This window comes from Podarcis raffonei, chromosome 15 (genome assembly GCF_027172205.1).
Source record: "Podarcis raffonei isolate rPodRaf1 chromosome 15, rPodRaf1.pri, whole genome shotgun sequence".
Taxonomy (NCBI): domain Eukaryota; kingdom Metazoa; phylum Chordata; class Lepidosauria; order Squamata; family Lacertidae; genus Podarcis; species Podarcis raffonei.
In genome coordinates this window covers 11243903-11349251 of record NC_070616.1, presented here as the reverse complement: position 1 = coordinate 11349251, position 105349 = coordinate 11243903, and the positions used below count along the sequence as shown (strand labels likewise).

The window sequence follows — 105349 nt, the reverse complement described above, 5'->3', positions numbered from 1 at the left end:
GCAGCAAGATTCCCTCATTGTGCATGGGGAAAGGGGGCGGGATTTATTTTTTGTGCCAGTGCATTACACACACACAGCAATTCAGGTTATGTTTTTGTTTTGAGCTGTGCATCAAATGCAGTGACTTACAATCCCGCTATAATTTTTTTGCAATTACCATTACTATTATTATTTTTTATTTATTTTTTTAAATCCTTCCTAAGTGCAAGGAGCTGCTGGAAAGCAACGCCGCCTGGGCCCTGCACAGCCATGTTGTTTCTCCCTCCCCCCTTTTCCCAGGTCCTCGTCGATCGACTCTCTCCGGCCCTTAAAAAAAAGAGGCCAACGCAGCCCCTCGCTACTCGGCGCGGTGCTTCCTGGGAGGCGTAGTCTTCCCGCCGAATCCAGGCCGCTCGGAGGCGCCTCGGGAGAACTACATGGCCCAAGGCCGCCATGCGGCGGCGGGGCATGCGCAGAAGCGCCTCCCTTCCCCGAGAACGGGTGAGGGGGGAAAAGGGAAAAAAAGAGAGAGAGATTCGAGGTCTTCGCTCTCCTCCCCCTCCTCCTCCTCCTCCGGTTCTGGGTTCAGGGTGAGCCGTTGAGCGCAGGGCCCGCGCGCCGCCCCGAGACTTGAGGGTGGGTGAGGGGGCGGGAAAGGCGGCGGGGGGGGGACTTCTCCACAAAGAGGGAGGGAAGGGGGAGGGCGGTAATCCCGAGCTTTTCCGCAGGCGGCAGAAGTGCAGGGACGGTTTTTTTTTTTTTTACAAAAATATTTATTTAATTTCGCCACCCGACGCTTCTCTTTCTTCTCTCTCTCTCCCGATTCTCCTCAGCGGCGACGAGTGAGTGGGGGAGGGGAAGGAGCAGGAGGGGGGAGGGGCGAGAGGAGGAAGGTGGGGGAGGGGAGGCCTCGGCCTATCTCTCTCTATCTCTCTATCTCTTATCTATAAAATGCCTATTAACCTACCCACCCCCCGCCATGTGGAGGAGGAAAGAAATTGCTCTTCCCAGGCCAATTTCTATTTTTGGTTTTTTTTCCGAGGGGGAAGGGCGCTATTGTTTGTTCTTGGGGTTTATATTTTAATATTTATTTCCCCTACCCCCACACTTTTTTCCATTTTTACTTATTTGTTTTTTGCGTGCGAAGGGGGGGGGAGGTAGGGGTATTGTTGTTGTTGTTGATTGAACATGCTTCATTGGGTATTTTCATTGGGTGTTTTTATACTGTTGTGAGCCGCCCTTCTTGGGGTGAAGGGCGGTATACAAGTTCCATAAATAATAATGATGTTCTGGCACTCTTCCTTCGCTCTCTCTCTTACCCCCCAATTTTCCATCGTGTTTGTGCGCCTGGGGTGGGGGGACGAAAGAGGGTTAGGCCATGATTATTACTGTTAGGAACGTCATTTAAAGATACTTTCGGACTTTTCCTCCTCCCTTTCCTCCCATTTTCCTTTTGTAGCGCTGGAAAGGAAGGGAGGTTGGGGCTTCATAATTGTTGCAAACTTAATTTTTAAAAATATCACCACCCTTTTCCTCTTCCTTTTCCTCCCATTTCCCATTTTTTGGGGGCAGGGTTGGGACACCATTATTGTTACAATATTTAGGAACTTGATCTTAAAATGTCCTTTTCTATTTGGGAGAGTGGGGGCCAATTTTTTCCTCCAGGGTGTTGGGCAGAGGAAGAGGGAACCACACTGAGACCTTGTTATTGGGAACCTAATTAACATTTTCTCCTTACACTTTCCCATTTTGCTCATATTTTCCATTGGGGGACGTTGAGAAGGATCCCCTGGCCCTATTTTTTTGGATGTGGGAGAGGGAAGAAGGTTGAGGTTTTATGACCATTGTTGCTTTCATAAGAAACTTCATTTAAAAATTTCTCTTTACACCTTTCTTCTCCATTTCCCATGGGAGGCAACAACAACAAGAACTCCCTGAGCCATTTCTCCCCCCCCACCCCAGTGCAAAAGAAGTAGGTTGTTGATGTTATTCGGAACGTATTTAAGAATTTCTTAACTCTTTCTCCTCCCATTATCTATTATGGGAAACGGGAGGACCAAATGTTTCCAGTGGGGCAGGGGGAAGAAAGACAGAGGCTCTATTGTTGTTGCTATTATTACTAACTTAATAATTTCTCCATTCACTACTACAGTACTTATTCCCTGGTCTCCCGGTTTCTGTTGTGGATGAGAAGAAGCTCTTCCTGAACTAATTTTTTTTTGGGGGGAGGGGAACAACGGGGTAAGATTGAGGCTATATTATTATTGTTGGTGGTGTTGGTGTTTATTAATAAAAAAATTTCCTCACACGTTTTCTTCTTTCTCCCCAACTCATTGTGAGGGAGAGGAAAGACTTCTAGTTTTTCCAGAGTGGGAAGGAAAGGTGGTTGGGGGAAGTGTTGTTATTGTTAGGCACTTAAAAAATTCTTCTTATACTTCCCCCACTTTTCCATTGAGGGGGTGGGGTGGACTGAGCCATTAATAATATTAGGAATGAACCTTTATTATTGTTGTTGTTGATGTTGTTGTTGTTGTTATCCACCCTTTGACCTAAGGTCACACAACAATTAGATATAAAATATCAAAACAGCCGAAAACAAATTACAATCACATGAATAGGGTGGGTCCCAGCGTATGAATGCTGCAACTTAGGGGGTGCCACAGAAAATAGCCTCTCCAAGTGCCACCCTGAAGCAGCCTATTATACACTATTATCATCATCATCATCATCAACAACAACAAAACAACAACAACATTCACTTCATATTAGTATTTCTTTACAGCCTCCCCTCCTCAATTCTCTAGAGGAGAGGGACTTACCCGGTTTCTTAAGGGGAAACTGAGGGTTATATCCAGTGTTAGTCTTACTCAGAGCAGACCCATGGAAATTAGGCCTAAGTTAGTCATTAATTTCAATGTATCTACTCTGAGCCAAGCTAATATTGGCTACAACCCTGAGCCTCTATTATTATTATTAACAATAATAATTTATCCTCACACTTCCTCCAGTCTTCATAGAGGGAGTAAATACTTTTGTTACCTATTTTTCTGTAGGGTGGGGAAAATATAGCCTCTGTTTTTGTAGTTATTGTTGATAGGAAGGTGACTTGAGCCTCTCTTTTTGTTAAAACACTAGCAGTGTGAGGAGTAATGTTTTAGTTAATAGTAATAAATAATAAGACTTTCACTTTGGAAAGTTGACTAGGAAAGTTCTCTTGCCTACTCTCCCATCTCACAGAGAATTTGAGATAGTCCAAGTAGAAATAATTTCTTTTTCCTTGCACTCATTTCCCCCACCCCCCAAAAAAATTATCCATGGGAAAGTAACATTCTTAGTTTGTATTTGCACGTATGTTTGGAAAGCCAACTGATGAAGACCTCAGTGGATAGGTTTTTTGTGGGGGTGGGGGAGTGTGGAGAAATACCGTATTTTTTGCACCATAACACTCACTTTTTTCCTCCTAGAAAGTAAGGGGAAATGTCTGTGCGTGTTATGGAGGGAATGCGTACGGGTGGCATGCCTACGTATTTTCCTCCTCTAAAAACTATGTGCGTGTTATGGTCGGGCGCGTGTTATAGAGCGAAAAATACGGTAATTATAAAATTTCTTTTCCCTCCCAGTTATCTGGGAAGGCCTTCCTTAGCCAGTTTTCCACAGTAACAATACCAGAGGTTTGTTTCCACTCTGGAAATTAGGCTAAGGCAGTCCTCGTGTGGGATAGGGTGGGCAGTGTGGTGACTGGGGTCTGGCTCCTTAGCTTGAAAGTCTTGACTCTGAGGACTTGTGAGTCGGAGGCTGCAGACTTTGAAGCTAAGGAGTCAGACCAGGTGCAGGGCTGTGAGCCTCCTGCTAGTAATCACTGACTCAGAATTGTAGAATTGGAAGGCACCCCGAGGGTCCTCTAGTCCAACTTTCCTTCAGTGCAGGAATGCCAGTCCCCTGCCCAATTTGAAACCATACCTGACCCTGCTTAAGCTTTGCAAAAATGCTAGCAGCTTTATCGCTGAGGAGGACAACTGAGGGTGAGGAACATGGGTATGTAGGGCCAGAGCCTGAACCACTCATGAACCTCATCATTCCAGCTGGCAGAGAGTGCAGCATGCCTGAGGCAAGAGGAATCGAGAAGTGCTCCTTGTCTGGCCAGAGGGTTGGCCCTTTAAGAGAGTAGAGTTAGTCACAAGGGGGTGGAGTCTGAGAGCAGGAGCTTAAAAAGGCCCAGTCTGTTCTCAGCCTTTCTCCAGAGCAGATTGCTCACTGGGAGCTATCCGTGGTGCTGGTTGGGCAATTGCAGGCCAGCCTTGCCTTCTTGGGGTGTATTATTATTATTATTATTATTATTATTATTATTATTATTTAATTGAGTTTATACACCGCCCTATGCCCAGAGGTCTCAAGGCGGTTCACAGAACATATTAACATCTATTCATAAATTCTGATGCAATCCAACTTTTAAAAGGTTTGACAATTTTATCTAAGATATTTGTTTACTGCCGTTCATATAAATAACCCAGGACAGCATTCAGAACTGCAACCTGTCATGAAAAGAAAGAGGAGGAACAGAAAGAGGAGGAAATACATGTGTACCAGAACATACCAGGCAGTGTGGAAAATAAATTACAGTGTTACCTTGGTTCTCGAACTTAATCCGTTCCGGGAGTCCATTCAACTCCCAAAACCATTCGAAAACCAAGGCACAGCTTTTGATTGGCTTCAGGAGCTTCCTGCACTCAATCGGAAGCCGCATCGGACATTTGGCTTCCGAAAAGCGTTTGCAAACTGGAACACTTCCTTCCAGGTTTGTGGCGTTTGGGAGCCGATTTGTTCGACAACTAAGCCGTTCGGGAACCAAAGTACCACTGTACTGTTTTCCTCTTCACACACACCCTGCTGCCAAGTCTACATGATGGTGGCAAGGCTTTCTCAGCCTCCCCCCTTTTTTTGCTGAGGCCTGAGTAGTTGTTGTTGAGATGCCTCCCTGAAAATTTGCTTATCCTTCCACTATGAGGTGGGTGATGCACAAGAATGATAACTAAATAATTATTCCTAAAATGATAGTAAAATAATAGCATTTTCTCCTCAAACTCTCTACCTGCCTCACGAATGGGCTAATGAGCCCTTTTCCCATATAGGGAATGGAGGGGCAGTAGGAAGAGAGGGGAAATAATTTTATCGTCAAACTCTCCTCCCATTCCATATGTGGGGAAGGCCTTTCTTATCCTATTTCTAGGCGGAGGGGTTTCATTCAATGTGTTGATAATAATTTAAAAATGCAATAATCAAATTGAGCTTTCTTCTCTATATGCACATCTTTATTCCCTTGGTACAAGGGAACAGCTTCCATAGTGAATCTACCAGGAAGAATAAAGGGTGGGTGGGGAAGAATTAAGTTTCATTATTATTGTTTGCTGAATTTATTTCTCTTTCTCCTACCAGACATTATAGTGTTTATTTGTGTGTAGACTTCATTGGTGAATTACAGTGGGTGGGTGTGGAGCCCCTGTACTGTATTGTTTTTGTTGTAATCTTGATTCCACTCTGGTTGCTACATTGTGGTGCTCCCAGCATATTTGTTTCCATATGTGTATCTGTTTTCTACCCTACCCCCACCCTTAGCACCAAATCATAGTGGCCAGAACAACAACTTTCCCCCCAACTATCCTCCCAAATCTGAAGGAAGCCTCCCCTTTTTTCTTTGTTAATTGCCTTTTAAAATAAAGTTCTATTTCTGGAAGGAAGGCTATTTTTGTTCTTTCTCTCCTCCCAAAAGAATCTTCCCACACAAGTTAATGTATTATATATAGATAGATAGAGATAGACACACACACACACACACACACACACACACACACAATGTTTTCAAAGTTTTTGGTGGGATTGTCTTAAATTTTGGCACAGAGCCTGGCATTAAAAAAAAAGGAATGCTGTGAGCCCCTTTTGGAGAATTCCTGTCAAAAAGTACGATACAGATTTAATAATTGAAACAGTGCAGATATATTTTCTTTAAAATACTTTCTCCATTATTTGTTATCTACTCCTTCCCCCCCATCTGTGTCCTGTAGTACACTGTTTTTCTTATTTAGCTGAAGCTTTTCTCCTCACACCACATCAGTGGTAGGAAATTTGCTTACATATTGTGCAAAGAGATGAGAAACAAAAATTCCCTTCCCATAGTTCCTACGAGTCCAGTTGTCTTTAGATGGGAAACTGTTCCTTTAACTTTTCAGTGGCCTTGTGTACATTAGCCAAAAGTTGGTAAAATGAATGTGGTAAATGTTTGTGTGGTAGTCAGGTATGCTTAAGATTGCAGCCTGATCTTACACATGTTTCTTCAGAAATAAGTCTCCACTCTGTTCAGTGGGTTTTACTCCCAAGTGTGTAATAGGATTGTAGTCTTAGTCTGTTATCTCTTCTCTCCCCGCCTCCAATATTTCTCATGGGGATGTAAGTACGCTTCTTTTCTTCTTCCTGCTATGCAAAGTGGAACCTTTTAGTTATCTTCTCCCCCTGCCCAGAGTCTATATGCTTGGCGGAATGATAAATATGGGGATGATATTTTTTTTCCACCTGTAGCTTCCCACTGCATAATTTCCTAATGGGGATCTCCTTATATATCCTCCTGTTACTGCTTTATTTAGGATAAAGCTGTCTACCCCTACTCACCAAAATAATCCTTGTAGCCTGTGTGTTGAAAGTGGGAAAGAAGTTGTCTAAATATACACCTCTGCTTCCACAGTAACTTCTGATTGTTCCCCAGCTTTTTGTGTCGCAACTTTAGACAATTTATTCCCACTCTTTGTGTTTGGTTTTTATCTTTTCATATTGTTTCTTCAAGAAGTAGTAACTTCTCTTCTTCCCCCACCCCCACAGTTCCTAATTGGCAAATGAAAAGGGAGTATTGCATTATTTGAGTATGGCTGGATGTTCTTCATCATCACATGTATTCAGTGGGCCAAAGGACTTGCTTTAAATACAATATCCTTTCTGCTTTGACCTTATTAGAAGTCCTTTGTTCTGTTTTCTCCTTTCTGTGTTCCCCTCTTCCCCATTTCTCATTTAAGAAAAGGCCTTGAATCTTCTCACAGCTTGCAACCCGCTCCGCCCCCACTCCATATCAAGATAAAGGAAGCATGTTTTGAGTAAACACTTCTTGTGATGCTGGGGAACACTAATCTCCACTCTCATACACTTTGTTCCTGAAACCTATCCTTAAACATAAATCTGTTTTAAAAGAAATTATTTGATTATCCCTTTTAGAGGAGTTGGACTGTAACCCACAACTTCTTGATATTTTCATGTATGTTACCTAAATTCTCCACTGTTCTAACTACAGATGGAGAGAGATTTTCCCCTGCAATTCCTTTTCTTCTCCAGATAGTCAATTTGTTGCAGCAAGTAGCTGCAGTACTTGCTGTTGGAGACTTGGGATCTAATCCCTGATGTTACTTAGAATTTTTAGATTGACACTTGGGATATGTGTATGTGTGTGGGTTGCAGATGTATTGCCACCTTTTAAAGTCTGTTACTTCCTGCATATTTAATTATTGTAGTGGTACAGAAGTCTTGATCAAGTGTTGTTTCCTTCAGAATAGCATGCAAGTATGTCCAGGCCGGTGTCCTCCATCTTAGAAAGTATTCTACTCCTAGTGCTTATTTTTTTTTTTTTTTTTGTATTGGTGATTTATTTATCACACCTATATCCTGCATTTCTTTCAAAATGTACATTAATTACTTCATAAATGTGATGTTCCCAAGAGACCTTAGTGGCCTCTGTGCAAATTTCAGCCTAGGTCTTCCTGATCTAAGCCCTGCCTTCTGCAATCTATGAAGCAAATACTGAATCACCTACTTTTTGAAAAATCCTCTAATTTCTAATACTCTTTGCTTCTAATCTAGACTTTCAGAATTGCTTTAAGAATGTTTTTGACCTATAGAGGGGTTTTGGGGGTGGGTTCGCAAAAAGGTGTTTAGAGCAGAATGAAAAGGCTTGATGTGTTGGCCTCAGAAAGAAAGTGGCCCAGATTTCACAGACCTAAGTAAACGCAGGGAATCCAGGTATCATCCCCACTGTCTCCCAGCACCTCTCTTAAAGTGACATGATTTTTCATGCAGCATTCAAAACACTATTTTGAGAGGCTGGGAGAGTGCAATTTCACCTGCTGTTCATTTGCAAAGTACGCTATGGATAGTGGTTGTAACTCACAAGTCCAACTTCCCGGCATCTGAGCCATTTGAACTAGTATCTTACTGCCAAAGTAAACAGCCTAGTTGCCTGCGGATATCCTTGTTGCCTTCCAAAATTTCATATTTTACTGTTAGGTAGCATAGATTCCCCAAATCCGCAAAGCTTCCCACCCCATTTCATTTGCATCTCAATCCAATGCGTGTTTACATAGAAGTCCCACAAAGTGCTGTGAGACTTAGTAAGTATGTTTAGGTTTGTATTGTACTGGCCAGAAAAAGTTTTGGTGCTTCACATTAAAAATGTGTGTTTTTCTTTGTCTCCTCCACATTCCCTTGTCTGTCTGGAAAAGTCCCAGATTTTTAGAAACAATTGTTTGAACTTTCTTTGCTCAGAAAATATGATCACTTTTCAGTTTTGCATTTTTCTGTTTCAGGTTCCATTTTAGCTGTGCAGAATTCTTGTAATGCAGAGAATAGGTATGAAAATACAAACTGGACTTTCATTAGCTTTTGAAAATAAGATGTGAGAGATACTGTATTTGCAGTTGGTACCCATGTGTTGTTACCAATGAACTTATGAAACAGAACCTTTTCTACAGAAGAATAATTTTTCCCATCCCACATCACTGGAGCAAATGAACGGTTGACTCCAAATGCTGGCATCAAGGGTATATCCTTTATTAGCCACAGTTTGGTTTATCAGAAAGGTCAGCAGGATCTTTCATTATTGAGAACCATGGTAGAAGCCTGGGCTGAACAACAGGTAGCTTTTCTATCACACAGCATGATAGAGTGCAGTATATAGAACACTCCAAAGTCTGGTCATTTTCATCATAACCCCCTCCAGTTTTGTTGGCAAAATACTGAAAAAACTTTGCAAGTTTTTAAGTCCCAATAAATACATTGACTTAGAAAAATGACACAAGTGGCTCTTTGAGTGGGCCCTTATCATAATCAAAAGGAAGAGGCCCATCTTTAAGAGAGATAAGATTGGGTGGGTTATGTAGCAGGACCTTTTCTGTGGCGGAACCAGCTGACAGATCTGCTTGGGCCTGACTCTTTCCCTATTTTGTAAACATGGCAAAACATTGCTTAGGTTCCCCTTAGGGTTTGATATTGTTGATTGTGTTATATGGTCTTACAGTAGTATTGTGTCATGTTTGCTTGTAGCCACTTAATTAGAAGAGGGAGAAGTATAAAACAGTAAATAAATAGTGACTTGCAGAGCAATCCTTGTCATGTCTTCTCATTGAAGGCCATGTCATTGATTTCACTGGGGTTTACTCCCAAGTAAGGGGGGTTAGGATTGCAACATCAGACACCCTACATTCCTTCTAGTCTTTGAACCTTTTGTATGTTATCTAGGAATGTAAGAAGCGGCCTTGTACCAAGTCAGACCATTGGTCTCATTATTGTCCATGCTGACTGGCCGTGCTTTGCCTGGGTTTCAAATGGAATTATTTCCCAGTCCTACCCAGAGATGCCTGTTAATGAACCTGGGCTCTACTGCATGTAAAAGATTTGCTCTACCAGTGAGCTATTGCCTTTCAGTGTAGCCATGAGTTCTGCAAATCCTTTAAAAAAAAGAACTCTCATTAATGATCTTTGCTGATCATTATTATCTTTACATCCTTATTGCTATATAAGACTGCATTTGATAGTGGCAGTTGAGCCATGAAATAGGTCAGGATTTGAAAAACTTAATTCTTTTTATAAAAAAGTTTGCATAAAATAAGTCCTTAAGATGGAGGCGGGAGGGAGATGGGAGCTCCTCTTTGGGCATTTAGAGGTGCTAATATATGCCCAGATTTAAGAGTGTGCAGTGTCCAATCATATTTGTGTAAATAAAGTGCAGGAGAGTGCTACTAGGGTTGTATGATGCAGAAGGGAGGGAGCTCATGTTTATTTTTGTATATTTTTATTCTGCCCTTACTCCAAAGAAATAGGAGCAAGGTACATGGATCTCCTCCCTCTGCTCGTGTTATCCTCTCAGCAGACTGTATGTTAGGTTAGGCTGTGATAGTGATGTTAAATTCTCGAGAATAATCTTTTGGAGAATATTCTCGATTAATGAGAATATTAGAGAATTTTCATTTAAAATAGGAGAATATTCATTTTCATGCATTGAAAATGATATAATTAGTTAATATACATGTTTATTCATGAGGGAACTTGTTCAGATGGCAACCAAAAACTGTAGAGATACTTTTATTCAATGGGGCAATGCAGTGTATTCACATTCTTTGATTTTTTGTACCCAATTTGAAATTGAAAATTCAACGTGAATGACTCACGTTAATCACTAAGCCTGCCACTAACCAAATATTTACCATCAATTTTGAATTCAAATTATGTTGTGTATGTATGAAATGTAGCTTTTAAAGTAAAAGGAATATGAAAAAAAACCTCAAGTCCGCTACATGAGTACGTTCTTTAATAAGCATATCTACATGGTATAGCATTTTCAGTGCAACACTAATAAAGTCAGTATAAAGTTTGAAATAAATGCTATTATTTCCAGAAAATAAAACACAAATAATCAGTAATGACAAGTTACATAACATCAGAAATGCAAATTACTATCTCACATTTCAGAACTGCCAATGGTGAATGACACAATGGCCAGTAATGTAACTGGATCAAAAACATCATTATTCATTACTTACACTGGCAATATCACAGCTTAACTTACTATTTACTAGATTTGTAAAACTGGTTCTTACATTAGAATTTACAGTTTGTGGAGAATACTCTCCTGGAGAATTTTCTAGCAGAGAGATGTGAAGGGAGTTCTGGCAAATGCAAGATATCAGGGTAGGGGGAAAGGGAGCATCTTCACCTTCTACAGCCATCCCATAGTGAGCAACTGGGAAATCTGGTTGCTCAGTAGTTTGGTTATCAGTTATTGCTCTTGACTTTGTATTCCACACGATGCAAAGGGTGTAAATAATTCATTATGTGTATGCCTACTCTATAATTTGGATTCACTGTGTTCTTTTCTCATTTTTTTCATAGCAAAAATGGCTCAAGCAGCTATGGCAGCAGCATCTAGCCATGAAGAGGATTCATCTGAAAGCAGAATGGTTGTTACATTTCTCATGTCAGCCCTTGAGTCAATGGTATGATGATACTGGTATTTACTGTAATGTATCTTCTGCTTGCAACATTTCTTTAGGTATCTTCATGCATGCCTGGTCATCTGATTGTTATTTTATCTTGCAAGTGGTAGAAGGTGTAACTCGACAGTCTTTGAAACCCGTCTTCCTCGTCTTTTTTAATAATTAAATAATTATGATACAGCTGTGCCACTTGTTACTGCAATTCTAAGCAGCAACTTTTTCCTTTTACAGTGCAAGGAGCTTGCCAAGTCTAAGGCGGAAGTTGCCTGCATTGCTGTGTATGAAACAGATGTGTTTGTGGTGGGGACTGAGAGAGGAAGAGCCTTCGTTAATACAAGAAAAGATTTTCAAAAGGATTTTGTAAAGTACTGTAAGTTTAAATTGCGTTTCCCCCCTCAAACCATTTAAGTGTCTCCTTTGGGAAAAGCGTAACCCTACACAGATTTGGACTGGAGTGCTGAAGATGGTTGGATGGTGTCTTGTATGCCATCTCTGGCAATTCCTGCATCCAAGCTGGTGCCAAATGTATTACTTTCCTTTGGGCCACACCAATGGGAACCCCCCCCCCAAAGTTTTTTTAAACCCCTAAAAATGGGGCTTTTCTCCTCCCTGAGAAAAAGCTCAACAGCTGTGAGCTGACCCCCCAAAAACATGGCTTTTCTCCTCGAAAAAGCTCAACAACTTTGAGCTGAACCCCCCACCCCAAATGGGGGTAGATCACTGCCAGTTTTTAATTCTGAAAGTAGATCGCAGTCTCTTGAGAGTTGGCCACCACTGATGTATTTGAAATGACTACAAAATAGAAAAACGACTGCACAGTTCATGAAGACGGCAACAGTTAATGCAAATCAATGTTTTAGGGCATCATTTGCATCATATAAACATCTGTGTATACCACAAAAGTCCAATACCATTCCAGAATAATGCATATTTGTGCAGCTGCCCAAAAAGGAATGTAGAGAAAGCTAGGCACACTATATTAGAGGGAATTCAATGTTGGTCCAACAGTTGACAAGACTGTCCTCTGCATGGTCTTCTGCTGTATTGAAATATCTTAACTTGTGGTTAGGCCCATATATTGTTGCAGTTTAGCATTCAAAAGGTGACTTGGTTTTGGATTTCATACTTTCTGTTTTGCAGGTGTTAATGAAGAGGCAAAGGCTGCAGAACTACAGAAAATAAAGTCAACATCCCTAGATAATAGGATGACTGTGGATATTGTGGAAATGGAAGCCCTCAGGAAATCCGTTGAGGATTATTTCTGCATCTGTTATGGTAAATATTTTTGTTTTATTTAGAATAATGGTATAAGCTTTAGCTTATAAATGTTGAAGCCGCTATAAAGAGGGTTAAAGCTGGTTTGTGGATCCTCTTCCATTCCCGGTTCTAGGGGTTCAGGGGAGGAAAAAAAAAATTGAGTGGAAAGTTGTCATAATAGAATTGTGATGTCCTTATTCCTGAGCTGGGATGCAAATGGGTCTCTCCTTGAGGAAGGCAATAAGACCACGAAGATGCTGAATCCTGCCTTGTTGGATAGGCATTTCCACCCATTTCATAGACGCGAAACTAGTCTTAGGTAAATAAACCCATAGCTGCTTTATTCCTTTAGGAACGGGATAGTAATAGCAGTTTTATAAAGCACTATGTAAATAAAATGCACTGTGTGTGTGAGAAGCAGCACTTCACACAAGTTTGCTCTTGTTCAAGTTTTCTTGTTCAAATTTCTTGCGTAAGATGTCACCATGCTAGCGTCCATTACTGTGTCTTGCAATTGTAGGTAGTATTTTCCACTGAAGAACATTGTTACAGTAAGGACCAGTGTAGCTAATGTGGTGATGACCTGTGTTGGAGGACTGAAATATTCAGAAAGGCTTCATTTACTGAGGCCATGGGGTGTTAATTGTTTTCAGTGTCTATATCCAGAAGTTCTCTCTTGGCTATTGTAGGACCAGTAAGTCTGACATGCTGCGGTTGTCAGAATTGAAATGCTTAGCAAATATTAATATTTAACAGTTTATAGACAGGTTCTGAAAAGTTCTGTTTTTCTAATAATTCATCATTATTGTCTAATAATCAACCTACATTCAGTTACTGTTAAAGTCAGATTGTTGCTACAAGGTCTCAGTTTTGTGGAAATTATGAAGGAAGCACTCCTGCCCTCCTTTTTTCCTGCTTCAGGAGTACTATCTATTACAGACATATTTTGCTTGGAGAAATGATTTTGAGCTTACAAGACTGAGGCAAAAAAATGGGTGGAGGAGGGGAAAGACAAAGGAAGAATGTATGTTGCTGTGCAAGAAGGGCATAATTGTCATAGTTTCGGTATCTTATTGATAAAGATTGCTTTCCTCCATCCAGGCAAAGCGTTAGGAAAGTCAACTGTAGTTCCTGTGCCGTACGATAAGATTCAGAGGGACCCATCTGCTGTGATGGTGCATGGTCTCCCAGAAGGACTTGCATTTAAGCATCCCACCAACTACGATGTTACAACACTGAAGTGGATTCTGGAAAACAAATCTGGGATCTCATTTGTCATCAAAAGGTGTGCTAGCACCTCCTTTTCTTGGAGCAGTTTGTTCAATTAAATTATAATTGCTTATAAATCTTTCTGTATATCCTTAAGTTTATCTATAATTATATTGGAAGTGGGTGGTATTTAGTGGAGCAGTATTGCTGCTGAGTTGTGAACTTGAAAATCTCTCGTTCAGACATTTCCTTTGCTAAGCCATTATTATTATTATTATTATTATTATTATTATTATTATTATTTGAATTTATATAATGCCTTATACCCAGATGTCTCAGGGCAGTTCATCTGTTGTCTGAAATGGGCATAATAACACTGAGCTGTTTTCAGGGTGGCAGTAAGGATTGCATATACAGTCGTACCTCCGCTTACGTATCCCTCCGCTTACGTAAACGTCGGGATATGTAAGTGGCAAACCTGGAAGTATATTTCCGGGTTTTTGCATGCACAGAAGCGCTCTACTGCTGCACATGTGTGCGCAGAAGCGGTCCCTCTGATTGTGGAAACCTTGGGATCTGATCGGACCTCCAGAACAGATCCCGTCCGCAACCGGAGGTACCACTGTATACAAAATGCTTTGAATACTTTTAAATGCTAGTAGCTCTTTTTTAGCTGTGCTTTTAAAATAACAGAACACTTTCTTTTTAATAGGCCCTTCCTCGAGCCAAAGAAACATCTAGGTGAGTAGACACTTGTCTTATCTAAATAAAAACACTGGAAATTTCATTTGATACAATGGCCCGATTTGCACATTTTGGCAAGCCAGGGGATGACTAACCCTTTTTGTACTGAGGGCTACGTTGACACATCACCAATCTTCCAAGGATTGCATCATAAAAGTGGGTGGGGCCAAAGGGTACAATTCGGCATGGCCATTTTCTTGTTATTGGGGAGGACAAATTTGCTGTATTGTAGCAGGGGACCTGCAGGAGTAGTCAGTTTAAAAATGTTATTTTTAAAATATTTAGGGGGGCAGTCACGGACCCCTTTTGCTTACACAGCCAGTCACTGCTTGTCAGATCTGGCTTTTGTTACATTAGTGTTAGGTAGAGATCAATCTGTTAATTGATCTGAGCAGCAAGCAAGCCTAACTCAGAAGCCTTTATAGGTATCAACAGGTATTTTCTGAATCACTCTGGCCTGTTACTGTTAGAGACTTTCTTTGCTGGTGTGACTGACTTTTCTCTTTCTCTCTCTGTAGTTTGCAAGGCTTGGCTGAATTTTTGTGAGACCCTTGGGTCCCAGATTCAGGACCTGCTGTGACCTTGAGTTCTGATACTGGTGCTATGCCACTAGTAGTGTTAATCTTTCTAGGGCGGGGGGAGTATTTTCAACCAGTTCCTATTATTATTGATGGTAACTTTACGTACATATCAAGTGGCATTACTTCTTGCTCACTTGTTCTTCTGGTTGTGTATATACAGCCAGTGAGGGGAAAACACATCACAGATGCTATTCCTTGACACAACCAAATGCTGCCGGTGCTGTGATTTGATGCATTTTAGTTTTGTACCTTGTACTTAGATTCTTTGGGATGAAGGGTAGGCTAAAAGTAGCTTGAAATAAATAAGTGAAAATGTGGAGTCCAAGTGATATTAGTTTAACCTTACTCTAGAATTATAATTGGGTGTGAAATATAAGCACTACATTAACAGCTAACATTTTATTCCTTGCAGGACCTCGCATGACAGATTCCTCACACACAGTAACATCCCCAGGTGGAAGGTAGAATATCTTTTCTGTTTTTCTGTGGTTGTTTCTTTTTTTCAACAGCTTTTCTCCTGTTGGTGCAAAAATATAACTCATAAAGCACGTCTTTCAACCACAAAATACGGTTTTGAATGTTCGTCTTTCATTTAAAATACTCATTTCCCCATCATCGTAGTTTGCCAGGCTGCTGACAGCATCCTTTGTAAGCACACTGAGATATTTTTTAAAATACTAAAATACAAGAAATCAGTCTCATCATCAGGATCAATCTTGTTAAAAGCCTAAGAGTATTTGGTGCCAAAAGGCCACCTGAGTTGATGCCAGACAAAAATATGCGTGATGAACTTCTCATCCATGCAGTTGTCTGTCTTGGCTGATGGGGCCCTTTTGACATTTGTAAGAGCCACATCTGCCATTTCAGACCAGAATAGAAGTTTCCAGCCCTTGTAGTCGTGAGGAAAAATGTGAAAACAGCCCAGTGTGTCTACTAGTCCTAGGAGCCTAACGTAAAATGTTCTGTGGTTTTTTTTTTAAGATTTCACCTCCATGTTGCATAGCTCTGGTATAAACACAGGTATGGGATATAATTTGGCACGTCTGTATCGCTTCCAGGGCAACAGAGAAGGGCAAGAGTTTAATGACAAAGCACCTGCTTTACATGCAGAAGGTTCAGATAGGGAGAGCATCTTCATTTAAAAGGCTGTTGGGTAGCAGGGCTGGAAAGGACCCTACCTGACACCCTGGACAGCTCCTGCCAGTTTCATGGGCTAGTACCAGGTTAGATGGGCCAGCGGTCTAACTTATTTAAAGACCGATCCGTAGGATTTTTGTTACTGCACTCATGGTTTGCATTAACATACTCTTTCTCATGCATTCATCTAGCTGCCCTGCCATCCAGGTGAAGACTGAGCCCAGTGAAGATTCTGGTATGTATCTCTTACTTCCTTGTTAATATTTGTCTCTTGAGCAATAGGGGATTGTGGTATATATACATCACTTAATATACATATTTAGGTGGTTATTATTTCATGGTAATATGGAAGCTAGAACTTAGTGAACTTGCCCTGTGCCTTCTCCCCTGGCCTTATGCATCCCACACTTAAAGACCCATTCCACTTGAATGATCCCATCAGCATTTGAATGCACAGTGGTAACTTGGTTCTCAAATGGCTTAGCTGCTGAACAAATCAGCTCCTGAAAGCCGCAAACCTGGAAGGAAGTGTTCTGGTTTGTGAATGTTTTTTGGAAGCTGAACCTCTGACGCGGCTTCCACTTGAGTGCAGGAAGCTCCTGCAGCCAATCAGAAGCTGCGCCTTGGTTTTCAAATTGTTTCGGGAGTCGAACGGACTAAGTTCGAGAAACAAGGTACCACTGTATGTGGTTAGTGGATCTCAGTAAACATTAATAACATGACTGCTTGTAGTATATCTGATTACTTCCGTACATACTTAGTAGATTTCAGGGCAGTCCACAGCATAAAAATACAAGGATATAGCATATCTAATTAGAAAGGAACTGTCTCTCTGCTCTAATATAACATGCAAAAGAACTACTGATAATTGGGTGTTTTTAAAAAGATGTGGTCTGGCTTTCATGGCAGCAATGGGGAGTATTGCTGCATGGGGAATTTCCATTGGATTGGGGTGCTTGGTGGACAAGGCCTTACTCCAGGTAAGGCCTTGTCCACCAAGTACAGTCATACCTCTTGTTACGTTTGCTTCAGGTTAAATCTTTCAGGTTGCGTCCAGCGGCGACCCAGAAGTACCGGAAAGGGTTATTTCCGGGTTTCACCGCATGCGCAGATGCTCAAAATGACGTCATGCACAGATGCGGCGAATCATGACATGCGCAGACGTGGGTTGCGTTCTGCTCATGTTGCGAACGGGGCTCCGGAACGGATCCTGTTCGCAACCAGAGGTACCACTGTACCCAAATCCAGTGGAAATTATTACCATCCCTAATAGACCTGCTTGTGGGCTTCCAGAGATTGCCAGTAAGCTGCTGTTGGGGGAAGGGGGAATGGAAAGGGTGTGCATAAGTTGATTCAATCCACAACTCCTAGTTGTATTGAATGAACTTGTATGCACTCACAACTCTGTCATTGTTTCTTTACGTGAGGATGCCTGCCATGGTTGGAAACTAAACGCCAGACAAAATGGGCCTTTATTTGATGAAGCAGGACAATTCTTGTCTTTTTCTTTAGTCTTTAGAGAGCCAGTGTGGTGTAGTGGTTAAGAGCGGTAATCTCGTAATCTGGGGAAGCGAGTTCGCGTCTCCGCTCCTCCACATGCAGCTGCTGGGTGACCTTGGGCCAGTCACACTTCTCTGAAGTTTCTCAGCCCCACTCACCTCACAGAGTGTTTGTTGTGGGGGAGGAAGGGAAAGGAGAATGTTAGCCGCTTTGAGACTCCTTAAAGGGAGTGAAAGGCGGGATATCAAATCCAAACTCTTCTTCTTCTTCTTTCTTTCTTCAGCCTTGTAGCAGTACTCTTATCTACCCCACAGTTTCATAGCTATTAATAATGGACATGGGGCATAAAGTGGATGTGTGCTCTCATTGCTATTTATTGCTTGAGCACACCTTGAAGCGAGTTTGAACAATGCAAGCGGGGGGCGGGTATGATTTTCTACTTTTGTAATGTTTGAACTGAATGAGAGGTTACTTGATGCACAAGAAACCTGGAATCCCTCATACTGTAACAAGCTTTCGTTCAAACTGTTTTGGTTTTCTTGAGGCTTCAGAAGAGGGTTTTTTGCTTTGGATGCCTAATTGCCAATGTAAATGGCTGACACTTGTTCTTCTTCAGGGCTTGAGATGGTAACAGTTAAAGAAGAATCTGAGGATCCCGACTATTATCAGTTTAACATTCCAGGTAACATTGAGTGTAAGACTTTTACTGTGCAGGCTGAAATCATGAGTGTTAAAATATACTGGTGGAAAGGCAAGTGAAAGTGGAGGCTATTGGAGGAGACAGAAAAATCAGAAAGGGCCCTGGTTCTAATGTGAACTTAAATTATTTGAGGCAGGGTTTTCCTTCGGTCAGGGGATTCTTATGCATGGCTCCTGCTCTTTTTTCCTGCTGCTTTTGGTCCTTGTTCTGCCATTGTCTGTGCCTTTCCCTCCCTTGTTCTCTCTCTCTCTCCCCCTCTCTCTCTCTCCTTCCGTCATCTCTCAAGGCCTTGGCAAACGTTTTCTAGGTACTGGAATAAATTAAATCATTTATATAGGTCTGTACGATAAGTGTCTTATCAGTATCCTAACCTGTATTACAGGTAAACAAGCTCGGATTTCAGTGTTGCAAATTGGTACTTTTGAGGGAGGGGAGGGTGTGCAGTTGTTCACTTGCCTTGATATTTCAGGCTAAGGAAGATTATTCTTATTCTCCATGAGTGCTTATATTTATGACAACTCTGTCACTGGTTCATCACACTGAATACTGACTATTGTTACAAAGAATGAATTTAACCTGTACATTGGCCCATTTTGTGTTGAAGGCTTTAAAAAAGTGGCTGTGTTAACATTGCCGGTGTTATGAGGTACAAAAAAGCAAAACAGCCACAATCAGTACTTCTAAATATCTTTTCTTTTAGCAAGGCATTGTCAAGTATATATTTCATGTAAACCCTTGTGCATGTAGCTCATGTGTATGGTTTAATAGAAATGATCTAGCTTGCTGTACTACTAAAGACTAGTGGAGTGTGCATATTTTTCCCCTGTCACTATATGCAAATTTCCTGAAAAGCCTCTTTCATAGTCAAAGCTTACTGTTAAGTAGGTTTCTTATTGATCCTAGCCTCTAACAATTGTTGTATGTGTTCCAGGACTATGGTCTAAAGGCACATGACATTACGATCTTGCTTGTGCTAAGCAAGTCTCCATTTGGGGATTGCCTTAATGGGAGACTGGAAACCATACTTACAACACTTTGAATTCTGTTATAAAAGAAAATCGGGCAATAATATAATGAAATGGTCCCCTTCCCAATTCACATTTGTCTTCTAGCTGCCATTACTAAAAGAAACAAAAACCTTCAATATTTCTTTTTCTGTTGGCTTATTGGTTGTGCAGAAGGAAAACGAATAATGATTTTGGGATTTAACCTGAAATGGTGAATGGAATATGGTCGGCCCCACAACCTATTTCTTGTGAGCTCCTTTGTGACTTCACTTTCCCCGTTTTAATGGCCCATTTGTGACACCCGCTGTCCAGGGAGATGGATTTTGAGAACAGCATGATTAACTGGATACTAGTTTAATGTCACCTAGTGACCCGTCGCCTAGTGCTGGCAACGCAAGTCAATGAAACACAGTGTATCGTTGCCAGAAAGTTGAATGCCGTTGCTCTTACAGATTAGTGGCATATAAATGTGAATATAGAGGATGTGGCAGTGCTCAGATTTTCCTTGCAGAGCCACCTGTGGCTCTGTTTCTGCAACCAAGAGATCACTGGACTTGCAAAGCCTTCCTCAGCATTGGCTCCTCTCCCCTGCCACATCTTGTTGATATCACATTCTCTAGCTTGTTGGAAAAGAGCAGAGTACTGTAGTGTTGTCCTTACTGAATCTCCTTTGAAGCTTTTAATTCTGGTGCACGCAGTTGTGGTAATCCTGCCTGTCTCTTTCCAGCTAGGGCAGGTGTTGTGTGCTTTGTGTGTTCTCTCTCTTTAAAAGGTAGTAGAAAGGGGAGGGTCAGTACTTTGCAAGAGTTATTCTGACATGACTATTAATTTTCCTTATTAAAAAGGAATATGTAAAGGAGTCTTTCATGGGCAAGGAATTCCAAATTGTTTAAACCCCATAATATGAAGGCCACTTTCACCCAATTCTACAGAGGTAACAACCTTGTGAGTGTTCTCACGATCCCTTAATGCTTCAGTGGAAAAAAAGAGAAGAGTCATGATCCCTTGCTTTTTTTTACCAGATGTTCTTTTCCTATTTAACTCTCTTCTTTCTCTGAATTGGTTCAATTGAGAGTTTATAAGCTTTTCAGATAAGCTTCTGATATGTCCCAATTATTAGTTAGAATAATTCAGAATATTTATCATTCACTGTATTTTTATCCCACTTTCCAGACACATGTTGTCTCTCAAAGTGGTTCACATCAGTAATAATAATAATAATAATAATAATAATAATAATAATAATAATAATAGAGACAGGCCCTGCCATCAGGCTTGTAATCTGAGAAGACAAAGTCTCTCAAGGTTGGGGGAGCTGCTTTTGACGGCTTTCTGGCTGGCAGAAACTTAGCAGGTGCAGAAATAGATTGAGATGGCTCTGGACCAACAGCACAGCAGAAAAATATCCCTTATTCTGTTAATGTACAAGGGTTTATGCATGCAGAGAGAAAAAACAAGAAAGGGTTAAGTTAGGTGTGCTGATTAATTTTGGGTGTTTTTGCTCTGCACCTGCAACTAGTTAAGCATGTGAGAGTGAGTCAGCAAACTTGAGAGTGGGACTGCAACGCTGGCAGTGTTGGAGCATGTTGCTGCCTTGTGCTTCTTAAGGCGTTTGCTTTCTTTGTTGATGAGATTTGTTAGGGGTCTGTGAGTTGGTTGAAGATGTAAAGCACTGTTGGTGAATACAGAAAATGGAGGGTGGGTAAATCATAGTTTTTTGCTTAAGATTGTTTTCAGAAAAAAGTATATGATCTCTTTTCTCAGTGTTGGTCTGTTTGGTAGGGACAGATTCTGGGGGAATGCCATTATGTGGCCTTCCTGCTGCACCATAACTGGTTGCTAAGTCAGGAAATTGAGAACTGAAGTTTTGTGTTGGCTGGATTTGTAAACTGATGAACTGGAAGAATCGTGTGCTTTGCTTGATAGAAAATGGAAGGTTTTGAAGGGATAGGTGGGACTTGGCAAAAAGGGAATATTTGAGACTCACTTTGGCTCAATTCAGATACCATACCAAACCAACGAAGCTTAATTGGTTTGCTTTGATGTCTGGTGAACGCTGACTTGTGAGCAGCTATCAAACCCAAATCAAAAGCTGTAATTTGAAGTGGGCTGAAAAGTCATTGTTTGTGCTACTATGCTTTGGAGTGATGAATTGTTTGACCGTAGTATGTTGCTCCATCTCCAGACAAGCTGCCCTAAGCTGCGGCTTGCCTTAGTGTTAACTAAAGCCATGTTTTGGCAGATGTGCGAATTGAGTTGCTGCTTGTTTCACAACAAAGAGCTAGATGACCCTTGGAATTCTCCTCCATGCTGTAATTATATGAAACAATTCCTATTTTGTTTCTACGGTTTCTTTATTCAGCTCAGCATGCTCTTGTATCGGGATGGGAAAATCTTGGGAAGTGATTTTTTTTATGGCTGTCTTTGTTTATCAAAGCAGGTCCTTCAGAAACTTCGGCGATTGATGAGAAAATCGCCATGGCAAAGTCTTACACAGGTATAGCAATTCACTTGTTCATCGTCACAGTGCTATTTCTCACAACAGCATTGATACCTCAGTAGCCATGTTCTGCCTGCCAACAGTACTGTTCTCCAATATTGGTTTCAATAAATGGCTTGATTTCCCCCCTCTTCGTTTCGTGAAAGAGCTGTAATTCTACCCTGACCCTAGTCTTGTTTGACTTTCATTCAGGGGACTTTTGCCTACCTAGAAGTACTGTGAATTTACTGTTGTTGGGCATTCAGACCCTGTAAGCTTATGTTTTCTATGGAAAATACAGAAAGGCCTTTCTATTCCTATTAAAATGAAATCTGATAAAAATTGTGTCAAATAACATTTTGATCGGGACGCGGGTGGCGCTGTGGGTAAAACCTCAGCTCCTAGGACTTGCCGATCGCATGGTTGGCGGTTCGAATCCCCGCGGCGGGGTGTGCTCCCGTTGCTCGGTCCCAGCGCCTGCCAACCTAGCAGTTCGAAAGCACCCCCGGGTGCAAGTAGATAAATAGGGACCACTTACTAGCGGGAAGGTAAACGGCGTTTCCGTGTGCGGCTCTGCCTCGCCAGGGTAGCTTCGTCACGCTGGCCACGTGACCCGGAAGTGTCTGCGGACAGCGCTGGCTCCCGGCCTATAGAGTGAGATGAGCGCACAACCCTAGAGTCTGTCAAGACTGGCCCGTACGGGCAGGGGTACCTTTACCTTTACCTTAACATTTTGATCAGACTTATTTTGCCACATTTTCCATTAAATGTTGTTGTTGTTGAGTCAGGAGGGAGAACAGTTATGAATTATGAAGGAAAAGTATTGAAGGCTTTATGGCAGAACTTGGAAGAATTTTGTTCCCGCTTCATATTTATGCGCCCCCACACATGTTTTCAAACGTTGTGCTATCCAGATTGTGTCTATGTTTTCAGCAAGGCTCTTCTGAACTATAGATGGCCTAATTGTGTTTGCCTTTTGTGAGGAGTGCACTCTGCCAAAAAAACCTTTGGTTTTATGTGAAAGAAAATGGGAGCAGAGATTGATTGACTGTCGACACAGACTCTTTTTTGAAATGATCCTGTTTGAGATGATGGTGCGATATGGGCCAAGGTTCACTGGTTCATAAAATCTCTACTCCGTTCCTTGGGATACTAATTCTGAAATTTCAAGTGTTGACTAGTGCCCTCCTTGTTCTTATGATGGTGTGTTTATATTTGTCTAAAGGAAGCAACCAGGGTTCCGATTGCAGTGAAGGAACAGATGTGGAATTGCCAGTAGAAGGTTAGAGATATGTAAATTAAAAAAAAAATTTAAAACTCTGGAAAGTTTTTTAAAAAATAATAATAATTAAAAGAGCACTTAATGCAAACATGTCCATTGTGTTCGTGTCTTGCATTCTTTTTTTCCATATTCTACATGGTTGTATTTTTATTTTCATCCCCTTGAGTTGTGATCCTGCATGTTTATTGTGGACAACTATTGAGAAGCCTTTGCAAGATGACCCCCATCTCCTTCTCTTTCCTTCCACACCTTCCAGTGAGCTATAGAAGCTGTTGAAAAAGAGCTAATAAAGTTAGCATCCTACTGCCTTCTTCATGACTGTGGTGGCTTTTGCTATATGTCACACTTTTCCTTAGGAGGTCTGAGTGAGTAACAGCATTACCCAATGTGATATGCTTGAAAGCATGAGGACAGCGTTTGTTTTTGAAAGTAAGACAGTGACTTAAAGCTCTAGACTTACAGTGACCTCGAAACTTCTGATTTCTAAGCCCGTCTTTTGGTTACTTTTGAAGGTGCCGAATTATCTGGGGCTAGCAATGCAAGGTTTGGTGCAACAGAACATGCATTTGTTTAGATCCTGAATATGTCAATGTGGGGTGAAAAACAGTGTGCAAAGCTCTCCAGTTCATGCTGCTCCTAGTTGGAATGTTTGTTGAGTAAGTTACCTGCCTCAAATCTTATGGAGATCCACTGCCTCCCTGAGAATGTGAATCTGTCCTTTCAAAAGGAAATGCTAAATACACTGTTGATTTGAATTATGTAGTTTTGGCAGAGCCACTCTAAATAGGCCTGAATATCAGCTCTGCCTGACCTCCAACAGTTCTGAATTGCTTGGCCACAACTTCACCTCAGAAGAATATTCCACTATTTTTGAACTGTCATTGAATCAGCTCTGTACTGGGGTGTGGCTTTGTGAAGCTTGGATTTAGTGGATATATGGATGAGGTGGGAGTGCCTTTATTTCCTTGCAAAACACGAGGAAATTAAATTGCCAACTTATCAGCTAGTTTCTAGCTCAACCTATACTTACTGAACCTGGAAATACCATTGGAAGTGCTTTTCTTGTTGGAGTATGATGCCTTTCTGCTCAAACTAATGGTTCGTTCTGTTTTGCTTAATGTTATTTTAAAGTATTATGTGTTTCCTAATCACATTTTGGATAGCTGAAGACGCTGCACTGTTCCTTCCAGGGTTGTATGTTTTTTTAAAAATGTTTTGCTGGACTCCGTCTGCAAACTGGATTATTTTTTTTAAACCTGCTCGGCATCTGCAAAGAAAAACTGCAGATGCAATATGCTTTTAAAAAGTGTTTCTGAAGTCTGTGAGAGATGGGCAGTTTAACTGGTGAAATGGGAACATTATAGAAAACCTTTTGAAGGTGTATGCGTTTTTAGAGACTGTTAAAGGAATCCGTGTCTTAAGGGATATAAGTAGAATGTTATTGTCAAGGAGCTGGATCCAACAAAGGTCTCCTCAGAGTAAGACTAACCTTGAATACAACTCACAAACCTTTCTCTTCTATGATCTCTTTTGTATCATGAATACTTTTGGACATGTGTTATACATGTGGAGATTGCTTCCTTGCCAGCTTTTGACCCTTGACTTGATGTTATCAGTGCAGATGATCCCATGGAAGAGAGATCTTTGGTCAACTGGATGGATTCATGGATTAGTATCTTCCACTGTACACTGTGGTTACTTAGAAAAGAAAATCCAAGTACAATCACTTCTATAAGGACTATGTTGTGTGAAAAAAGTAGAACTAAAGTATCAAAATAACACATTGATTAGTGTATCACTAGTACAGAATTATTTCAGCACTTTAGAAGCTGGAACTGAAAGCTGGATGCAAATATCTCTGATGTGAACTACCCTACACCTATCAGAGAACTTTCTATAAGGTACATTGTGGTATAATTTCTGTAAAATGATGCTTAACTGAAGGCCAGTAGAATTAGATTTGATAGGGTAACTTGAAAAAATATCCTCTTAACACTGCCTTGCTAAAGTTCATAAACCTGTTTGCTAACCTGCCTGTCTATCTGCTTTACACATCCCTATTTTAACAATTTATATAAAATTTATGGTCTGAGAGAGAACTGGTTAGAAAGCTGTTTCACAAACTTCCTGTCTTCCTATCCATTAGCAACCAGACAAGTGGCTGTCTCTGAAGTTGTTCTTCGATCCCTTGGAATCAGCCAACTATGTCTGCTCACACAATTTTTCAGTATCTTCATTAGTTATGATCGTCTAGATCCATCTATTGGGCTAGTAGTGAAAGTGGTGTACTCAGTTATGTTGCCTGTAAACCCATCCGGCGGACATCACTGGCAAATTGCTGCTATGGATCTCTCAAAATATCTTTATCTTTTTGGGCTAATGAGCTTTTGAATCCAGTCCTCTTCCTGCTCCGTGTCATTTACTCTGAATTAACAGTTGAACCTTTTTTTTTCAAATTTGAGGAAGAATGTTTCAAAGGATGTGATGGAAACAGAGACCTGCATGAAGCTATCGCCAGAAGACTCATTTGTGCTTTTATTATGGGAATTCAGAAGTTGACAAAGCAACTTAGCGTGTTGGTCAAACCAGTAGTATTGCAGCAGCGGAACTAGATTGCAGCTGCTGGTGGGGCTCAATAAACTGGAACCTTCCCCTCCTGTCAGCAATTTCACGTGTCTTACGAGTTCTCCTTCTGGTTGCTCATGATTTGATGTGCTTCCTTACTTTGGCAATGGGGGTAAAAAGGCACTAAGAGCAGCATGTTTTAGGATGCCCTCCACGTTGGTGGTCCCACACCAGCCAAAATTCCATTTACATTGGCAGGAAATCCAACCTCTCACTGAGATATTGTCGCTTTGTGAAAAGTTGGTTGCTATAAACGTCTGGAGTTAACGTGAAAACAAGATGTTCCACTTGCTTCTTTGGATCCATCTTGCCAATTGTAGGAGATATTCATTCCATCGATGAAAACTTTTGACTGCGTTTTATTACACAACGTTTTACAAACACTATTGTAACATTTTCAATTTGTACACATATATATTGTTTTAATTGTATTGTGTGAAAGAAGAGAGACTTGTAAACATAATATCTTCAGCAATGAGTGAGAAAATGTTTGACAATGAAAAGATAAGTGAACCTAGGAGAAGGCAACTCTCAGCAGCTGCTGCACCTGTAGCTTAGCACTTAGAAATCTCCATTTCCTTGGCAACATCCCATAGGACTTGAGGCTTGTGATAAAGTATTTCGGCCTCTGTGTTTGTGAGTCTCTTATTCATAGTGCACCACACACTTGTTGATTAGCCATTCTGGAGTAAAACCGCTCTTCCAGTTCCTGCGCCGTTCAGACTTGGTTTTTTGTTCTGCTTTTTTCAGATTCTTCTCAACATGCCACTTCTGAAACAAGTGAGGATCCTGAAGTGGAAGTGACCATTGAAGGTTGGCCATTTTCTCAGCTAATACTGTTTTGCTCACTTGTTTCAGAAGAATCTCAGTCATGTGGCGTTGTGCGCATCTCCTCTATATACCCCCCAAAAGCCTTTCTCGTACTGTAAGATAACATTTGCTGGGCAAGATAGACCTTAAATGATTGAAAACAAGTTGTCAACATTTTTAAAGGCATCTCTTAGAGGTGTCTGTATTAAGAGTGCATGTGAAAACAAACCAAATTATTCAATTAGCTGGGGTTTTTGTTTTGCTTTTCAGAAGAAATAAGCAAGAGGATTGGGCAGACTGTTTTATTTTGATACACTTTGTTGGGAGATTATTATGGATGTGGGAGTTCTCCAAAGTGGTAGGAGACCTTGAGAAGGATCAGTTTGTTTAGGGAATACAGCGATTGAAAGGTGTCCCTAGGATTATTTGGGTCTTACAAAACTTGTAAGGTGGAGGACAGATAGGCAATATATTTTGACAAACCCTGTGATTGGTTTGGAAAGTAGAAAGTAAATGGTGAATCTGAATACCTAGCCTCAAAGGTCTGAGTGCTGTACAGTATATTCCTTAAGCAAATCTTTTGTGTTAAATCTCTCTCCTCCTCTCCTCTCCCCTTCCCCCTTCGCTTCTTTTGTAAATATCCTCTTGTGTATAGCAGCATTTGTTAGTTTTTAAACACACCAGTCTATAACAGCTAGGTAGTCGTGTTGGTCTGCCACAGTCGAAACAAAATAAAAAAATTCCTTCCAGTAGCACCTTAGAGACCAACTAAGTTTGTTATTGGTATGAGCTTTTGTGTGCTACTGGAAGGAGTTTTTTAATTTTGTTCAGTCTATAGCAGACACTATGCTACACCTCAAAATAGGAAGTAAAGCAAATGAGATGAATTACTAGAATGGAGTATTTACATTAGGAGGGCTTGGTTTCCTATCTAGATTTTGCAACTTCTAGACCTTGCTACTAGTAAGTTAGTTTTTGGGTTAATCTGTTAAGGGGTTGTTGATAAAGCTTCCAATAGTGCTTCTAGATTATGAGTTGCTATTTCTCTTGCCTGTGTAGTGAGATGTTCCTTATGTCATAACAGCGAAGCAGTAGTCATATTTCTCAGTTCGGGGTGAAGGAGGCATCCAGTAGGGTGGGTTAACTCCTTTTGAAACTCAGCCCAGGCCTAAAGGTTCCTCACTCAATTCATTCTGTGCCTTTGCATAATACAGCCTTTCATCTCGGCTCCTCCTCTGATTTACCTTGCCTGTGAACTGCTAGTTTTCCCCCTGACCCTTTCTCCTCCCTCTTCGTAGTCTGCTACTCCAGTTTGTTGTTTCTTTTTAATAATCTTTTATTGCTCTCCTTTCTTTTATTGCCTTTTCTTCCTTCATTATGGCCCCCTTGGGAAAGCAAATAGTGACATCCACATAAAAAGAAAGGAATTCTATATGTCAGAATGGGGAAGCAGACTAAGCCAATCAAGTGCCTGCTGTAGCTACTACAGAGCCTCCCACTGTGGGCCTCCACCTTGTACTGATTCATTCTTCTCCAGAACAATTGGAGTCTCTCCCCCCCCCCCCCCCAATCTCCCCATGCACAGTCCTATCAATAACTACCCACTATCATAGGCTCAAACGCACTCGCAGCCAGCAAACAACTGAGGAGTGAGGGAAACACATTCCTCCTACCTCAGTTGGAGCAGAAAGAGGTTGTGAAAAGGGGATTGTCAGGATGCCATTTTTTCCTTCTCTTGTCTTCTTTGTGCCAGGCATCATTTAGGGACTTGGTGAACATACTGTAGCATCTCTGCTACGTCATTGTTATCCCCATTGCTTCTTCAGGTTTACCTACAAGCAGATACATTTCAAGTATGCTCAAGTACATATTCAAGTAATGGCCTTGGGTCTTGGCTTGACCTCAAGAGTTTTCACGATTTCAGTTACAGGGCATGCATATATACCATTATCTTGAAGGTCTTCTCCTTAGTTCATCTTGGGTCAAGGCCCACCAGGACCTAACAGGCAACAGTAACCCCCAGCAAGATCATTGCTTTATTTTAAACAAAAGGTGGAAACTACCTGTCTCCATGCAGGACACTCCAGCACCTGAGAACTGATTCATCTATCTTTCACATAAGAGAACCCAGAACCCCTCTTGGACCTCAGACTCCTTACATGTCACAAAATGATGGATCTCTCAGCATGAGCCTACACCCTGGGCCTGATTATTCATACCTAAGCCATACAATAGCCGTATGGCTCAAGGTATGCATTTTCTTGACCTATGATGCTCAGTGCTTGGAATGAACTAGTTCACTTGAAAAAAGTTCATTGATCTAGGTTGGCAAATGCTGGGACAGAGCAATGGGAGCTCACCCTGTCATGCGGATTTGACCTTGTGCTTCAGGGCAGCAGTAGAAAGTTTTTTCAAAAGCTGATTTTTAATTTACAAAAATTGCCGTTTGAACTGATCTCATTCCTTTTTAAAGTGAACTTTCAAAGCAATAGTGATTCTCAGCGAAATGTCATGACATGCTAGGCCTGTCATACGTCAGGTTTCCGAGTGTTAAAATGTCGTCAGCTCCAAAAGCTTAAAATCACTTAACATCAACAATTTTGGGGTCTTCCTAAAAAAAGTCCAAATACGGCAACCCCATGATATACTCCACGAGTAGCAGCAGCTTCCATTTCCGCCATGAGGAGATTTCCCTCTACTTTCATTAGACATTGCAAGTTGGACTATTTGGCCTCTGCAGTGGCAGCCTTTGAGAGGAGAGTGCTCCAGCATGATTTGCTTCCCTAAGTTCAGGGTTGCTGAGGTATGCCTCCTTCACCCCAAACTGAGAGGAGAACATTAGACACAATGTGAAGTTTCCTTCTAGTTTGGGGTGAACAAGACACCACCCAGCTGGCTGCACCCTATTCTGACCAGCAGGTTGATTCACGTGTACACCTTTGCAGTTCACTATTTCCTGGGGCCTCCAGCTTGACCTTATAGAGTGCGAAGTTCCATGCTCTCTTTTCTGTCATTTCTCCTGTGGCTCTAGGTTTTAATTTGCAATTTCTCGTCATTCTGTCCTAAGCACAGCCACAGGAAACTGGGGAAGAGCCTACAGGACTGAGTTAAATCTCCAAAAGCTGGCCACATATGCCTTCCCTTCCTTGGTGAAATGAGGAGCTATGCTATTCTCTTGGATGCCTCATTCACCCCAAACTAGAAGGGACCTTCACAGGAAGTGCCCAACATTAGTTTCTCCATATGAGGAAATTTAAAAAGTCTGGTAGCGCTTCCTGCATAAGGAGCTAAAGGAGTTGTGTTTTATCAGCAGTGGCAGGTTTTTTGGGGTATATGCTTGATTGCCTTGCACTATCTGTTTGAAGACATATAACTCAAGAACTCATAGACCCTAGTTCACTTTTAGGGCCCATGCTCTTCAAAACAGCATTTTTCTCTCATTTTCAGCGATGAGAAAACTAGCCTTAGATGTTCTAAAAACAGCGCAAAACTTTGGAGTGCAAGTCTTGTGATATAACTTTCTTGTATTGATGTTGATGGACAGTGACTGCACAGTGTGGTGTCTGTTGGCTTCCCTTTCAGCAGCTCTTGCACTAATTTTAAAGTGGGGGATTTGTGAAGTAGTTTTGGGGTTGAATGGAGGAGGGCTGCTGAAAGGACAACTATTAGGGACACTGAAGTGTGTTTATCTGGCATCAGGGTGTCTGGCATCTATCTTTCTCTCTTCCCCCAATAATCTTTTAAGGTTTGCAACCTTAAATATCTTATTCAACATTCTTACTGTAGATACAGCAGTTTTCTTTTCTTTTTTCTTTCTGGAAGGGATTATCTATTCCTGGATGTAACAATCCTAGCCAGTTGCCACTGAAATCTTCCCAACCTTTTCCAGTTGCTTGCAATTTCTATTTATGCAGTTGATGCTGGAATAGAAACCAATTTTTCCTCTCTTCCCCCACCGTCTCCTAATTATTTCCTCTATGTCATGCTGTTGTTGAACCACTGGATCTGGGAGAAGCTTTATCCTATGATCTTTATGATACTTCATTTTCAAAATCATCGGACCTGATGTGGTATCCATTATATATTTGGTACCAGTAGAGTTGTTGGGTGTCCCTTAACAGTAGAAAAGGGCCTCATTTAAAACAAGTTGGACAATGCTGCTGTGCATATTCTAATGCCATTAGCATAATTTGAATATTAAATGAGAAATTTGGATGCCAGGCTCTGACCAGTCAGCGTAATGCATGTGGAATTTTTTCCTCTAGAATAATTCTCCTCCTCCAACGGCAAATAATTTTGAGTTAGAACCATAACACCTTGAAAGACATTCAGGCATAACAGTAACAGCAGCCATGATGCATATATCTGTATTTTTCTGTCTGAAGATGATGACGACTACTTGCCACCTCATAAGAAGACAAAGAGCACAGAACCAGTCAACGATGCTGCCAATTGTGGAAGAAGAAAAGCTAGAGAATTCAATTTTGGTAAGTTTAAGAGTAAAATGGTTCCTAACCTTCTTCACAGTTTTGTTGGCCTGGCTCCTGTTGGCTAAGGTGTATTCAAGCTTTCACTTGAATTGGTATTGAATATGACTGTATCTCTATTTGAACATATGAAACTGCCTTACACACATACACACACCAAGCCTGAGACTGTTCTGTCTAGTTCTGTGCTGTCCAACAACAGCTCTCCAGGTACAAGTTGTTTCCAAAACCATAATATCTGAGATGCTTTAAGCTTGAAGTGCCAGAACTTGAATCTGGGATGTTACACGTAAAACGTATGTGCTCTGCTATGGTGCTGCAACACAGAACCCCTTGCCTTCAGTACCATTAGATCTTGTTTCTCAAAGTGGAGGTACCAGCAGAAGGTTTTCCTGGGATGCCTTGAAGATCCGGGAGACTTGTGTGGGAGGAGACATTAGCCCCTTATTTTTTATTTTATTTTTTAAAAAATATTTTTATTGGTTTTTCAATAAATGCATCTTTTATTAAATATCTCTCTAACAATTTTCCATTTTTTTCCTGCCCCCCTCCCCTGGACTTCCCTCATACTTCCACTTCATTTTACTTTCAGTTTATTCATCCTGCGTATTATTTCCCCAGTTAATTCCTAATACATTTACATCTATTTTTTATTATATACATTTGTGGATGTTTACTCAAACCCTGCCAATGAGTCCAACTCTTCGTGTTGTCTCTTCATATATATTGTAAATGGTTCCCATTCTCTTTTGAACTCTTTGTTGTCCCTTTCATGTAATTTATCTGTTAATTTTGCTAATTCTGCATATTCCATGAGACATTGGCCCCTTAAACACCATGATTTAATGCGCTGTGCATGAGCCTCAGTAAGTCTGAGCAAAGTGTCAGGTTCATACGCTCCCCTCATCCTCCTGCATGATCAGGGACTTCTGCTAAGTTTAGTTTCCTTTTTAAACAATTTCCACTTCATTTTTCTTTTGAACCAGCTGGTTTAAAACAGCTTGTTTTAAGTTCCTTAACATGCCAGCTTGAAAATGAATTGTTTAAAACAATGGTTTTGTTTAAGTAGGGTTGCTGGTTTAAATGTAGCACTAAGCTGTTTTTTTTTTTTTTTTTTTACAAAATGCAACAAAGTTTGTCCTCCTGGATGTTCAGGGGAAGTGGAAACCTTATTCCTTACTTTGGATCATTGAGGTCCATCCACATAGCACACCCATGGTTTGGTATTATGTGTGGATGCGGCCACTCTTGCAGAAGCACTTCTTCAAGCTTACTTGATCTTTTACATCAGTAGAACTGAGAAAGAAGGGAAGGAGAGTTGGTGACTGGCTTATCTGAGCAAACTGCCCAGTAGGCTGATCGTGGCAGAATGCATGAATGGTTTGAGGATGGGCTACGCAGAATGAATATACTTGGAGTTTGCTGTTTATTTAGGGACTGTTGTCAGTCTTGAGACAGTAGTAGCTTGAGGAGTCTGTAATGAGTCTGGCTTCTGTGTGTGCCGTCCTCTTTCGTAATGATTTCCTAAGGCTTCGGATGTCTGACGTAAATATGGTATAGAAGTGCAAAGCCATGAAGTACTCCAGTGCATCAGTAGCTTGAATGTGGATGCCTTGTGTCTTGCTGCCTCTATTTTCTTTGAGAAGTGGGACATGAATGCATTAAATCAACCATCACTAGGACTGGAGTAATGATGGGGGGGCTGTATGGTTCTTCATATAACCTCTTTAGTTAAGGCTTCTGCCAATACGGCTTCACACACTCATTGTAACTCTGGCCTTTTAAGAAACCTCCCAATTAAACCTTTCAGGCTCTGAATTAAAATAATTTGTCAACAGCTGCTTCAGATCAGTGTAAACCACGATGGGAGTGAGCTACTGACCATAGAATTGCTGTAGAGCAGGCATGGCCAAACTTGGCCCTCCAGCTGTTTTGGGACTACAACTCCCATCATCCCTAGGCTAACAGGACCGGTGGTCAGGGATGATGGGAATTGTAGTCCCAAAACTGCTGGAGGGCCCAAGTTTGGCCATGCCTGCGTGGAGTAATTATGGACAAAGTTTTTAGCTGCTTTTGTCCAGCAATATGTATATAATTTTGTCTTCAGAACGTATGCAGATGTTACTTTTAAAGGGTTTAGTGTTTTATAATCATGCATGAGCAACAAGGCAAAATGCATAATCCAGAATTCAGCAGCTTGATATATTAAAAGCTTGATATATCTTATATTGGGATAACATTATTTTTCCTTTCAGAGAAATGGAATGCCCGCATTACAGACTTGAGAAAGCAAGTTGAAGAGTTATTTGAAAGAAAATATGGTATGTGTACGCACTGTATCCCCGACCCCCTTTTAAAAGCCATTCCTAGAATTTGAAACTCCCCAAACTTTTTTTGGAAAAAGGTTAGAATTCCCCACTCCATAGAGTCTGAATTCTTTTGGCATGTTGTCCTGCCGTTGTCCAAGGACTGCCAGTGCCAAGGGGTGTTTGTAGCCGTGTTGGTTTTGCAGAATTAGAGAGTTGGCAGTAAGTACAATGATATCTCCTTTTGGGGAGTGGGGTAAGTAGTGTTGGAAGTTCTGCAAGCTGTTACTTCCACAGCCTTTGGTTCTTAACATTACACATTAATTGTGATCTGTATTAAGAATAAAATGTGGTACCAAAAAAGGGGGGGCTGCAGTCTGCAATCTGTGTAAAGTAATGTTGCTTATTTTGTGTAACTTAATTGGTTTCAGCTAATCACCTGAAAGGGCAAGGAGTTTGGCTCTGTGTTGATTTCACTCTTCTGGTTTCTTAGATTTGCTGGACTTAACCACATAGTTCATAGTCTTGTAGGCTTAAAACTTTGCTTTTTAAAAAGTTGGAGGAGGATTTCTGCATCCTTCCTGTATTTGAAAATGTTGACATTATAGGTGGGCATACAACGTAACTACAGATCTGCAACATCTAGATCAGTGGTGACTAACAAATAATCCCCAAGGTATTGCTGGGCTCCAGTGCCCATCAGCACTGGTTAGGATGGTCAAAGTCATTGATGATATGAGTTGTGGTCCAACAGTATCTGTTGGCCCACAAATTAGCCACCCCTGGTCTTAATACGTTGTAGCATATGTTTGCATATAGCAAGTAAGCTACTCATTTTGGGCATTGTGCAAAACTTGTGTTGGGTGATAATGTGATCCACTGTCAAAAATCTGAAACCATGACTTGAAGTTTTTATAAATCATGGCTTGGGACTGTCTGTGGTTTGATGGGGCATCTGAGTTGACATTTCGTACTTAATGGCTATAAATCTTCCTCTGGGAGTCCTGGCTCTGCACTATAGTTTCCATATGGGGACAGAAAATAAGCACAAATAAGCAGCTCTGAGCTGTTGTACACTTTGGAAGCTCAAACTAGGGCTTGTGTTCTAATCTATGGTTAGTGCAAATTAGTTTGGTGTGGGGTTTGAGTTGCACTTACGAGGCATAATCTCTTCCTCTTTTATATAAAGCAGGTTTGATTGTATAGAGTTCTGCTAAGTGAGATACTACATTTGGTGTTCTTTCGAAACAAGTAAGTTTGCAGGCAATGCTAAGCCACTCTTAGTGTGTTTTTCTTTTTATATTAAAGCTGAAGCTATTAACGCAAAAGGCCCCGTGACTATCCCGTATCCACTCTTCCAGTCCCATGTTGAAGATTTGTATGTAGTAGGACTGCCAGAAGGAATTCCCTTCCGGAGACCCTCCACCTATGGGATCCCTCGCCTCGAAAGGATTTTGCTGGCAAAGGAACGGATACGATTTGTGATTAAGAAGTGAGTAAGTTGGTTTAAATTAGAGTGTCCACAAATGCAGGATTCACAGCATCTTTTTCTGTAGAATTGCTCATCAATTATAACCTCTCTCCCCCTCATATTATTGGCACTTGGGCGGGGGCTGTCTCAGTGAAATTTATTAGAAGTAGATTCAAGGCAGAAAAAAAAGATATCATATAAGGGCTGTGTTCAAATGATCAAACCTCAGCTTAATAATTGTTGAATGATTTAAAGTTGGCCTAATATCCCAACCTGTTTGGAAGCTGTTAACCATAGCTTCCCATTTTGGATGTTACTGGATGCCGTAGTGAACTGACTTCCTGGCTTGTTCTCTACTTGCATGGGTGGAAAAGTGAAGCAGCTACATGTGTGCGCGCGCAGGAGGCTCATTCTCATCTTGGCTCAGTGCACAAATACAGAGCTTGCAGTCACCAGATGCAGTGAAGGGCAGGGAGACAAATTCATGAATGGGAGTTGCTCTATTAATGGTTATTACTATACATGATAGCTGGACAGAACCTCTGTGTTCTGAAGCACTATGCCTATTGGATGGCAGTTGCTGAAAGAGAATAGGGTTGTTGGCTTCCCAGAGACATATAGCTGGCCTCTGTGGAGAACAAGACACTAGACTTGATCAACTTTTTGACTGATCCAGCAGAGCTGCTTTTTACATTCTTACAGCATAATATTTGCTTCCATTTCATGTATTTCTGCAGTGTTATTTATTTAATGTATTTTTACCCTGCTGTTCAGTAGACAAATGGCTAAAGTAAGATCTGTAGTACGCAAGGCATGTTTTGCCTTGCAGCCTTACAATTTAAAAGACATTTTGCACAAGAGGGATCAGGAAAATGAATAAAGGCAGGCACCAGTTGATAAATTGTGTGGTAGTTGTTATACCCTGAATCGAAATAATTCAAGGTTATGCCACCTTGAATGGAAACAATTCAGCTATCCCATCTCTCCCTCTGCTGCAGTCAGGTGGAACCAAGTATTGTTCAAATAATCAGAATATATATTGGGGTGCTGCTACTGCAGATTCTTCTGAGTGGTCTTCAGATTTTTGCTGATAGACCTAATTTTATTCAAGCTTTGAGATAACCAAATGTTTGTTTTTGCCATTGGTTATTACTGTCAAATTATCACCATGGCGTATTGTATAAAGTTTCTTGCGAGATTATTCTGAAAACACTTGCTCTTTAATAAGTATGAGGCTCTCTGATCTTGAAAAAAATGTACACTACCCACCTGTAAGTTGCATTTTCTGTAAGTACTTCAGAAAATATTCCATAGCCAATAAGACTTTAGCAGATTGCCGGCTAGAAGTGAAGTTTTTACCCTGTCACAGTATTATGAGCTTCATGCTTTAGATATTGTATTGTATCCCATGCAAGTCCTCAGAGTTGACCTATTGAAAATAATGAGCATGAGTAACTTGAGTCCATTAATTTCAGTTGGCTACAGCCCTTGGCAATTTCTGTTATAATTTGTGTATCCCTCCCATTCCTGTTGGTAAGATGGGGTGGGGGGAGTATTATTTGATGGGTGAAATAATGGTTGCTATGGGGTAAAAGTAGTGGTAGTGTAATAGTAGTATGTTGATTCACAAAAATATGCCCTAAAATGTTTGCAGGCATGAGCTGCTAAATTCAACGCGAGAAGATCTACCGTTAGACAAACCTGTTGCAGGAGGTAAGAGGGGTATGTGGAGTTGGTGGCTGTGTTTATTTTGTTCATGGATTGTGTTTATGATGGCTGCCCAACAACATTGTGCTCTGAATGGCTGTCCCAAGATAAAATACAGTATTACGTGTTCTAAAGACAATTGCAGCATAAAATTTGCTGAGAGAGACCTAAATCCAAGTTCACAGCATAACTAAAAGTACAGTCATAACTCATGTTGCGGCCGCATAAGGTTACGTGTTTTGTCCTGCAGCAACCTGGAATTACTGGAACAGGTTACTTTCGGGTTTTGCCACATGTGCAGAAGTGCTAAATTATGCCGTGTGCGTGCACAGATGCGGCACTTCGGCTTGCGTCAGTTCTGTGTTACGGACGGGCCTCCGGAATGGTTTCTATCTGTAACATGAGGTTCCACTGTACACAACATACAGTCAATTGAATAAATGTGTTTAGGGTATTGCTGTTGGGTCAGATTTGACAAAGTTTTCTTAGGTGAGCTGGATAGTAAATTGAGTGAAGGCATTATTGGTTGTGGCACCTGTCTGGCACTCTTTCTTCCAGGTGGCTTGCCTGGCATTTGTGCTGCTGCTGTTTTGGTGGCAGATGAAGACTTTTAAAAGAATCTATTCATCCTTCCTTTAATACTTTTTAATGGCTTTAATGCTGCTTGTGATTTTTGTTTTATGATTGAATTGTATTTGAGACTTAAAATTGATCTTGTATATATTTCTAGCCATCTTGGAAACATTCGGTGAAGGGCAGAAGAATGTTCCAGTGAACAAATTAAAACAATTTTCATCTCTTGAGCTAGGCCTTAAGAGGTGAACCTTAACTGTAAAAATGTATTTGCTGGGTTGAAGTATAGATGTATTTGCATCTATTTTTTCTCTGCTTCTTTGCTGCCTGCTACCTGTCAGTTTGTGAGGGCCCCTAGGGACAACTTCCTTTTATGCCAGGGGTGGAGAGCCTGTGGCCCTCCAGAAGATATTGGACTCTACATTTCCATCTCTGGAGGCCTATAAGTTTACCCCTTTCCTCTCTACTTTTATGCACTTGCCCTCTTTCGCCACTGTAACTCCCAAGGGGGAAGGATGGCAAAATCAATAAAGTTTTACCAAATCAACAGTTTTTTAGCTTCAGAATGTTAAACGTTTAAATCAAATTCTTGTTTTTATCACTGATCACAGTGAAAGAAGAATGGTATGCCCGAATCACCAAACTAAGGAAGCTTGTCGACCAGTTATTTTGCAGGAAATTTGGTAAGTTCTCTTGGCAACAATTCATTGTTCAGTTTTGGTGGTGGTGGGTCCAGGGCTGGCATGCAGATCAGAGATCGCTTTCCAGTTAGCAACCACTAAAATTCAGTAGTTTGCTTTCTGTTTGTGGCAAAGAGAGTTAAGAATGCCTCTTAACATGTTTTTACCTTTTAACTGGGTCCAGTGGCATCAAAATGGGGTGCTCTCAGGAGCCAAGCTGCATCTGGCAGATCCAGGGCTGTCAAGACATGATCTGCCCCAATTACCTAGAAAGTGCTTGATTGACGAGGGGTGCACAGGGCAGGAATGGAAATACACATCAATTCCCAATGCCCTTTTTTCTCTGTACCACATATGCTTGCGATATTAGACTACAGCAGAAGAGAAAAGGACATGGGGAGGCAAACTGCAGGGAGTTTAGCCGTAATTGGGGCAAGGCTCTGTACTCACCTGTATGTCCTTTCAGTAAGGGGTCCTTGTTCATAAAATGTATTGACCATTAGTTTAATTAAAGACTGAAACTAGGGTTCTTGTCTGAGTTTTCCCCATGTTGTGAAATTACAAATGGTCTGGCTTCTTCTAACAGCTGAGGCACTGGGGAGCACTGAACCAAAGGCTGTCCCTTATCAGAAATTTGAGGCGCATCCCACTGATCTTTTTGTGGAAGGTCTGCCAGAGAACATTCCATTTCGGAGTCCGTCCTGGTATGGAATTCCTCGGTTGGAGAAAATTCTTCAAGTGGGCAACAGAATAAAATTTGTAATAAAAAAGTAAGATGAGCTTTCTTTGCATTTCTGTTTTTTGAGATTAAATTTGTCAGTGCCAAAAAAATGCCAACAGTTTTTCTTGACGTGTGTTAGAGACTGGAAATATATCTATAGGAATATACAACTTTTGACGGGTTTGTCTTTCTATCTCTGATTTCTCTAGCAACTTGTCTTGGCTAGAAGAGATCTGCTTCACCCTTGAACTTATTTCAAAGATCTAAACTGTTACTGAAGGATTGTTTTCTTTCTTCATTCTTACATTGTAAATCATCCCTGGATTGGAAATACAGAAAAGGTTAAATGATATGTGAAATAAGCAACCTTCATTTTAGATGGTACCCTTTTGTTAAAAAAACAAAACCCTATTATCAACCAAAATGCAATTCACCAACTTGATAGTTTTATATGTTTCGAATGGGCTCTTGGAACCTTTGTATTTTGCTGATATCTGCTATTTTGCTTTTTAAAGTTCATTGTTTTGAGCTGGTACTTGATTATTATTTTTTAAGTGAGCTTCACAATGCAGAGATTAATCAATTAGTACTCTCACTTGGATAGTTCAAGGGTAGAAGCACTAAAGATTGTACAGTACAGACTACCTCCCACTATGTGTTAATTTTTATTTTTATTTAATTACAGGCCAGAACTGCTAACAATCACTCCTGCAGAGGTTACTCAACCAAGGACAAACATGCCTGGTAAGATGGGCATTTATGAAGTGATCAAATACAGACAGCATTACTTCCACCCACTACTTTTATCACCCACATTATTGCTTGTTAGCCACCCTGAGCCCAGCCTTGGCTGGAGAGGGTGGGGTATAAATAAAAATTATTATTATTATTACTATTATTATTATTATTACTTGGAGAGATGCTTTTTCTGTCCTCCTTAATGTATTCAGATCCCATTTATTCATAGAGATGGGTTGCGAACTTTTGGAGCTTTGGTATTCACTTGTTTCTCTGTTCTAAATGCATTCATTAAGATGGGGAAAATATATTGAAAACATCCCACCTAAAAGGCCACATATATTATTGCTATTTATTAAATTAGGTTAAACAGAAGAGGTTGATTCTACAAAGCAAAATAACTGTCAAAGGCCAGGGTAACAAGAATATGGTGCAGTTCCAATGGTGATTCTTGAAGGATGCAATCCATTATCAGAATGGGAAGGGAGGGACAGTTTTTGGCGATTCTTTCTGTATCATGTTGAGGGTTACAGAGCACTGCAGGAGGGAAGGAGGAACACCAGAAACTATCTCTCTTTCAATTTTTCTGATGGATTTCTTCTGGGGGCACATTATCATCATTGGATCACCATCACTCATTGTCTTCGTTGTTAAAGCTAAATATGAGATGATATATCTGAAAGCATTTTTATCATTACTGTGATTTTCCTGCTGTCCCTTATTTTCATTAATCTAGATGCTGCCTTATGTACAGTGACTCAGATCACTAACAACAGCAAGTAATAATAATAATAATAATAATTTATTATTTATACCCCGCCCATCTGGCTGGGTTTCCCCAGCCACTCTGGGCGACTTCCATAGAAACCAAAAATACACAAGTGATGCTTTGAGAACCCAAATGATCTGAATTTCCCACCATAGAGCAAAAATATAGCTTGTTCGCTTTCATTTCATAGCCTGCATCTAAGGATATGTATTTATACACATGCAAATCTGTAGGTTACATGTTTGAATTGATCTCTCACTAAGTGCCATCATTGCACGTTTACAGATGGAAGCATACATTGTATATATGTGTATTTATTTTTAATTCCCAGTCAAAGAAGATTGGAATGTCAGAATCACAAAACTGAGGAAGCAAGTAGAAGAGATATTTAATCTAAAATTTGGTAAGTTAACTGTTGGATATTCACCTTGTAGTACCGTTGCTTGATGAAAATACTGTAGAAGTAAAAAACACAATTTTTTCTACATTGTTGTAGCATTTTGACCAATTGCCTTTATATATATTTTGGGAAAGGCTATATGTGTAAAGCTGTGAAAGTCAAGGATGCCAGATCTGGATCTTAAATTACGTGTTATGACTACTTGGAAATTTTAATGATTTTCATGTACATTGTGTGAATTTCTTTGAGATTTATAAATGGAATATAAATATTTTAAATATTTTAAATAGAATAAATAATTAAAAAGGAGGGGGTAGCCTGCCTTTTAAAGCAGAACTTTGATATCTAATGGTCTATTGAATCACTGCCAACTTGTCACCTTGATTCTAGGACAAGCTCTGGGTCTGAGTGAAGCAGTGAAAGTTCCTTATCCTGTCTTTGAGTCAAACCCTGAGCATTTGTATGTAGAAGGTTTACCTGAAGGTATCCCCTTTCGAAGTCCAACATGGTTTGGAATCCCACGCCTGGAAAGGATTGTCCGAGGGAGTGGAAAAATCAAATTCATTGTGAAAAAGTAAGCTGGTGGTTAATCTCTTTACTATTTTTAAATTTACAATTTTATTGCTTTACTGTTGTTTTTTAAAGCAAAAAATGCTTGTTCTGGAAAATCTCAAAATGCTATCTGCAGATGCAGCCTCAGTCTTGACTTATTACCCCAACAGGGATCTTTAATACCTAGGTCTAAAGTGATGTTGCTGTTGCTGTTAATATTTATATCCTGCTTTTCAGCATCTAGGTCTCAAAGCAGCTTGCAACGATAAAAATATATAAAATTTAGAAGAAATTAAACCCCAGAAATTTAAACAAAGAACATCAGGAAATTTCACAACATCAGAGAAGCATTCCTGATGTAAAGGCCTCCTGAAATAAAGCAATTTTAACCAGTCATCTGAAACTCAGCAGGGATGGTGCCTGTCTAAGTTCTGGTGGGAATTCCAGAGTTGGGCCCATAACACTGAATTCATAACCTTGTTCATATGAGTTGCACTTCTGGTCCATGGAGGACCACCAAGCTCCATCAGATGACCTCAGTGATCAATTTGGCATATACAGGGAAAGGCAGTACTTAAAGTATTCTGGGCATCAGTTATTCAGGGCTTTGCACACTAGCAGAAGAACCTTGAACCTGGCTTGGTTGCAGATGGGAAGCCAGTGCAAGTCTTTTAGCAGCAGTGTCGTGTGTTGGTAGTAGCTTGCTTCCAGCTGTCTGGCCACAGCATTCTACACTAGCTGAAGCTTCCGGACCAGACTCAGGGGCATCCCCCCATAGAGTGCGACACACTAATGGTTAGTGCTATTAGAATCATGGAACCATAGAATTGTGGAGTTGGAAGGGATCACGAGGGTCATCTGGTCCATCCAGATCCAGGTCCATTCCTGCAATACAGGAATCTTTTGCCCAACATGGGGCTTGAACCCACAACATTGAGATGTGGGGTGTCATGGAAATGTGAAGCAAGCTTACATGCAGGATGGATGAAACAGACATTCAAGTAATCATTCTTAAGACATCAGCCACCTTCGCAGGGGGTGCAATGTACAGTTTATGTGTCTCGAAATCACTGATTTCAAATGTGTGAATATGACGGCAGCATTTAACTTGAGGGGTTGGGCAGGTGGTTATTAGTTGCCAGGTTCCACTTTTAGAACTGTAACCATTGGGCCGTCTTAACAGGATCATTAGAATGTGTCAGGTAGACACACATAATTTTGAGCTGCTGTTGCATTGTGCACATTTGGGCAACTTAGAAATTTCATATTATCTCTGGAAAATAGCTGCTGTTAAAGTGATGTTGAAACAGATATTAATATTTGGGTATGTACAAATTGGGATGTTACACTGGTAACATCTATAGTTGTCTCCTCCCTTCTTAATTATAATTAAAACCCATCTCTTACTGGAGATCTTCCTCCCCACTCCCACCCCATGCAGCTGTTATAGGATCCATATGGTTTTTACAGGGGGTTTTGCCCCTGCTCGTATTGCTCGCCAACCCCGCCCTGGTGACGGCTGCCTGGGCCTCTCACTTGCTTCACTCTGCCATCCTGCTTGGAGATTTCTCCCCTTCATTCTTCCCCCTGTTCCCAGGCAATGCCAGCAGCAACAGTTGCTTGCACCGCCCACTCACTTGAGGCTTCTCAGGCTTCCATCACCCTGTTTAAACTTGGCTGTAGTTGTGTGTTTGCTTCCCAGCATGAAGATGGACGAGTACAAATATTGTATGTAAGATACTTGCATTGTTATGAGAGCACCCTATTAAAAATGCATTTTCTAATTTATAGGCCAGAACTTGTCACCTCTTATTTGCCTCCTGGATTGGCTAGTAAAGTGAATACTTCGGGTAAGTGACTGAACACCAGTTACAAAGGAAAGGGATGTCATCTTCACACACCGCACGGTGTTTGAGTTTTCAAAGCAAGAGATCTGAAATCTAGCAGGTGTCCTCACATGCTTCCTTTACACAAAACAGATGGAGTAAATAGTTTGGAAACTAGCGTAAGCATTTCAAGAAGTCTCTCTGCCCCATGCCGATTTAGGCATGCTAGTTAATTGTGGCAGGGGACATTGTCTGAAACAAGCATATCTACATAGAGCTTTATAAACAATAAGCAAACTTTCTTTCTTTTTAGAACCCCAAAGTCCGAACAGCTCAAACTCTGCACAAAGTCCTGTAAGCAACTCCAAGATTCCAGAGATTGAAGTTACTGTAGACGAAGGTATGGACTTGACTAAATATGTTTGCTTGAGAATAAGTAGCTTGGCTTGTACCGGTTACTGAATGAGGGTTTCTTCTGTCTGCAGAACAGAGCTTCTCTGGAAGCTTAGTCTGTTGAGGGGGAGGGGAAGAAGAGCCATCAGAAAATCTTCTCATTCTTAATCATAGAATTGTAGAGTTGGCAGGAATCCTGAGGGTCACATAGTCAAAGCCCCTCACATTGCAGGAATCCTGCCCACAGCCATCCAGTGGGCTTGATCCACCAACCTTCTGGTTAGCAGCCAGACACATTGACCCATTATGCCACCTTTGGTATGCTATTCCCAGCACAGATTTTATGTATACTTTCATTGGGCTAAAAGTCCCTAATTCCCCACCCACTCCTCATTTTCCCATCATTGTATAGAGAGATGTCTGTGTTACCTTTCCAGTTGTGTGGGTTGTGAGTGTTGAAGTGAATAAAACAACATCCTCTAAAATGTGGATTTCTGGCTTTTCTGGGAATAGAACAGGGAAAATCCACTCACATGAGTTGGGACCATGTGTGTTTGGGGTGTGTGTGTGTGTGTGTGTGTGTGTGTGTGTGTATACCGATGAAAAGGGCTGATTTCAACAGTTTATGCATTTTAGATGATAAATTAGTTGAATCCAAATAAAGTAGCTTAACAGCAAGATGGATAACTTTAAAAGCACACTTCCTTGAAAAATGGGGTAGCTGCTTGTTAATATTATTTTCAAGGGTAACTGAACACTTGTGCCATGTCCACTAAGATCTCAGCAGATTTGAAATTTTAGAGTAGTATTGTAAATTCTAGTCTTGCATGTTCTTGTTGTACACTAGAAAGTCATTAATTTACATGGGATGTATTGTGTGTGTGTGTTAACACAGGTCTTGCTAACAAGACACAAACCCCAGAAGTTAAAACTAATCCTCAAACCAATGGATCCAATGTAGGCTTTAAACCAAGAGGAAGAGAGTTCTCTTTTGGTAAGTTCTGAGGAAAACTGTCTCCTTCATTTTTTGTTGGTAACTCTGTTAGGAATTTAATTACTTAGGGGCTGCTTGCCTTACGTCTAGTACCTAAAAAGAGAAAAGTTACGTAAGTTGCACCTGGGACAAACCCATTTCCCCCTTTATATGTGGAACTTGCTACTAGTTTTTTCTTGCTCATTGTACAGAGGCATCCAGATAACATCACTTGGTATTTCCATAGAAGCAAAGAAGTAGTGGATCAGGGTGCAGATAATTGACTTACTCTTTTGATGTTTTAACAGAGGCCTGGAATGCCAAGATTACTGACCTGAAGCAAAAAGTTGAAAACCTTTTCAATGAGAAATGTGGTAAGCATACTGCGCCTTTTAAAACATTATCTTAGCACGTCTGAGGGGAACTTTATCAGCAAAATATTTGATACATGCATAAATTATAGCCTAGTTCTTATTATTAAGTTGGTAAATCGAAGTCTTGACTGTACCACTTTAAACTGCAGTTGAGAACTCACAGATAATAAATGTAAAAGAATGTGATTATTGTGATTTGGCTTTCTATCCTGTTTTTTTGCAGCAACAAACTGATTCTCTTGCGTGAAAGGAAAGAGGTTAAGCTTCTGCAGTAGCCTGTTTTCTTAATTTGGTACATCGGCATATGGATAATACCTCTAGATTCTGGATGTATAGCCTCTTTTGTTCTTTAAGGGACTATGTTACTGTTATGTAAATATACAAGCAGGAATTGATAAGTCAACAACTGCTGGATAATGGGAAAGGAAAAAACTAAAAAATAACTAATTGTAAATGGAATATATGGAATGAAATGTGAATTAGAAATATGTAATATCAAGCAGCAGTGGGGGAAAGTAGAGACATGTCTAGGTTGAAGAGCAGGAATGGAAATTTTTGGGAAATTTGTATTAAATTAGATGTAATTTGGCACTGATTTGTTAAAAAGTTGGAAAACTAATAAATATTATTTGGCAAAAAACACCTGCAGATTTTGGATTTTCGTGCTGATTTTCAATATTGGTTGAAAGCCTACTAATGTGCATTAGGGCTGAGTGAAATTTGTGTGGTGTTTCTTTTTACAAAGCAAAAAGTACTTTTGCCCTCTCCAAAACATCTTCTCCAAAAGAGCAGTGTTCCATAATCACCTTTCACTATAAAATCATGCTCTGAAGGGAGAAAGAATGTGCAGAATGTATTACCAATTGTCTCCTGCTAAAGGGGCGACTGCACTACAAAGTGATTATTTTGCCACCTGTTCTAATCCCTATATCAAATATAACTGGAATTGGGGACTTTTTGTGGAGGGTCAACTTTCAAGAAAAGCTTTGTCCCTTCGTGTTTTGGCTTAGCTCTAGTAACCACTAGGACGTAAGTGTGAGAGAGAAATTCATCAAAGGTCCAGCCCCACCCCCTCAAATATTGTGAAATACATTTTGTTTTAGGGGAAGCTCTTGGACTGACGGAGCCTGTGAAAGTCCCTTTTGCGCTCTTTGAGTCTTACCCTGAAGATTTCTATGTTGAAGGCCTTCCCGAGGGAGTGCCATTCCGTCGCCCTTCCACGTTTGGCATTCCAAGATTGGAAAAGATCCTCCGAAACAAAGCTAAGATAAAATTTATCATTAAAAAGTAAGCCAAATGCAATGCGTACCACATGACTGGCCTCTCTGAACAACTTAAATACAGAGTTCAGCCTAGACAGATGCTGGATTCTTCCATCAGAGAAACGAGGCTGTATTTTAGACTAGCAATGCTCATGGTAGGCTTCTCTAAGACTTGGGCAACCTTGTTTCAAACTTTTGGAATAATAACTAATAAATGCAAATATTTCATTTCTTCATAGTCATAAGACTCCTCACAAATTAAGGTTTCTAGCTGAACAAGCAGCATTTTAAAATCAGTTGGTAAGGGATCACTTGCAAACTCCATATTTGAGACCCAAATCAGCAAATCAAATGTTTTAAATCCAGATGACCTCAAGAGCATGGCTCCAAATATTGCTGTGCCAACTTCAGAATAAATTTCTCAGTCAGAGATAGAAACAAAGTGGCCCTGTGGGTTTTTGGTTTACTTGATAAGTGAAAGCAGAACTTAATCAAAGTAAGATTGAAATGCCCAATTAGGATGACAGGAAGCACTTGGTTACGGAGTGTTGAATAGAGTGAATACTGTATACAGTCGTACCTTGGAAGTCAAACGGAATCTGTTCCGGAAGTCTGTTTGACTTCCAAAACGTTTGAAAACCAAATTGTGGCTTCTGATTGGCTACAGGAAGCTCCTGCAACCAATCAGAAGCTGCGGAAACCCCATCAGAATTTTGGCTTCCAAAAATAGTTCGCAAGCTGGAAAAGTCACTTCCGGGTTTCCGACGTTAGGGAACTAAGCTGTTCGAAAACCAAGGTATGACTGTATTGTATAGTTGTTAATGTTTTCAGCTGGTTGAAGGCTACTTCTTAAGAAGGATCTTGTCATATCCAAGTATGCCTCTTGTGTTGTCTGAAAGTGAATAGTGATAAAGGCATTTAGCAAATCCAAAAGGCAAATTGGGCAAGTATTGCTTAAAGTAAAACACCTTGTTGCCTTATATAATACATGAAATAATTATGCAGTTGCTAGTGCCTGCCTTTTGTCTCTTGAGTCTTGTTTTCTTTTGTCTTCACTAAATCTACTGGGACAGCTTTCAGTGCATTGGCATTCTGGCCATAAGCTAACATGAACGCATTGCATTTCTGAGTCCATCTGGAATTAAAACCTTGTTTACTTTCTTCCATATAAGACTTATTCAGTACCTCCTGTTATTTCCCAGAAGAATAATGAAGATAAAGGCAGGCACTGAGCTGGTAGCACTCGTATTTGTCCCGGGGTGGGGGAGGGTGTAGCACTGAATGAAGAGCACAAAAGTGAAATTTAGAAATAATAATAATAATAATAATAATAATAATAATAATAATAATAATTTATTATTTATACCCCGCCCATCTGGCTGGGCCTCCCCAGCCACTCTGGGCGGCTTCCATAAAAACAAAAAATACAGTAAAATATCACACGTTAAAAACTTCCCTGAACAGGGCTGCCTTAAGATGTCTTCTGAATGTCAGGTAGTTGTTTATCTCTTTGACATCTGCTGGAAGGGCGTTCCACAGGGCGGGCGCCACTACCGAGAAGGCCCTCTGCCTGGTTCCCTGTAGCTTTGCTTCTCGCAATGAGGGAACCGCCAGAAGGCCCTCGGCGCCGGACCTCAGCGTCCGGGCAGAATGATGGGGGTGGAGACGCTCCTTCAGGTATACTGGACCGAGGCCGTTTAGGGTTTGTAACCATATGAGCTGACCCTGAGGTCAAAATAAGGGGTTGGCCCATCACACTGTAACATTAAAAAACAATAAAATGAGCTGGACACAAATGTCCATGCAGTGTTTCAGTTGATAACTACACACCCTTGCGTCCTCTCAGGAGGAGTTTGAGCCTTTTATAACCCAGGGGCACAAAACAGGTAACTCCATTTGTGGAGATATGTCTCACGCTAGGGGACAATATGCAGTAAAGGAACAAATTGGTGGAGGATAGCCAAATGGAACCCAGCTTACAGGATCAGAGGCAGTGTACCACTGGGTACCAGATGCACAAGAGGATTTTGCTTTTGTGCTGCCCAGGTGGACCTGACTGGTCATGGATGAACAGGCTTGGACCATGGTTTCATTAACCACATTAACATCCATCACAGTTAGAAAACTTCCCAACTCTTGCAGCCTTTCCACAGGAGGAGGAAATGTGCTGCAGGCCTGAGGCTCACTGGCTTGTCCTGGCTCATTCGCATCACATCACATTGGTTTAGTGTGATGTCTGAATGCAGCCAACATGTTTAAACTTCTTGGTTCAGGTTGCACATGGATAACTTAATAGGTTCACTTTGCTTTTGCTTTAATGTTTGGCTGAAGGGTTTTGAGCTTCCCTGAGATGAGAGAGGGCTTCAGGGAGGGATATCCAAGACAAGTGGAATTTACAGGGAGCAAGACTGCATGTGTTTGGGAGGGATGGTCATTGTGCTTTCTCCTCCATCCACTTGACCAGCCGTGCTATGGCATTTTAGAATGATCAGCTTCGCCTCAGAGGGAAATGAAGCTGCAGTTGTGTTTACTTATTGATCGCACTTCTTTATATTCTTATGCCAAAACTTCACCATGTTTCTTTGCAGGCCTGAGATGTTCGAGGCGGCAATTAAAGAAAGCGCTGCGGCTGTTCCAAGTCCTCAGAGTGAGTTTTGTCTCAGAGATAAGCCCTCAACGGCACCAACTTCGTTGTGTTCATAAGATGGCAACACTGATCAATAGGGAACAATTCAGGGGAGTGAATTAAAGTAATCCAAGGGTTGATAGCATAAATCAAGTCATTGCTTTTGGGCCTTGCACCTCAGAATAAGGAAGAGTCTTGTGTCTTGAAAGTGCTATTAGGTTACTATATCAAAGAAGTGACAGGAGCTGCAGAGACCAAGTTACTGGTCTTCTGCTCTCAACATCACAGCTCTCATTCCAAATCTCTCTAGCTGCCTGCCAGTCTACGTGTGCAATTTCCTCCTCTTCCACAGCCTCCCTGGAGTGCTCTGACCTCAGATGTGTTCTGAAATTCAAATAGGGCATAGTGTGTGTGATGAAGTCTTTGTTGGGAGAGTTCCTTATGCTTTTGGAGTGTAGAGACACTGCCATCCTCTGCAAGGAGTAAAGCAGCACTCCTGTTAGAACGTGGACAGATTTGGCACTGGATATGGTTGGGTGGGGGCCAACAGCTGTCCTCCAATTAGGACTTAGATCTGCCTTGTATGTTGGCCATTCTTTTGAGTTCAGTCTTATTTGTTCTTTATACTTTTTTACTGGGCAGTACTCATAATACGAAATAAGATTCAAGTCCTTTTGGTGTTAATGCTTTGAAATCATGTGTTTTGTAAGGAAGAACAAGTCTATCAAACACCGTGATAAACACTGTAAGTGTGCCTGATCCGGTGGTGAACACAGCTGCTGGAGTGGAAGATCTTAACATCATCCAAGTGACTATACCAGGTACTCTGCCCATTTCCCTCCCTACCTTGCATTTTCAAAAGCCGTTTTAAAGACAGAGTCTTTTTCCAGTTCAATATTTTTGTTCCTGTCCTACTTCTAATTCTAGTTCATGTGCCAGCAGACACCACATAAGATACTAGTCATAACAAACCGTATTCTTCTGTGTTACTTGCAAAAGTATCTTGAAGCTAAGCTTCCAAGGGCTTGAAAGAGAAGAAGCAGACATTCTTAACTATTGCTAATAGTTCTCACTTTGCAAATTAAACGTGACATAGAAGCCCCATGTTCCTTACTTTCATTTCCCAGAAGAAGCAGTGCTGCAAAGACAAAGGCTATCTTATTGATGATTTACAGGAACTGAAAGCAGCCTTCCTGAGTTGGATTGCTCTGCTTACAGGAACACGCTGGCTTCCCACCTGCCAACCGCAGACTGTCCTTAGAACTTGCACAAGGGTTTAGAGAACTTCCTTGCTATATTTCCTATTGGAGAATGTGGGCTGCAAATCAATGACCTGACTGACCTTCCCCAAAGATTCAACTAGGGGAGAGTGCTGGTAGCTGCCAGGTTGCTAACCAGCTGCCTCCCTTTCTCAATGCTTCCATGAGGTTCCTAGCTTGGAGGAAGAGCTTGTCAATTTGTTATTTTCTGCATTAGTTCACTTTTTTCAGTTGCTCCAGAAAAACACCAAGGGGCACCTGTATATCTGCTATGTGCTCTTTCCTTTAATCTTTCAGGCAAGGATGGGCGTGTATGGCCTCCAAATGTTATTGGTTAACATCTCCATCATCATTGACCATTAACCATGCAGCTAGAAGATGTAGTCCAACATCATCTGGAGTGTGTGTGCAGGTTTCCCTGCCCTGCTTTAAAATCTAGTGACTTAAGCTAAAAGAAAGAGAGGACTTTAGCAGCAGGTACACCTGGTAGAGACATGCCCTATAGGGCACTTCAGAAAGTGGGCACACACTTGGCTCAGGCTCTCTCCTGCCACTCCTTTAAACCCCAAAGAACTAACAGTCTTAAGGCTGAGAAGGAGTTGGTGATAGGACAACAGCAACACTAGATGAGTAGAACAGGGCTCTTTAAATAACTAGACTGACTTAAATTGGCTTTGCTTGCGTTTAAACAAGATCTGTTTTTTTTAAGGTTCAAGTCAATCACAAAATATGATTTAATTCTTGTTTCTTCAAATTTTACAGACGATGATGAGAGAACATCCAAAGTAGAGAAGGCCCGACAGCTGAGAGAACAAGTGAATGACCTGTTCAGTCGGAAGTTTGGTAATTTTAATTTTGCAATGTAGACTCTCTAATCCAAGGTGCAGTAGGCCTACCTTTGAGACCTGAATTGAAAGAGGACTGAGCTGTAAAAGTCTGGAGCTGCAAAAGGGCCGTTTATGCTTCGGAAAGTCAGAAGTTGGGAGTTGAGTGCATGTGTCCTTGCACACCTAGCTAGCACCTGTTTTCTGTTGGTGGTTGGCAGGTGCTCTGGTTGACAGGTGGTCTATAAATATAGTAAACAAGTTCATCCTTTTGTACTTCATAATTGAAGGAAACATTTCTGTTCCCTCTTTCCTGAGTTCTATATGTAATTCCACTTCACTGAAAAGCATGTATTGAGTCGTTGGAAAATAGCTGTCATTTGATGCTTCTTGAGTTCAATAGGTTGCTTTATTATAGTTATATATGATCATATATAAAAATACACTTTGGTTTAAGTGCATGTTTGTGTTAGGTAGCTCATGTTGCAGTCTCCATGCAGCCTTGGATGATGCAATGGGAACGACTGACACCCGTGATTTAAAAAACAGTGGGGTAATTAGTTAGATGAAACTTAATACCAGTGGTCATCGAAAGACTGCCTTTGAAGAAAAACTGCCAGCTGGTGTCTGGTGGATTTCATACATCTGATTAGTGATGGCAACCAAAAGGGAGTATTTCTTTACACAATGCTTAATTAACTTCTTGAACACAACACACAATAGCAGCCATGGGAGTAGATGGCTTTAAAAGATGCTTAGCAGAGGATAGATCTACTGGAGGCTATTAGTCATGGGAACAAAATGGAATCCTCCTGATTCCAAAGCGGTGTGAGACACTGGATACCATTTGTTGGGAGGCAAATGATGGGGAAGGGCTGTTGCCGTCATTCCCTGCATTTATGATTCCTATAGGCATCTTATTAGTTACCGTAGGAAACAGGATGGACCTTTTTTTTTACTCTGATCCAGCTGGACACTTCTTATATAGGTGCCGGTACTCATCATAAAGTTGTTACACTAAGTGCCACACTTTTTAACAACGAAAGAAAGAGGTGCTCTTATTGCGTACCCTTGAGTACTGTTTTAATCAGTATTTTTAAAAACCGCACTTCCAAAAGCTTAAATGAAGATAAGTGGAAGGGTTCAGTCCCAGAAGGTCAGCAAAAGCACATCTCCGTTGAAGTTGATTCTGATTTTATAATGATCCTGCCCTTGTTACCGTGTAGTATTTTCTAGTAAACTCTGCCTTCCTTGTGGCCTAGCGCGAGGACAGTACAACGTAACTCTCACAACCTCTCTCTCTCATCAGGGGAAGCCATTGGCCTGGGGTACCCTGTGAAAGTGCCCTATCGAAAAATCACAGTCAACCCTGGCTGCGTGGTGGTGGATGGGATGCCTCCTGGGGTGTCTTTCAAAGCTCCCAGCTATCTTGAAATCAGTTCCATGAGGAAGATACTGGATTCAGCAGAGTTTATTAAATTTACTGTCATCAGGTATGTGGCTTTCAACTGCATTCTCTATAATACTGGTTTTCTTTTTTCTTTCTTTTTTTGTTGGAGAAGATGTAAGGTGGGGCCTGCTTATTCTGGCCCTGGTTGATGGATTAGACATGCAGTGAAGATAATGGGAGAAACTGCCACTGTTTTCCATTGCAACCAAGCTAGGGCCAGCGCACAAGACCAAGAGATCCTCTTGTGATCTCTATGACACTTTTGACAATGCCCTGGGTTTGCGAGGCTCAAACAAGCCACTAAACTGAAGCTCCATATTTTGAGGCAGCATGCTTCTCCTTATGAGGTCTTGTGGGGAAAGAGGTGACTGCTGCTTAGGATCATCCCAGAAGCATGGAGTACGATTGTTTTACAGTCCAGGCCACCTTCCATTGGGGCCAGTTCCTCATGGCCTGGGGCCAGCATACCTAAGAGAGTGTGCCTTCTTCACTGTGCCCCACTGCAGTGTTGAAAGATCAGCCGAGAATGTGCTCTTGAATGATGCCAACATACAAGCCAGGCTTGTAGGAGGATATGGAGAGAGGCGTTCTCCACGACTGTGGAACTCCCTTCCCTCAGATGTTCACATTCTGAGGCATCTGTAAGGGCTCCTGTGACCAAAATGTCCTGCCTCTCCCTTACAGGAGGCGAAACAGATTTGGAGCGCTGTTACTAAAGCAGCAAGGATGAGCGGATATTTTCTTAAAAGTTTCACCAGCGGTTGTGTTAGGAGCAGGCAACAAGAGTTTATTGGAAACCTACTGGTTGCTACTAAGGACATTAGCCATATGTGAAGTGGCCTATTGAAATGAATAGAATGTTTAACAAACTTCCATTATTTTCAGTGGGTCTCCTGAAAGTAGACCTGTATTTACTAGATACAGCGCTAGGAGCAGAATTTTGAAGAGAGAGTCCACCACTGACCTAGCAAAGATATGAGGGTAGAGAAAATATAATAAAAATGGAAACTGGAAAGTATACAAAGACAACTGGAGAGTAAGTAACAAAAATGGAGTCAGTTGAAAATTTTCAACTTAGTATATAAATGCAAAGCTCAGGGTCACGTAAGTAACTTACTCATGTTGAATATATATATTTTTTTCTTGGACCTTGCTGGGAGGCTTAAGAATTGCAGTACAAGATCTGTGGCTTTATGCATACATGAAAGTGGAAGAAAATTAAACGCAATGAGAAGATCAGAGTGCATCTGTGGTTATACAGTTTGGCACCTCAGATTGTTATGTCAAATCTGTAGAACGTTAGGATTATATGTAAATGATCCCTTATTGAAGTGTTGCATTCTGTGTTTTCCAACAGACCATTCCCTGGACTTGTAATGAACAACCGTAAGTATTTCATTAGTAGTGCTTAATATGTCCGTCCTTCTATAACTGTGTTGTCACTATGATGCTGCCAATGACACAGTTTAGCTCTTTCTTAGCATTTTATACATGTGACCAGAGAAAAAATGGCAGCGTATAAATGCTAAAGGGGTAAAGATTACGAGGGAGTAGATAAAAAAATAAATGAAAAAACAACTCTTTGGAATACTATTTCTCTACCACATCTTTCAAGGGATTGGTAATATTTTGCTTGGTGCATACTGACATGGAGTAAAATTGTGGTTTTAACATGAATACATTTACTAGTGGAGGGATGTGTCCTTGTAATAACTTAATGCTGACCTTACTACTTCTAGAAATTGCTGAGAAAGCAGAATCAGAAGCACCAGCACCAGCAGCTGTGCCAGTCCCCGAGCCAGTGGAACAAGGTAGGTGTTAATTTTTATTAGACTGCCCTTAGAAGTTGATAACATGATTGGTAATAAAGCCCCTTTTTCGAGGTGGAGCAAGGGTGCGGATGGGCGTGAAGACCAAATCTGTGCAATAACACCAGGGTGGAAATAATACACTAGTTTGGTTTGTGTGAGAATATGGACATTCATTTTTATTGATTTACTTTATAAAATTTATAGACCACTTGATTGTAAAAACAAAAGCAAAAACACCTAAAATGGGTTTTCCTAATTCTTCCAGGTGCTTTTCAGAGAATATACATTATGTTGTTTCCTCTGGTTACGTAGTCGATCATGTTTGCTGTTGTACATTATATGAAATAATGCAACTAATTTTATGAGTCTCCCCCTTTTTTTAAGATCCAGTTGAACCAGACCAAATAGTACAAGTATCTGTGGAGGACGGTAAGTGTTTGTTTGATGAGTGGAAAGCAACAGTTATTTGAAAATGTATTTTCATGCCCACAAAACCAAAAGGAAAAGAGCAAGGTGAAGCCCAACACTGCTCTCTTCCCTCTGGCCCTGTAAAGTTGCCTGCTAGCTTTTCATTTTTTAATTTATTTTTATTGACTATGGCTCAGTTGCTAGAGCAACATGAGATTCTTAATCTCAGGGACATGGGTTCAAGACCCATGTTGGACACAAAATATTCCTTCATTGCAGGGGGTTGGACTAGATGACCCCTGTGGTCCCTTCCAATTCTACAATTCTATTTCATGTGTTTCCATACTGTTTTATATTCGGAATTTCTGAGCGATGCACATAAAATGTTTTTTTTTTTAAAGGCAAACACAAACCACGCAAGAGTATAAGAACAATTAAAAGTAAACATAAAACCATAACATAACATAAAAGCTACTTTTAAAGTGGCTGCTGAAATAGCCATGAAGTAATTTCAGTGAAACAATTTGTAGCTCCACCACTCTTGTTCTGTGGTTAAAGATTCTGGCGGCCCATTCTTAAAATTACGTGGTATGATTTTCATTGGTGGTTTGTGTTTGAATGGTGAGTCATTTTCCAGCTGTGGCTTTTCTCTCTTTCAAGCAGCTGCTCTCTATAGTTCACTGAGACAAAATTACTATCACCTGGGAAAGAACAATCTTCTTAATTAAGTTTATGCCGGAGCTTTGTTCCTCCTTGCTCATTTCCGGAAATTGCAATTTTTATTTACATTCTCAAATCCCCTTCCCCCTTTCTTCAGCGATCTTGTTGAAAGGCATCTAACTGTCCTTTTTTTCTCCACAGATTCAGCACAGACTGAAGAAGACACTCAAATAAAACAAGAGCCAGACCCAACGTGGTAGACCTCGCCAATATTTAGGGTAAAAAAGTCATGAAGAAAATGGAGCGGTGGGTGGCATGCAGATGATTTTATAGATAGAAGGTGGATTGTACTCTTAATATACAATTACAACCCACGTTGCGTTCATATTGGCCTTTGTAGATTGCTTCACTTGGCAATACCCTGTTGCAATCTTCAATTTGTGCTCATATTGTCCCTGGGCACACTTCGTTTAATTTTAGCCCAGCTGAACCTTTAAAAGAGCAAGCTAAATGAGTGAAACAGGTTTAGCATGTCGAGTAGTCATTATTTTCATTGGACTTCTAGCTGCACTTGATTTAACTTCAATCCCTGCCTTTTTTATTCCCTCCTCACTGTTTAGTCAGAAGCTTCCAGGATTGCGAAGAGTTTGCTGGGACGGCCCTGAGCTGTGTAATATAGCTGTATAAGAGAAGTACCTTCTATCCACCCTCCCCCAACCTCCTTTTTTTGTATTTTTAGATAGAAATGTCTACTCTGTTCAAAAGTCCTGATAATTGACATGAAGCAATGAAATAATATTCACAATGGCTTATTTTATTTTAAAAGAATTAATTGGCGGAAGAAATGCTGGATACATGGCTTAATGATTGTTAGCTTTTCATTAATATCAACAGGGACTTTCAAAAAATATCTGCCTTTCCAATTAAGACTGTCCATTAGATATTGAAGAAGAAAGAAATATGCCTATCGTAGTTCAGGTTTTATTTTTTTCTCCCAGTGGGAGTGGGTGGGTGTGGGAGTTGAAATTGTCCGCTGAATTTTTCTTTCTCTTTCTCCTGAATGGTTAATTGGATAATAGTATCTGTATATTTGAAATAATTTTTTTCCTATGATATATCTTCTCAACTCATATGTTTTTAATAAATAAAAAAAACTGGTTTTCCTGGCATCTGCAGTGTTATTTATTTAATAACCTGGTAGTCTGTAGTCTTTAAAGAGGGTAGTGGGAAGGATAGCATTAATTTCGAAGCAACGAGTGCTTGTGTTTAGATTATTTCTGCATACCAAAGTTCAGCTGTGAAGCTGTTGAGGCCTTAAGGCAGGGATGGATGGAAAATAAAGCAGGGTGGACCACTGAGTTAACCACATAGCAGCGGCAAACTATTTCCTTTCTAAGAATCCTTGGCTAGGCAGAACTTCGGCATTTAAGCAAAAGTGCACACTTGCTGATAGCTTAACACTTAGTTACACCTCCACTGTTGGACTTGGGGAGTTATACCTTAATGCAGCCTGCTCCTGCTTCTTAAACTGCTATAGACTACTGATAAGCCATGAATCTTTCTGCAACATGTTCAAAAATGGCACAGTCCCCAAGAAGACATAGGAAACTACTTTATACCAAGTCAGACCATTGGCCCATCTAACTCAGTATTGTCAACATGAACTGGCTTTAAAAAGAGTCAATCATTAAAAGATTGAAGGCAGAACAGAAAACATGTTCTAATTGTTGCAACCAAGAAAGCTTTAAACAACCAAGGCTGATTGTTACTTTATCATTCATTCATTCATTCTCTGTTTTCTTAATGGAATTGTTGATTTCAAACTGGAAGTAGTATTTCTATGTCACATTTCCTTCCATGGGAAATGAAAGTGGTTAGATAAGGAAGAATGCTCTGAAGATTTTAAGGTGACGATGGGAGGTTAAAGTTCTTAAGGTGGAGACTGTACCATTAATAAGACAAAGAACATTCAGCGTGGCATACGTTGCTGGGCATTCCATTGACTGTTGACATCTTACAGCAATTATTGGATGAGCAATTGAAAGAGATTAGAGCTGAGATAGATGCAGTGGTGAATAAATACTGACCAAAGAAGGATGAAAAGGAAAATGGAATTTAAGAGGACTGAGACTTCGGAGAACATTTGTAGAGTTCCCCTCTCATTGTTAACATTCTGGAAAAATTATACAACATTCTTGTTTGCTCAGGCACCTGAACTCTTACGGTAAGAACTGTTTTACAGTGGAACAGACTCCCTTGGAAGGTGGTGGACTCCTCTTCATTGGAGGTTTTTAAGCAGATTTGAATGGTCATCTGTAAGGGATTCTTTAGTTGTGATTCCTGCATTGCAGGGGGTTGGACTAGATGATCCTTGGGGATAGCTTCCAGCTACCAATTCTATGTGCTTTCCCACATAGCATTCAGAAAAAGTTGCACTGATAGTAAAATTGGGCTTAGTTACAGTGGCGAAGGTTCCTAAATTGTCGGTACCACCCCCTGATAAGAGACTAGAAAGAAGAAGAAAAGGTTGCAGTGTGTGTTTGCTTGTGCAAGGGTGTGCAGTGTGTGGGGTGTGTGTGTGGTTTGCAAATACCGTGGTACCTCAGGTCACATATGCTTCAGGTTACATATGCTTCAGGTTACAGACTCCGCTAACCCAGAAATAGTGCTTCAGGTTAAGAACTTTGCTTCAGGATGAGAACAGAAATCGTGTTCCGGCAGTGCGGCGGCAGCAGGAGGCCCCATTAGCTAAAGTGGTGCTTCAGGTTAAGAACAGTTTCAGGTTAAGAACGGACCTCTGGAACGAATTAAGTACTTAACCTGAGGTACCACTGTATGCTCATGGGTCTTAGAAGGTGGGCAGCCAAGGCTTATGTGGTAAAATTGACCAGTTAGATCAGGGTGAGAGAAGGCAGGCAAAGGCAAGTCTTCACATCCATCATTTATTTAAAGCACACTCAAAACAGGAGGCCTTTCCCTGCCGCCACTAAGGTCCTGGGAACTGTAGTTCATCCCTCACAGAACTCCCGGGAGTCGTGTTCTTGAAATGTGTGTATGCAGCCTCAAGTTGATTGAAAAATGGGATCTGCTGGTTTTGTACTGGAATAGCACAACACAAGCATTAATAGACCCATACTTATTACTTGGGAATATTTGGTAACTCGGATATAATTATTTGATTATCTGGTAGTATAGACTTCATGCAAAGCTATATATTTCTGATACCTAATAACAGTCTGAGCACACTCAAGTTTATCAGAAACGCTGTATCATTAATAGCTTATATTTCTTGATACCTCAACATTTCCTTTACGGGAAATGATTATGCTTAAAACTCTATTAAAGAGTTGTTTCCCCTTCAGAAGCTGTTCTTCGCAAAAGCTTCTGAATCTAAAAAGACCCATTCTTACCCAACTTCCACATTCTTGACAAAGACAAAAGTCCCTACAATACCTGTACTGTAGTCATTTGCACTTGGAAGAGAGAAGGTTTTAGAAATTCCCAGCGGTGAGGAGGAGATTGGATTCTCCTTCCCCCAGGCCCCATCCTAGTTATTTGATTTTCCAATCTTTACATGCTTCCTTTCAGTACCTGCCCTGTGCAGCTCACATAAGCAGCTGAGAGAGACACCCACCTGGCCAGGTGACTTTAAAAGAGAAGGAGATCAAATCATGGAGGGTATAAATGCAGCAGTAGCTAATAACCCTGGTGGCTACGCTCCATCTCCGTTGTCAGAGGGAGTTTGCCTCTGAAAGCCACTTCTGGAAACTGCAGGAGGGGTGAGGGCTCTCATGCTCAGATCCTGATTGCAGGCTCCCCACAGACATTTATCCAAAGGACCACTATGAGAGCAGAACGCTGGACTAGATGGGACCTGGGTCTGATCCTGCAGGCTTGCCTTTTGTTCTCCTTTGGGAAACTGAGCAGAACTGCTTCACGGGTCTTCCTGAGGCTCATTCGCCAGCTCCTGCTCACTTAATTTTTCCCCTCCCATCTTCCCACTCTGAAACTTAAATCATCCCCACACCTGCTTTCTCTCGCTCCCCTATCTACAGACTTCCCAGTCTAGATAAACTCGGAAGTTCCCGGCAGGTGTTATCAAAACACAAAAAGCTTGCATTGTTTCCACTTGCAGAATATCCGGCAAATGTGTGCTTCCTGAACAAGAACCAGCTGCTTTCATTTCTCATGCCGAGGCTGAGAAATAATAAGAAACGAGAAGAGATGTGCTAAAAATATTTTGGATTTCCCATCAAGCAAAGCCAAATCTTTGGCGAGGCTTGGTACACCTTCCTGGATGGGTTTTTCAACCAAAAAGTTCTGTGCGGGGTGGAGAAGCTTTTACTTCTCCAAGGCTGGGTTACACTCAGTTTTTAAGTTCAGCTGGTGTTGAGAAGCTTTACCTGTGTACAGATTACCATTTCCTCTCGCTCCAGTGTGCTTCCATTGCTGGTGTTTGAAGCCATGGACATGCGACATTAGTAATAATAATAATAATTTATTATTTATACCCCACCCATCTGGCTGGGTTTCTCCAGGCGGCTCCCAACAGAATAATAATAATAATAATAATAATAATAATAAAGCGATAAAACATCAAACATTAAAAACTTCCCTAAACAGGGCTGCCTTCAGATGTCTTCTAAAAGTCAGGTAGTTGTTTATTTCCTTGACATCTGATGGGAGGGTGTTCCACAGGGCGGGTGCCACTACCGAGAAGATACAACTCACATCCATCCTTTCGTTCCTTGGGAAATATGACTGTTAGATGCATTTTCTCTCAAACCAGCTCATTTGGACATATGATCAGACAGATTGTCGACTGGTGTAAGAGCATTTTACACCAATCCTGGTCCAACTGCACTGGTTACCAGTTAATTTCTGGGCCTAATTCAGTGCTGGTTTTGATCTATAAAGCCTTATGTTGCTCAGGACCCTAATACCTCAAGGACTATCCCTATTGCCACATGAGCCAACCCAGACCCTGCATTCATCATCTGATGTCCTCCTCTCTCTGTCCGCTCTGAGGGCGACCCAGAAGGTGGCAATGCCAGACGGGACCTTTTCTGTGGTGGCTCCCCGCTTACAGAATGCTTTCCAGGGAGGCATGCCTGGTACCATCAGTAGCTACTTTTAGGCACTGGGCATAAAACATCCCTTTTCAGCTACGTTTGGGGGATGAGAGTTTAAAATATTGTGGTGTCTTTTAGTGGGTGGCATGCTTTTTCTATATGTGTTAATGCTTTCAGCTCTTGGAAGGGACGCGGGTGGCGCTGTGGGTTAAACCACAGAGCCTAGGACTTGCTGATCAGAAGGTCAGCGGTTCGAATCCCTGCGACGGGGCGAGCTCCCATTGCTCGGTCCCTGCTCCTGCCAACCTAGCAGTTCAAAAGCACGTCAAAGTGCAAGTAGATAAATAGGTACCGCTCCGGCGGTAAGGTAAACGGTGTTTCCGTGCACTGCTCTGGTTCGCCAGAAGCGGCTTAGTCATGCTGGCCACATGACCCGGAAAGTGTACACTGACTCCCTTGGCCAATAAAGCGAGATGAGCGCCGCAACCCCAGAGTCGGTCACGACTGGACCTAATGGTCAGGGGTCCCTTTACCTTTACCTTTAATGCTTTCAGCTCTTACTTTGTTTTAACTTTGCATTGGTTTTACATTTGTATTATAAGTTACATTTTATTTAATAATAAAAAAGGGTGACCAATAAGTTTGGATAACAATATTAGTTAGTTAATCAAACAATAGTAGAATTGTAGGGTTGGAAGATTGCAGCTAATGCAACATGCCTTTTAATGCAATGCCTTGGCATGTTTTCCACCAGAAGCTGCTGTATGATGGCCAAATGAGTACAGAGAAAATTCCAAGTTCACAACTGCCTTAGATCAACCTGTGACGCATGTTCAGAGAGACCTCAGTCCTGAGTGTGCTTCTTTTGAAGTAAGTTCCACAATATTCAATTGGACTCTTCTTGAGTCTACGTGCTTCAGGTCATGTTTCAGAGTGACCACAGGATTCATTAATCATGGTTTCCCTTCTGTAATGCAATGGCTCTCTTGTATCTTGGTGGGGCAACAGATCCCCCTGGGCTGGGAAGAGAAGAACTTCCTTTCCCCTTCTCTTGCACATATGAGGTTATTTATTACTGCACCGTTTCCATGTTCAGCAACATACAACCCACAGGTTCTGAAGTGCTAAGACAGGCCAGTGCTTTTTTCCTAGAAGTTCTTTATTACCGCACCGGTACAGTTACCATGAAGTTGTTACAGTAAGTTTACAGTAACTTTTTAACAACAACAAAGGTGCCCTTGAGTACCCCCTGAAAAGAACAATGAGAACAGCTACAAAATGCTTTTTTAAAATCATTGTTTTTAAATCTGTTTTTGTTGATTAAATGCTTCATCGGGAACACGCACATACAAGCAACACTAGGAAAGAAAAAGGAACTGAAAAGAAAAGGAAAAAGAGATGATGTGTGCTTGTTGTGCATGACTTCCATGAAAGTGAGAAAACATCATTTCCCATCAGTTTGAAGTACTAATGCTTTAAATGCCAGACAACGAAGTATCATTGTGAATATATGAATGGAAAATAAATCCAGTGCGTAAATCTAATTCCTGGATAAACTAGCAATAAAGCTGACTGCTTAACAAACTCACTATATAACAGATATATAGGGACGCGGGTGGTGCTGTGGGTTAAACCACAAAGCCTAGGACTTGCCGATCAGAAGGTCGGTGGTTCGAATCCCCGCGATGGGGTGAGCTCCTGTTGCTTGGTCCCTGCTCCTGCCAACGTAGCAGTTCAAAAGCACGTCAAAGTGCAAGTAGATAAATAGGTACCGCTACGGCGGGAAGGTAAACGGCGTTTCCGTGCGCTGCTCTGGTTTGCCAGAAGTGGCTCAGTCATGCTGGCCACATGACCCGGAAGCTGTACTCCGGCTCCCTCGGCCAATAAAGCGAGATGAGTGCCACAACCCTAGAGTCGGTCACGACTGGACCTAATGGTCAGGGGTCCCTTTACCTTTTTTTATATAACAGATATGTACCATTAGCCCAGTAAGAAATGTATGTGATATCTGTTCCTTTCAGCTTTTGTTCTGAATATATGCATCAAACTAAACTCCACCGGTAAGTATTATTAGTCACAAGCAAAATATAAACTGGGCCAATTCAAAATACATAAACTTAAATTCACCAAGTAGGTGAATATTGCAAGATTTACCAGTCTCCCTAACTGACTTCTCCCACATCACCAACATTTTAGCTAGGAGCAAACACATCCAAGCAGCAACCGCTTGGTGACATCAGCTTCTGCTCTGAGCATTGTCCTGCAAGCATCATTGTGGCCTGATATTGTATTCCTTTTAAATGTCTGTGCTGATCCAACAGACCAGAAGTCATCTTACACAAGCCAATTTTTCAAAATCAAAGGTCTAATGGTGGGGTAACCTGAGCCAATAATCACACCAGGGTAGATAGATAAGGAAAAGATTTGTTCAGATTGCAGGAAGGAGAAGCAGAGGAATCAAACCTCAAATCTCTCGTGCTTTTTATGGTGTGCTCAAACATCTTACACAATTTAACTTCATACATTGATGCTTCCTATGATTCCAGTTACTACTGGCTTTACCGTAAGCATAGAACAACCTACTTCTTCTTTTGTCTTCTCTTGAAAAGCCAGCTCTTGACAGCGTCATGGTCAACAAAATGGAAGGGGTGATGGGATGTCCGGTAGTTCAGCTTAGTTTGCTAACCAGTACAGGGTTTTTTTTGGGGGAGGGGAGTAGGAGAAGTGAAAAGAGCAAGTTCAGCTTCATAATCTCCAGGGCAACCATGGGTCCCTCTCAGATGGTCAGCGGTCCAGCTCACTTGGCAGGTCACACGCTTGACGTGATATTTGTCCCCAGTGACCACTGGGATTAAATTTACGGCATGCAATGCCTTAAGAGAGAATATTATGAAAATGATATACAGGTGGTACATGACCCCAGTCAAGCTTGCAAAAATCTATCATTTGCCCGATAACAAATGTTGGAAATGTAAAGAAAATGAAGGTACATTCTTTCACCTTTGGTGGACGTGCCCTAGGATTAAGGCTTTCTGGGAAATGATATACAATGAGTTGAAAAAGGTATTTAAATATACCTTCTTGAAGAAACCAGAGGCCTTTCTCCTGGGCATGGTCGGCCAATTGGTGTCAAAGAAGGATAGAACGTTTTTTATGTATGCCACAACAGCAGCAAGAATACTCATCGCAAAGTATTGGAAGACGCAAGATTTACCCACTCTGGAAGAATGGCAGATGAAACTGATTGACTGTATCGGATTGGCAGAAATGACTGGCAGAATCCGTGACCAGGGAGAAGAGTCGGCAGAAGAAGATTGGAAAAAATTTAAGGACTACTTACAGAAATATTGTAAAATTAAGGAATGTTGAGTGATGCTGGATTGAAATTGAGTGATTTCTAGCTGTAATGGTATAAGGGAACATGAAAAAATGGTTGGATAGAAAATAAGGTGTTTTTATAAGCTGTAATGCTTTGAGTTAAGGATTTGCTGAACAAATAATTTGAAATGGAATACAAGAAGGGGAGGTATGAGGAGGTCAGAGAAATATGTTATTGAAAACTATGTATTATGAACTATATGTCTTTTTAATTTTTTTTGTTTGTTTTTTGTTTGCATAAAAAATTGAAAACTTTAATAAATATCTTTAAAAAGAAAAGAAAAGATATTTGTCCCCAGTGAAATGAGTGGACTGAGGATACAGGAAGGGCAATGCACTCCCTTGCCATGGTCAGATTAGCCCAGTAAGAAATGTATGTGATACCTGTTCCTTTCAGCTTTTGCTCTGAATATATGCATCAAACTAAACTCCATCTGTAAAGTAGGTGAATATTGCAAGATTTACCCATCTCCATTTAACCCCAGTTAAATTAGCAAAGATTTACCATACAAATGATAATTTATGTTGGAAATGCAAAGAAAAAGAAGGTACTTTTTATCATATGTGGTGGATGTGGTCCTAAGGTGAAAGACTTCTGGGAAAAGATTTATAATGAATTGAAAAAAATGTTGAAAAATACATTTATTAAGAAACCAGAAGCCTTTCTACTTGAAATAATAGGATTTGAACTGCCCAAAAAAGATATTAGACTGTTTTTGTATGCTACTACAGCGGCAAGACTTTTATTAGCCAAAAATTGGAAATCGCAAGAAATACCAATAATAGAAGATGGGCAGATGAAGATGTTGAATTTTTTGGAGCTGGCCGACCTGACTGGAAGAATCCATGACCAGAAGGAAGAGGAGACACAAGAGGATTGGAAGAAATTTAAAGAATATTTAGCTAAATATTGTGATATAAGATAATTAGAAAATTCTTGAAAGTAACAAATAGGCTTAGGGGCAGAATAAGAATAGGTGGTAGCAAATATTAAGGATTTGAATGTTAATAAAAGAGATGAGGATAGTAAATGAAAGGAGTGAATATTATTAGAAATATGAATCTGGAGAACTGCTATACAGGGGTTATAATGAAATTCAGTTAAAGAGGATTTGAGGAAGTCAGCTATCAATATAACGAGAATTAGAGATTTGAAGTAAGAATTCTGTTTTGTGTTTTTCTTTCTTTTTTCCCCCTTTTCTTTTTTCTTTTCTTGTGTGTTTTCTAATGTTTTCTTTTCCCCCCATATGTGATAAATGTGGAAACTAATAAAAAAAAGTTGGAATTTTTTTTTTACCCATCTTTATAACTGACTTCAAGGGGCCGAGGGAGCTTCAGGGCCCCCCTAAAATATCTGAGGGGGTCAGGGCCCCCCAAAGTAGATGAGCATTGCTAGTCAAATGGTGTGCCTGCATAGTGCCATGTGATTGGGGTGGGGCTTGCCTGGATCCCCCCCAATATTTTATTCAAGGTGGCAACCCTGGGTCAGACAATCCTCTGGTTAAGTATGGACTGACGGTGGCAGTCCCTTCCGCCCCCCCCCATTGTACTCTATTTGTCTGGTTTAAATACTTTTTAAAAGAAACACTAGAAGGCAGAGCAGGAGGAGCATTGAAGCTGCCCATCAGCAATTGGCACGTTATACAAAAGGTAAAGGTAAAGGGACCCTTGACCATTAGGTCCAATCGTGGACGACTCTGGGGTTGCGGCCCTCATCTCGGGTCATGTGGCCAGCATGACTAAGCCACTTCTGGCGAACCACAGCAGCGCATGGAAACACCGTTTATCTTCCGGCCAGAGCGGTACCTATTAATGTTCACATATGTACTAGGATAATAATACAGTCATACCTTGGGTTACAGACGCTTCAAGTTGTGCACCGTGCCAAACCTGGAAATACTGGAACGGGTTACTTCTGGGTTTCGGCGCTTGTGCATGCACAGAATCACTAAATCGCACTTTGCGCATGCACAGAAGCGCTGAATCACAACCCATGTGCGCGCAGACACGGCGCTGCGGGTTGTGAATGCTGCAGGTTGCGAACTCAGCAGGTTGCGATCGTGCCTCCTGCATGGATCACGTTCGCAACCTGAGCGTCCACTGTATCAAACTAAAAGAGAATATATTGATTAGGGTGTTTTCGTATATATTCAAGAGATATGGATGGCGCTGTGGTCTAAACCACTGAGCCTCAGTGGTTCGAATCCTTGCAACGGAGTGAGCTCCCGTTGCTCTGTCCCAGCTCCTGCCAACCTAGCAGTTTGAAAGCACGCCAGGGCAAGTAGATAAATAGGTACCACTGCGGTGGGAAGGTAAATGGCGTTTCCGTGCACTCTAGTTTCTGTCACGGTGTTCCATTGTGCCAGAAGTGGTTTAGTCATGCTGGCCAAATGACCCTGAAAGCTGTCTGTGGACAAATGCCGGCTCCCTCGGCCTGAAAGTGAGATTAGCGCCGCAATCCCATAGTCGCCTTTGACTGGACCTAACTGTCCAGGGGTCCTTTACCCTTTACATTTACAGTATATATTCCTTTATAATTGTAAACTTTTCAATAGACTATTAATATCTAAAGAAGAAAAAAGAAGAAATAATAATAACGATAAATGATAAGAATGGCAGTTGGGCAGCGAATGAAGCAGGCCGACAGGTAACCTGGCTGCCATTCCCCCCAACATGGTGGGGAGATGCATTTATATTCCAGTCTTGCATGTATACTTATAAATTACCACATGCACCTGTTATGCAAATGTAAACTTTCTTTTGTCCTTGTTTCCGGTGATCCGCTTCCTCTTTCTTTGCCCCCATCCTGCAATTCTGTCCTTGCAGCAATCCTGTGAGTCAGATTAGGCAGAGCAATATCAACTTGGCAGCCCAGGGAGCCTCGGGAACCCAGATCATTCCTTGCCAGCGAACTTTGATGCAGCCTCTAGCACATGTCTTCTGGAGCCAGGAGCCCACAGCACAGACATAACACACTCCAGGCAGCTTCTAGTGTCGTGTCTGCTGTGCTCTGGAGACACACGCCAGGTGCAGAAAACAGAAACCCAGCACACAGACACACACCCAAAAAAATCCACAGTGTGCAATGTGGGGAAATGAGACTTCTCCTTTTTAACGAGGATAAAAGCTGCAGCCTACTAGCTGGGTCGTTTGACAGCGAGGGGGCACTATCTCAGGCACAGCCAACAAGCATCAGGGCTGCAGGGATTTAGCAGCGACCATGGGAGATACCTATATCCGACATATTGAACTGCTGGGCTACGAGAAGAGGTTTTTCCCAAGCCAGCACTATGTAAGTCTTTTTGTCATTGTTACCTTATTATTAACTTACCTTTCCTCCTCAAAGTGGCGCCTACAGTTCTCTTCCTCCTCATTTTCTCCTCACAACAGCCCTGTAAGGTAGGTTAGGCTGAGAGTGAGTGACTGGCCCGTGGCCACACAGGGAGCTTCATGGCATTGTGAGTGAGTGAGGTGGTATTGTTTTGCTTTTTCTGTTTTAACTAATTGTTTAGGGAAGTTTTTAATGACTGGTGTTTTAATCTTCGGTTGGAAGCCGCCCAGAGTGGCTGGGGAAACCCAGCCAAATGGGCAGGGTATAAATAATAAATTGTATTATTATTATTATTATTATTATTATTATTATTATTATTATTATTAGTGCTTTTGTCTTATATATTTTTTCTTGTGAACCGCCCTGAGATCTTTTGATGAAGGGCAGTACAGTGGTACCTTGGGTTAAGAACTTAATTCGTTCCGGAGGTTCGTTCTTAACCTGAAACTGTTCTTAACCTGAGGTACCACTTTAGCTAATGGGGCCTCCCACTGCTGCCGCGCGATTTCTGTTCTCATCCTGAAGCAAAGTTCTTAACCCGAGGTACTATTTCTGGGTTAGCGGAGTCTGTAATCTGAAGTGTTTGTAACCTGAAGCGTCTGTAACCCGAGATACCAATGTATAATAATAATAATAATAATAATAATAATGATGATGATGATGATGATGGCTGAGTAGGGATTCGAACCCTGGTCTCTCTCAACTCTTCCTAGTCAGGCACACTAACCATTGTACCACACTGCAGATGCACCACAGATGGATGTACGATTGTTGGGAAGTAACTCATTCAACTGGTGGTCCAGATCAAAGGGGAAGGAAAAATATGCCTGTGAGAGACGTCCTTTTAGCTAAAGAGCTTTTCTATTCATCTCATTTTTGCTCCTCGTTATGGGGAAGGTGCATCTTTTTAGTTCTGCTTTTGGCCCTTGCGATGTATAGTTTTAGAAACCACCCTATTCTTAGGACAGTAATTTGTTTTCAGGGCTCTGTTTTCAATTGTTGTGACCCACCCTATGGCCTTAGGCTGAAGTCCAGGTAAAATAAATAAACATTAGTAATAATAATAATAATAATAATAATAATAATAATAATAATAATATAATAAAAAGTGCTGCCCACCCCAAAAACCACCCAGGCAAGGCAGACACAATCTATATACTGTACTACTTAACTAAAGTAGTTCTCTAAGCGGTTTACAAAGATCCAATAATTTTAAAAAAGCATCAGTTAAAACTATAAAGTCAGTCCTCGAATCATTGGATGTCCACGAGTTTCCAGTGTTATGAGAGGGGGAGAAAAATATTTTTTTCTGTCCACTTTCTCCAGGCTGTTCATTGTTTTATATCCCTCTCCTGTTGGCCCTTTCTTTAATCTGAAAAGGCAGAGAGTGGAGGAGGGTCATCTGGCTGGGAGATCCTGCTTAGATCTAAGGATGGAGGAGACATAGCTTCAGTTTTCATTTCATCCTTAGTCTGTCAAATCTGCACCTCGTACACCAGAATCCTTGGAAGTTTGCCCTTCTCTGAGGCTCCTAACACACATCTACCAACTGAAGAACTGGTACAAAAGATCCGTACATTAGTGTAAACTGTGTGCAAAGCCATGTGGAAATTAATGCACCAAAATGCATTCTATTAGGTGTGGTGTTAGCAAACTCCTTGCAAAAAAGTGTACTCTAGGCAACAAAAATGAGCGTATTATGCTCACACGCATTTTTGCGTAGATTTTTTTTTAAAAAAAAATCAATATTATGCAGAAATGGCAGGAACCAAGCTTAAGGTTGGAAGAATGAGAAACCGAGAGGATCTAAATTGACGGGTGTGTCTATGCCTGGTTAGGACATCACTCCCTGACCTCCCCACTGTTGTTTGCTATCGATTCTGGACCCTTCTTTCTTTCGTTCCCCTTTGCCGGTTAACAGCAAACCCTGAGCCACCCACTCAAGCCTTGGCAGGGATTTTCTGGGCCTTCCTTCTTTTTATAACACTATTGCACCATGATGATCTGCAGGAAGAGGATAGATAAGTCATTCTGGGCCGCCCAGGGAACTTCAGCATTTAAGGGCTTGGCGATCAACACTGCTGCAGATTCATAGGGGTGGGGTTTTCTGCAACTAAGAAGAAAGAAAGAGAGAGGTCATCGGCCCTCTTTTCCACTTAGATTAAACATGATCAGCCTCTGCTTGGAAATAAATGCAGTGGTACCTTGGTTCTTGAACTTAATCCATTCCGGGAGTCTGTTAGACTCCTGAAACCATTTGAAAACTAAAGCTTGGCTTCCGATTGGCTGCAGGAGCTTCCTGCACTCAAGCGGAAGCCGTGTCGGATGTTCGGCTTCCGAAAAAAACTCGCTTCCAGGTTTGCGGCATTTGGGAGCCAATTTGTTTGGTAACTAAGCTGTTCAAGAACCAAGGTACGACTGTGGTTTAATTTGCAATTTCACTGTTCTGAACTCACAAATGCCTGCAAGGAAATCCTCTCTGCTTTTGTCATACTTTGATTTCCCCTCTCCTGCCATCCTTGTCAACAACCAGGAAAGAGCTAGGTGAGAGGCACTGGGCTTTGCATAGCTCAGGGATGGATGAGGAAACCAGTTGGACTACAACTCCCATCATTCCTGGCCATGCTGACTGGGGCTGATGGGAGCCTGGCACCTCAAAAGCCCCAGTTTCTTTGTCCCCAAGATATAGAAAGGCCACATTCAATGTGTGAGTGGCGGCAAGTTTTCCGGTACCTCAGGTGTCAATGCTCATGCCAAATTTGGCCTCTGGGAAAAAGGCAGGCCAGAGCCCAGGTGATCCACGTTGAGAAGATAGCACTGGTGTTCGCTTGTTGTGTTTTTAAAAAGCTGCATTTTCTTCAGCCTGAAAGAACAAAAAAAGATGGAAGGAGCACAGAGGGGCTCCCAGATGACTTGTTTACTGAGCACGCACCTGGATTTGTTTGCAGGGAGATGACGTTGCGCTTTCCCATCACTTTGTTCATTGCAAATGTCATCTTTTGAGGAAGCAGGTTTGTTGCACAACAGCTCAACTTTAATTGTGCAATTGGAATTGGCCGGCACTTGATTGAAAGTCCCGCAGACCGCAAGAGTCTGGAAGTGCCCCAGGGGTGAAGCAACAGCCAGCAGGCTTATGATTCGAGTGCTCTATCATGTGGCTTCCCTGTAGAAAAGCGGGGGGGGGGGAACCATGTGAACAAAGGCAGGAAATTCCACCCCATGTGCATTGCTTGGGAATACCCTCGCTTAGATGAGGCTGCCAGGGAACAGCCACCATTCTAAAGCACAGCAAATGCTTTGCGCCCCCCAAATCCCAGGTTCATTCCCAGGGATTTCCAGTCCATGGGAAGCATGGCAATAGGAGATAATGGATAGCTCAGTTGGTAGAGCATGAGACTCTTAATATCGGGGTCATGAGTTCGAGCCCCACATTGGGTAACTGATCTGTTGAAAACTTGAAAAAAGGACAATACACGTATTTTAGTAAATTAAGAAATCTTTCATATTGTGGGTTGTTTTTTTTTAAAGATTCCTGCATTGCAGGGGTTGGACTAGATGACCCACCAAGGTCCCTTCCAACTCTACAATTTAGTGATTCTATGACTGTTTGATTCTTCTGTGCCTGCTGCCCCCCAACACAAGGCTGTAACACACCCATAAGTCAACCCTGCATTTTACGACATGAAAAAAACAAACACCAGTTGTACAATGAAAAACCACAAGTCCGTTTCCAGATTCAGATATGATTCCATTAGTGAATATTTATGGACTGTTTTCAGGATGTCTACATTAGTTGCTTATTCTAGAACTGGGAAAACTGAAATTGTTTGGTACTTAAAACTTTAGTTTCTAATGAATATTTCTGCAGGACCAGAAGCGCTCTAGGATTCCTGCGTCAAAGCAGATAACACCTATTTTTAATGCATTTTATTTCTGAACATAATGTGTGTAACATTCGTCATTAATGGAGTCTCCCTGCACATCTAAATTCTGCGCCCTCTGAACAGCCTGGGATAAAGAGTAGGGTTGGCTGGGGGAGGCCATTTGAAAGCTTTTGCTGATTCTGAACAACGGTCTGTTCTCCTTGTCAGGTCTACATGTTTCTGGTGAAATGGCAAGATCTCACCGAGAAAGTTGTGTATCGGAAGTTCACCGAGATCTATGACTTCCATGTAAGTAAACTGTTGCGTCTCTGGCGCCTTAAGAGTGTCCGGCTAATTTTGATGTCTTTCTGTGCTAGGATGGTGCATTCATTACATTGCCAAAGAAGACTGAAAGGAAGACTTGCATAAAATGTGCATGGGCTAATCTATATGGACACTTGCAGATTTAGAAATAATTGCTGTTATTTCAGATAGGCCTCCTTCTCACCTTTGAGGAGTTAAATCATAGCAATCATTCCTGAATCTGCATCTATACATATAATATAATCGCATGCAAACCTGTGGCCTCCTTTTTTCTTCTTTTTAGGGTGTGTATGCCGCCCTAGGGCAACTTTGTGTGGTTGCTTCTCTTTCTTAGGAAGACAAGATATCATTTTGAGTAGTATTCTGACGCGGGTGGTGCTGTGGGTTAAACCACAGAGCCTAGGACTTGCCGATCAGAAGGTCGGCGGTTCGAATCCCCGTGACGAGGTGAGCTACTGTTGCTCGGTCCCTGCTCCTGCCAACCTAGCAGTTCAAAAGCACGTCAAAGTGCAAGTAGATAAATAGGTACCGCTCTGGCGGGAAGGTAAAGGGCATTTCCGTGCGCTGCTCTGGTTTGCCAGAAGCGGCTTAGTCATGCTGGCCACATGACCTGGAAGCTGTACGCCGGCTCCCTCGGCCAATAAAGCGAGATGAGCGCCACAACCCCAGAGTCAGCCACGACTGGACCTCATGGTCAGGGGTCCCTTTACCTTTACCAGGGCAGCCTATTGGGAATGTGAGGTGGAAGGCAGTGGGGATCAAGGGTAAGTGGAATCAGAGCCATCAAAAAATACTCACTCGCAAGTATTGTGGGCAAACCTTACAAATCTCACTAAAGCTGAAAGGAAGGGCAGCCGAGTAGGTGGTCAACAAAAGAGGGTGATTCCTGCATTGTTCTCCTTTTAATGCAGCTGGTTGGAATTTCTGAGCTGCCTGGTTTAAATATTATTTCATGAGATAGTCATATGATGAGAATTCAACATTTGAAGTCTTTCCCTTTTTTTGCAAGCCGCAAAGGGGAAGTCTGCGGCTGCCTTTGCCGTCAACCTTGTGCCTTGCTCTTTTGTTTTCTTGTTTTGGGAAGGCTGAGGTGGAAACCCAGGGGAGGGGCAGCCGCTGGGTCACTCTGGGGCACTCAGATGTCTCTCCATTCAGTCCCCGTGAGACCAGTGGAGGCTGGCCCACTGCGACAAATGGGGCACTGCCTCCCCAAACTCAGTCTGCTCCCAGCCAGCCTCTGCCTGCCAGACTTCTTACTTACAACCAATCAGGGTGAGGCTTTGCCTGTCATCTGCTCTGGCGCCACCTACTGCCAGCCTCCTGCCTTCCACCCTACCAGTTACCACTTCACACAGGACAGTCCCTGCATCTTGTTGCTGGTTCCTGCCACATGGCTGTCCCACTGCCTGGTCATGTCCGGCTCTTTGGCCACAGATTTAAGGCAGTGCGACACAATGTAAAACGGTCATGGCTTCTCTCAGATCATCCTGGGACCTATAGTTTGTTGAGGGTGCTGAGAGTTGTGAGTCAGGGGACTTTGGGAATTGTAGTTCTGTGTGAAGAAATGGGGGGAGCCTCCTAACAACTCTCAACACCCTTAACAAACTGCAGCTCCTGAAATTCTTTGGGGGGGGGAACTGTTTGAAGTGATATCACAGCACTTTAAATGTATGGTTTCAATGCAGCCGTTGTTGAATGGGGATTTGAAAATTGTCTGTATTGTTTTTGTCCTTTGTTTTTTCCGGTGTTATGCTTTGCTGACTAGCTGTACGAGTTAATCTGGTCTGTGACCGTTTAATAAAATTTGATTTGAATGGGGATTTGCTTTTTAAAAAGTAACTTGCAGCCACACACCCCTCCCCACAATCTGCGTCAGGATCCTGTAGAAAAGGATAAAGATTAAGGGACTCCTCTCTCCCCGCCCTACATCAGGGTCCCAGTCCAGACTTCCGCTCCCCTGTCTGCAATTTGCTTTTTAAAAGCAGGGGAAGTAATTGCTAATTGCCAAAGTGATGGGAATGGAGGTCCCTTATTAAATTACTGACTGGAAGCGACTAAACGCACCCGATGATTTGTTTTTCGTCCATACTTTCATCTAGAATTCTAAGGCTGTTCTTGCTTTCTCTCCTTTCTCCAGAAAACTTTAAAGGAGATGTTTCCTATTGAATCTGGGGACATTAGTGTTGAGAACAGGATCATTCCTCACTTGCCTGGTAAGTAAGCCAGTACAACTGCCAGTTCTAGGTTCTTGGCATTGCCCTGAATCTGGAGATATAAAGCCATCCCTGATTTACAATCAGCACTATATTTTAAATTATCATCGTGGCGAACGTGTCTGAAATTTTAAACTGCTGGCCTAAATTACTTTTTAAACCGTATGTTTAAATCACATTTCCCACCTCCCAAAGAATCATGGGAACTGTAGTTTGTTTGCCACCAAGCTACAATCTCCAGTACCTTTAAGAAACTCAGTTTCTCAGGATTCTTTGCAGGTGTGTGTTTATGTAGGATCCTTCTTCCCAGCTATTCAGGGCTTTCCTTTGGTGGAGCGTGAAAGCAGTCTTCACATGCTCAAAAGAACACCTCCCCCCTCATCATATTACCATATTTTTCTGTGTATAACACCCACCCTTGTATAAGATGACCCCTATTTTTTTGGACCACAAAAAAAGGGGGGACAGAATTGCCCAAAGTTGTTGAGCTTCTTTTGAGGGGGCACGGGAGTCACCGCTGCCAATCACTCTACAGCCTGCCCACCAATGCAAATTGCAGGCATCGCTACGGCCAACAACCGTCTGCATGCTCGCTGCCAAAAGCCCACCTGCACACTCAACGCAACCACAGCTGACTGCACACACACCTTGCCGCTGCCATAAATAGCACACCCAGTTGCCACGGCCAAATGTCACCAGGCCTTGCTGCAGCAACCAATCACATGCACAATCATCTCTGCCAATCTCCTGCTGGCAGAAAAATGCAGTATATTATTTCACAAGATTTAAGGCTGAGCCCCAGTACAGTGGTACCTCAGGTTAAGTACTTAATTCGTTCCGGAGCTCCGTTCTTAACCTGAAATTGTTCTTAACCTGAAGCACCACTTTAGCCTATGGGGCCTCCTGCTGCCGCTGCACCGCTGGAGCACAATTTCTGTTCTCATCCTGAAGCAAAGTTCTTAACCTGAGGTACTATTTTTGGGTTAGCGGAGTCTGTAACCTGAAGCGTATGTAACCTGAAGGATATGTAACCTGAGGTACCACTGTACTTCAACATTTCACTGGCAGCACCCAAATGTTCTCTGGTTTCCGGTAAGCTCTGGAAAATGGGCAGACTGAATGTTCCTTTTGGAAACGTGGCAATGTAGAGATTGTAGTGTCTTTAGGATACATGGTTTACTGACACATATATACAACCTGAGCTTACGATGGAGGGGCTCACAGCATCAACACCCCAAGAGGGTCTCATTTCTCCCAAAGACTTGAATTCAAACAGAAATCAACCACTGTGCTCTGACCTTCTCTCCAACTTGCTTCTTTTTCCAGCCTACAACCTTTTCCCCCCTCTAGGTCACATCACAGCCAACTCTCAGCTCTGCCTTTGCCTTCTAACTAACTCTGAATTGAGGGCATGGTCCCACCCATTTGCTGTCTGACCCAGACTCCACTCTCCTATTTACTTTCTTAACGGCCTATTCCTTCGTTCTCCTAATGGCCCATCTCCCAGGCGATCGCCTGAACACAGGAAGCTTGGGTATAGGGATTAGCAGTTTAACCCCCCAAGCCTTGATTATATTCTAACACCTACTGGACCCAGGAATTTAGTGGTGCCTGGCACTCACAAAGTCATAACAGTGTCATTGCTCAAACGCTCACTTCCTATGTAGTAACCAGGAACACATTTAGATCTTTGGTTTGTCCAAATCAGTTGTCTTGCAAATGCAATGGGTTTTGGGTTGGGTGCTGAAATAACTGTTCCGTTGCAGTTGATTGACCAAGCAGCCACATGTGGTTAAAAAAAATAATGTTCCTGTTCCCTTTTGGATCCTGTTTACATAATGATGAGAAACGGCCAAGTCTTGAACCAAGTCACAAACTGAGACACAAGCATATGCTGTCTGTTTCAGTTTCTTTCAATTTCTCATTTTCCCAACCACATCTGTGTATGATTATTTTTTTATTTTGAAGTTGGAATTTGAATGCGAATTTCTCCCAAAATACACATTTTTCTATGCAAATTTGCCCAGAATATACTTCTCCTTTGTCAAGAATTTCTCCCCAAAGTAACACATTTTTGTATGTTATTCTCGCCAATCTCATGCATGTTTGTGGTGCATCTTTACTGGGCTGGAGAACTGCACTGGAAAATTTGGAGAGGTGCAGCTTGAGAAAGGTAGCTTTGCCTGTTAGGTAGTGTCACCTGAAATGCAAACTGAATTGACTAGAATAGGCATTGACCGGACGGGATGGGGGTAGTCCTCTGGCATGATGAAATGCAAACTCCTTTGTTCCTTCCTACCCATCTATCTAGCGCCAAGGTGGTTTGACAGCCAGCGAATCACCCAAAATCGGCAAGACACGCTCTCCGAGTACACCATGGCCCTCCTCAACCTGCCCCGCAAGATCTCTCGGTGTGGACACGTCTTGACCTTCTTCAAAGTCAGACCGGATGACCTGAACCCACCTATAGCAAGCCAGTGAGTGTTGTCGGGATGCTGGGAGGCACCTATTGGGCTAAGACTGGTGGGAAGCGTCCATAGGGAGGAAGGGACCCGTGTCCATCTCAAACCAGGTGTCAGCACCTGATACTTTGGGCAGCTGTAAGAAGTCCAGTGTCACCCTCCCCTAGGGCTCATTGCCACTTCCCCTCTCACTGCTGCTCCTGGTAAATGACTCTGAAAAGTGCCATTTACAGTATCTCAGTATAGCGCCTTCCCAGTGGCAGCTGCTCCCCAGCCATGTTTCTCAAACTTGGGTCCCTAGCTGTTGTTGGACTACAACTCCCATCATCTGTAACTAGCAGGAACGGTGATCAGGGATGATGGGGGTTGTAGTCCAACGACACTTATTAGAGAAACACTGCTTGGACCTGGTAGGGCAGAACACGGGGAGCTGACCAGTAGGGGGCGCCAGAGCTGATGGCAGGCAGAGCCATCTCCTTCTAGTTCCCCCCCCCCATCTGCCTTCTCTCTGCTGAGTTCTACAAGGGCGACCCTGAGACTAAGGAGGAGGAAGCGGACAGTCAGGGCCACTCCTTGGCCTGCTTGTGAGATATAAGGCAAGCAAGCTGGCTGGAGGCAGGCTGAGGTTGGTGGTCCAGCCTCCATAGACATCTAACTTGACACTGCATGGCAAGACAAGAGTGTATAGTTGTGGCCCACTTCACAGAAAAAGAGTCAGTTCTGTTCATGTTTATATTCCATGTTTAAAATACTCAAAGTATGTTACCTTTGTAATCCTTGCAACAGCCCTGAAAATCAGGCCAGTGTGATTATCCAACATGCTGTGAGTTCATGACTTGCTTGAGGCCACCAGTTCGAGTCTGTGGCTGGGATGGAAGACTTGACAATTCCAACAGTGTTTGCCTTTGATTCTTTTCCCCTTAGCGTCAAGAAACCAGAAACCTTTTTGATACCAAAAGACTCCAAGAAGATTGCAGCAGGTAATTAAAAAGCAGAAGTGGTGAAATCCTTCCCGCTCGTCTTGCCTACCTCTTTCCCTTCAGTGGTTGTATGTTACTGCCAGGATCACAGTCTGCCTTGCCCTCAGCAGCACTAAGGTCTAAAGAGAGCTGTGGTTGCCCTCATGTCCCGCGTGCCGCTTCTTCAGAAACATCTGGCTGGGTAGTTTGTTAAGGGCGTTAGGAATCATAGCTCTGTGAAGCATAAACTGCAGTGCTCAGGATTCTTTGGGAGTAGCCATGCACTTTCATAGGATCCTAGAGTTGGAAGAGATCCCAAAGGGTCATCAAGTCCAACCTTGGGCTAGTAATACTTCTTTGAAGTCTATCAGCCTCACTCACCTCACAGAGTGTTTGTTATGGGGGAGGAAGGGAAAGGAGATTGTTAGCTGCTTTGAGACTCCTTTGGGTAGTGATAAAGCGGGATATCAAATCCAAACTCTTCTTCTTCTCTTCTTCGCTGCCTCCTCTGCTTTCTGGATTCATAAATTGCCACAAGGACTAAAAACACGGCGCTCTCTCTTAACTAAAAGTGGCACTGGGAACTCTATGAAAGCAGTTCTCAAGTCTATTTTTCAGATGTCACCTTCCACCCCGAACTCTGTGCCCTCTTTATCCCAGAACCATGTGTGTGGGGAGAATTAGCTCACCGTTATTCAGTGGGGAGGGAGATCCTCTGCATGGCACAAAATATACTGTATTAAGTTTGCACGTGGCGCTGGTCCCTCGCACTCCAGACAGGTCTCAGGGGCTCGGCTCTGGCGAATCCTGGCTCAGACGGGGCCCTTGAGAGTTCCCCTAATCATAGCCGCTTCTCCTCCTGAGAGCCAGTGTGGTGTAGTGGTTAAGAGAGGTAGATTCGTAATCTGGTGAACCGGGTTCGCGTCCCCGCTTCTCCACATGCAGCTGCTGGGTGACCTTGGGCTAGTCACACTTCTCTGAAGTCTCTCAGCCCCACTCACCTCACAGAGTGTTTGATGTGGGGGAGGAAGGGAAAGGAGAATGTTAGCCACTTTGAGACTCCTTTGGGTAGTGATAAAGCGGGATATCAAATCCAAACTCTTCTTCTTCCTCCTCCAATAGATATCACAGGACCCATCATCCTACAGACGTATCGGGCAATTGGCGACTATGAGAAGAACTCCAGCACTGAGATGGGGGTCAAGATGGGGGACCTGGTGGACGTTGTGGAGAAAAGCGAAAGTGGTAAGGAGAGAGAGATGGTGTGTAACTCTTGGGAGAGGGGCTGGTTTTACAGCGGTGGCAGAGAAAGTAGGGAACGTCCTATTCCATAGTCATAATTTTGCTATTTATACCCCCGCCCATCTAACTGGGTTGCCCCAGCCACTCTGGGCGTCTTCCAACATATATAAAAGCCTAATAAAACAAACATTTTTTAAAAAGAGTTTCCCTATACAGAGCTGCCTTCAGATGACTCAGGAGTCGCATAACTCCAAACCCTGCAACATTTCTGTGATGACAATGAGGATGTCCTAAGGAAAAGCGAGACATTCCAGGATCAAAACAGAAACTGGGGTGGCTTCTGTAAATCCAGGAAAATAGGGACACTTGGAGGGTCTGTACTTTGGCCGCAGCAGGAGGTCTGCCCCCTAAGTGGAGGCTACCAATGTTGCATCTCTGGGGCCATGCGTCCCTTGAGGTCTTCTCCTGGTGCCTTCATGGAGAGCCTCTGATTCCCTCACTGCCTCCTTGGTCATGAGATGAGGGCAGCGGTTTCCCTTTCCTCCCTCAAAACGTGCATAGAGTTGAAAGAGGAAGTTCGAAGAGCGTTTCCCCACTTCCTCTTCTGGCTCTATGTGCTTTCCAAGGCTCGTATGATTTCTATCGCCTCTTGACTTTGGCCCAGGTCCTTTGGAAAAGCTAAGTGTGCCCACTTTCTTTCTCTCCGTCTTTGATGGGGCAGATGAGCAGACGAGAGAAGTGGTCTGTTGGCAGGCCGAGGACAGATAAAACAAAGTCCTTCTCAGCATACAGTTAATCTGTGGAATATTATCAGACAGGAGGCAGCAATGTCCATCAATGGCAATGCTTCTGAATACCAGTTGCTGGAAACTGCAGGAGAGAACAGTGTGTTCTTGTGTTCAGGTCCTGCTTCCAAGTTTCCAGAAGCTGTTGGACTAGATGGGCCATTGGTCTGATCCAGCAGGCTCTTTTGAAGACCTGAAGAGGTGGCACCCACACTGCTTCCTCAAAAAATCAAAATAAACCCATGGGTCTAAAGAGGTTGATGACCCGTGCAGGCATTAAGCATAACCAGCTGCACTTCTGATGTGTAAACTTTAGAGACAGGTAACTTGGTCCAGGAGGACACCGATTTATTTATCATTTGTCTCGCTCCAGGTTGGTGGTTCTGTCAGCAGACAAACAAACGGGGTTGGGTCCCCGCTGCCTACCTTGAACCTATGGATGGTCCAGATGAGTCTGAAGAACAGGATCCCAACTATGCAGGTAAAACAAACCCTCTCTGTTGGGTCTGTTGATTCCCAGGTCCCGATTAACCCTGAAGTTAAATGGCAGCATTTGGAAGATAGCCATCTTTCAGCCTCTGTTTTCCTATCTGTAAAATGGGAACAATAGCGATCCGCAGCACACATGGCTATCACGAAGGGGATTGCAATTCAGATCGGAAAGCGCGTTGTGTGCTTTAACTGTGCAAACTGAAGGATGAATATCAATGAGATGATTATTGGATCTATTGTTGCCTTGCAAACTCCTGAGTCCTTCTTGATGGTTCTCTGCTCTTTTGTTTTAAGGGGAACTCCATGTTGTCCGGAAAGGCTACACAGCCGCCCAGGAAGACGAGATCACTCTGAAGGAAGGGGAAACCATAGAAGTTATCCATAAACTGCTTGATGGATGGTGGGTTGTCAGGTGAGGAACCAAAGAAGGGCTGGTGGAAATAAACATCACCTAGTGTGTGGCAATTGGAGGTATCCTGCCTTTGAATGTGGAGGCTCCATTTCTGTCTACTGTGGCTAATGGACATGGACTGTTCTGCCCTAAGGACTTGTTTGGACCTTTCATAAATCCCTTCCGCTAACCTGGGGCCCTCCAGATGTTTGGGGACTACAACTCCCATCAGCCACATGGTGGGGCTGATGGAATCAAGGCTGCACTGGTGAGGGTTGATGGGAGTTGTGGTCTAAAGGCACCAGGGTGAAGGAGGAAGGACTCTGTCTAATACAGCTTACTGTGTCCCTTATTGGCCATCATTCAAAGTGTACATTTACTGCGTGGAGGGCGAAACAGGATCACACCTCTTGCTCCCATGTCAGGGTGTCCGGTGTGATATTTGAAAGGGGAGCCTGGGTGTGCGCACATGTGTTTTTGTGTGCTGTTTTACCCACATAGGCTCCAACCAGGAAAACCTCTTTCAAATATTGTGCTGAATTTGTGGATGTCAAAAGTGTGTGTTTATCAAAAGTGGGGGCAGCATTGCTCATGGTGTGGGAGATTGGGGTTACGTCCTCCTTCACCTTCCTGGGATTATGACTCTCTGTCCGCTTGCCAGCCACAGCGCTCCTTCCTCTTTTTTTTCTTGTGGGTAAATTGATGTCGTTTCTGAAATCTCAGGAAGGACGAAACTACAGGCTATTACCCGTCGATGTATCTGCAGAAATCTGGGGAGCTGAATAACCCAGAGAACAATCAGCTGAGGAACAAAGGAGCCCCACCTCGAAGGTAGTGTGTGTGTGTGTGTGTGTGTGAGTGAGTGAGAGAGAGAGAGAGTGTGTGTGTTGGTGGAAGAAGATGCTTTTGGTAATTTTTGGCATGGGAACAATAATTAAAAGGACTGGTGCAAGACATTTTTCTGCATAAGTCAAATCAAACAATTGCAAACACTTCCCATTCCATATACAGAGGCTGAATCACCATAAGCAACTTTATTACATGATCCACTGGCTTTGACACCTTAAAAATATACTTTGACAATTTCCTATACATGAACCAGTGTTTTTTTTTATTCTGGGGGTACTCAAGGGTACGCAATACCAGCTCCTTTTTTTAATAGAAGAAAAGCACTGATATGAACAGTTAGGTTAAAAACAACAACACATTAAGGAAGAAGTTAAAATAATCAGAAAGCTTTTGACACAGTCGAATGAAACCTAATTTAAACTAAAGCGAAACTGAGCACACTCTTAAATTTCTCAGATGTGACTGCACTAGCTCTTTCCGCCCGGCGTTTCCTTGCAGCTGCAGCGCTGTCCCATGTGTTACTTGTGGGAAAACATCTTCTTGGAGTGAACAGATGATTTCTTGATAAGAGTAGATGGTTAAACCAGACAAAGAACTTCACATAAATCTTCCCCTTGGGGCATCCTATAAAGAATGTTTCACAGCAGATTACATTCTCTAGCCAAACAAACAAACAAACAAACAAACAAACAAACAAACAAACAAACATGTCTGTATCTGACTTCCTACATGTTGGAAAGCATAACTCTTGTATAAGGGAGAAAATGTCAGTTCTTCTAGATAGCTAGACCTTTGATGATCCTTTCTGAGAAAGACAATACATTGGGGAAATTTTGTTCGTTGTAGCAAACTTATATCTTCTCTAGCTTGAGCTTCATATAACCTGTCCCTTAGTGTCTGTGTGTGTGTGTAAGGTCTAAACGAGGCCAGAACAATTACTTTGGTAATAGAATTTGCAGAGTGTCATTGCGATTTCCCATATGACATGAGGGAAGACATGCTCTTTCTCCTTCTGACTTGGCAGATCCACCATCCGAAATGTCAAGAGCATCCACAATCAAGGCCGCAAGCAGATCAGCCAGGAGACGTATCGGCGGAACAGCGTGAAATACTTAGTGAGCCGGAGGAAGATGAAGAACAACCTCATCTACAAAGGCAGCACTATCAGTAAGTACTCGGTGGGGCCTCCCCAGTACTTCGTTTGGTTTCGTTTGAAAGCAGCTTTTCCAAAGGCACCCTGTGGCAAGGAGGTAGCAAGTTGCTGTGGCTGCTGTGAGAACAGGTTACTGAAGCAGATGGGCCTTTGGCTTGATCCGGAAGGTTCTTCTCATGCTCGTATGTTGCAAAGTAGGGTCCTTCTCAGCCACCTCAACCTCTGAGACAGGAATTTACAGGTGGATTATTTATTTATTTGTGGGTTTTTTAAAAAAATAAAAAGGTGCCGTATTGAAAACAACAGCACAAGGCCTCTCTCCACAATCTTACAACCTAAATGGGGACAATACGAAAGGAAAAGGGGATGAGCAGGGGAGAGGATGATGGGCAAATTCTGGTACCGACTCAAAATTATTGCAATGACCCATCCGAGGGAGTAAGTTCTGGAAAGGGTGGACCACTGAGTCCCAGCTGTGTCCCCTCTCCATATCAGAATGTGCCAAAGCAACTACTTTCCAGTTTACACTTGATCTTCACAAAGCAAACTAGTTCAGTTCACAGTTCAAGTTTTTATCCAAAGGAGCCTTGGCAAAATAAATAAATAAATAAATAAATAAAACAAAAACAAAAACCAAGCCCTCTGAGCATTGCAAACTGCTATGCTGAAGTATAAAATATGTTTAACAAGACCAAGAAAACATTAAAACACACAACAATTATGCTCTTTAAAGCTTAAAGGCCCAAGGAGTCTAAAGCAGGTGTGAGGAATTTTTGGCCACGCTTGCTAGGACTTCTGGGAACTGTAGTTCAGAGACATTTGGAGAGCCACAGGTTCCACATCCCTAGTCTAAAGAGTAAAATAAATAAATAAATCTTAAGAGAGTGGACTTGAAGATGAACAAGGAGTTGTTCTGAGTTCACCCCAAAACAGACATAATTCACATTCATTTCACCCCGAAATGGTAAGAACCGCTTTCAGTTACAGTAAAGAGATTTTCGAACCGATCCTGTGAGCTTTGTTAAATTGAACCAATTCATTCCAAGCACCTCTTGAGATGAAAACAAAGAAATTTATTGTATGCTTCTTTCATTTTATAGCGGAGAAAGACGAGACAGAGAATAACCAGTCCAAGGCTCAACCCGCCATCCCTCCAAGACCCAGTAAAGACTTGATTGTGGCCCGCTGCTCAGAGACCACAAAAAGCAAAATCAAGTGAGGAAGGAGCTTATTTTTGCCCATGGCAACATCTCTGAGGGACTCATTGGCCAGACTGGACTCCTGTGAAGTTCTGCTTTCCAGAACTCTGCGCCTGAATTTTTAGCAATGCGTAAGCACGTGTTTGTTGTAAAATTGTCGTCAATGCAGGGTGTGATGCTGGTGGACTCTGTTCATTCTTCAGGATGTGCTTTTCCTTCTTCCCCCCAACATTAAATCTTATGGACTAGTGACTTGTTTGCTTCCAGCAGGTTTAAATGCCTACACAGAGCAATTGAGGCATGAAGGCCTGTGGATGCCTTGAGTGTTGGCTGGTCAATGGTGTAACTGATGCTCCTAAGAAATAAATAGTGCTGGCCATTAGCTTTTGCTAGCTACTAGACAAGAAATATTCCATCAATCAATTTTGTGACAGCAGGAGAAGGAAGGAAAAATGATATTAATACTTGTCTGACATACAGCACAGGCTCTTTTGTAAATTGTGTTTTTGGTTAATATGCCCAAGTATATCTATATATGTATATGTTTAAGTACACAAATGTTTGATAAATAAATAAGTGCATGTGAAACCTGTGTTTCCCGTCATCTTGCACAGGCAGTTCTGGATAGGAAACTCTTGCAACAGAAAGGAAATCCTTGGCATGTAACTTTCTGTTTTGCAGTCTCTGTTTTTTGCAAAACCTCTTGCCTAAGCCCGGAGAGAGAGGAAGGAAGGAATTCACAATTCTCTACTGTCAGAGGGAAGATTGCAAATTATTAACAAGAAGTGGGATGTGCAACAAAATGTTGCAGGGGTGTTCTTAGCAGTCCTCTGGCTCAGGAAGTTCTTCAGGACACAAAAGATGGAACTGACTGCCTGGCTTTTCTTTCTAACTGGGGCCAGGTCCACACCATACATTTAAAACACTGTGATACCACTTTAAAAACAGTCATGGCTTATCCCAAAGCATCCTGAGAATTATAGTTTGTTACGGGTGCTAAGAACTGTTAAGAGACACGCCCAATTCCTCTCACAGAACTACAATTCCCAGAGTTCTCTGGGAAAGAGGGATTGATTGTTAAACCAATCGGAAACTGCAGCATTGGGAAGGGAATCAGGGTTCTCCTACCCACTCTCAACATCCTTAGCAAACCACAGCTCTGGGATAAACCATGACAGATTAAAGCAGTAGATGTTGTGGATGTGGCCTGACACCAACCTATGGCTACCCAGAATGCCTGGTTCTCACTGGACTTCCTTATTTGTGCCCTTTATATTGTACTTTCGCAGTCTAGGGCTTCTCCAAGTAAGTCTGCTGGTATCTGGAGGGAACCAGGTTGGGGAAATCTGATTTCCATTGCGGCATCAACGTGCGTGGTGCTTTATGAAGTACAAGGGGAAGGGCGAATGCATGCTCTAAATATGACCTTGGTCTATGTCCAAGTATATCTGTGTCCAAGAGGAAAGGAATGGGAGGTCATGGAGCAGGGCAGCCAACTTGAATACTATATTGTGGGGGCCCAGGTAAGCCCCGCCCTGCATAATCAGTCATATTATGCAGTGCACATACACCATTTGAATGGGAATGCCCATAAACTTTGTGGGGAACCAGCCCCCTCAAATACAGTGGTACCTCTAGATACGAACGGGATCCGTTCTGGAGCCCTGTTCGCATCTAGAGGTAAACGTATCTAGCGACGGCACGTCTGCACACGCGCACGTCGCTTTTCACTGCTTCTGTGCATGCGCATGACGTCATTTTGAGTGTCTGCGCATGCGCAAGCAGTGAAACCCAGAAGCAACGCGCTCCGTTACTTCTGGGTTGCCGCGGAGCACAACTCGAACCTGCTCAACTTGAAGCAAATTTAACCATGTGTACATACCCTCCCACATTTTTCTGATGAAAATAAGGCTGTCCTAATTCATAATTATAACAATGATAATCTTATTATTTATACCCCACCCATGTGATTTGGTTGCTCCAGCCACGCTGGGCAAATTCCAACATACATAAAAACATAAGAAAGCATTAAATATTTTAAAACTTCCCCATACCTTCAGATGTCTTCTAAAGGTTGTATAGTTACTTATCCTTTTGACACAGGGAGTCACATAACTCCATACCCTCCAACATTTCTAACATATGAAAATAGGGACATCCTAAGGAAAAGCGGGATGTTCTGGGGTCAAATCACAAACCAGGATGGCTTCTGTGAATCTGGGACTGTCCCTGGAAAATAGGGACACACATGTTTACTCGGAAGTAGCAGAGGCTGATCCATCAGGGCAAATGGGGCACTGCCCCACCAAAACACATGTACAGCTTAAAATGCAACAAGCTCATCCTCTCTGCTTTGTGTTTCAAGTTGCATCTGCATGGTGTTGAACATATCAGAGAGTGGGTGGGGATGTTTTTTTTTTTTAATAAATTTTTATTAATTTTCCAACACATATTGAAAGACAATACAAAACAATACAAAAACAAACAAACATATAAACACGTATAATTTCTTAACCTTCTTTTCCTTAAGCCTTCTTTCAACGACTTCCCCATACCTCCTTTTTCTGCATCCCTGTTTTAAATCTTTCCAGCAACCTCTAATTTTAATTACTTATGGCACTTCCTTTAAATCCTTTTTCTCATATCCAATTGTTTATCGCTGCAATTCTATTTTGCATTACTCAAAACATTTTAACACTCATTAATTTTACAACAGTTCTTAAGATAAACTTTAAATTTCTTCCAATCTTCTTCCACCGTCTCTTTCCCTTGGTCACGGATTCTGCCGGTCATCTCAGCCAGTCCCATGTAGTCAATCACCTTCGTCTGCCATTCTTCCAGTGTGGGTAGTTCTTGTGTCTTCCAGTACTTTGCTAAAAGTACTCTTGCTGCTGTTGTCGCATACATAAAAAACGTCCTATCTTTCTTTGACACCAATTGGCCTACCATGCCCAAGAGAAAGGCTTCTGGTTTCTTCACAAAAGTGCATTTAAGCACCTTTTTCATTTCATTATAAATCCTTTCCCAGAAAGCCTTAATCTTTGGGCATGTCCACCAAAGGTGATAAAAAGTACCTTCAGTTTCATTACATTTCCAGCATTTGTTATTGGGCAAATGATAAATTTTTGCAAGCTTGACTGGGGTCATGTACCACCTATAAATCATTTTCATAATATTCTCTCTTAAGGCATTACATGCCGTAAACTTTATACCGGTGGTCCATAACTGTTCCCAGTCAGCAAACATAATGTCATGTCCAATGTCCTGTGCCCATTTAATCATAGCTGATTTAACCATCTCATCCTGTGTGTTCCATTTCAACAGCAAGTTATACATTCTTGACAAATTCTTAGTACTGGGTTCCAAAAGCTCTGTTTCTAATTTCGACCTCTCCACCTGAAAGCCAATTTTCCTGTCCTGTTTAAAAACTTCATTTATCTGGTAATAATGAAGCCAGTCTCTTACTTTAGACTTCAATTTCTCATAACTCTGCAATTTAACTTTTCCCTCCTCATACTCTATAATTTCCCAATATTTCGGCCATTTGGATTCCATATTTAATTTTTTCACTTCCTTAGCTTCCATCGGTGACAACCACCTGGATGTTTTGTTTTCCAACAAATCTTTATACCTAATCCATACATTATATAGGGCTTTTCTAACAATATGGTTTTTGAAACCTTGGTGGATCTTAACCTTGTCATACCATATATATGCATGCCAACCAAATCTATTATTGAACCCTTCCAAATCCAAAATATCTGTATTTTCAAGAAGCAGCCAGTTTTTCAGCCAGCAAAAAGCCGCTGATTCATAGTACAATTTTAAGTCCGGCAGGGCAACCCCCCCTCTTTCTTTTGCGTCAGTTAGTATCTTAAATTTTATTCTGGGCTTTTTGCCCTGCCAGACAAATCTAGATATATCTTTTTGCCACCTCTTGAAACAATCCATTTTGTCCACAATCTGCAATGTTTGAAACAAAAATAACATTCTCGGCAAAACATTCATCTTAATAACAGCAATTCGGCCTAACAAGGAAAGTCTCAGACTTGACCATATTTCTAAATCTTTTTTCACTTCTGCCCAGCGTGGGTGGGGATGTTTTTGCCCCATGCGCATGACAGCTGTCTCAAATGTACGCACCTGACTTCACTATGAAGTGAATGTGTCTGAAGTGTGGATATAAACAGGCTTGCAGAGGAGCCAGAAGCATCAAGATTCTAGTACAGTGGTACCTCGGGTTACAGACGCTTCAGGTTACAGACGCTTCAGGTTACAGACTCTACTAACCCAGAAATAGTACCTCGGGTTAAGAACTTTGCTTCAGGATGAGAACAGAAATCATGCGGCGGTGGTGGCATGGCAGCAGTTGGAGGCCCCATTAGCTAAAGTGATACCTCAGATTAAGAATAGTTTCAGGTTAAGAACGGACCTCCGGAATGAATTAAGTTCTTAACCCGAGGTACCACTGTACCGTGCAGTGTGGTATAGTGGTTAGAGTTCCGGAGTAGGACCTGGGAGACCAGGGTTTAGGTCTTGCTTGGCCATCAAGCTCAGTGAGTGATCGGGGGGCGGGGCAGTCACTGCCTCTCAGACAACCTCACAAGGTTGTCGTGTGAAAGTTATGGGAAGGAGGAGAACTCCACCTTGAGCTCCTTAGAGGAAACGTTAGAATATAAATGTAAATTTGCTCTGCAGTTAGTCCCACTGGGATCAGTGGAGCTTACACAAGTGTACACAAGATTGCAGCCTTAATGGAATAAGAACCTCCAGTTCTTTTCCATGAATAGTTCAAAAGTATTTTTAATGGTTCTTTTTGGTATTTAATTGCATTTTTTATTATTATACTTTAATAAAAGGAAGCAATGCTCATTGGTGCATTTTATGCTTTAAAAGGGGTGAACTACGCATGCTAAAAAAAAAAATCTACTGTGGTCGGAGGAGCGAGGTGTGGTCATTGGTATAAATTATCCTCACATAAAGCAGGCATTGCCTGTTTTAATTAGAACATTTGTTTTGAATGTGTTTTTGTTTGTTTGTTTGTTTTAGGAATGCAATTCTATACTAGTTCACTCAGATCCATTGGGCTTACTCCCAGTGCCTTTTTTCTGGAGGGGACGCAGGAGTATGCATACCCCTAAACATTTTGTGAATCTAAGTTTGGACTCATTGAGAGGCAGTATTTCAATATGAAAATGAGAGTACCCCTGAACATTTTTTTTAAAAGGACTGCTTACTCCCATAAAAATGGATAACCATTCAGAAACATCAGGCAAGTATGTGCCTCTAGTGTCATGGCTGTCGCCGCCAACTCAGATACGGGAGATTAGGCCAAGTGACATCTCCTTAACTAATGTGAAGCTTGACCGCAGCCTCTAGCCTATCGTGTCATGGCTGCCCTTAGGAAGTGGTCGTTGTGCAGAGCGAAATGAAAGCTGAAAGGCGTGCAGCGCCCTCTAACCAATGGCTGACTAGGTTAGAAGAGAGCGGGGGAGAAACCGAACTGCCTCTCGTATCATGGCTACTATTGGGATGAAGCTTCTGCGGCTGCGCAGAGCGTTCCGTCGTCGGCGCGTTTTACCGACACTACCTCGGCGCCTGCGCTGACCAGGCACCTGCTTCATTGCCTGCCGTGTCGTGGCCGCGCTTCGACGGAGAGGCGCTGCACATGCGCAGACCGAGAGCGCGGGTGAAAGGCGAAAGGTGAGCAAGATGGCGCTGCCCGTGCTGCAGGTGTTCCTGCGCCTGGACCAGAAGCCGTAGACGCGGCGGCGGAGAAAGCGCGGCCTCGCTAGGCAGCGATGGGGCCTCAGGGGGGGCTGGTGCAAGTGTGCAAGATTCGGGGCTCCCGTGGGGCTGCGCTGCTGTCCCCAGAACTCCAGAGGGGGTCAAGGGGGGCGCAGCTGGGGCTCCCTCGGGGAATATGGGGCTTTTCCCGGAGAGCTTCTCCGGGGCTGCTTCTGAGGCCCTCAAGTGACGCCCTGGGCCCCCCTTGGACGCCCAAGGAAGGGCTGTTTCAGGGCCTCCCCGGAAATGGATTGGGGTCTCCCTGGGGCCTGGCCTTGTTCTGCACGAGGGGTCTTTTTCAAGGGCCTCTAACAAGGACACAGCGCCCCCTCGGTCTCCCCACTCAAAACCCCCAGCAAGGCTCTCTGTGCGGCCCCTGCAGGACCTTTCTTGACCTCCCCCCGAGGCTTCCTTCTGAGGGGCTCTCCAGAGGCCTGGCAAAAGCAGCCGGGACGAAGAGCATCAGGGACATCAAAGAAGCTGACGACAATGCCCCCATTTTCCAGTACGTGGGGAAACAAGCCAAAAGGAAAGACCGGGTGTTTGTGTGGGGTTTCTGCTTCTCGGGGGCGTTGGGAATTCCCACCTTTGTCGTGCCTGACCCTGGGTTCAGGAAACGGAGGATCCAGCCCACTCCATATCGCCTGGAGGTGGACGACAAGGTGAGTGGGGGGAAATGAGGAAGCTGGCCTCCTTTTTTAATTCGGGATGCTCAAGAGGCATTGATGGGCTGGTAAAGCATCTTTTCCCATTATGCCAACTGCTGCTGTGCATTGGGCAGAGCCAAGACTGCTTAGAGTGGTGGCTACAATGGTAAACCAGCAGTGAGCGTTGGAAGATTCAACACTGGCCAAAAGGAAGTTCACTTTCTTTCACTGAATAGCAGTTGCTGGGAATTCCAGGTGGGGAGAGTGCTCTTGTGCTCAGGTCCTGCTTTTGGGCTTCCCATCTGGTTGGCTGCTGTCAGAACAGGATGTTGACTAGCTGGGCCACCGGCCTGATCCAGCAGGCCAATTTGTATGTTCTTATGATCAGTTTGGTCTTTGTCAGGAGCAGGAGATCACTTTAGCTTGTGCCCTTTCTTCATTTCTGCAGATCTAGAGATATTGCTGAGTCCTTTGTTTCTTTTATCAATATCAACATCTACTTGTATCTCATTTTGAAAGATTTCCTCTGCTGCCTGTGGCTATGGATTCACCCTCCTATCCTCCAGAACGACCGATGTCACCAAAGTCTGGGGCATGGGCCTCAACAAGGATTCCCAGATTGGGTTTCATCAGAGCAGGAGAGATCGCTGTAAGTCTGTGAAGACTTGGCTGGTTTGAAGCTTTGTATGCCCTTGTCTCTTGTATGCCCTTTGGTCCTGTCATTTTTATTTTAGGATAAAATATCCAACTTACCTGTTGGGCTTCCTGCATCCTTCCCTTCCAGTCCTGATGGGCACCAACCAACCATTAGCATCCCAAACCTTATCCCACAATTTTTAAGGTTCCATAAGACCTGTTATTGGTTTTGCCAATAACAGATTGCATGGCTACCTCTGGAACCAGCAGTTATGTTTCTATGTAATAATGCCTGTCCTTTCTTTCATTGTATATTTTATAAAAGCTAAAGGTTATGAATATGTCTTGGAGCCAAGTCCTGTTGCACTGCCCCTGGACAAGCCGCAGCAGACCCGAGTTGTACAGGTTTCCTGTGGGAGAGCACACTCCTTAGTGCTGACAGACTCTGAAGGAGGTATGGTGGAACTCCAATGAAGTTCTAAGGAGGGATGCTGTTTGTAATTAAGTATCTCCCCCAGGTTTTTGATGTGGGGGTGCTTCAAAAACTTGCCCTACATATTCCCACTGCAAAACTATCTTCAATTCTAGAAATGATTATAGAAATGATTATAGAAATGACCACAGTTTAACCACAGTTAGTGGTTCAGGTGACCAGCCTAAAACAGAATTGGAAGCTTCTGATCTCTGTCTTGCGGCCACACTTGACAAAGGGAGGTAGGAGTATGTGAGCCCAGTATGGAGGCTAGACTTCCTCTGTATTGCTAAGCCATTGCTTAGCATTGTGTCCGAACTCAGCCAGTATTTATCCTTGAGGGGTGGTACTCGATATCTGTCTGATGGCCTCCTATAACTTTGTTTCAGTCTTCAGCATGGGCAACAATTCCTATGGGCAGTGTGGCCGGAAAGTGGTTGAAGGTGAAATTTACAGGTGAGATGATCTGCTATGTTCCAAACATGTCTGTTTCTCCAAATGTATCTCCCGAAGCAGGTTTGTCAAATTCTGAATGAGTTATAGGATGATTCAGGAAGCTCCATTCTACTAGGTCAGATGATTTCTCCATTGGGGCCAGTATTGCCTGTTCTAACTGGTAGCAGCTCTCCAGGGTCTTGAAGGAAGAAGAGATTGTTCTTTCTCTCTTTTTAATTTTGTCTTTAAAGAATTTTCCAACTTTTTCAATACATACATATTATTACATCTAGCAAGGTAATAATAATAATAATAATAATAATAATAATAATAATAATAATAATAATATTCATCTGTTAGAGGTAAGAGATTGTTTTCATACCCTGCTTCCTGAGTTCTTGTTTAACGGGAGATTCCAGGCATTGAACCCTTCTGCGTACAGAGTATGAGCTCTGCCCCTAAGGCCCAGAGTGGTTTAACAATGAATCCCTTTTCCAGGGAACTCTGGGAATTGTAGCTCTGTGAGGGAAATAAGCAGTCTCCTAACAACTCTCAGAACCCGTCACGAACTACAGCTCCTAGGATGTATAGTGCAGATGAGGCCCAACAAACTCCCTAACCCAGGAGTTGCTAAGGAGGCTGGGCTCCACTTCCCATCAGCCCTATTGAGCAAGATGGAGAGAATAGAATGTCTGAATAACCAGAGGAGGCCCTGCAGCCAAAATAATATTTTTCCACCCAGCATGTTGGTTATATAAATTTGCCTGAAATTAGGTCCTTGCTTGATGTTCTTATGCTAAAATCTTCATCCTGCCTTATAGGATGCAGATAATAAGAGCCACTTAGAAGAACTACGGGAGAGAGAATGGGAGGTTCATCTTATGCCGTGACACTGGTGTAACATCCCAAAACTTGAGATAGATAGTTCCCCGCCCCCATCTAATCAGTTAATTGAGTAAATCCTCAAGTAAGATTTATTTAATCCCATGACAGCCACAATTCCAAGCCATTGTTAAATTGCAAATAAACCCGTGTGTTTGCCAGAAAGGTGGTGAATTTAGATGTGATTTAATACAAAACGTGGTCAAAAATAAATATGGCGTAAACCCTAATTGTGCTTTAAAAATGATCCCAACTGTGCAACTTCTTGGTGGCTTACTTCACTTTCTTTGTTATGATCTCTTCCTGGCCGCATACAGTGAGAGCCAGCTTATTAACCGCCTGCCGCAACTTGAAGATAGAGTTGTCCAAGTAAGTAGCCTGTTTGAATTTGTATACGGTTCTTATCACCAACTTTATCTGCTGCTTTGCATCTACAGGCAACTCCCCATTTACACGGGGGTTAGGTTCTGGGCCCCTTGCACATAAGTGAAATTGTCTAAGTGTCAGTTAGCATCCTTTAAACGCCCTTTAAATGCCCTCTCTGCTGCTCTCTTCAATCCAGACCAAAAATCCTGCATCCAAAAATATCCACAAATAGAATTGAAGCTCTGGGGCCAAGGATGCATGGGAAAGCGGGGGCGGCAGCTGTGCTGCCCCGCATGGCAGCTGTTAGGCAGGGCTGCTGAGCAGCGTAAACAAAGCCCACTGCTCCTTTGGTCTTTTCGGGGCTTCCTCCGCCCTCACTGACATCCTCTTTGGGATCTGGGGAAGGTCTCCTCGTGAGCCACAAGGACTCTCCAGCTCTCTCCTGCCATTTCCGGGTATGAAGTGAATTATTATTTCACGTGTGAATAGAACATGCATAAGATGAGGTGGGAAGGGATGTGCTTTTGTGTGTAAGTTAGTCCAAGTCAAACCATTGGTCCATCTCGCTCAGGACACTGACGGAAGAGTAGTTTAACAGCGAATCCCTCTTCCCTTGACAAACACCCTTAACAAACTGCACTTCCCAGAATTCTACAGAATAAGCCACGAAAGGAGCATGATACTGTTCTAAATGCATAGTGCGGAAGGGCCCTGACCATTGAGAGGAGGAATGGAACATACTCTCCCTGGAACACTGAACAGCAGCTCTCGGCGCTGCAGCACTTTGTTGCAGTTTCTGCTTGCATTGATTTAATTTCAAACAATTTTTTTTTGTCCAACTCTTCACCTGCTGTTTTGTGTGTGCCTATAGGTAGCTTGTGGGCAGGACCACAGCCTCTTCAGGACGGAGAAAGGAGATGTCTATGCCTGTGGGTGGGGAGCGGACGGCCAAACAGGTAGGCTGTCTGAAGGGTCCTGGTGGCAGGATGGGGCATGAACCTAGTCTAGGGAGTTTGTTCTGCTCCCCAACACTTTCTACCTCTCGTGGGAGCAGAACGGTTGAGGCAGAAGGATGCTTGTTCATGGAAATTAAGAGCATGGAAACGACTGCTTCAGGGAAGGGAAACCTGCAGCTCCCTAGATGTTGTTGGACTACAACTCCCATCAGCCCCTGCCAGCATGGCCAATGGTCAGGGATGATGGAAGCTGGAGTTCAGGGGCTCCTCTGAATTATACCCATTATAATCGGGGGGGGGGACACCTGGAACAACTGAAAATGTTCTTGGAGTTTTGTATGCACTAAACCAGAGATCTTCAAACTGTCCCTGACCCAGCCCTGGGTTTATTTATTTGGGTAATGGAGAAGGAGATTGTTCTGACCAGGGCAGGGTAACACAAACCTGGCCTTAACTTCTGTCGTTTCCATGGCACAGCCTAGTCTGCTAATTTTCCCTTGTATAAGGGAAAATTATGAGGCAAGATTATAAGGCAAGGCAACAGCAATTAAAATGAGAGTTCTGTACAAACTTTGAGTTGAACCATCCTGCCCAGGACAGTTTATTAAGCTGTCCACTGAGACAACCCGTCCCCAATCAATCAAGCAATCTTCAGTGGTCTGTGCAGGGTAAAAAGGGTAAAGGTACCCCTGCCCATACGGGCCAGTCGTGACCCGACTCTAGGGTTGCGCGCTCATCTCGCTCAAGAGGCCGGGAGCCGGCACCGTCCGCAGACACTTCCGGGTCACGTGGCCAGCGTGACGAAGCTGCAGCTGGCGAGCCAGCACCAGCGCAGCACACGGAAACGCCGTTTACCTTCCCGCTATAAAGCGGTACCTATTTATCTACTTGCACTTAAGGGTGCTTTTGAACTGCTAGGTGGGCAGGAGCTGGGACCGAACGACGGGAGCTCACCCCGCCGTGGGGATTCGAACCGCCGACCATACAATCAGCAAGTCCTAGGCGCTGAGGTTTTACCCACAGCGCCACCCGCGCCACCCCTGTGCAGGGTAGGGAGATGGAAAACCACATCCCAGACTGTGTATTCGTAGAATGGATTCCGCAAGTCAGGCACATTTGCATCCAGTCGCTTTCTTCCCCACTGTTTGCCTTCTGGCAAGGGCCAGGGACACAGAAGATCTCCCTCGCCTGCCGATCTGCTTCTCCACGCCCTCCCTCTGCTTGAGACTGTGCTGGGCATTGTCCAGAAGTTTAAGAGTCAGGGTTTGTGTAGAGCAGGGTTTCCCAAACTTGGGTCTCCAGCTGTTGTCGGACTACAACTCCCATTATCCCTAGCTAGCAGGACCAGTGGTCCGGGATGATGGAAATGGTATAACATATACAAGGGATTTTCTCTGTTTCCACATCAGGCCTCGGTCACTACGACAGTGTCAGCACCCCCACGAAGCTTGGTGGAGACATCGCGGGCGTGCGCATCGCTCAGGTTTCTACCTGCGGCGACTGTTGTCTTGCCGTGTCGGAGGACGGCGACATCTTCGGCTGGGGGAACTCGGAATACCTGCAGCTGTCTTCGGTTACCGAGTCGACCCAGGTGAGAACAGTTCAGATGGGGTTTGAGCTCCTGTCTCTTGTGTTTGGCAGTAAGCGGGTGAGGATGCGTGTCTCCCCCCTGAGATTTTCAGGTGGTGCTGGGGTCCTGCTGGAATGTTGAGGCTTGGTGGTGCAATTTTTGGACAGCAACAAGGGTTATGCTTTGGGTCTTGGCCATAGTGGAATTTATATCAGTCCAAGTTCAGGAGAAGCAAATCTATCAGTCTCCGTTTCTTATTTTTTGCGATCATAAATTTAGTTCTCCACATTAGCTTGCATTTTCTTTAAGTCCTCATGAAAATTCACCAGCGTTTTAGAGTGCATTTTTTCTAATATATACATTTTGGGGTACACAATTTTGCCCTAATATGCACATTTTTGTCATTTCCCTTAATATAGTGCATTTTAACGTGTTGTCTTGAGCTGATGGGAGTTGTAGTCCAGCACTGGAGAGCACCAGCCTGAGAGGTGCTAGACTGGGCTAGAATTAAACTTTAAAAAAGGAGGTATTGAATTCTGGAACTATAAAATGCAGAGTATGAAAGATGGAGGATATTGGATTTTTAGGCAGACATGCTTTCAGTTGCTCTTCTGTTCTCGCATCCTGTAATGTCAGTGTGAAACTCTTGTCGCTGAACCAAACTGTGGAAGACTTATTTTTAAGCCAGTGTGGTGTTCTGGTTTTAGTTTTGGGGCTCGGCTCTGCAAGGCCAGGTTTCAGATCCCCACTCAGAGGTGTGAAGCTCACTGGGTAACTTTGGGCAGAGTCCCAGTGACCGGCTCAGCCTACCTCACAGGGTTGTTGCGAAGAAACAGGATAGGGAGTGTGTCTGTCACCTTGAGGAACTTGGAGGAAAAGCGTGATATACAAGTAAAGTATAAATACACACACATATAGATGAAACCCAAACCGTATCTGATCAGTGTCTCAAACTTCCGTGTTGCATAGGTTAATGTGCCCAGACACCTGCCCTTCAAAGTTGGGAAAGTGAAGGAGGCTGCTTGCGGAGGGACAGTCAACGCTGTCTTAAATGGTATGTCCAGCGCTTAAAAAATCTATTATTTAAAACATTTGCATGATGCTTTGTGGGAGAAGGCAAGGAGGCCAACAGTAGGTGGCACCAGAGCTAATGAAAAACAGAAAATGACCTAGAAGGGGGAGTGACTTCTATATGAGGAAAGGTTGCATCATTTGGGACTTCATAGTTCAGATAAAAAGGTGGCAATGATAGCAGTTTATAAAACTATATGTGTGGCCTGGAGGGAGTGGATGGAGAAAGGTTTTTTCTCCTTCTCTCATGAACACTGGAACGCATGGGATGGGGAGGGAATCGTTCAAATGGGGGGAGGAGGTGGAACAAGTTGACTCGGTTAGTTAGAGTGTTGAGCTAATGGATCTGGTGGACACGGGGCGTTGCAAAGGACTGAGCATGTTAACACTGAGCTTCTCTTGACCCCCAACCCAGAGGAAGGCCATGTCTTTGTCTGGGGCTACGGGATACTTGGGAAAGGACCGAAGCTGATGGAAACGGGGACTCCCGAAATGATCCCACCCACCCTGTTCGGCCTCTCGGACCTCAACCCGGACGTCCGTGTGGCTCGGATCCGCTGTGGACTTAGCCAGTTTGCTGCTGTCACCAGTAAGTGGCTTCCAAAGCATGCCTGGGCATGTGAACTCAGAAGTAAGTGTGAGCGAGGTTTAGTTCAAGGATTTTGCAGTCTTCGGCTGGGGGATTTTCTGCCCCTGCCTCTTTCAAGTCCGAAGAGGAGTTTTTCTTTCTCCTGTCAGTTTTCTTGCTTCCCCCAGTTAATCCAGAGCAATTTTTGTAGTTCGCATCTGTTCCCTCTGCCAAGTCCTGTTAGTGCTATTTAATTAACACTAGAAATTGTGGACATCCAATGAAGGAGGCTGTTTGAAGATTCAGAACAGATAAAGTCCTTCATACAGCGCAGAGTTAAACTACAGAACTCCCTCCCACTGGAGGCAGGGATGGCCACCAAACTAGATGTCTTTAAAAGAGGACTGGATATATCCATTGAGGTTATTGCTCTGCCTCCCCAGTTAGAAGCAGTAATGGAAGGAGGAGAGAGGGCTCTTGTGCTTGAATCCTGCTTGCAGGTTTCCCACAGGCTTCTGGTTGGCCACTGTGAGAATAGGATCCTGGGTAAGAGGGGCTATTGGCCTGATTCAGCAATGTTTTTATTAGTCAGCCAAGCAAAAACATTCAGTATTAGAGCTGCCTCGTTATAAACAGGCTTAAAAGCTGGATGCTTGTCCGTGAGCCCTCTCTGAGCACTTCATTGGCTGAGTTACTGTGACATCATAGAATGTTCACCAGCATTCCGACTACGGAATGTGTTGGCGATAGAACTGTTACGAAAAAGGAGCAATGCAGAAGCGAGCTCCAGGTGGCTGGAATGGTAAACAGGAAGCTGATGTTATTGGACTGAACCGTGGGAACCAGGGACGGTCTATTCAGTGCACTGAGCACCGGATGTTAGCTCAGAGTGGCACATGACCCTGTACTGGAAGTACATGGGTGGAGTTATTCTCTCTCTGCAGTTGTGATGAGAGAGTACAGACACGTTTTCTCTGTACTGCTGGAAAGACAGGAATAAAAGTATGTAGATACATTTCTGTCTGTCTCATTCCCCCCCCCTGGTTATGGGAGGGGGAGGAGTGGTGTGTCCTTCTTCACGTTGAAAAGGATCGCCGAAGAGACCTCGCCTTGATCCTGCTGGAGAATGCAGCCAGGGAGGTCAACAAGGATTCAAGCCGGGCACCTGGAGGGTGGCCAAATTCATCAGAGCTTCGCTGGCTCTGCTGGCTTGAAATCGACAAGAACGTCAAAAAACAGCGCACCACCTGAGAGGGAAGGGGGAAATAGTTAAGCAAGAGGAAAACGTAAGTTTGGGGACTAAAGGCAGGACACGAACAAGGTGGTCAGTGGGCAGAGGCATGGATTCTGGGCAAGTATGCAAGCCCAGCTGGTGTGTAATGGGGATGAAGAGTGAGGTAGTGAAAGGCAGAGGGGGCTAAAGGAAGAGGGTCTGTGTTGGGTTGGTGAAAATACTGATGGAAGGAGGAGTGGGTTGTATTGGAAATAGTGCTAAGTACTGTACTTTTCTGTGTATAAGACTAGGTTTTTTTACTCTAAAATAATGTTAAAAAACAGGGGTCGTCTTATACACAGGGGTCATCTTCCCCCATTTTCATAAATTTGAGTCCCCCCCCCAATAGGGGTTGTGTTATACACTGGGGTGTCCTATGCATGGAAAAATATGGTAACTCAATTTCACTTGTGCATTGGGACCTGCCACCCCCTCTTTCCTGCCCCAGACACAGCCGCATGGAAAAGATTTGGGGAGGGAGCAGGGCAGGTGGGGAGGAGGCAGGTGTGTGAAGTCATGCTGCCAGGACACGATGGTTGGATATTGCCCAGGGTCTGGTCTTGGCACTTTTATGGTAATGGAGCCCATTAATGGCCGTGCCGCAATTCCACTTGCAAATGCGGCCCATTTACAATTAAAAACTAAAGAGAGGCAGACAGACATAATTTTCTGGATTTGCTGTTGGATTTGTGTGTGTTGTCTCCATGGGCTTGGCACCAAATGAATCCTGCAGGGGGCAGCTGCTCAACAAACTGCGCTAGTTAGTTACATAGAGAGAGATTAGCCAAAGTAAGGTTGGTTCTGTCAAAAAAAGCAGCAGCAGCAAAATAATTAGGATTATGGCGGTTTGACTTTCCTCATCTCCCATCACAAATATCTACGAGTAACTAAGATGTGCTCCATCCTTCCATTTTATTTTATTTTTAAATTAGGAGGTAGAGGAATACCTGTAGTGGCCAATTAAGGAACTGGATTTAAAATGAATCTTTCTGCCAACAAATAAGCAAACGTCCACCAAGGCCAACTTGGAGTCATCACTTGGTATATTGTGTTGCTTTGCAGACAAAGGAGAGCTCTTCGTATGGGGCAAAAATGTCAGAGGATGTTTGGGGATTGGCAGAATGGAAGACCAGTACTTCCCATGGAGGGTAAGGAAGCTCCTATCTCTCTCTCTCTCTCTCTCTCTCTCTCTCTCTCTCTCTCTCTCTCTTAAAAAAGATTGATATGCAAGAATTGGGCAGCCATGTTGAGCTAAGGTCCCACATGTGGCTGAAATTCTTGCGGTTTTCAGGAACCAGTCAGGCATAGGTCAGCATTTTTTTTAAAAAAAAACCCACGGTGTCAGTGCCGTTAGCTCTTTATTCAAAGAAGCCTAAACAGTGCAGCCTAGTGGTCAGCGCAACTCTTCCCAGTAGGCCTTGCCCCAAGGAGGCAGTTGTGTCCCCACCTTCCCACTGCTCTCTGTAAGGCTCCCCTCCAGAGTTTCTTTCCCCCAAGCAGTCGTAGACTGCGCCTGTGCACAACCAATCTCTGCTCTGCCCTTTTCATTTCTCTGCATGTTCTGCGAGACTCGGGTGGGAGAGGAGAGTTGGCTGCCGTAGGAGGGGGAGACCCCCTGGCTTCATCAGCAGCCTGCCTCATCTCTGCCTCCTGGCTCCCATCCTTTACGGCCTCCAATTCTGGACTGCTCTCTGCCCCACCGATTATTGCCGGGTGTGGAAGACTCCCTGGTCCTGAATTGGTAACTGTGCCCCTGAAGGACCAGGTGCGCAGCCTGGGAGTCATTCTGGACTCACAGCTGTCCATGGAGGCACAGGTCAATTCTGTGTCCAGGGCAGCTGTTTATCAGCTCCATGTGGTACACAGGCTGAGACCCTACCTGCCTGCGGACTGTCTCGCCAGAGTGGTGCATGCTCTGGTTATCTCTAGCTAGGACTACTGCAATGCACTCTATGTGGGCCTACCTTTGAAGGTGACCCGGAAACTACAACTAATCCAGAATGCGGCAGCTAGACTGGTGACTGGGAGCAGCCGCCGAGACCATATAACACCGGTCTTGAAAGACCTACACTGGCTTCCAGTACGTTTCCAAGCACAATTCAAAGTGTTGGTGCTAACCTTTAAAGTCCTAAACGGCCTTGGCCCAGTATACCTGAAGGAGCGTCTCCACCCCCATCATTCTGCCCGGACGCTGAGGTCCAGCGCCGAGAGCCTTCTGGCGGTTCCCTCGCTGCGAGAAGCCAAGTTACAGGGAACCAGGCAGAGGGCCTTCTCGGTAGTGGCACCCACCCTGTGGAACACCCTCCCAGCAGATGTCAAAGAGAAAAATAACTACCAAACTTTTAGAAGACATCTAAAGGCAGCCCTGTTTAGGGAAGCTTTTAATGTTTAACAGGTTATTGTATTTTAGTGTTTTGTTGGAAGCCGCCCAGAGTGGCTGGGGAAACCCAGCCAGATGGGTGGGATATAAATAATAAATTATTATTATTATTAAGCCATTTCAGTGTGAGGGCAGGAGGCACTGCCTTCCCTCTGGGTGTTGGAGAGGTGTTGTGCAGGTGAAGACCTGAAAGATCGCGAAGAGGGTGCTTTTCAAAAGGGTGGGGATGGAAATGCCCCCCCCCCGTTTCTCTTTGACTTGGCCTGAATTGGGACAGCTTGGAGAATGTTGGCAGTGGACTCTTGGAAGTTCCAGAGACATGCATTCCTGCAGGAAGTCCGCTTCTTTCTCTACCGGAATCCATGATCATGAAATCTACAGGGCACCTGCTGCTCCGTCACGTGGCGGCATTGCCATTCCTGGCCTAGGTTTGAAGGGAAGCAGCAACAGACGGTGTGCATGTGTAGCTGGTTCTCCTCAACCAACATTCCCGCCTCCACCCTCTTTCCAAGAAGCAGCTCAGGTGGCTGCCAAATCATGCAGCGTTTTGGCATGGAAGGCGGCAAGAGCTGGCTTCCGCTCTGCAGTAACAGAGTTCCTTTTTCATATATCCCAAAATGCGGTGCGAGGCACCTTCCTTGGCTGATGTTCCCTTGTGACGAGGCTGGCTTTATCGGTCACAGCTGGGGGCTTATCCACACTCGCCTTCCCTCTGCTGTTTCTAGGCAAGGACCACACTTTAAAAGCTCCATGAGTGAGCACCCCCTTCTCCTTCCTTTTTTTTTGGTCTATAGCTTTCCCTGTGAGAACTCGCTATTTAAAGTCAAATTGGAGCTGTCAGAGGCTCAGGAGCAGAAGCACAGGGGAGAGAGCAAATAGAGAGCGGAGGAGAGGAATCCGAGGGGAGCGTAGGGGAATATGACAGTGGCCCGAGAGATTCCATGAGCTTCTCCAGCGAATCAGAAGATTCCCAGAAGGGGGCGCCTATGGTAAGGGCAAGGGGGGGTCCCAGGGGGGACGCTCCAGAAGCAAGGGGCCAGCGGGGACTCCCAAGGGAGCAGCGGAGGATCAGGACCAGCTCCCCCACCAGAGCGCAGTGGGGGGGAAGAGTCACATGAGTCAGGACCAGCCTCTCCTCCAGCGGGGAGAGAAGATGAGTCAGGGATGACCACGCCCCCATCGGAAAGTGGGGAAACGGAGGGAAGGTCAGGTCCAGCTAGCCTCCCCGAAGGAGGGAGCAGTGACACAAGTGTAACGGTCAGAAGGAAAGTGGGAGGCTGCGCGCGCCAAGTTCAAATGTGCAGGAGCGCGGGACAGCAGAAAACCCGGATTGGGAGCCAGGTCCTAAAGCCCGAAGGAGGGAGGGGGAAGAGTCAGGGGACTCAGCGTCAGAGGAGTCTAGGAAGGGTGAGACCCCGACTAGCAGGCGGACCCAGAGAAGGAAGGAACAGAGGAAGAGGTGGAGTAAGGCTAGAATCTTAAACTGGTGTCAGGGGGGAGGAGATTCAGATGGAGCTTCGGCGGTCTAAAGTTACAGACGTAGCGTTGCACGCTGCGCGTGTGGAAGTGAAACTGAACTTCAATAAAGACTTTTATACTAAAGAACGAAGCAGCGTTGGTCTTGTGTGAGCTGGGACCTTGGGCAGCACTGACAGGAGCAAACAGCAGTCTGTGGAAAAACTGAATTGCCGTTTGCTTCAAAGGAGCACTAAAGAGCGGGCTTTTGTGGGGAAAGCTAGGGGGCCAAAAATGTGGGGGACGGACTGCTTTGATTCAGAGCTTTAAAACACAAGATGCTTTCCCGGAAAGAGCAGGGCAAAAGGTAAGAGCAGATGAGGCCGGAGAGGCAGGCAAAGGCCCTGTCTGCTTATCTGCTTCCTCTGTTGCTATGGTACTATACATTTAAAGCAGTGTGATACCACTTCAAGCAATCATGGATCCTGGGAACTGTAGCTTGTTAAGGGTGATGGGAGCTCTTAGGAGAACCCTATTCCGTCTGCAGAGCTACAGTTCCTGTAGCGGCTTAAGAGCAAGCTGTCTTTCTTCCTGGGGAATGCATTCTGTAGCATTCATTGCTTTAAATAATTCTGGTTTCAATTTGGTTTTGTGTTTCTTCTTGCTCTGGGACCTTCCTTCCCCCATGCAAAGTGACTAGCGAATGTAATAATAATAATAATAATAATAATAATAATAATAATAATATAATTTATTTATACCCCGCCCATCTTGCTGGGTTTCCCCAGCCACTCTGGGCGGCTTCCAACAAAACACTAAAATACAATAACCTATTAAATATTAAAAGCTTCCCTAAACAGGGCTGCCTTCAGATGTCTTCTAAAAGTTTGGTAGTTATTTTTCTCAGTAATCAGTAGTATAGGGTAAAATAGGGGGTTGCGAATCTTTTGGGGCATGTGGGCATATTTCAGCTCTTGATAGTGTGCCATCTGCGCTGTTGCAAAGTAACTGCCATGGGAGAGGGGGTCGCCTATTCACACGTTGCCATGAAAGAACTGTTTCGCAGAATACAACCTGTCTCTCTGTCGCAGAATGCAATATCCCTCTCTGTCACAAACACACACACACAGTGCTGTCCCCCACAGACTTCTCCCTGCCTTTTAAAAACCATTCTGGTTTCCCAATTGGGTGCTCATGTGTCACCGTCAAATGCAAAGAGCCGAGAGAATGGAAGTGTGATTGATGGGAGCTGTTGTGCAAAGCAACCAGAGGGCACCAGGTTGGCAAAGCTGGCCGAGGTGCCCTTCCCATGTTGCAGCGCTTTTTCTGATAGCTTACATTTGGGGCGGGCTTGTCGTCACCACCCAGAAAAAAGAGAAGTGTTTTATTTTAGCCAATGATCTCTCTCTTTTTCTCACTGCCCCTCCCTTCGCTTCCTCCCAAAATATTTAGGTGATCGTGCCAGGTGAGGTGGTAGATGTCGCCTGCGGGGTGGACCACATGGTCACGCTGGTCAAATCCTTTGTGTAGCAATGCCTGATTGGACAGTGCCTGATGACTTGGAACACAACTAGAAATGTATCAACTTTTTCCTGATGACTGGTCTTGGCGGCTCTTTGGGACTGATGCCTGAATTCCTTGTGAGCAAACTTAATGAAGTCACCATGGCAGCAGGCTTCAAAGGAACAAGGATTTGTTTCAGAGGGACCCTGCACAAATTTTGGGAGCTGTTCACTCAGGACAATCGTTAGCTGCTCGGCCGTCTTCGTGATGTTGTACTTCCGAAGTGGTTGCTAAGGACTTGGGAGTGCTGCGAGGAAGCCTGCACTGCTGTGCAGTCAGAGCAAAAGGGTTTGTTTACAGCGGGATTGTAGAACATGCTGCTGCTTTTGAAAGATGCTCTTATGAGATGATTGAATGTCTTTGCCTTATTCCTTTCTCTCTAGCACCCAGCTCTTTATTGTCCCAGAGCAGGGCTAGGGAAGCAGTGGCTCTCCAGCTGTGGTTGAACTCCCAACTCCCATCAGCCCCCAGCCAGCATGGTCAGTGGCAAGGGATGTTGGGAGTTTGAGTCCAAGCACAGCTGGAGCAATGCAGGATCCCTGCCTCGTTTGAAAGCAACCGCTGAAACTTTTACTGAAAAGTTTCATCGTATCCCTGGCTCCTTCCCTTCACAGATCTTAGCTCTCACTATGTACTGCACCCAAATAGAGAACATTGAACTTGGGCTTGTTGATTCTCCTGACAACCACGGTTTAGCAGTGTGTCAGAACCTGTGTAAACCATGGTTAGCCATAACTATGGTTTAGTGAAACCAGCCCACATCAAACCATTATTTTTGAAGGTGTCTTGTTTTAGCAGAACCAGAGCTAGGGATTCAGATACGATGCTGAAACTGCAGTTAATTGAAAAGGGAAGTGCACAGTTCTGATCTCCTTGCAGCCGGGGCAGGAGGAGAGGAAATGCGTGAATGACATACATGTCAGGGCTGCCCATGCCTTCAGTGCTGATCTACATGAGGGTTCAAGCCTCCTTCCCTTCTATTCTGCCCCTCTCCTACCCTTGCACTCCCATAGTTTTTGATGGAGAGGAATGAGCCAAGGGTACGCCATCTGACCATCTCTTTAGTTTGAGAGAAACAGCTCCTTGGCCTATGAGAGAGAAAGAGTGGTGTGCATTTGTTGTAGTAGTGGTTGTTGTTGTTGTAAAGTGTACCTGGCTACTTCCTTCCTTCTCCCCTGCCTCACACGTTCAGCCCTCAAAGGCTGAGTATACTGGTACCTGGGGTTACAGACGCTTCAGGTTACAGGCGCTGCTAACCCAGAAATAGTACCTTGGGTTAAGAACTTTGCTTCAGGATGAGAACAGAAATCGCACTGTAGCGGGAGGCCCCATTAGCTAAAGTGGTACCTCAGTTTAAGAACAGTTTCAGGTTAAGAACAGACCTCCAGAACGAAGTAAGTTCTTAACCCGAGGTAGCACTGTATATCTTAAACAATACATATCGGAGAGAAAGAAGCGATCAGAACTATTGTTCAGGCATTTTAGGGATAAGCCATGGGCAATGAAAACCCATCGTTGCCTTCTGATAAATGGCCACATGACGGCACTGCATGGAGCACCTGGTAGCATTCGGCTGCTAGGCGAGGCGACTTATCAAATCTGGAAGTGGTTGCTTCTGTCTCAGGAGCTCTTGAGCTGAGCTGCGGTACTGCTGGTTCCGTCATTAGCTGGAGATAATTCTAAAATGTGCTGCCCTGTGCCTCTTGGGCATTTGTTAATAAGACATCACCGTATTACCTCTGTGGCCAAGATCCTTCTAGAGCGAGGGCTGCATTTTCATCTGCTTGCAGGGTTGTGTTTTTTGGGGGAGGGGGAGGCACATGGCAGTGGCTGGGAAGGACCAGGTGCAAAAAGTGGGCAGAACAATTGGTGTGAATCTTAGCTTTTTATCCAGTAGGCTAGATTCTAACCTTGTAAAAGTTAGCGATTTGTGTGCACAGTTCTCTCCTCCCCCATCCAAGCAAGAGACATAAACACACTTCCAAGGACACATCCCAACAAGGCAAAAGCCCTGGAGAAGGAGGGCACAGAAGTGGGGGAGTGAGGGGTGGGGTAGAGTCATAAAGTCCAGATAGAGAGGCTTCTCAGCCCTGATCTTCCCAATGTATGTTTTAGAATGCTTACAGTGGAGCTCTGCTCACAAATAGAGCCCGAGTTAACTTTAATTAGAAGCTTCCTTCATTAAAGCTTCTGTTCTTTTCATTGCTTCGTGTTCAGTGTGACTTCCAGCATTATTTGTGACTTAACTGACTTCCATTCATGCTGGAAGGTGGCGGCTTGATATCTTGATTTCCACTTGATATACTTTTTCTGGACTGGCTGCTGCTGTTTATATAGTATGAAAAATACCTTAGAAAATGAAAAGGTATTTGTAAATAAAGCCTCTCCCTCCACACGGAACAGGAACTGACTAATGAAGGGAGTAATTCATCATTAAACGCCCCGTCATCCTGGAGGCATAAGCTGCAAAGAGGAAAGTCACCATTGACTTGAAGCCCCAGGAAGACGTGGGTGGTACCATTTTGGCTACATCAGCAATGGCAATCACCGCCTGGACATCAGGAACGGAAGGAAGGAGGATTACTAGACACCTGGAGAAAAGTAGCAAGCTGGCATGAAGAGAAAGAAAGAGACAGAGGGAAACTTGCTTAGATTGGAAAACTTTTCAGCAGAGATGTACCAGGAGACTGCAGAG

At 43.1% G+C, this 105349-nt stretch overlaps 3 protein-coding genes across 15 annotated transcripts; all 3 read left to right on the top strand.

Annotated features, from left to right (window-relative positions):
- The first annotated feature begins 468 nt into the window (after nucleotides 1-468).
- Nucleotides 469-55697, top strand: GTF2I (general transcription factor IIi). 13 transcript variants are annotated; one of them, XM_053367877.1, is made up of 36 exons: nucleotides 469-569; nucleotides 8595-8637; nucleotides 11176-11279; nucleotides 11511-11649; nucleotides 12420-12554; nucleotides 13638-13821; nucleotides 14458-14486; nucleotides 15483-15531; nucleotides 16399-16442; nucleotides 18324-18389; nucleotides 21855-21911; nucleotides 23119-23175; nucleotides 26551-26613; nucleotides 30996-31097; nucleotides 33353-33418; nucleotides 34712-34895; nucleotides 36529-36587; nucleotides 37766-37837; nucleotides 38421-38604; nucleotides 39241-39299; nucleotides 40394-40465; nucleotides 40853-41036; nucleotides 42806-42864; nucleotides 43154-43240; nucleotides 44129-44227; nucleotides 44515-44580; nucleotides 45684-45867; nucleotides 48431-48489; nucleotides 49179-49289; nucleotides 50490-50570; nucleotides 51861-52044; nucleotides 53359-53387; nucleotides 53741-53812; nucleotides 54197-54241; nucleotides 55082-55158; nucleotides 55501-55697. In XM_053367877.1, the coding sequence occupies exons 2-35, from the start codon at nucleotides 8625-8627 to the stop codon at nucleotides 55138-55140; spliced, it is 3057 nt and encodes a 1018-aa protein (XP_053223852.1). In that variant the 5' UTR covers nucleotides 469-569; nucleotides 8595-8624; the 3' UTR covers nucleotides 55141-55158; nucleotides 55501-55697. The 13 variants fall into 13 exon arrangements, 12 of the variants coding, with proteins under 12 accessions (XP_053223852.1, XP_053223850.1, XP_053223854.1 ...); XM_053367875.1 differs by having other exon boundaries at nucleotides 21852-21911; XM_053367876.1 differs by having other exon boundaries at nucleotides 514-615; nucleotides 21852-21911.
- A 10482-nt stretch (nucleotides 55698-66179) lies between these two features.
- NCF1 (neutrophil cytosolic factor 1) lies at nucleotides 66180-83181 on the top strand. The gene is made up of 11 exons (XM_053367334.1): nucleotides 66180-66622; nucleotides 70753-70833; nucleotides 72986-73061; nucleotides 75373-75538; nucleotides 76448-76503; nucleotides 77605-77727; nucleotides 78883-78990; nucleotides 79296-79413; nucleotides 80116-80223; nucleotides 81266-81408; nucleotides 82495-83181. Exons 1-11 carry the CDS (start codon nucleotides 66551-66553, stop codon nucleotides 82611-82613), a joined length of 1170 nt encoding a protein of 389 aa, XP_053223309.1. The 5' UTR covers nucleotides 66180-66550; the 3' UTR covers nucleotides 82614-83181.
- Nucleotides 83182-88274: 5093 nt separating this feature from the next.
- Nucleotides 88275-103009, top strand: RCC1L (RCC1 like). Its single transcript, XM_053366962.1, has 11 exons — nucleotides 88275-89042; nucleotides 89547-89676; nucleotides 89989-90117; nucleotides 90525-90591; nucleotides 91770-91821; nucleotides 92690-92774; nucleotides 94184-94365; nucleotides 95314-95398; nucleotides 95831-96004; nucleotides 98319-98404; nucleotides 102544-103009. Exons 1-11 carry the CDS (start codon nucleotides 88395-88397, stop codon nucleotides 102619-102621), a joined length of 1716 nt encoding a protein of 571 aa, XP_053222937.1. The 5' UTR covers nucleotides 88275-88394; the 3' UTR covers nucleotides 102622-103009.
- The last annotated feature ends 2340 nt before the right edge of the window (nucleotides 103010-105349 follow it).

What these genes read in the sequence shown, in the direction of transcription:
- GTF2I (XM_053367875.1), top strand. An exon ending in TGAAGTTACTGTAGACGAAG is followed by an intron (nt 43,241 to 44,128) that starts GTATGGACTTGA and finishes GTGTTAACACAG; the next exon opens with GTCTTGCTAACAAGACACAA. An exon ending in ATTAAATTTACTGTCATCAG is followed by an intron (nt 52,045 to 53,358) that starts GTATGTGGCTTT and finishes GTTTTCCAACAG; the next exon opens with ACCATTCCCTGGACTTGTAA.
- NCF1 (XM_053367334.1), top strand. Translation starts at nt 66,551, where the DNA reads ATGGGAGATACCTATATCCGACATATTGAACTGCTGGGCTACGAGAAG. An exon ending in CTCCAAGAAGATTGCAGCAG is followed by an intron (nt 76,504 to 77,604) that starts GTAATTAAAAAG and finishes CTCCTCCAATAG; the next exon opens with ATATCACAGGACCCATCATC. An exon ending in CTACAAAGGCAGCACTATCA is followed by an intron (nt 81,409 to 82,494) that starts GTAAGTACTCGG and finishes TTCATTTTATAG; the next exon opens with CGGAGAAAGACGAGACAGAG.
- RCC1L (XM_053366962.1), top strand. Translation starts at nt 88,395, where the DNA reads ATGGGGCCTCAGGGGGGGCTGGTGCAAGTGTGCAAGATTCGGGGCTCC. An exon ending in CGGTTACCGAGTCGACCCAG is followed by an intron (nt 94,366 to 95,313) that starts GTGAGAACAGTT and finishes CGTGTTGCATAG; the next exon opens with GTTAATGTGCCCAGACACCT. An exon ending in CCAGTTTGCTGCTGTCACCA is followed by an intron (nt 96,005 to 98,318) that starts GTAAGTGGCTTC and finishes GTTGCTTTGCAG; the next exon opens with ACAAAGGAGAGCTCTTCGTA.